At 38.8% G+C, this 144179-nt stretch overlaps 6 protein-coding genes and 1 pseudogene across 12 annotated transcripts; 2 read left to right on the top strand and 5 right to left on the bottom strand.

Moving 5' to 3' along the window:
- Positions 1-14718: 14718 nt before the first annotated feature.
- Positions 14719-22704, bottom strand: LOC122888726 (glutaredoxin domain-containing cysteine-rich protein 2). Its single transcript, XM_044223496.1, has 5 exons — positions 22216-22704; positions 21540-21723; positions 20485-20594; positions 18047-18265; positions 14719-15902 (listed from the first exon to the last, which is right to left on the bottom strand). The coding sequence occupies exons 1-5, from the start codon at positions 22270-22272 to the stop codon at positions 15729-15731; spliced, it is 744 nt and encodes a 247-aa protein (XP_044079431.1). The 5' UTR covers positions 22273-22704; the 3' UTR covers positions 14719-15728.
- Positions 22705-40172: 17468 nt separating this feature from the next.
- LOC122888323 lies at positions 40173-43195 on the bottom strand (annotated as a pseudogene).
- Positions 43196-44878: 1683 nt separating this feature from the next.
- Positions 44879-45613, bottom strand: LOC122888776 (7-alpha-hydroxycholest-4-en-3-one 12-alpha-hydroxylase-like). Its single transcript, XM_044223617.1, has one exon. It carries the CDS (start codon positions 45611-45613, stop codon positions 44879-44881), a length of 735 nt encoding a protein of 244 aa, XP_044079552.1.
- A 22352-nt stretch (positions 45614-67965) lies between these two features.
- On the bottom strand, positions 67966-72317 carry plac8l1 (PLAC8 like 1). 3 transcript variants are annotated; one of them, XM_044221535.1, is made up of 5 exons: positions 72229-72317; positions 70245-70437; positions 69427-69675; positions 68887-69023; positions 67966-68450 (listed from the first exon to the last, which is right to left on the bottom strand). In XM_044221535.1, exons 2-5 carry the CDS (start codon positions 70268-70270, stop codon positions 68437-68439), a joined length of 426 nt encoding a protein of 141 aa, XP_044077470.1. In that variant the 5' UTR covers positions 70271-70437; positions 72229-72317; the 3' UTR covers positions 67966-68436. The 3 variants fall into 3 exon arrangements, with proteins under 3 accessions (XP_044077470.1, XP_044077468.1, XP_044077469.1); XM_044221533.1 differs by having other exon boundaries at positions 69443-69675; XM_044221534.1 differs by having other exon boundaries at positions 69443-69675; positions 70245-70497; positions 72229-72306.
- Positions 72318-72458: 141 nt separating this feature from the next.
- LOC122887883 (leucine--tRNA ligase, cytoplasmic-like) lies at positions 72459-97573 on the bottom strand. The gene is made up of 32 exons (XM_044221536.1): positions 97426-97573; positions 96895-97016; positions 96339-96426; positions 96135-96215; positions 95607-95744; positions 95311-95472; positions 94893-95005; positions 94477-94540; positions 93943-94031; positions 93607-93832; positions 93223-93310; positions 92145-92221; positions 89297-89350; positions 89003-89143; positions 88309-88386; positions 88015-88100; positions 87644-87709; positions 87338-87420; positions 85832-85970; positions 85152-85364; positions 84347-84404; positions 83922-83985; positions 82479-82662; positions 81372-81462; positions 80963-81103; positions 80012-80152; positions 77877-77987; positions 77597-77707; positions 76222-76326; positions 75185-75280; positions 74788-74920; positions 72459-73568 (listed from the first exon to the last, which is right to left on the bottom strand). Exons 1-32 carry the CDS (start codon positions 97429-97431, stop codon positions 73363-73365), a joined length of 3555 nt encoding a protein of 1184 aa, XP_044077471.1. The 5' UTR covers positions 97432-97573; the 3' UTR covers positions 72459-73362.
- A 207-nt stretch (positions 97574-97780) lies between these two features.
- Positions 97781-119535, top strand: rbm27 (RNA binding motif protein 27). Of its 5 annotated transcripts, none has more exons than XM_044221531.1 (21): positions 97781-97991; positions 99622-99740; positions 100893-101020; positions 101345-101424; positions 102340-102545; positions 103049-103366; positions 104104-104331; positions 105816-106004; positions 107078-107224; positions 107511-107664; positions 108556-108709; positions 109031-109264; positions 109386-109517; positions 110736-110861; positions 111978-112052; positions 112169-112345; positions 112660-112764; positions 114766-114993; positions 115119-115202; positions 115397-115516; positions 116960-119535. In XM_044221531.1, the coding sequence occupies exons 1-21, from the start codon at positions 97933-97935 to the stop codon at positions 117056-117058; spliced, it is 3162 nt and encodes a 1053-aa protein (XP_044077466.1). In that variant the 5' UTR covers positions 97781-97932; the 3' UTR covers positions 117059-119535. The 5 variants fall into 5 exon arrangements, with proteins under 5 accessions (XP_044077466.1, XP_044077465.1, XP_044077464.1 ...); XM_044221530.1 differs by having other exon boundaries at positions 107078-107227; XM_044221529.1 differs by having other exon boundaries at positions 100893-101029.
- Positions 119536-120699: 1164 nt separating this feature from the next.
- Positions 120700-125127, top strand: pou4f3 (POU class 4 homeobox 3). Its single transcript, XM_044223485.1, has 2 exons — positions 120700-123497; positions 123845-125127. The coding sequence occupies exons 1-2, from the start codon at positions 123378-123380 to the stop codon at positions 124784-124786; spliced, it is 1062 nt and encodes a 353-aa protein (XP_044079420.1). The 5' UTR covers positions 120700-123377; the 3' UTR covers positions 124787-125127.
- Positions 125128-144179: the final 19052 nt, after the last annotated feature.

The following is a 144179-nucleotide window of genomic DNA, read 5'->3' as shown; positions in this document are numbered from 1 at the left end:
GGGAAACTTACCAGAATGAGAGAGAGGAGTCCGCTGACCACAGATCTACCTATGATACTCCAGAGTGCAGAGCTGCCATATACTGTAATACACATTCTTTCAAATAGAAAGTTGAGGAATTGATTTAAAAAACCAAGGTGCCCTGAAGTTTCTACCCAAACTTATAAGAGTACTTCTTTTTACTGACGTAAGCAGCATGCAGTGGACTATATAGGGTCTCGAAGCAATATTTTATTTTTATTTGACATTTTCCTTTTCTAGCAGTTTCACCATGGCAAGACTCCATGAACAGTCAGTGTGTAACTGTAAATGTTCTCAGAGGATGTATACTCTCAGGTGTATGGGCAAGGAGTTCATTCTTTATTATGAGGGGCAGCAAATATTTAAAAAATGTGCACATTCAACTGCCTTTTTGAATAGATAGTTTGAATTGTGTCACATTATAGTAATTATTCAGAGACACTCAACTCTGGGTTTCCAATACTGTTCTCATTCCCATGCTCTCATAACAAGGCATATACAAACTGATAATGTAATAACTGCAGATCAGAAGTGTTTACATTCTTTTTAGAGAGGGATATACAGAGAAGGAAGGGAGGAGAAAAGAAAGCAAGAAAGAGCTTAAGTGAGTACTCTCTGAAGAGGTACGTCTTCAAGCGATTTTTGAACATAGAGGGATCCTGCTGACCGAATTGAGTTAGGTAATGCGTTCCACCATCAAAGGACCACACAGAAGACTAATGACGCAAATAAGTGAAAACACCTGCGTGGATGGACCATAGGGGTTACAGAGGGCAAGTGGTGAGCAATGAAAAGTGGAGTACCATGAGTTGTTTGCCACTGGATTTTTGACCATTTTTGAGAAGCAGTTCAACCCACAAACATGGGTTTGTACATGTAAAATTGTGGTAGAGTCCATGTGGCCCACCCCTGCAGAGACCTGGGTTTACTTCCTGGCAGGTGGACCTCCAGCTTAACCAGGCATTGTAACCATCACAAGTTGCAGTCTGTGTGTGGGGGATTTTACACTGTTAACTCCAACTAATTGTGGGAAGGGGTCTAGGTGAGTTAGTGTGAACCTCAGTATGTGTTAAGTTCAAATAATGTTTGTTAAAATATAAATGGCTACATTTATACAGTGCTTTCATCTAAAGTGCTTTACAAGGTTTTTGCCCCTCATTCACCCACACACTCATACACTGGCAGCGAGTTACCATGCAGGGTGCTGGCAAACCATCGGGAGCAATTTGGGGTTCAATGTCTTGCCCATTGAACCGCCAACCCTGTGATCAATGGACGACCCGCTCTACCTCCTGAGCCACATCCGCCCCTAAATATAGAGAGACTTTTTCTGAATATTGATAATGACAATAATCGTCACCCTGTTGGGTTGGTATATCTAAGGGATCTTCACTAGTTTGTTTTTAAAAGTGAACATAGCAGTTCTGCCCCAATAAAAACACTTCTAAAAAACTGCAAAAGCTTTGTTCAGGTTTTTCTATTTCATAAAGTGTTGAATATGTAAGTGCCATTCTTCATTGTCTCATGAAAATATACCCATAACTACTTCACAATGATTTCATTCAGGGTTTAATTAAGATACAGCAAACTGATTGAGTACCTTTCAAGAGCAAGTTGTTGCCATTGCCTTAATCTCCTTCTCCATCTGAGAACTATACCATGTACCCACATTACAAATAGCTTTCATTTCTTGACGGTTGTGCATGGAAACACAGCTGTTGACTGTAACAGAAAACTGCATAAGCACTTAAGCATGTGCTTACACATTACGGGTATACACACGTTCACAACAAATAGTCACACACGAGCACACCCTAACTATATTCTCAGCACGATTCCACAAACACTCGTTAATCACCTGTGTTCCTGGTTGCAGTGGCGTAACAATGCTCTGCACTGTCACTCGCTTCATGCGGAGGCCTGCATTAAAGAGAAGAGACAGAAAATAGGAATCTGTTCAACCAAGGCGTAGTGGCAAATTATAGTCTCTTGCATCTCTGCAGACACTAGCTAACATGTTCCTTGCTGAAAATTAGGTTTTAAATGAAAGAAGGATGTGGAGTGGATGATGCAGGGAAACAGGTAAATACACTGAAATCAAATGGACTGTTTTATTTATTGAGCTACATTTATAATTTGATTTGGTCCCAAATAAGAAAAAAATGGCTAGAATCATAGCTCTGAAAAATACATCCTAGTTGTGGTACTAATGTCATTCACAGCCCAACATTTATCAGTGCTGTAAATGACATCTGTTTCCCAGCAAATCAATCTGTGCCTGTCTTGTTTAAATGAAAAGAAATAGTCATTTAAGCAAAGACAAACAGGCTCCATGCATGATAAAAGCTTATGACGGGAATCCTCTGTTCTTATGAGGTCATTAAACTGGAAAAGATACAGCCCGCTGAGATATAAATTTCACATCCGGCCATAAAGTGAAGACAGACATTTATTCTGAGATTTCTGCGCTCCCTGAGAGAAATAGGGAACAGGGGTAACAATATATTGGTGTTGTTCAGTTGCTCAGGGCCCAACAAGCATGCAGAACTTACCCACACTCGTTAGTAATTCATCATCTGTTGACTGGTGTAGGAAACTGCACTCTGATGACCTCTCAGCAAGCCCTTTACAATACAACACACATCATTTAAGCTTTTCACATGTTAAACATATTCTCCTATCTATTCTTGCATTTGTAGGTATCTCTGGAACAGAGATTGGTTGTAAAATGCAAATCACGATGTAGTTCACCGTGTTCCACTTCCACCCCCCTAATGGACGATGCTCTTTTTACCACCACTGACAAAAAGTTATTTTCTTTCGTTTTTTTAGGATGCCCAGTTTCAAAGACCCCCTGCTTGAATCTTAAAGCGACACAAAAGGCACAACACAGAGAAAGAGGTACAGAACCACAGCTTGATTTCGCTGTTGACTGTAGAGATTTAGAGCACAGTGTCTTCGTCTAATACAGGACTTAAGCCACACTGGTTTGCCCGAAAGTGTTAAATGGTAATATGTGCCCCAAAGGGAACAACATCAGTCTGAACTGTGGAAATCACCCCAAGCAAGCTCAAAGGGAGCTGTACCAAGTCCAGTGCCATAAACTGCTCCTAGACCAATTGGCTTGTGATTGAGGTGAGGGTACTATTCAATCGGCGCATGGAATGAGACACACCTGAGCCCAATGCCCTGATTACAAGCAATGCTGCAAATTAATTCATACAGTTATCCAGTTCCATTGGCAAGCACTGCAGCCTAGAGACCACAGCCCTGTCAGAAGGGCCCACAAAATGCTGCTTTGTCAGTTCTGCTACCCACAAAGTTGTCTACTGTTAAAACCTGGCAAGTTAACAGCAAATAGTCACTTCGAAAAACACTTGCAGCCAGTGAATTGGACCAGACGCTCTGCTTACTACACTCTTCCCCAGGCTTACTGTTCTCTTTCCAACCATTTAGGTGGTTAAAGGGATCATCCTTAGCGTGCTTAACAGAAGAAGATTAACCCCAGCTCAGACGAGGAAAAAATTAAATTAGTTTTCTTTGCAGAATCCAGGTTATTTCTGTTTGTGAATGTATACTTGTGTTGTTTCTCTTCTGGCTGCCCCCTTGGCAAAAGATAGCCCTAGACATGATCAGTGTAAGGCAATTTTCCAGTGTGACTCCACTTTCTCTCCCTTATGAAATCTTGTTTTATGTGGTAAGCTGTAGCTCATTGATACTGCATTGATAAATGCTCTTTATTCTACTCTTTTTTTCCCCAAACACAGACAATATAAAAATACTGTAGGTCTCATGACATGCAGAGGTCTCATGATATCTGCATGTCAAAGAATACCACTTGCTTACTTGGCACTTTATTTGTATTAATTTCACAGGGAGCTAATTTAAGGCAGAAAAATTGTTCTTGCACGCACAGTTAGCTGAATATGCACATTAATGATAAAATGTTAAAATAATGTAGTACTATCACCAGACGGACCTCTAGTTGAATCCCGAACCAGTGCTGTTCTCAGCAGTAACTTCTCCACTCTCTCAAGTCTCTCCTGCTGTCACTTCAGCTCACCTTGTTCGCTGCAAGCTGGAGTCAACTTGCAAAAAGGAGAAATCAGAGTCATCACAGCACCGAAAGCGTCTCCGGATCTCCAGACGAGAATTCCATTTCTAACCTCCCAAACACTGAAAACAGTCCATCCCTGCCAGATCTCACTCTCTCTGTCTGTCTTTCCCCCTCTCTATGTCCCTCCCTGTCTCTGCTCTTTGAAGTATATAAAACAGATTACTAACTTGGCAACTTAATTTTCCCAGTCGTATCATACGCTGAGCCTTGAGCTATGCATAATTTTCATAATGCACAGTTTCATACTTAAAACTCCAGATGAACCTTAAACCAAAGTTGACCAAAACTGTTTGTAGTTATAGGTGCGCATACGATTAAATAGAAAGTTCATCAACTTTATATTTGATGTAGTGTCCTGCATCAACCCAAAATATTATATATTATATATTCTTTTTTTAATTAGAGAAACTATGCAGGTTCATCCACAAGGCCTGTTGTAGCATTTTACATGCAGTAGTATATTGTATTGTTATAAGTGAATCAGGACTTACATGGACACCACACACAGGCGGGTAAAAGGGATGTTAGAGGTCTTGAGGAAAAGCAATGTAGTTGACCAAAAGCTACTAATGAGAGATGATGATCAATACAATGATCAATCAGTCACGGTCACCTACAGAGCTGGGGGTGACCACTGACATTAGTTATATCTAAACACCAGCTATACATACTGGACTCACTCACAGGGGTCACACAAAAAAATTGGTGGCATCAAAGTTTGTGTCCTCACTGTGGAGAGTTTTTCCCATCTTCCTATCCATGAAGGGAGCTTAGGTCCTCATGAGCATAGAAGAACTCTCTCACACACACACACCATAATTCACAGCCTGTTCCATTGCCTCCCAAAGGAGTTGTTAGGCAGATAATGAAGTCAGCAGTCCCAGAGATAACTAGTGGTTCTTCAGTGTAAACAAGTCACTGTCACTTCTGCTTTAGAATTCACTTTATTCTATCAAGGATGTCCTCTAAAGCTGTCTGCGGGCTATAAAGTTGGCAAGCTAAAACAGCTTGAAAATTCACATCACTTCAATTCAATTGAGCCAATGGACAGGAGAGAAAAAATGAAGAGCAGTGTAAGAATAGCCACACCAAACAGTATTTTCAGTGAGAGGAAGATAAATCTTGTATCCATTCAAACGTTGAGTGTATTTTAAGAAATGAAAGGTCAACATCTAGTGCCTCCCACAGTTATCCAAGGCAAACAACATACCTGTTTTAAGAGACTACAGTCCATGGTGACTATACACCTAACATCACAGGAGATTCAATTGGAAAATTAACTTCCACAGTTGGTCGCCACCAGACTGTAATGCAGCACTTACTGTCAGTTATCTCCCTCCTTCACTGTTACTGGATATGAGGGCGAACCAGAAAACAACTAGGAATGAAGAGAGGACTCGCCGCCTCCATCTGCTTGTAACAAGCCAACAAATTAGCAGCAAATAAATCACTTAGAGGTGGCACTAAAGGAGCCTGCAGAGAAGGAACCGGGCCAAGGGATCAAAAGAATTGGCAGACACACAGATTAGTTTTCCTAAAGTTAAATACTGGAAGGAAGGAAGGAATTTACAGAATTATGAACTTGAGCCCTCATTTGCTTCATCTGTTTGTCTCTGCTCTAGCAGAGCAGCCCTCGGTGAGGACTTTCCATCTCAGGCTAATTGTTCACAGTCAAAGATAATTAGTTTTAGACACAACATATCAGTCACTGTAGTCTGCAAAAAGACTACATACCACTGCAGGTGGGGTTAAATATTTGCCTACCAACAGCTGCTGGAACTGTTGGATAACATCACTGGCTTGATAAAATGACTACATGCTTGAGTGGGGAAGTTACTATAGATCACCACCATTCTAGGCATAATTAAATGCACAATTGACAATATTGCTTTGTGTCAAGAAATTATAACACAAGAAATGCCAGGAAAGAAAAACAACATGAAAAAATTATTGATTAAAAAACGTGTTGCTTTTGTCCTGCTCTTCCTTAAGTTCCATCTTAAAAGTGTAGGTGACATACTGTTAAAAGGTTATAAAACCATGTTTATGAGCAATAAGAAATGCACTATAAAATCACAATTGTCCCAAAGCAGTGAAATGATCACCTTCTGAATAACACAGACCCACACATTCATTTACACCACACACTTCTGCCCCCACAGCTCTCGAAAACTATTCTTGTAATGGCCATTGTCATCCAAACTAACCATCATTCTGCATCAATAAGCCTTTCTCTCATAATATAATCTACTGCTGCAGCTGCTTCTACCATCTTTCTCTCTGTCTCACACTGTCTCAATCCAAGATTGTTTGGAGAGCTGCCCATCAGGGTGTAAATTGATGCCATACCCCCATCTCCTTTGCTGATTGGACTACAGCTCTTCAAAGATGAGCACCTTCTGAGCAGCTTGGCTGTGGCTACCAAGGCTGGTGTGGTGGGATTATGGTGATTAGTCTGTGGCACTGGCAGCCGGTGGCAACTGATAGCCTGGTTGACTCCTTACGGTTAGTCATGTGGCTTCCTTTAGGGAATTGTTTTACAGGTAAAATTTTACAGTTTTTTCATTGGCAAGCGACAAAAGTCAAAGTAATTTAGAACCTCACATTATTTCTCATAATTCCTCATTTCATTGTTCTAATCTTGAAAATACTGTGGGCGAGCAGACAACATTTGCTCTCACATTGTGTTGGGTTGTATGATTTCAGGATGGAGAAAGAAACACACTATTTACTTTGTAGCCTACTTGTTCCTCTGAGTTCACAAGGAAGTTGGACTCACAGCGTATCCTCAGGGACACAGTTTATTGTTAGAGGTCAAAGGTCCATACTCTCCATGTAGCATGGGGGTCCAAGAGCTATTACCTGCTAATGTTAAGTGCAGAAATTTGTCAGAAATGTATATTGGTATGAAATGTTAAGATGCATGTGCCGTGACTTTTCCTACTTTTCTGAGTTGCTCTCAGTTAAAGATGGATGCCTACCTCCATTTATAAAGCTCTTACATTTTAGCACATACAGTGTATTATGATTATATAAATACATTTAAGTGGGCCACTATTTGATACCCATTTCCTTTGTTATTGATTTGATTCAAAATACTTGTGAGGAGGGTTATTTATGGTTTTGATGGATGCGTTACCATATCTGCAAGGACAAACTGTTCTATTCTGAACTACCGCAATTTCTATGTTATGAATAAAAACTTCTTAAGTAGTGGCTCTTCCACCCAGGAGGGAGCCATGGATTGTATCTTTCTTCACAGTGGTAAGTCAGTGGATTCCATTTCTGATGTGTTACACATTTCCAACTGCAATAATTGCAAATACATTGTAAGGTACACAAATTGCATGCTGAGTGAAGGCTGTGCAAGAAACATCAGTATGGAAGCTTCAGTCATTCTCACCCTACAGTAGTGGCATTGAGGAATTACCTTTGGGTTTGCAAGTAGAGGAAAAGCAGAACAGAGTCATGAGTAGAGGAGACAACAAAAGACACAATCAAATTTATCTGAATAACCTATCGTGTACGCCTATGATATGTCACTCAGATGATTTGTAGTTTTAATCCTGAAAAAGGCAATTTGTGCCAAATATGAACAAGCCGGATGCATGGATGTCTATACATAACAATGAGCATCTAGAGTAGTTTCACTGTAGTGAAAGCAACAGCTTTGTGTTTCAGTAAAATATTTGTTCAAGGTTGGCAACAGTTTGCATTCTTTTCATTTAGTTATATCTAATCAAACAGGTAAATTAATCTAGGCATAATTAAATGCACAATTGACAATATTGCTTTGTGTCAAGAAATTATAACACAAGAAATGCCAGGAAAGAAAAACAACATGAAAAAATTATTGATTAAAAAACGTGTTGCTTTTGTCCTGCTCTTCCTTAAGTTCCATCTTAAAAGTGTAGGTGACATACTGTTAAAAGGTTATAAAACCATGTTTATGAGCAATAAGAAATGCACTATAAAATCACAATTGTCCCAAAGGCAATTTGTGCCAACTATGAACAAGCCGGATGCATGGATGTCTATACATAACAATGAGCATCTAGAGTAGTTTCACTGTAGTGAAAGCAACAGCTTTGTGTTTCAGTAAAATATTTGTTCAAGGTTGGCAACAGTTTGATATGATGATATGTCACTCAGATGATTTGTAGTTTTAATCCTGAAAAAGGCAATTTGTGCCAAATATGAACAAGCCGGATGCATGGATGTCTATACATAACAATGAGCATCTAGAGTAGTTTCACTGTAGTGAAAGCAACAGCTTTGTGTTTCAGTAAAATATTTGTTCAAGGTTGGCAACAGTTTGCATTCTTTTCATTTAGTTATATCTAATCAAACAGGTAAATTAAGGAAAAATTGTTATTTATTTCTTATCGTAAAATCTATCTTAAAGGCACAGATCTGTGCTCTAAATGAAAGACAAATTGCAGTCAACATAGGAAGAGATAAAAGTGTGTAATAGTCAGAAAGAAGCAGGTAAGCAGCAAAAATATCAAACGTACAGAAATACAGTATCACAGAAGTGAATGACAAAGAAGAAAAAAACATTTTATCAGTCATCAGTCAGATCAGCCAAGGAATAACAGCCTTCATATTTACATTGTGCAAGACAGATGGCTGTGGGAGCTCATATAATCAGCAGAGAGTTGATAAAACAAACGTAAAATCCGCTCAGTGAGTGAGTTACTGAGATGATTACCAATGAAGCATTGCAGTAACTGAAAGAGCACTGTAGTCACGCACACTTCCCGTTGATCAGCATCAGCTGACATACAAACACCAATCTGACCAGCACTCATTCTCTCACATGACACCGCCCTGCTGGCTGCTCATAATGCTTTGCTGCTACCTCCTGCACACTGACTGGGCTGACTGATTTCTCCCTCCAACACTGCATCTCCTCCAGTTCTTATTACCACACTAAGCGACCATATCTTTCACCTTTTGCATTTTGTATATTCCATGTCTCAGTGTTATGTGTCTTTTGGGTTCTGTTCTGTATAGCCCTGTGCAGGTTTTTGCGCTCCCCACTGAATCATACACTGCCGCTGAAATTCACTGGGGAGCACCTTCAGGAGCAGAACCTATTTTGCCAAATACAAGTGTATAACCATTTATGAGATAAATAGTCCTCTACCCTCTGATATGTCTCTGACAGAATACCAAATATGCAAGAGAATGCCATATTTTCTTTCTTTAAGGATTACAGTCTACAAGTGAATATCAGCAGATGTGTACAGAGGACTTCATATCTCTGGAGACTTCTGAATTATAATTTGTTAAATTAGATTTTTAAGTTTTTTCAATTATGACATTTGTGAGTGAGTTTGAGCCAGTGGTCTTTACACTTGGTGGTTTATCAACAGAAGGGAGGCGAGAGAAACAAATCAGAACACTATGCATTTCAATGCAGTTACACTATTTTAACCTTTAACATTGTTTACATACGGAGAGAGAAATTAATTCCAGTTTCCTGGTGGATAAACTCTGGCTTTTAAGTTTCTTAATTCCACCAGCCACTAGGGAGGCATTTTTGTTCGGAGATTGATTTTGCTTAGACACCCATTTTGACTGATAAATATTCAGTGCATGATGAAATGTTTGCATTTGCTTCATGCTGCAGCAGTGAAGCAAGAGTTAGTGATTATATTGGTCTGTGTTTGCTTAGTGGAGACATTTTGCTGTCTGGCCTTTTAAACTTAAATGCTTAAACATGCCCTTTGGATTCAGGACACTCTGCATGTTTTACTTGCTCTTTTCCCCTCTTTGCGCCTGCACCACAAAACATGCAGTCTCTAGAATTTTTTAATCAAATAATGGCTGTGAAATGAGTTGGTAACATATGCAAATGCTAGTATAAAATATGTTTATGTTCTGAGCAGCAGCCTTGAGGATCTGCTTCATGCATTCAGTTGATACAGTTTGGAGTATATGGGCTTTACTTTCCTTTTAGAAAAAAATAATTTTAGTGGTGAGCTGCACAACAACAGTAGCAGAATGTATGATATGGTGGTAGCAAAAATTCACTTGAGGAAGATTTAGTAGAGAAAAATATGCAGATTACATAAATTACCCTCACCATAGTATATAGGTAACTCTTTTTATTATGTATTTCCAAACAGACTTGGCGGCATGGTCTATCTCAGAGGTGTTTCCAGAAAAAAAAACTGACAAACCTGGTGAGTCTTTGTTTTGCTTTTAGTTTTTAGTCCACTTATCTCAGCATTTCCAGGTCATCATATACATTTTTAGACATCACAGTGGTAAACCAATAGTTTATGAATCATCTCCATATATTGCATTATTACATGCTCTGTGTCTTGTGGTAGTATAGGATTTTTTTTCTTCCATCATGCAAATAAGCACAGAATTTTCCAGTCAAGCCTCCAGAGTGGGAATTACATTCAGTAAAAGGTGCTATCTTTGAGTGTGATTGAAAAGCAACGGGGAGACTTTAATTTGCTCTTTAACTTCCTGAGTCTCCCTCTCTCAGCATGAGCAGGTGCACAGACTGGGAATGGATAGATTCATTAGAAGTTTCTACAAACTTGGAGGTGGAATCCAGGGATGTAATTTGAAAGATTCATGACAGTTTTAGTGTCTCTTTGACACCACAGAATGCTCTTAGTATTCTGGGTATTTCCATATAGACTTCTCTTCTTTAGCCCCAGCACACTGTGATAAGAGAGGTTCATTTCACATGACACAAACTTTTGTGGGATTGCTTTGTAAATTTTGTTTTAATTTTTTAAGTTTTAATTCTCACCCAGAGCAAGTGACTTGGGGGTTAGGTAGTGCTTGCATTACATCAGTTGAATTTTATACAAACACAGTGATATTCAATAGTGTAGTCTCATTTACTAATAATACAAGGTGTGATCCTAGCATCCATAATTCATCAAGTACAATTATACCACAAGGTAGAAAACCCAACACCGCAGAGGAACAGAACATCAAAACAGAACACAAGACCTCTTACATCATGGAAGTGCTTTCTCTATGCTCATGACATTTGGCGATCATCAGCGTTATCTTAAGAAATAAATCCTATGTGAAGTTTGTGTTTTCACATGTAAAATCTGAAAACTACATGTGCTTACAGAGTCTGTGAATTTATCGTATGTGAAATTTTATTAATGTAAAAGTTTTGTACCATACAAAGATGCATGTGTGAAATTGATGTTTTCATGTTTGATGTATTGCATTTCACTGGAGGACTGCTACATTTTCCTATATGGAGAACTTTATCACATGTGATATGTCTGAAAACCACATGTCTATACATGACTTTATTACACGGAGTGATGTTTCTCGAGTGAAATATTCACATGAGATTATTTGGAAGCATTTAAAATGCTATTACAGTAACTTTAACTTTACATGAGCCACCAGTGTTACTGACCTCATGACTGATATATTTGTATGAATGATATAAATATTTTTATTTATCTAAATCATAACCTTTGACTCATCTGTCACATATATTGTAACAAGTGGGTGGTATGAGTTTACAATTCATTCATTTGAAGAAAAAATGTAATTGTTGCCCCAGCTCATTCTATAAAGAGGTCAGGATCAGCTAATAGGAGCTGGTGGGGGGTTTAGCGTTTTACCAAATGATGCTTCACCAGGGCATCTTGCTGTGATGGAGGCTTAAAGCCTGATCCATCCACTGAAGGACAGTCTCTTTAATCACTACACCACCCTGCTGCTCTAACCTAAGGGAACAGGCACGTGGTAGTGTGACTGAAGACTGTTACTACCTGAGCATGGCAATCTGGTAAAATTATTATATTTAGCTGCTGCTGTTGTTGTTGTTCACTCTCTTGGCAGAGTGAAAGCCCTGTAGACCAGAATTAACACGAAACTGTATATTAATGGCAAGTTATAAGCTCAATATGGTGGGTTGTTGGTGATTTACACAAGAGAGATTCATCCGTTATTATTACAGGAAATGTGAGTTGAGAAACACAATGAAAGTGATGGAGAGAGAATGAGTTAAAAAGACACAGAGGATGGACGGAATTATCATTAGTAACCAAACAGAGAAAGTTAAATTGTTTTCAGATTAAATGTGGCTCACTTCCCTACATTGTGCAAAATATTCTTGAATGAGAGTTTATGATTAATGTACACAGTCTGCTCCCAGCTTCCTGTGTGCCATTATTTCCAATGATTCCTTTTAGCCTCTGTATATTTTGTATTTGTTTGTTGTGTTTTGGTATATTTTTTGTGATGTTATCTGTTCCCAGCTGTACTTTCCTATGAAACCTCTTTATTTTATTTATTTATATATATGGGTTACGAGCTCTGTGTTACTAATAGAGGGGTATGATCACTGTCAAAACATTGCACTTTTGGTCCATTCAATCCAGTCAAATTTATTGACATGTAGTACAAAGCACATTTTCCAGGTGTTTTATAGAGGGAAAAAGGAAAAATACACATATAGACGGTTAGAAAAGGACAAGGAAGGGAAAAAGCAGAGTATCCGCACACTGGATCATAGCTTAGTTAGACAGAACAGGCAACGTTTCATCAAAAAGCCATTTTTCAATATGTAAGTGCGAGAGACATTATTTTTGAGGAGGTCAAGAGGCCAAAAAGGGGTGTCTGGATTATGAAAAATGGCCTCTTCAATGTGAAACCCTCTAGATTTATTTTCTCAGTATCCTGTCTCCCAGCAGTCTCAGTGAGAATTTTGATATTAAGCCGTTCTTGTAAACCTCTCCTCCTTAAAATCCTACTCCAAGTGGTTCTTTGTTATTAATTGGATTTTAGATGTTTTTATTTGTTGAAATACTGTAATGTGGCTGGTCATCTTGTAAATTTGAGAGTTACATTTCTTTGAGTCTACTTTCCTGCTCCTGGCCAAAATGTAGGATCAGCTACGCACACAATTACCATTCTACAACTAGTTTGTGATCTTCATGCTCCAGTGATTTCTCTATATTTGTCTGAATTCCCCTTTGCTGAGCATTATATACCCACAGTATTTAGTGTAACACTTCTGTGTTTTTACCTGCTCCCTTTTCACTTTAGGTCCTGCGGGACAGAGGAGGCCAAGAACAGTTCTGTGACCCAATTTTCCATCACTTTGGCTCCCATGCGGAATACTGAATGAAAATGGGAGCTGAAATGACAAAGTTAAAAAGCTCAGTTTTAACTTCAGTCTGGGTGGCAGATTTTTTGACAGACCAATCAGAGAGAGAGAGAGAGAAAGTAGAATAAAAAAGAGGGAGACTGGGGATCCAGGTTCCTCCTCTCATCCCAGAAATAGCAAACATTTGATTGCTGATGGGGCTTTTGGCCAGGCTGCTGATAAGCCATAAAGTCTGCTCTTTAACTGAGTGTGAGGCTATCTAACATAATAAGACAAAATAATGGAAATGCCAGCCCATAGATAGGTATAGGTGCAGGGATAGTGTGCTGTAATTGTCTGGGGTGCTTGTTCTGGCATGACTTTGGGCCACCGACACCATAGATAGATACCATAGACGATGTGGTCAGTGCTTTCCACTGCTAACACTGATTTTGATTGATCATCTCTGCCTTGCAGCATAAGGATGGTGATGAAAAAATGCCATTTCAGCAGACACTGCAAAATATCCTACGGCTCAATGCAGTTTATATCTGATTACGGAGCAGGTAAGCATATTAGTAGGAAGTGCTGTATGTTTTGAAAAAGGAAAACTGGTAATTCCACCTACACCCACCTGCAAAGAGAAGTCAAATGCACAGGCTGTAACAAAAACATAACACATTCTGTGTGGGTAACATTGCTATCTAATGTTTAAACCTCACAGGGAGAATGTATGTTAGCTTGTGATGGGTTAAAGTAATCCTGGAAGATGCTGATGTCTCCACAGACGAAATGCATAATTGCACGAAGGTGATCACTCAGAGCTGACAATAGCAGTGTGAAAGCTATTACTATTACAGCCTTTTGCTTTTGAGGCGACACTGTTTAATTTAGTTTTTCCTTTTCCGTTAAATCATCCTGAAATAGCATGATACAAAACATTGTGGTTGATTGCAGTTGATTTGAGGTGTAATGACTAAAATGTAATGACTGTAATGAATTATGCAGCGTGTTACATTTGTCTTTATTGTTGTGTTCCACTTACTTTTCCAGCTGGAAACATAAACATTCCTAACCTACTGTGAAAACACATCAAACGTTTAAGGAATGATTTTCATACATTACAGTCACAGACATTGCCTTTGGAATTATGATGTAGCGCCAACTGCAGGATACATTTAGATTTGTTTAGATTACAGCCATACAAATCAAACATGTTTGATATGATAGTGACACTTCTAACTGATCTGAGGCTCAGGGAAGAAGCAAGTAAATGCACCCATGACTTATGCACACTGCACATAAGATGACTGTCTATGGGCTTCACTATTTTTATAGACTAGATTTGCAACATTTAATAAAAGAATATCAGTCATTGCGGACATTTTGGGGTGTTGTTGGTATGAAAATAATGTTTAACCCAATAAATAAAGCACAAGTTATACTTACAAACAGCACTTGTTGGACACAATAACAGAAGAGGCACTGAAAATTAATAAGGTGTTTTATTTTATTCATATACCAAAACTGTGTGGTTAAAGCTTTGAAACAAGTTGGAATGGCAATAACCTGAGAATGAGATAATTAATTAAGAAAACATCTTCAAAATTGCCATCATTTCACCTCCTGAGCAGGCCTACGCTATTGTCATTTATTTAACTGTTCTCCTTTACTTCTTAATGCGCTCACAACAAAAAGATCTTAAAGTGATACTCCACCCAAAATCAATATTTTTGACTTGAAATGTTTAAAACATTTATAACTTCTTTCCTTACTAACTAGTAGCTGTGGTCAGCTTGAATTCATAATGCTAAACAGCATTCTGTTGTTGGGTGGAGTACACTTTATTCTATTTAGATTTATGTTGTTAAAATTTATGAAACAGTCTCCTTTTGACTGCCTCACTCTCATCTCTCACTCTGTATTTCCTTTTCTCTTTCCATCTCAAACTCAATCTCAATCTTCCAGTCTATTTAGAAAAAAATGAAAGCATCAATTACCCTCATGCAGTACATCATGTTGTGATATAAAAGGCTTCATTCTTTCTGGTGAATAGAGAGTGGAGATATGAATAGGGCAGCTTTCCCAGTAGATGAAATAAAATGCTAAATGTTTGCATAATTTTAATTAAAATGATAACTGTCGTGGAACCCGGTTTTATCAGGAAGAAGGGCGCAGATGCAAAATAATGTGACAACAGAAAAGTGATTATGTGTTTGTGTTATCGCAAGCCATGTTCACTGCACACAGTAATTGTATTTTATGATATTGTGCCCGCTACACACAGTCACAATTCCCCTTTCCAATGATGGCTTATGTTTCCTAGTAGTGCTTCGAAACACCCCACCAAGAACATTTTGGATTGGAGCAATATTGCCGCTGAGACTATTCTGACAAACCAATAGCACATCGGGCATACACTCTCTCACTGATAGACACTCTTATTCATTCACTCACTCTCTCTCTCTGCCAGACATGGGTGTCAGCCAAACAGTGCTATTTATTGGAGCAGGACTGGCACTTCTCCAGACCATGGGGGTAGCAGGCTTGGCAACGCAGATCACTGATGGACTCATTGAAGCGGTTGGCCAGCATGGACAGCTTGCTACCGTGACACAGAGAACAGGGAGCGCAGCCTGAACCGCCACAATGCTGGCAGCTGTCGGCCTCCTGGAGACAGAAGAAACACATTAGGGGAGAGAAGAGGAGGAGAAAGGAGGTGAGAGAGAGGAACCTTAAGGTTAGGCAACGAGTCAAGAGGAGGAAGAGGTCAGAATGGGTGAGAAAGACAAGAAAGGTAGGGATAGAGATTGAACTGTATAAGGGAAGTTGGACAGTGAGGGGAAAAGTTTGTCAGCCTTATCTAAACAATTGCTGTATATAATGTATTTAAATGTATGTATGTAGAATCTAAATGTAAAATTGTATATTATAAACATTAATTTTTACTGTTTCAAAACTGATTAACTTGCACCACCTTTAGCCAGTTCATTAACAGCGAACATTAACACAGCTATCTAGTTTAACTGGCCTGCCTGCTGGCAAACACTAAACAACCTTAACAACATCGACAGTCTTTCCAATATTATTTATAAATGCCTTTGGTAAGTAGCTGTGTTGCAGGATAATGTACAGCCAGCCAGTCATTACTGCTAAATTTACAATAACGAGCAGCTGCCTGTAGATTAGACGAGACGAGGGGTGGATAGTAACAGAGGTCGTCCAATGAGGTTAAGTTTAAATCTACAAACTACTGGATGTCGTAAATCAGTAGAAAATAGTTCATAGTGAAAACGAGGTCTGTGGATTTTCCTGAGTAGCCAGGAAGTTATTGTTGATAAGGTTTTGAGTGTTTGATAAGATTTCGAGTGTTAAGTATTTAAGTGCCACAAACCAAATGCCATTCACTCCTAATCCCTTTCCTTTAGGAGTCCCAGAGTAAAGTAAAAGACAGGTAGCAATGCATGCTGGAGTGCTTCAGAAGAAGATGCTCTATAAATCTAAAAATCGTGGCACAGAAAAAGTCTCTCAAAGCCTATTTAACAATTCCTTTCTCAAAACGTAAAATACAAAGTGACTGAAGGTAAAAAAAGATATGGAGTTTGGAGAATCCCTTTGTTAAGACTAGTGGTTACAATTTTAATCAGATAATCATTAACCATTGGACCACCATCGCAATAATAACCCAATATCCAACACGCTTACCCTACGAGCAAACGTTTGCAGCTGAAGTGCACCACAAACAGCAAGTGTTAAAATCTCACAAAATTTCACTGGAATTTCAAAAAACAGAATTGTGTTTCAGTTTGATCCATGATTGTCTAGCTGCATCGCTACAGCTGTTGTTTCCAGCAGCGGAAAAGTCAACGCAGCTCAGGTTCACAAGGCAAAGTTCACAAAAAAATTTTAATGAACGTTGATGTTTTGACTTACAGTTTAGCTGCATCTAAACCTACATTACTTTAAGCTGCACATAGGGTTAGTGATGTATTCACCCACTATATTGTGATGATTGGCTCTTGTAGCGAAAGTGAAATCTAGGTCCAGATTAAACAGTAAACAGTTGCAAAATGTATGCCCATACAAAGTATAACTCTATCTCTGTGTTAGAAATAAAGAAATAAAGACAGTGAAAAATTAACTACCTTGGAGTTTGGGCAGCAAAGGCAAAGATGAAGAAAAGAAAGTAACAAAGGACTGAGATTGCCAAAAAATGAAACAAAAAAGAAGCTTAGAATGAACTTTTTTTCTGGAGGCAGAGAAAATGAGAAAATAACGAGAGAGGTGAGAAAAGAATGGAGGGAGTGAGGAGAAGAGAACAGTAATCAGCCAAGGAGGTAAGAGGGAGGGGATAATAGTGAGCTGGCTATCCTTGCAGACTGGCAAGTGGCAGGCAAATGCTGCAAGGGCAGAGTGAAACTGTGGACTCATCAGTATCTGTTCATAGTTGACAGATAACACTAGGACAATGGGATAGTGGTTGTTTGAGCGGGAGGGGGCAACAGGAAAAGAAAAGAGAAGGGGCCACAAATAAGGTGGCAGTTGCAAGTAAACACAGGAGATTGTGGGATGAGAATTAACACCCCTCTGTGAACAGTTACAAATTACAACAATATGGCTGCACATATGATCCTGCAGCTATCATCTTGTAAGCAAAGATAAAGTGAAGAATGGAGAGCTGAAGACGTATGCACAGAAAGAGAGGGGGGGAAGAAGGAGGAAAAGGACACGCTGAGAGTGAGAATACAAAGAAACAGAAACAGGGTGATTAAAAAAAACATACCACTGAGAATAATTTGGCCAAGGATCGTTACCTTGGTCTCTGTGTCGCTGATCTGTTTCTCCTCCCCATCCTGTGTACAAAGAGCTTTAGCCCTCCTCCTGCTCCCCCTCTCCCTGGCCTTTGGGTATCCCTCCAAGTCCACAGGAACCACTGTGTGTTGCCGCAATGCTTCGGGCTTCCTCTGTGGTGCTCTAATGATGCGCAGATTGCTGGTGTAGATGATTATCTTGCCAAAGTCCAACACTGAGGACTGAAGGAAACAGATAATGTCAGATAATCCTACATCAGTTAATATTAACATCTGGTGCAACCTGAGATCACGTATTTAAATTAGCCTCTGTGCTTGTTTTATTTCCTACAGATTCCCAGATTCGATTCCTGCAACTCTGAGAGTGTACATTTAACTTTGGACTTTGTGTGGGTGAGAAGTGGGTGAGAAGAGGTTTTGACTGCAGCTGAAGTGTCACACTCCTTGTGCAAAACACAACATGCTTTGTAGCTGTGTTCTGGTCTATTGAGGCTTCTGGTGGTGGATAAGGAAACTACAGTAATTTTTCATTTAACAGATTTACTCCTGTATGATTAGATTATGGAGAGAAACCCAGGGGAGAAAATGAGACACAGGTGAAACTAATCAGGGCAGGGCAAACAATCAAAACTGGCAGGAAGAGCAAACAAAGACAGTAAGTAAAACTACACAAGAAACATGAAGCAGAACACTTACAAAATAAAAAAACAGGAAATAACAAAACTGACCCCAAAAACACAAGTGATCCAAGTGCACCAACTGTAAGTCACATAACGCTGTCTATGGGAAAAATGTGTGTTTATGGGAAAAATGTATCAGATTTTTACTTCCAGAACCAGGGGCACCTGAAATAGCTCCTCCCATTCCGCAACTCTATATCATATATAAATTGTTGATTGTTACCAATGATGCAGTGATTACTTTGATAATCCCTGACAATTCTGACTTTCCAAACTCATACTGTAGTTTTAGAACGTTTTAAAATTAGCTGACAGGTTGCATTTTTTAAACATTCAAGCATGAAAATCAGACAAAGACCTTTTTTTTCAGTGAATCCCTCTTATTATAAAGCAGACAAAGAAAGCATTGAAGACATATATGAAGGAACTCATTAGACCTTGTACAGTAGGGGTGCTCCTCTAGAACCACCGTGCCATCCTTTCAATAATGCCCTTTAAAGGATAAACTAAATCCAGATTGCTGTTTTCCACTGATAAATGTGATAAATACTGGCCTTGGTCACCAGAGCTAAGCATGCCTTTGTTTAGAGGATAAAAGAATGAAACTGACACTAAGCCAGCAGGCGATGTAGCTGACCTCTCTCTCAGCCTGCTGCACTAATGAAGCCACTGCCACAGCAGCTGAGTAACAGTGGCTTTTTCCTGTCAGATGAGCAGTTTTGTAGCAGTTGTTGTTCTACTTTAATTGTTGTACAATTTTCCCTTAGCAGCATGGAGTTGATGCTTTAATTACCCAAGGAGGCTTCTCATTTTCTATTTTAAGTGTTGATTGCTTGTTCTGTTCTAAAGATGTATGAATTAATTATTAAATTACTTTGCATTGGCTGGTAATTGTGTATATGTTTATTTTGGCATGTCTGTTTGCTTTTCAGTATATGTAGACTTGCAATGCTCTGTGGGGTTTACTAAAAAATAACAGCTCTTCCAAGGAGCTGTGATACTTTCTTATTATAATTCCCTTTATGTATCCAAACAGACGTCGCATAGTGATCATGCTCCAAAATTAGTAATTTACCATTCAAAGGGTGTCAGAATCACAAAATCATTATTTTAAGCTGTTAACTGGCTTCTTCTGTAGGTGTTTTTTGAAATAGCACACAATAATTCTAACATCCATAAAGAAGTACATATGTTTAATTGCAAATGTTTCTTTTGCTACATCGCAATTTCCAGCAGTACAGGAAAGATAAAATACATCAATCCAAGACGGTTCACGTACACGAGACACGGCACACACACACACACACCACATGCAGGTGAGGAAAATATCTATTTATTTGCCATTTAAAAAAGGTAAATTAGCACACAGACAGGAAGGACAGGGGCGGTCATTGCTGCTTTCTTATCCTTTAACCATAACCCTGACTCTCTCTCTCAGGATGTCTACACTCCCACTATAGTTATTATCCAGATTTAATGTTTTAGTTCTATTACCAAACTGTTGTTTTTTAAAGATCACATTAACTGTTGCCATTATGGACATTTAATTAACATTCAGCAACATCTTATTATTTTTTATTCCAGTTCATTTAAGCTGCGCTGGATGAATGAATTAAGATAATTAAGCTAGGTCCTTGTACTTGACATTCAGACAGGCAAAACTGACACTGCTAGTGGGATATATGATCTAAGATGATCATGATTAATATAATTTTTCTATTTAATTTAGCTAAATCAAAAGCAGCAAGCAGCATTGCTTACTGTGGCATCTCCCTCTGCTTCCTCAGTCTGGCCTGCAGCAGGTTTGTAGCTTCCCATTCCTCTGTACACGTTTATTCTCTGGGCAATGAGCCCTGTTGGAGGATAGACACCTGGGCACAGAATAAAACATGTTGTCAGGATAGAGTGAGAACTTGTACCAGAGATTTGAGACTCAAGTCCTGGTTTCATCCACAAACAGCATGTATTTCTTATACATTAATGTGCTTGTCTGAATTTTTTGGAGCAGCCTACAATGACCAATCATGAGTTACCAGTCTCTACCTAACTAACTGTGACCACCAAGGTTAGCTGTGTTAGCCAGCATAACACCCTAGCCTTACCAAATCTTAACAACATACCAATTCATACCAAGTGGTGTTGTCTTGTTTTTTTTTTACTTTTTAAGAAGCATACTAAAATTGCCAGGACCAGTTGCCAGGCAACCAGCAGAGACTCCAGAAAGTTACTGGTCCCAGGAAACAGCACATAACCTCCCATAACAGTTTTACACTTCGATTTCTGTACAGATTAAACAAATAAGATATAGCGTGTTAATTAGCGAGCTTTAGAGGTGCTGGTAGGCAGATTTTGTTACCTTTGGACAGAGCCAGGCTAGCTGTTTCCCTGTGTTTCCAGTCTTTATGCTAAGCTAAGCTAAGCGGCTGCTGGCGGTAGCTTCATTTGCACCATACTGATATAAGGGTGGTATCAATCTTCTCATCTAACTCTCTGCAGCAAAGCAAATAAGCGTATTTCCCAAAATGTCAAACTACTCCATTAACTGCTTTTTTAGCTAGATTGCTAACTCTATCATCAGTGTCTTAAGTGAAGAGAAACAGCATGTTTCAGGTCAGCATGTTCTACCAAATAATTTAATGGAAACCACTCCACTGTATAGGCAGGAGTACCATTTACAAATGTAATATACACATCTTGTTGGTCTCCCTGGTTACCAGCTTACATACTGTATAGCCCACACAAACAAACCTCAGTGCAGCCATGCATATAAAGTACGACACAGTGATACAATATGCTACACTATAATAAAAACCCACCCTGATGGTCCCCATGAGTATCCTCAAACCCACAGAGCTGCTCCACCTCCAGGTGGCTGGGAGGGATCTTGCGGTGAACGAAGCTGTGAGGGTATTTCTCCTCTGGACTGTCAAGCTCCTGACCGTCCTCATACACGTGCTTCAGCACCCGACCGCTGTAGGACGACGCCAGCTTGAACCGCACCTGTGGTTTTGAGTTGAAGGTGACATGTTTTTACTTCACTTCCCCAAAGGTTTCTCATGCTGAAAAGATACACTGGCATGTTAACTACTGTATAGTGACTAATTTGCATAGCTTGCTAGCCTTGAAATGAAGATTTATAAGTAGAAAAAAATGCTGCTTGATCAGACAAGAGGGGCACATACAAACATTTGCAGCATGTCAACATACAAGCTAACATCCTGTTTCATTCCCTCTCTCAGTTTGCAGTTTGACAACATCACATGCAGTTAGAAGCTGAGAACTATCTTCAAGCACACCAGCTTCAGCTAGTTGTGTGCTATAATGCCATTTTTTTGCCATTATGCCACTGATATTAAAGCAACTGCATAAAAAAATTATTTAAACAGAAAACTCAGTTATGACCTCAATATGTCTTTTACTCAACACAGTGCATTTATAAAAGTTCTTCAAAACCCATGAATTTGACAGAAAACAGTCCTGTAAACAACTCACCTTTCTGGGCTTGGTGCCTTCATAGCGTTGATTCAGTTTTCTCTGGAGTTCCTCCATGGTGGCTGACTGAGAAGGGGATGTTGAGAGAGCGTCAGTCAACCCAAGAAGCTCCTTACCTGGGGCGAATTGACATCAGCAGGACACCGTGGGACCTGGTGTGATGAGAGGTGCACAGATGGATGGATGAAAGAATGGATTGATACACAGCTTGATGGAAGCACAGGGTGGATGAGAGCCCGACCGAAGAGCTCTGTGTAAGGAGTGGGTGGATGACTAGATGAGATAAAGCTCCCCCAGTGTGTCCTGCCTCCTGAGTTTGACTGCACCTGCTGTTTTAAGGGACCACCTTTCTAGCTCCCCATGCTAAATTATTCACAGCTAGATCGTGTGTACAAAAGCGTTGTTGAGAAACCAGAAGCTTCATCATCAAATAATTATGATCACCAGAATAGAAGGCAGTTGGAGCCAGTGTGGAGCACTGTGTGCTTGCGTGTGTAAGAGAGCGAAAGAGAGAGAGTGAGGCTGTGTGTGTGTGTGTGTGTGTGTGGGGGGGACTGCCTGTCATTGGACTGAAGCCGAGTGCATCAATGTAGAAAAGTAAACATGACATTTGATGTCTGTTGCTGTCATACTGAAAACCTTTATCAAAATATATTCATGATTAGTAAGCTTAGAATTGTATCACATTGAAATAACAACTCGCTTTTAGTGTGCTTCCATGTATTGTTCATACATGTGTGTGGTTGAATGTGTGTTTCTGTGTGTACTGGATGTGTTTGTGCAAGGTGAGTAGTCTAGTTCTCAGATGAGCACTAAAACTTCAGTGTTTTATAGAGTCTTACTTCATGACTCAGTGGAGTCTTAGTCAGTCTCTCTGAAAGTCTAATCTAAAGAATACCTGTTACAGTTGATCTCAGGTATGTAAAATATAAAAAATGCAGTTTTCACACACCTGAGAATGACTTTCTCCAGCAAACAAGGCTCAGGGACCTCATCTAGAATATAAGAAGATTCAAAGACAAATCAAATACATCTGACTTATATCACAAATGCAAGTCCTTGAACACAGACAACACATGAGAAAGTTACTTCAATGCAGACATTAAAATGAGGTGAACCATACCAAAACTTCTCTGTAACTTACAATATCTTGTGGATCTACCCCAATGGGTTGCCATCATTTCTGGGGAAGATGCTTTCAAAAAACGTTTAAAGTCGAAAGGCAACATTTCCTCTTACAGCTAAAGTGCTAGGTGAATAATAAAAAATAGCACGAAATATTTCAGCTAAGGTGGACAGAATAGATAGAAAGGATGTCATACTTTTACTGAGTTAAAAAAATACAATTTAATTTACAGAAAGTTATTTCTTCTAGAGTGTTTCATTGCCTAGTATAATGGCATCTGTTATTTGGTAGAATACATTTTGTATTTAACTTGCAATTACCTAGTACTTAGTGTGACTAATAGGAAGGGTTATCATACTAAACCCACAGAGTGTGGTACAGTAATATTAAAGGATAGGTTCATATATCTCATCCATATCTACATTAAAAGCACTGTTGGTCACTTTAATGGTTCCTTCTGTCCACACTGACCAGGTATATTTCACTTTCCAACTCAGTTTCAGTGTAAGTGATGGGGAACAAAAGCCACAGTCCTCATTCTGTCCAAAAAACAAAAGTTCAGTTGAAACTAATATAACAGGAATTTTGTACTAAAAAGATTGTAGCATTGGAAGATACACATTTGATTTGTCTAACTCAGACTGCTGAAGCCTCATAGGAGCTTTGGCTGAACTTAAGAATTCATTTTTGCACAGTAATAGGACTGTTGACTTTATCTCCCATCACTTACCTTGAAAACACCTGAGAAAGGGATCACTTTGAAACCTGTATAGGGACAAGGAATGGATTAGGAGGAATGATTAGATTGACCAATAACACCTTCAATGTACACATGAGCATGTGAGAGTTGTTTTAAGACACATTTGGAAAAAATGTGAACCTATCCTTTAACTTACCTTATCCATTACTTAGTTATATAGAGAATGTGAGCCAATTCAAGTTACAGTAAATAATCATCACATTCATAGTTTATAACCCATGAAATTGTGAAATGATGTCTTATTAGCATACTTTCCGAGCAAACATCTTATTAAACGTAGAGTTCATTTCTCAGGGATCATGTAGTCCACTGCATATTGAAGTATTTATTTGTCTCTATATTAGTGTGTGTGTCAGCATATGCTGGAGCGAGGCTGTTTGAATGTACTCTGTGTCTGCACACGTGTAGGTGTGTCAGTGTGAGAGTATGCCAGAGTGAGGGTGCCTGGAAATGCTCTCTCTGTGTGGGTGTGGGTATAGGGGATGGAAGGGGGAACTGCATATTGTATTGTATACTTATATTTATATCTGTTTTTATGAATGTTTTGTGTACTTCTGCACCTTGACCACCTGAATATCCCTATTGGGATAGTAACGTTTACCTTGACCTTGACCTTAAACAGTCATTTAATAAAGCCAAAGGACAGACACATTTCATCATATAAAAGTATCACTCACATGTCTAATTTTCTTCATTGTCATTTCAAGAATTGGCCAGTCTGACTCTTAATATGGTATGATTCATGCTGTCAGCATTCTTTTGAACACCATTTTATCACCAGTTCAGAGACTAAGATTTCAAACACATCTATGAGTGCCAGCACTAAAGTTGAAGTCTGTATCACTTTCTCTTGAGTCAATGTGAGGTCACACCCTTGTATCATGTGTTGGATCTTTGGGTGTGCATGTGTGTGTGTGTGTGTGTGTGTGTGTGTGTGTGTGTGTGTGTGTGTGTCTGTCAGTTAGTGTGTGTGTCTGTTTTGTGTTCGTGAGCACTTCTTTAAATATGTATGTAATGTCCAATCCATAAATGCATACATACAGTATTTAAATTATTCCATTTGCAGAGTTTTGCAAGCGTTATATTCCATATTTTGAAACTGCTGACGGCAGTGACAACTTTATTTCTGCATCTTCAAGAGGCCATTTTATAGAACAAACACTAATCTAACAAATGGATGCCATTAACCCCATGCATGTCGAGATCAATCTTACAATTATCCTTACAGATGATGTTATTAAGCTAAGAGTGAATGGACGGTTTGAAGAGAGAGAGAGCGTACTGCAAGAAGACAGAAACCCCTCTTGTCTCCTTCCTGACCGACAGTCGGCTTTATCAGATTGCAGAACAAGCAAGTACAGTCATTCAAGCGAGAAATTGTTTTGGGTGCATCGCAGTGAAGGAATCGTTTAATGTCCCAGGATTCTTGCTGCTTTCCGTTTAAGTGATTGTCACTGTAAATCTGTCTCTGTGTCTTCACATTAACAATTCATGTATATTCCTTTATCCCCATTATCCTCCCTAAACACAATATGCAATATGAGCTTCAGTGCTCAGGTACAGTACATGCTCTCTGCTAGCTATAGATCTTCATTTAATCCATTTTCAGTGCTGTGATGGTACAGATCGAAGATGAGAAATAATAGTTTTGGTTTCACTGTGCTGGTGATAATGCATTTGGACCTGAGTGCGCAAGACAAGCCTCACTGAGCCACAAATTTAAAGTCTATTCCCCAGATGGCCTGATGCAACGCCTACGGGCTAACTGTTGTGGATGTGTAAATTAGAATCGAAAATCAATCTTATGCTGTATCCATGAATGAACCAGGTGCGAGCATGATGAGTGCTGCTCCTCTCTAAATCTTTTTAATCTATTTCTGTTTGTCTTTCCCTATGTACAGCAGTTAGATAACATGCTCCCAGTTGTTTACGCCTCAAACCCTTCGCAGCTACTGTACCACATCCTACCTTACCCTGGCATCAATGGATGTTCATTATAGTAGTTGTTTTGTGTTTATAGGAGCATATGTGTGTTAAGTTTGATTATTTCACCCCAAGTGTCCAAGAGTACACTAAGCAGGTGTGTGTATCATACATGGTAAGTCTCACTGTGAGGTCCTGGGGACATCAGACATCCTTGCCAGTGCCACCCATTTCTGTAATGTACTCTCTGTCCCTCTTCTCTCTATCTCTTCCTTTCTCTCTGAACTTTTGCCCTGTGTAAGTGAAGCGCAATAAAAAAAAACTGAAGGTGAAACTCTCACTTTTAAAAGACTCCTACTCATTATTTTGGCTGTACTATTTCTGATGCCCTCCCAAGGGGAACAGTATTGACTGACTCTCATATCAGCAGCACCTATTTTCAGGAAACAATGGAACAGAGATCAGTCAGAAACACTGGCTTAAATTTCTCCATAGCGGGCATTATCCTGAAAGCATATGGAAGCCATATTTCTGGGGAAAGGTGGAATTACTCAGTGTCATACAAGGAGTTTCTAATGATGAACTGTCCCCTCACCACCTCCCCACCGAGGAGGTAATGATCACCTGATGTTTACCACAAAAAAAGACAAGAGCTTTGCCATTTTAAATGGAAACCACTACTATGCTACACCCTCTCTCTCTATTGCTCTACCCATTTCAGATTGCCCAACTCAGATTGTACTTTTTGACTCTCTTGCTCTCTTCAGGGAGTATGAGTGGAAGAAGGGAAAAAGACAGGGATGGAAGGAGGGAGAAAGTGAAAAGGTGGAATTAGAGATGGATGGTACTATGAGAGAGAACTAAGAGATAAGGGAGGAGCAATGATGCTACAAATGAATGTGTAATACCATATTTGTCTTAAATCATGTATGAAGACACTAATGTCACATCCTCTCTGAAGGCTACAGACAAAAAAGATCGACACCTCAGACAATAAATGTAGTTCAGCTAATTTACAAGTGTCCCTCTCACTGTAGTTTTATTACCTCTATTACAGCTATAACTGAATGGATTATAATTATCCATATGTTCTTCATGGAAAGGGCTCAAGTTTATAAGCTGTCCATAGAAGATGATATAAGATGCTATATAAGAGTTAAACAATGAGATAGCTGAACTAAAATCAGTATGTTGTGCAGTTTTTGTTTTTTCCTTTTTTTTAAATTAGAAGTTTGTATTAATGTGATAGGGGACATTTAACAAGTTCTCCAAATTAAACAACAAAATACATCATTTGTCCATGCCCTCCAGAATGACACATAGAAGCATTTTCTGAGCTGACACTCCTATCGGCAGGACAACATCATCTGTCTGTGCCTTCCAAAACTGTCACAAATCACTGTTGAAAAATCTAATCTGTTAATCTGTTTCATAATATGACAATGCTATGGTTTAGGTACACATAGTACTTGGTTAGGGTTAAGGGTTAAATATCATGGTTTTGGTTAAAATGACACTTTCATTAAGGTTAGGAGACCGTCGTCATCATGGTTACAATAAAAAACACTTGGTTAAGTTTAGGGAATGATCATGGTCGTGCTTAAAAAGAAAACAACGTTGACTGTCAAACAGTCAACAACAGTGGTCTCCCACGTTAAAGTCAGATGTTTTGTTGACCCATCCACCCTCCCCATGTGGACTTTGTCACTATATAATAATGTCACCTTACTTCCTCCTCTCCTCTTCTTAATTATTACTGTTGCTAGATGGCTTTGTCACTTGGACATAGACAGATGTAGTTTTGAGGCACTTGCTGAAATGACAAATAAACAGATATTTCAATCCTAAACAATAAATTTTTTCTTTCTATAACTAGATACATGATACTGCATAAGCTGTCCAAGTTTACAAAGGGACATAAAAGATGACAAAGCAGAAACCTTTAACACTGAATTAGATTAGACAACATTTAAAAAATTCTTTTCCACAGCAGCAGTGTTTTAAATAGAACTACTAATGCGTTTAAACTTTATTATCTTAATTACAGTGTCTATCAAATGATAGATGTTGCTAGTCACAGTCACGTTAATATTTAATATTTCACTGGGATTGATTTTCAATCTCATTTTAATTAGCTGTATCGTGGTGGTGGTGGTGGTGGTGATGATGTTCGGCTCCTATGAATCCTTAAGCCCATGCAGAAACTTGCAGCTGGGATGCTACAGAGGCCCTTCAGAAAAATGTCCCTCCAAAAAATGATGCATGACTGTCTCAGGCAACTGCAATCCCAGCCAAAATGATATTCAGGACAGCAGCAGGGCAATCAGGGCAGGGAACTGGCAAGAATCAGCAGATACTCTTACTATAATTTGTAAAAGAAAGTATGATTTTGTTGCAAGGCAACTTTGGAGATCTTCAAATGGGTTGTGAAAATGAATTCAAGTCAGCCAAGAGGTGGTGCTAACAAACACAATTCTGCTGTTGAGTTTTAGCAAAAGTATAACTTGTTTTCTAAAACAAGTTAAGAACAGAAGTTACAATAAAGATTTTAACAAGACTAAGGGCTCTGTTTTTTGTGAACCCTGCGGTCACCAGAGTAAAGGAAAGGCATTCAGTATAGGCCACTAACTGTCATGGATTACAGAGCTGGTAAGAGTCACTCATTAATCTTTATTCTGGCTGGCTGGCATTAATGCCATAATTGGAATAAAACTTTTTTGTTTGTGTGATCACATGTCAACTGGTTGACAAAACATAGAATAAAAGTGGCACATTCGAGAAAATAATATCAGTGCAACCCAGGTAAACACCAGTTTGCCTATACAACACTACATTACATAGAGCCTTATGAGTTTACAGTAATGCTAGCAGCTCTGTGAGGACAGCGGTTGTGAGTGCGCATTTAGTTTCCGTCTTGGTTTCACTCGCTCCATGTCCAATAAAACAATCCACATAGTCTGTTTTCTTATAAAATATCTTCCTTTAATCTTGATTGTCAGTTAAATAAAACAAATAAAATTACAAAGGCAAAATATGATCTTAAATCTTTAATATCACGGATGCGGTAAAGAAAACTGTGTGACTCCACTGTATTCCCAAGAGCGCACTACCGCCAAAGCTTCACAGTTCTGATTCTTAAAGAGCCAGTATGCAATTTTAACATATTACATATTTTCAGTGTAAAAATACAGAATACCCATCCAAATGGTATACACAAACAAAGTAAGCTCACAAAAGAAGCCAACTCAAACAAAAATATTCCAAAACTGAATCAAATCAAAATAGACTCCTACAGCGGTGCTTTGAGCTACATGCTAATATCACCATGCTAATATGCTCACAATGACAATGAGAACATGCTGATGCTAAGCAGGTATCATGTTTACCATGTTCACAAGCTTGATTTTTGTGAAGCTTAGAGTATTAGCATGCTAATATTTGCTAAAAAGCATTAAAAACAGTAGTAACACAAGTATTGGCAAAATGAATGGTGATGGCACTAGTGTCAGAAGATCACCAAAGTGATCAGTGGTTAGCATTGCGTGGCGTGGGTTTCCTCCGGGTGCTCCGGTTTCCCCCACCATCAAAAACATGTATATTAGGTTAATTCTCCTGTCAGTGCACTTAGAACTAGAGTTGGTTCCTGAGCACAGTGGCACAAATGCAGAGAAATTTCACTAGATGTTGTGCTGTGTGTGATTGTGTATGTGACAATAAACTTGATTTGATTTGAAATATCCACCTGCTGGTGGCAATAAAGGTACAGTCAAGACATTGCCAAAGTCATTAGGATTCATCCTTTAGGAATCATGAATCTACAAAATTGATGAGATATTTCAGTGGACTGAACGACATTGCCTTCCCTACAGTCATGCCACTAGTATGGATAAAAAACATGAAATGTCCATTTATGAACGACTTCTCTAGAGTCATGCCACTGCTGCATTTTGAACAAGTTGCAACCTATCAACAGTTTTTTTTTAGGTAATTAAGTTTAGAGTGCATTACAGTAATATAGACGAGAGAAAACAAAGGCATTGGTTAGCTTTTTGGCATCTTCCAAAGTGAGGTAGGGTCTAACTCTAGTGATATTTCTTAAATGATAAAAAGCAACCTTTGTAACTTTGTTGACATGTGATTTAAAATTCAGCTCAGAGTCAAGAATAACACTCAGTTTTGTTTTGTTTTGTACTTCAGGTTTATTCAATAGGGCCAGACTTCCAAGTTTGCTTAAAATGTCTTCTCTCTGTGCATTTGTACCAATTTTTTAGAATTTCTTTTTTTATCTTCATTTACTTTGAGGAAATTATTACTCATACACTGTACAATGTGGGAGAGGGAGCTTATCAAGGGATTTAGGGCATCAGTATCATCTGGCGCTAGAGATAAATATAACTGAGTGTCATCAGCATAACAATGAAAATTCACTCCATGATCACAAATAAGTTTTCCGAGTGGAAGCATATACAGACAAAACAGTAATGGACCAAGAATTGAACCCTGTGGGATACCAAAGAGAAAGTCATGTGTGTCTGAAATATGGTTACAGAGGCTAACAAAGAAACTTCTGCCAGTGAGGTAAGTATTATACCAATTTAGAGCTGTTTCTGAAAGACTAATCCAATTTTCAAGTCGGCTTAGAAGTATCCCATGATTGACTGTATCGACTTCAAGAAGTACCAGAATGGAAACATTTATTATCTGCACTCACTTTAAGATCATTTATTACTTTTACAAGCGCTGTCTCAGTACTGTGTCCCTTTCTAAAACCAGAATCTTGTTGTCATGCAAGAATGCATCTAACTGTTTAAACACTGCCTTTTCCAATATCTTACTTAGAAAAGGCAGGTTTGAAAAAGGCCTAAAATTGCTCAAAGCAGAGAGGTCCAGATTATGTTTTTGAGTAAATGTCGTAAACTCAGGTTTTAGGACCCAAACGCAGAACACACGGGACAGAGCTCGGTAAGTTGACCACAGTCTTTATTGATCAGAAAGTTGGTGGGTTGTGAGAAGTTCGGCGTAGTTGACGGCCGCCTTAGGAACTCGACCGGACCGGGTCGGGGACGAAAGCTGGCGGCACTCCGAATGGAGACGAGGCTGCCGGCTCTGGACTGATGAGTGTAGAGATGGTAGCTGAACAACCAGGCGGTGAACTTTTGAAGCGAAGGTGTAGAGTGGTCTGGAGCGGTGATCACCGGCAGCGAATGTGTCTGAGGCAGAGGGAGATCAGAATCACCGATATGCAAGATGATAATACTTTAATCGTAACTTACTTACTTATTTGCCGTGGCGTACTCAAGTACGGGGACGATCTGGCGTCGGTGAATAATGGAATGCAGGTGTGCCAGTGATCAGCCGCAAGCAGGTACCCAGGAAGCCAGGCTAGAACACAAACAACACAATGACAGACAGAGGACAGCCAGGAGACATAAGGGAGGGTGGAAACACTGGGTAACATGAGGATCAGGGGGGCATAGTGGCTAGCTATGACAGTAAAGGCCTGACTAGAGCTGTTTTGAGTGTGTTTGGAAAAATGCCTGTCTGTAGAGAGCAATTTACAATATCCAATACATCACAAATAACACTATCCAAATAACAATATCCAATACATCACAAATAACACACTCCTTAAAGAAAAAAGGCTTCAACTGCATAATGATTTTTTTGGAGTTTGCCCTCACTAATTTTACAAAAAGAATTCAGATTTCCCCGAGAGGCACTAGCAGTCAAATTTTTTAGACTGCCTGCATTTTTTTATCAACGACAATATTTAGACCTCTAGAGATCACTAAATCTAGGGTGTGGCCACAGTTGTGAGTTGGCCCTCAACAATATGTTGAGTAAAATCAAAAGAATGTAAAAGGTGCCTAAAATCCATAGCTTTGCAGTCCGAGACATTATCAACATGCCCCTACCATTCATATGCATATTGCTTCTTGCAGACGCATAGCGTTAATTTTTGAGGATGTGCACAACCAACACAAGGCAGCCATCATGCACATACAATGCGTAGTTAAAAGCAAGTGTATCTCCGGCTTTAAGATCTCTGCTGCTACACCCTACAGACAACCTACAGGACCCCTCTGAGAGGAAAACTGCAGTTATGTATGGCATCACATACGACAGCTGTGGGGAACACTACATCTGTGAAACAGCAAGAGTCCTGGACAGGAGACTGAATGAATTCAAATTGACTTACGTGATGATGACTGAACCATCTCCATGACAACTGAACAAACTCCATTTGCATTTTGTCAAATGAAATGCTCAATTCGAAAAGAGAAGGACAGATCTATTTATTCAGTATTGACAGGGATTATTTTTATCTTTCTATTCCAAACCACTGTGCAGTTGTCATGTCAAAATGTATCAGGCAAACTTGAAATAAGCAAATCTGCCTTATTTGCATAATAAAGGATGTCACAGACAAATGCATAATTTATCACTGTTGAACCTGAATATTGAAGTGTCACACCATTTCTGTATACCAATGACTTGGGTAGTGATAGACCTAAATTTCCAGTGAAGTATCTCTGAATTGACATATTCCTTAAACTACTTAGACAGTTCAAATTTAATCCACCAGTAAATTTAGGCAGAGTCAAAAACCAATTTAAATATTTAAAATACTGTTTGATTAAAGGATCAGTGCAGAGGCCATTCCTTGCAAGACCCAGTGTACTTCAGTTTTATTTAATCTATTCCTTTGTTATTATAGTTTTTAAAGAAAACTTTAAATTAATGGAAATTGGACTATTTGTTGAAACAACAGCCCTACTCATGTGGATGCACTCCACATGTATCCAGGAGCAACATAAAACCAACAGAGGTATTCAGAATTGACTCCCACAGACACACAAGATATTAAATAGAAACATCCAGAAAGCAAGTAACCAATCCAAATATGATGACTAAGACGGCTGAGCAAGATAAGGATGGATTGACTGAGAGACAAATGAATATATCATAGACAAGTGTGTAGCAAGTAAGTAAACCTTCATTTATATAGCACTTTTCAAATCCAAGGCTACAAAGTGCTTGACAGTTAAGATAGAGGAGAGAATGGGAGCTTTAAAAAGACATTGTTGTTACTCGTTTGAGAGTGATTTGTCATTGGTCATTATGGGGGTAACTGATTGGTCAACTGATGGCGTGCAAAACTTCACTTATAAGACTGCAATCTTTGGTATCAATTGTGCAGGTTGACAACATGTACTGGTGGTTAAAAAATACCAGAAACACCTGTGCTTTATCACCTTCACCTACCATGAAGTAATACAATTTAAGCATCATGGGAGTTAGCAGCATGCCCTGAATTTGATAAACTGGCTAATCAGATTAAGCTTCCGTGAATGAGAAAATAACTCAGATTAGCTGCATACAGGGAGGAATCCAATAGCGGAACGTAAAAAATCCCAGTGGGCTGATAACTTTTTGGCTGATAACTATGGGCTAACTAACAATATTGATCCTTACAGCAACCTGAGCTGATTGAGCTGCACACAAGTCTCAACATGTCTGCAGTAGGGGAGGAAACCAGGCAAGGTCAGGTTTGGCAAGGTGATGGCAAGATGATAGAGATAGTTACAATTTTAATATTTTTTTCAGATACTAGAATGTTTGATTTTCAGTGAAATGTCAGTGTTTTCTTGTTTGTTCTCATCTGTGCCAGATACCAGAGTTTTATTGTTTGTTTCCAAAAATAACTAAAAGAGCAAAGGAAATTGATCTCCAGCTAATGGTTTTCTTGGCCCTAGAGGAGGCCCTCATTTCAACAGGGTCTGGCTGTGTTGCAAAGACAGAAACGGCTGTGGCAGATGCCACTCGAGAAGAGGGAGTTCAATCTGGATTGAAATCAAGTAAACCGTAAACTTGTCTGTTTCCCTTATATAGATACTTACCTACATACACTTACATATTATAAGATCAGTCAACACTATGTTTGAATACAGGTTGTACTTTCAAAGCACACAACTGGCCTTACCAATATGGTATTGATAATATGGATGATACAAATCCTCTTACTGTAGATAATTTAAGAACAATATAGAATGGCAATAATAAGGAGGGGCGCTCAGGTTATATAGCCTACCTCTCGAAGCACGAATGGTCAATTCCATGAATGAAAGGCCTGGCTATAGCCTTCCATCAACTGTATTCCACCTGATCTACACACTCAAAACAAGTAACTACGAGTTACACCACAGGAACAGAAGCAGCAACTGCGTTCAAGATCTGAGCTCAAAAACTATTCCAAAACATGACATGTCCAAACTTTTGCGCATAGAATCAATTAGGAGTTGCCACTGAAAATGTCAGAGCAGACTCTGACATTTTCTGTGGCAAAAATATTCACGGTGGAAAATAGTAAAGTTACACTGCACAGAAGCAGCTTTGAATAAACAATTAGCCTACCTTGCTGCAGTCACACTGACTGTTATCGCCTACTCCAAAAGCGGCCCTTGCCGGGCCTTGTGTGAGGTTCCTGGTGATGAAGGATCGCATCAGGGCATATAGTCTATGTCCAAAATAAATATATTCGCATGTATGAGAGAGAAGTCAGTCTCTTCTGGGTCATTTTGCTGCTAAAGATTTTAGAATGACAAGATTTCCTAAATCCTTTCGCTCTCTAATGCTGCGCCTTTATGCATCAGAATCTTTGTGTGTCCAGTGATTATTACCAAAATGTTTCAGCCATACCTCATTTATTACTATAATTCAATGATCAATAATATTTTAAAGGGCATATTATTTATTGGTATGTATAATTTAAGGACATATTAGGTCTATGTTTTTTTTTCAACAATTTAAAAAAATTCATCAAATCTGTGGAACAAAGTTTAGAAAGTTTTTATGCAAAGAAGTTTGAATCAAAGTAAAAAAAAATTCAGCACCTCTTGCTTCTGTTGTATATGCCATTTTTGGTGTGTGTAGCATCTACCAAATTTCAAATTAATTATTTCTGTCCCTACTTGGTTATCCCACACCCAAGAGTCAGAATGTAACTATATTTTATACACTATTTTTTCCACTGTCATGCCATTTGTGACTTTTAGATTATGGCTTATTGTTTGGATGAACTTGAGTAATTGAGTGTTAGAACACTTGTCAGGTAATTTAGGGTGATACCTGAAAGATACTGCAGTTGTGATTGTGCTCCTCTGATCAATTTGTTTGACACTGAAAATGATTTCAATGCAATAAGAAACTGAACTGAAAAAGAGTAATTTCCAAATTGGTCATATTTGTGACTTATCTTGTGTTGGATTCTAGTCCAATATTTATCTATGTTTTGGCACTGACATTATTTCCTAAGTGAATATTGTTACTCTCAAAATCCATTAAAATGCATAGATTTATACTATAGTCTTTAAAATTTTCTCGGGGGTCCCCAAACACCCCCCCCTTAGCGATGCTAGGCCTCATGACCTCAGTATTTCTAAAATCCTGGCTACGGCCGTGGACAGCTGGTAAAAAAAAAACCCACAGCCATGTGTTGAAGGCTTCCAAAGAGCCCTTATTCTTTATGCGTTCACTAAACTACTCCAAGAGTATTTGATTTAGCTTGTTTAATAAACTCATTAGGAGTTTTATATTTGAACTTTGATAGGAGTCATTCTTGCACCAGCTATTCCTAAATCCATTACTAAGTTCTTACCTCTATCTTCCAAAGTGTTTTTTTAGTACAATACTTGATCCTTTTGTTACTATCCCTCTACCGCAGCTCAGCAAGAATACACTAATCAGGGAACAAAGAGGAAGAGGAAATTTTGTACAAAAGACTGTAACTTTATAAGTAGGCTAAGTGGCTAAGCTGGTGCAACTGGCACCTGATGAAGAGATCCACATAAGAAGAAGTGTAACACAATGAATGCGAAATCAAATGTCAGAAATTAATTAACTTAGATAATAAACTCTTCCTACGTTTTGCACATCCTGCTCTCTATTGCCATACATTACCTACCATAACAAGTCTGCAAAGTTCTGAAAATGTACTTTGTGATTATGCAGTTTTTGCAAATGGATTCCCTGAGGTGTCACATTTGTTTTTCACCCTTGCTGTCTTTCCCAATCTCTCTTTTCCCCTTTCCCATCCAGCATTATAATTGGTCTAATAATGGTGTTGATGGCAGCCTGTGGCTGGGACTCTGCGCTCAGTGTATTCAGTCTAACACAGTGCTTAAACTTGTCATAGATTTCCATTATTCATCGTAGGGAGAACCCATAGGGCTTTCTCTGCAGGCTCCTTGTTCAGATATCACTTTTCTCTCTGTTTGTTCGCTGCCACACGACCACTGCACACAATTCTTTTTAATTTTTTTTATTTTCAGGAAAACAGAGATGAATAAAAGACAACGTGCACACGGGGAGTAAATTTTTCTTATTCAAAGAATATGAGATTGAGAATTTGTGCATCTGCACGCAAGATTTTGTATTTTTCTAACTAAACTTGTTGCATTTAAAGCAACTTCACTGCAAGATATGAAATTGTAGCAAAAGCAAAAGCAGTCTGAGAAGAAGATATAGTCTGAATACTCTTCTTCCTCTCAGCTGTGTTTACATCCCATTGGCTATTATAGGATCCAAACAAAACCACTGACCTTTAGAACGATATCACTGCACATTTATAATAACATGAGCGTGCACAATGGGATTATGCCAGAGAAATGACAAAATAACAAACATCACCTCATATTTATTATAGCAGAGGCTGCTGAATTTTATTGCCCAAGTTTCTTTCAGTTTCAACCTCCACAGGAAACCTTACTTCACCTTCATTATCCTCAAAACAAAATACAGAATACAGCCAATAATCGAAAAGAGCAAGATGCAACACCATGTATATCATATTTGTTATTTAATATTATATTTATTATATTAATTGTGTTGTAACTGCTGTAAACATGTATGTCAGTAATAAAAAACTATGTATGAGACATTTCTCAATCCTTGACAGAAGCAACAGAGAGAGAGAAACACTGCCAGAGCTGGTAAGCCTCTGAACCACAACGCTTGACTGGTTAGAAGAGCGACAAAGCAGTGAGGCAAGCAGTTTGATATTTTTTATACTCCTTGTCTAAGTCTTTCGCTGTGTGTGTGTGTATGTGTGTGTGTGTGTGTGTGTCTTTTTTCCTGTTCTTGTAGCTAATGTTTTTTTCTGCAAAAGAAAAAGCAGCATATCTTGGTTGGCTCTGTTGTCTGCTTGCACATTCTGTCTACTTAGCCTGTCCATCTCCTCCTGAATCCTGTACATAAGCCAAAAAGAGATATCACCACATACGCACAAATACAGACGCATCTGAATAAAATATTTCAGAAAGACCTACAACAATGACACAACAGCTAAAGCGAACCAAGTTTTGGTGTGCCAAAAAAAAAAATTAAAGAGGAATTAAAAAGCTATTGCTTGCCTTCTGAAAGCATACTGGCAATATAAAAATAAAACAATAAAACATCATGTCACAAGTAATAGCTCGGTAGCACATTTTAACAATGCAAAAAATATTAAGAGAAATGTGCTTCAAAACATCGACTATAAATTGTGGAAGGGAGTGATGGGCCTGTTTTGTACAGTATCTGCAGTGTAGAGATGTTGATGCTTTTCCATCAAGGCCCATTGGCAGGGAATGGAAAAATACAAGACAAAGACAGAACAGTGAGCCATGCCAAGGCCTGCAATTTTGGTAGCCATTTTGGCACAAAATATCAGACTTGAATTTACAATGTGCATAAATAATCATAGTCAAGTTACTTTCATCAATGAAAAACAGTACTTTGAAATATATATTGTGCTACAACTAAAGTTTCACACACATTCAGTGAAGGATGCAATTTTCTGTTAATGCAGTCTTGGTTTAACCCTGATTTTAACATAAACATACACTGGCTTATTACATTCAGAAAAACTATGAACCTTTAACCATTAATGTCTCACTGTGCGGTTAAAACAGACGACCCAAAACTGTACAAGCATGGATTGGTGCGTTGTGAGTAAATGTGTTACAAATAAATAAACTGTATGGTAACGATCTTTCTTAATCTCTGCTGTAGCGTGTTAAGCTCCAAAAGCTGCATTGATAAATTCCTTATTTTTTCAGGGTGTTGTTTTATAGTGTTACTGCTGCACTTGTGTTTGGCTGTCACGTACAAATTCAATAAATAATTGATCACAAAAACATCAAATGAGTAAATATAAGGAGTTAATGAGTTTTTTAGGCCATTTTTTTTAAAGTGAGTAAGCATCAGCTAATTATTTTAAGGACTAAATGTGTTTTTACTTAAATAAGAAATGACCTGTTTTTTTGGAGCCCGGGCTGCTAAGGATGTAAGTGGAAAGTGACACCTGCTCCTTTGTATACACTTCTTGATACTCTCCTTAAATACATAGTACATACTGTAGCAAAGAGCTACTGTCTTTCCAGTCCACTGATAACATTTTGACAGAACAGAGCTGAACACACTCATGTAACACCACAGCGGATGATGTGGTCTCTTTTCCTCTCCCCACTTCCTCCCCCATCCTGACCTCTGTTTCTGCTTTCTTCCTCCCTTCAGTCTTTCTCTCTTCTCCTCCCTCTAAACCCGATTTGTCTGTCACACTGTCACATCCCCCAGGTCTCCTCTTTCTCCTCCCTTCCTCACTCAGTCTGTTCCGTCTCTTTTTGTACTCTAGCTCAGTAACACACAACTGTGCTGCCTTCTTCTGACTTAAGACATCCAATTTATTGGATACTCTGAGTCTTCCCTTACAAAGCTGGGGATTCCTGGGCCCAGACTGAGTATTGCACCAACCACTCTCCTACACAAGTAGCTTCAATTACACATGGTTGTCTCCATGATTTTTGAGCACAGATAGAGTATGACAGAAAGCCATAGTGAGAGAACACATAAGGACGGGAGAGAAGTGGCAGAGTGGGGGGAGAAATTAAGGTAGGGATGGTTAAATAATGAGTCAGAAAGAGATGGAGGATGGACCAAGAGAGAAATATTTCTCCTTGGGTCATTAAAAAGTTTAAAAGGGGAAATCATCTCTGTTTTCATAAAACAAATTATCATAATCTGCAGGGTTTGACAGTTACCTTTTCCAGTTGATGAGATTTCTGTCTCTGAAATCTTGTTGACTGAGGCAATATTCTGATTATTGCATGTGATGGGTGTTGATGAGGACTTGATCCCTTGTAGGCAGCCTGGACTATTTTGTTTGGTATTTACAATGCTCATGCATGTGTGTGTTGTTATAGACTGGTTTGTTGACACGTGACCCTCGCATTTGATGTCTTAATTGTACCGAGAAATGATTGTGCTCATCTGAATGTGTAACTTTGACCATTGTTCATAGTACATCACTCTGCAGAGTATACTGTGCCCTGCTATAATATTGTATAATATAGTATAGGCTGTATTGTATCATACTTGTTTCATTTTGATACCCGTGTGGAGGTTTGATGTGGTTGATAATTATATATCAGATAACACAAAGCAAGCAGGCCTACATGCTTGCAGCTACGAGTGTCAGCCCCCCCCCATCAAAAAAAATTAATTAATTAAGCTCCCCTGAAAGCCATGGTATAGTTCGCACACTGACTGACTGTGCATTTTATAAATAACAACAAAAATGTGCTTACTGAAGTAAAAACAAACACACTAGCAGTTTGGTTTTGGTTTGTGCTCAAAGAAGAGGAAAAGGAGGGAGCCACGGACAGGTGAGGTAGTTAGATAGATGTGCATAAGAAAACCGAGGCCTTTTCTATTATGTAGCTGTCTTATCAGCACGGCACCAGCATGGGCTCTGATCACGGCTGTTGACATCAATACCAGTAACCCTACACGAGCAACTGTGTGTGTTGCATGTATTAGACGAATTAGACATGATTTGACTTTCACTTGAATTTAGCTCATTGGGCAGACAAATTACATACTGAGAGGTCAACATCCCTACGTAGGCAATAACCAAACAAATGTTTCACAACCGTTTGTTAAACATCTGGTGAATCACTTCTGGTGAAAATTCCACATAATATGCTGTAATTCATCAAACTGGTCTTAAAAGACAAAATATTCATTGTCACATAAACAAGTATACAGTACACAAAAAGACAAAGAAAGTGTGTGTGTGTGCGTGTGTTTGTCCCAATATTGTTTCTGACCTTTAATGTAAATGAAGGTGGAAAGAAATTATAAACAATTATAATCTGAATATACAGTAATGCAATCCAATACAAAACCATAAACATTCCTAAAAAATGACAATACAGATACACAAAAAATTTTACATTATGGGCTCTATTATGGCATTAATGTGAGACAGAATAAAGATTAATGAGTGGCTCTTCCTAGCATCTGTCATCCACAACAGCTAGCAGTCTATACTGACAGCCTTTCATTTACCCTGATGACACTCTTTACAGCCATTCTTTTTTTTTTTTTTTGGAAATCTGCTAAATGGGATAGGGCGAAACAAAACAATCCCATAGATTATTTTCCTAAAGTGTCCTCCATGTTCTATCAGATGCTGAAATTACGAAGAAGTTCATCTGAATCTGCTCAAAATGTGTGTGTGTGTGTGCATGATTGTGGGTGTGTATGTGTGTGTCACCTACAGCAATATTTTGCAGTGACTGTTTCAACTCACATCGAAGCAGCTGTTTTTTACATGTGTAGTATGACTGTGGAGTGAAAATCTTTTATCTTCAAAATGTCAGCTTTTTATGCATTTTAGATTTTAAGTGGGTTGTGATTTTAAAGAATGTATTTTTCCATGAAACAGAGTTTGTAGTGCAATCCTTTCCCAATATAACAACAGCGATATATATATTAGTTCAAGTTAATGTGAGTGTGAATGTGAGAGTATGACCTCAGCATGTGTGTTTCTATCTGTGATTTCTGTACACAAAGTTTAAAAAAGTTAGGCAATCCTGCACTTATTGCACCATATCAGGTATCTGAAAAATGAAAGATAAACCCTGAAAGATATTGCAGCCTATCAAACAATGTTTCAATTTGTACCTTTATTTTCATATTAAATTATTTACATTATCTTTGATCTATCTCTCTTGTAATAAGTGATCATCTGTTTTGGAGAAACATACTTCCAGACTTGTAATTCAACAGCAATCAATTTATCAATTTTTGTCCATCTTGTGTCATTGTATGATTTGCTGTGATGCTGTGATCACCACATGACCCATTTCCTCCACCGCCAACCCAAAGAGATGGTGCAGATTATTGGGATATACCCACAACACAATGACTGTGGGTTTACAAAGGGTAACTACAGATTATTATTCAGGAAGATGATTGCATGGTTTGAGAACTTGATACAAAAAGCAGAAACAATTTCCAGAATTTTCCATATGACCAGCAAGGTTATAGACAGGCAGTATAAGAACGTAAATGCTTTAGCTTTACAGGTAAACATTCATCAATCCTTAATTTTAGGAGTGGAACTTTTGCAATGAAGTTGTTTTGTCTCATCAAAGTACATCAAAGTAATCTCATTTCAGTGTTTATATACATGATATTAATAACTTTATTTGTGTTGATCTCGAAAGTTCTAACATACTGCAAAACAAACCCAAAAACTTACATATCATGGTATTACTGATAATGATTGATAATCAAGAGGAATATTCATTGAAACTTAACCGTCAAACTAAAGTTTACTGAGAAGTCAAAATCAGAATATGCTTTCTCTAAAAAAGTAACATGGTGTGATCGTGGGTTCAGAATCTGAGTCTGTACCGAAACTGGATGTCTCTAATTGGATGAAGTGCTCCAAAGCCCAATCGCTTGACATCAGTATCGGGTATCTTCTCATCAGGATTTTTCAGCTCAAACTCAAAATAGACCAACATGAGGAAAACAAACTGTTTCAGCTCATTGTTGGCAAATAATCTCCCAGGACACATAGAGACCCCTGCACCAAAGGGCATGTTGTAATACCTCACCTTCTCCCCTGCTTTGTAGAAATCAGTTTTCCTGCTCCCCCCTGGATTCAGAAAGTGGTCATATTTGAACGAATGTGGATCAGGGTGGATCTCCGGGTCAGTGTGGATGGCACTATAAGGAAAGACTGCCATTCTGTCGCCCTTGCGAATATGGTATTCACACCCATCAGCCATCTTGAAAGTCATATCCTGGAGCACTGCCCTGACGAGGAGCGGTGCAGCAATGAGCCGAAGGGTCTCTTCTACAGCACAATCCAGGATTGGCGTTTTCATCAGCATGTCACAGGTCAGGTTGATCAAAGGGCCACCATGTAAGACTTCCTTGCCATATTCCTTCAGAACCTTATCTACCTCCCTCTTCACAGCTGTCATGGCTTCAGGGTGCTTCATGAGGAAGAAAGAGGCCTGCTGCATGTCCCACACCCAGCGACTGATGTTGTCCTTGGTCTTCATCTTCTGCATTGACAGAACATTCCAGAAGTATGCCTTTATCTTCTCTGCCTCCATTTTTTTCCTTGGGGACAGGACTCCATAAGCCAGATTGGGAAGTAGATGGTCATATTTACGGAACTCGTAAAATAAGGCTTCTGATTCAGCTTTGTCTATCTCTTTGGCTTTCTCTGCACTTCCCTCAGACTTGTGTGACACATTGCCAAAAAGGGATAAGTAGCCAGCCCTAAAAATAATATTGTAGCTGTACATAAACAGTCTGTCTTCTATCCAGGTCTTTTGATCTGTGGATGAGTCAATGTTCTGCAACATCACGTCCTGCAAATTAGACATCATGGCGTGTGTCAACACCTCCAGTCCAGCCCCCCTCAGGTGTTTGTGGGTGTTTGTCATGAGAAGGTGTTTCTCATTCCCTAAAGATTTGTATCCAAAGAGTCAGTGCACCAGGTTCTTGGCAAACAGGTTGAAGTCCAGTTTTTCTGGACTCTCCTTAACAAATGCCCCCAGTGATAAAGGGTCCAGAATGAATGTGATGTAAACGCCTCCTAAGTGTACTGTGAATATACCGCCGTGCTTTTGCTTCATTCCTTGTAGGAACTTAATTGTGTCCTTGCGAAAATCTAAGACATGACCCAGCCAGGGGATGAGCCCCTTATCCAAAGGGGGTTCTCCTGGTCTCTGCTGTCGAAATACCGCCAAAAGGTACAGACCTCCAATCAGAGATGCAAGAAAACCAAGAAGGATTGGTAGCAGCAAAGTCATGACTGATTCCTCTTGCAGCCACAGAGTGATATGTAGTGAAGGTCCACATTCTGCATGATAAATAGACTGATGCTCCTCCCTTTGCTCATAGAATCATTTTTACCACTCCAAAAATAAAACACCTCTCTGTTAGAGTTAGATAATAATTCAACAAATAACTACACAGAAATAATTGTACACACATGCGATTGCATGTGACCAACCAACTCTTTCAGCTGTTTTCTTCTGTCAATGCTTAGAGATGAGACGTTTTATTTTAAATTGTGTTTAAGACAGGGGCCAGTCAATTATGCCATATGTCAGATGACCTTATTCTTCTTATTAATCTACTACACCTTTTGCTTGCTGAGCACAAAATGTTCTTTTTCAGCAAAGCCATTTTTCACATTTTCAAATTTACACTAATTTGTGAATCTTTCCAGTACAACCTGGAGCTGTTGGGTGCTTCAGTTGCTTTTGTCTAGGGCACATTGACAGAGAGTAATGAGGGACAATCACTACTCGTTCACTTTCCCATCCAGATTAATCTTTTATTTTAAGATTGTGACAGCAAACAATGCTGTAAATGATAAGGTTAGGTCTCATTTAAACATTAGTTGTCTTGAGGTCCATAGAAGTAAACCAAGAAAGAACCAATAAACAGTTAATAGTTAATATTTTATGGTGAGAAAGTAGGCAGGGAAGATCAGGTAACTGCAGGGTTGATGGGAGTGGCTAGATGTGAGAGTTAGGTAATTGGAACATGTGGAAAAGTGCGAGGGCACCTAGTGGATGGAAGGAGGATGGCAATAATAGCAAGGAAATTCATGGACATGGGGGAAGAGAGAGGTGACTGAAGGGAAGGACAGAGAGGAAGAATGAGCAAAAGCAGGAATGAGGCAGATGTTGACAGCTCTGGGGGTGGCCCAGTGGTTTGGGACAGAGACCTTAAGGCCGGATGCATTGGCAGAGCTGTTCAGAACAATAGTCCCTCTGTATTTTGATTGTAGTTGTAAATGTTGATGCAATAAATGCAAATTTCTAAGTAAATAGGTTGGAGACCAAACAAAAGCCAAAAGGAGAGTGAATATTGGACTTACATTTGTCAGGTGGCCAGAAACATGAATAACTTAATAACATCTTGTGTCATTGTATGATTTGCTGTGATGCTATGATCACAACATGACCCATTTCCTCCACCACCAACCCAAAGAGATGGTGCAGATTATTGGGATATACCCACAACACAATGACTGTGGGTTTACAAAGGGTGACCACAGATTGTTATTGTGCAGGAAGATGATTGCATGGCTTGAGAATGTGATACAAAATGCAAAAACAATCTCCAGAATTTTCAGTATGATCAGCAAGGTTATAGACAGGCAGCATAAGAAGGTAAATAATTCAGTTTATGAATCCTTAATTTTAGGAGTGGAACTTTTGTAATGAAGTTTCATGGGTGCACCAAAGCAATCTCATTTCAGTGTTTATTTACATGATATTAATGTGTGTTGATCTCAAAAGTTCTGACATATTGCAAAACAAGCCATAAAAAATACATATCATAGTATTACTGATAATGATTGATAATTAAGAGGAATATTCATTGTGGAATCTCATGTTTCCAAGAAACTTAACCGTCAAACTAAAGTTCACTGAGAAGTCAAAATCAAAATATGCTTTCTCTAAAAAAAGTAACATGGTGTGATCGTGGGTTCAGAATCTGAATCTGTACCGAAACTGGATGTCTCTAATTGGATGAAGTGCTCCAAAGCCCAATCGCTTGACATCAGTATCGGATATCTTCTCATCAGGAATTTTCAGCTCAAACTCAAAATAGACCAACATAAGGAAAACAAACTGTTTCAGCTCATTGTTGGCAAATAATCTCCCAGGACACATAGAGACCCCTGCACCAAAGGGCATGTTGTAATACCTCACCTTCTCCCCTGCTTTGTAGAAATCAGTTTTCCTGCTCCTATCTGGATTCAGAAAGCAGTCATATTTGAACAAATGTGGGTCAGGGTGGATCTCCGGGTCAGTGTGGACGGCACTATAAGGAAAGACTGCCATTCTATCGCCCTTGCGAATATGGTATTCACACCCATCAGCCATCTTGAAAGTCATATCCTGGAGCACTGCCCTGACGAGGAGTGGTGCAGCAATGAGTCGAAGGGTCTCTTCTACAGCACTATCCAGGATTGGCATTTTCATCAGCATGTCACAGGTCAGGTTGATCAAAGGGCCACCATGTAGAACTTCCTTGCCATATTCCTTCAGAACCTTATCTACCTCCCCCTTCACAGATGTCATGGCTTCAGGGTGCTTCATGAGGAAGAAAAGCAGCCAGAATGCAAAAGGTCCTGTGTTGCCTTGGGAAACCCAAAGAAGCACAAGCATGTACCTGTCTATCATTGACTCCTTTATACCCAACTGTCTGGCCTGCTGCATGTCTGCAAGAGACAGGGGATAGACGATTATGTCATATGTCAGATGCCCGCTTCTTATTAATCTACTACCCCTTTTGCTTGCTGAGCACACAATGTTCTTTTTCAGCAAAGCCATTTTTCACATTTTCAAATTTACACTAATTTGTGAATCTTTCCAGTACAACCTGGAGCTGTTGGGTGCTTCAGTTGCTTTTGTCTAGGGCACGTTAACGGAGAGTAATGAGGGACAATCACTACTCATTCACTTTCCGATCCAGATTAATCTTTTATTTTAAGATTGTGACAGCAAACAATGCTGTAAATGATAAGGTTAGGTCTCATTTAAACATTAGTTGTCTTGAGGTCCATAGAAGTAAACCAAGAAAGAGTCAACAAACAGTTAATAGTTTATGCTATATAAGTCTTAAAAAATACAACTAAAAATAGAATAGCAGGAAGAGTAAGAATCAACAAAACTAAAGGTCTACGGCAGCTCTGTGCTGCTAAATGCTAATCAATCAAAATCAATCAATCAAACTTTATTTGTATAGCACCTTTGTGCAGGTTCGTACAATTCAAAGTGCTTTACATATGACTGACAAGCTGATAATAAGACAGAACAAATATAGGCAGTAAAGCAACTGGAGACTAATGCACACGAGAGAAAAAATTACAAAAAGTAAAACAATAAAATAGATAATACATTTTAAAAAACAATAAAATACATATTCAATATGATATGTACAATCCGATACATACGATAAAAGACAATAACAAATAAAACAGATAAGACAGTAAAACATTTTAAAACACAAATACAATTGTAGGGACCCTCTAAAATGTGTATTGTGTTGAATATAGTTAGTAGTAAAAATAACACAACAAATTAAAATGTATTTTGTTTTTATTTCAAAATATGATGCAACTATGTATTTTTTTGTTTTTGTTCATGACCAGTGAGAAAGTGTGTTTAATACAAGTGTTTGTTGATGGCCAATGAATGTTTAGATTGTTGTTGTTGCATCATGACAGAGTTACGTGCAAAAGAAGGAGAAGAGGAGCATCGCACATGGAGAGAAGCAGCTGCATGTGACTCGATCGCGTGAGACATGTCATCATTTTGGAGACCAGTTATATTCTCTGTAATGTAAGGCCCAAAGTGCAAAGGAAAACGTTTATAGGAAACATTCACTTTATTTTGCTTTACTGCTTAAAGTGATTTATTTTTCCTGTTAGTCTATTCGCGATCGTTTGAGAACTCCGTATGTGCTGATTTCTCATCAGATAGAGGCATTTACATTTGCAAACAGTGACTGATGTGAAGAAGTTCGTTGTGAACTCGTTCTAAATTCTTGGGACTGGACACCTCTTGCATTTCATCACTGGATGCATCTCGACTGGACTTTGTTTCGTGTGGATTGAACGGGACTGGAGAAAGTGAGTTTGTGTCGTGAGTGATTCCAACATCGCCTCGTCATTATCATTGGATGGACGTGGGTGAGTTCATCTATTGAGACTTGTTGACTGTGAGAGAGATCGCACAGAACTCTTCAGCTTGTGTTATTTGCTATTCTCTATACAACTTAATTATTTGTTTCGTCATTTAGTGCTTTCTTTGAAACAAAACAAAGTAATTTTATTAAAAAATAAAGTAAGTAAGTAAAAAAAATAATAAATCATTGCTATTCCTTTTTCCTAAATTTGTTATCTGGCATTTCATTGTTCTTTTAGATAGTTAATTCATTTAACACAGTTACAAATTTCTAAGAAAAATATAAATAAGGGTTTTTCCTACTTTAATTTTATTGTGTAATTATTGGTACAGGAGAGAAGCTAAATTACAACTGTTTTAATTTAAAGAAAAGAAGCACCGGCCAAATTCCCCATTCAACTGCCGGGAACCCAGGGTTTTCTTATTTAACATAGCATTGAAATTAACCCCTAGGGTTAACAAAAGGGTTACACAATAAAACAAATGATTGTATCAAATAAATAATGGCCATAAAACATGCTAATCAAAAGCCAGGCTAAGGAGATAGGTTTTAAGTTTACATTTAAAGCATTCGTTTGAACAGGATCACTCATTGATCTAAAACACCAGCCAACCAACACACAAAACTTCTGCCAACACTGATCAGGTGTATACAGCGTTCTAGATCACAATGAGTTTCCCTGGCACTAGTGTTACAGCGGAGAGTCAATACAAGTCAAGTCAAGTTTATTTATATAGCACATTTCATATGACAGGCGTAGACTCAAGTGGAGAGGGTATTCTCCACTGCTGGAGACATTAATAACATAAGTAACAGTAATTATTGCAGTTAACTTTTTCAAATAAAAAGCTACGTACTTGCACATACTCTCCTGTTTTTCTCTTTTTCAGACAGTGACCTTCATCTATACCAGTTAGCTTACCTGCTAGGTATGTGTCATATTGCATTGGGCTTAAAACCCGAAAAAAAGATAACTAACTTCCGAGCTTTCTGAGATTTAAAAACATCCACATATACCACATCTTCAAATCGCACTGAATATGATTTTAAAAATATTATACCCCAACTCTTTTCTTTAACCAGTAGTGTTACTGCATGTTTCACATAAATGTTTTGTTACCCAATAACAGTATTACCATATCTGAAATTATTCAAAAGCTATTCTGTAATTTTTAAAAAAGCTAATATTACTATACTAATTTATTTCTAATTTCCTAACCTCTTGTCTTTTTCCCTTGTATCTACATTTTTGTAGGTATTGGTATGTACAACAAAATGTACACTCTACTCTATACATTATCTAAAGCTAATAAAAATGATTTTGCAAAGTGTACGAAAGCAAGTAAGATGAAATGTTTACTGGATTGAAATGACTCATAATGTAAACTGATGTCATAAATATATTTTCTAAGTTTGTCTCCAGTATTGTGAGAAAACTGGCTCAGTGTGTTGTAAAAAGCTTTCTAATCGTGTCTGGATGCTTATTTCATCCAAACTATTCCCCAAGATATGGTCCTGTATATCAGAGAGAGAGAGAGAGAGAGAGAGAGAGAGAGAGAGACCAAAGGTGATGAATTATGTCATTATCCACAAACTGGTTTCTGCACCAAAATTTGTCATATTCCTGACCTTGGCTGTTGAAATGAATAGTACCCTCACCTTGCCATGTCACCAAAACTTTTTTTCCTGTTCTATTTTCCTACTCGTGTTCCTACTGTCCTGATCGAAACAGAAAATATCTCAAAGGAATGATAATCCCTGTAGTGTAAGATTTGAATTTCAGTTAAAAAAAATCAGTATGTAGTCCTGGATGCAGTACAGAACATTGCACTGAAGCCCAATGGGATCAAAATAATGGACTAAAATTAAATAAAAGAAAATTGGTGTGCCACAAATCACTCTTGCAAACTCTTACATGAGTTCATGTTTTAAATCAATTACTTTGGGATAACCCCTGTTTATACTCACATTATATCTATCCTGGATATTATTGCCAACTCTGGTCACTCTGATTTGCATTTTATTTGAAAAATAACAGAAAAAAGAATACATAAGCAGCTGTAATTGTAAGGGGAAACAAATTTATGATAATGCTTTATATGCATCACACAGCCCAGTAAGCCAATAAGACAATGCCATCTAACTTGCACTTTTACACAGCAGTCTAATTTTAGCCAGAGCAGCTATAACTACTTAGATTCCCCTTTAAATGGCTAATCAGGGTTAAGCTGCTGCAGTGATGTGATCGTGTTCAGAAAGAGAGGAGATAAGGCTGCTCAAGGACATTTGTTTTGAAAATAATTTTTTACACACTATTTATTTTTAAGTTATTTAAGTGATTTTTTTCCTTCAGAGGTGTTAGTGCTCATTTGAATGACCTTGCTGTGCTGTTAATATCAACATTCAAGCAGGGCGCACCCATCATCAGCTTGCAAATTTGTATTTTAATTACTGGTTACAATTGGCCTTTTTTATTTTCTTTTATGCCATCCTTCTATTATCCCTTCCTCCCAACTTCATCTAATTCCTAGACATTACTTCTCCTCCATTTCTTATACTTCACCCACCTTCTGTGGATAGGATTGGCATAGTGAGGGGGAAAGGTGGTTTCTTTGTAATAAATTACAGGGCAGGGCATTTCATGGAAGCATTAGTCTAAAATGTCTTGCAGTACCAGGGCAAAATCCATATTTCTGGCATGGTTGTCTCCAGTGGAAAATAGACCACAAAGCCTTTGGTGCAACATTCTCTCCATTCAGCTACATTTGTCATGAACAGTGGAGCAGGTAGTGCAGTCTTGCAAGGCCAGACATAACAATATGTGTGTTTACATGTACATCTGGAGCAACTGTGGGAGATTTTTAAATGAAAAATATGGGTGACAGCAATAAAAGTCAAATTTAATTAGGTTCACAATTTTTCAGCTCAGTCTTAAAACAATAATCAGGTATGGTTTGCTTTTAATAGCTGGTATGAACAGGAGGAATGATTAGGGCAAGCAAAACCTGTTTCGCTGTTCATATGAGCACCTGACTATTGTTTTGAGACCTTTTGCGATCCTTTAAATAGCTGTTTCCGAACATATTCACTCGTTTCATTTTATTTCATGGTATTTTGCAACACGTTTAAGTAGTTACTGTGAGCAGCAGTACTATTGGGTAAACTTTGTTTAGCAACTAAAATTAGTACAAATACTGTAGTAGCAGCATCTCATGTAGTTAGCATGTTGCTAATCAGAAGTTTATAAACACACACACACACAAGTTATCTGTTTCATCTTCCAGATCTGACCTATACAGCAGTGCATCATTCACCACACATCATTCTCTGCTCTTGTCATCTCAAAAAGAACTGATGTGTGTCGCCGAGACACAGTTAACAAGGCTACATAGTGTGTATGCCAGTCTAAACAGCTGACAGTTGTAGAATTAAAGAGGAGGATGTTCGAAGGTCGACACACTCTGGTACCAAACCAGAACTTGTCTTAACGCATGATACTTTGTTCAAAGTACAAGTTAGTCAGCTAGTCACTCATCTTTATTTTAGCATAAACCCCAGTTGTGATGAGAAAGAAACAAGTTGTGAGAAGGAAGAAACTCTTGCACTGTGTAGAATTTGAAACACTAAAATAAATCTCACCACAAGGTCCAAAAGAGTTGCTGTTATCACCACTGGGAGGCAGAGGGAGGCAGAGGAATTGAGCTCAACAATGTGAACATATCAATGCCTTAAATACACTAATATCCATGTGTTCTCACCTTCCTGTCTGTCATGTGTAAGATCTGAGGAGCTCCATATACTTTGGCTGTCATTTGTTTTTCCTGCATTTGATTTCACACTGAGTCTCTGTTCTTCTACCTGTCTGTGCCTCTGTCCTTGTCTTCTTTCTTTCTCATCCTTGCCTGCTCATCCCTTTTTACACATTGTTCCACCAGATGTCAACTTTGAAATGTTAACTTTTTCCCCTTTTCAGATTGTCAATGAAACTCTGAGAAGAAAGAAAGCTCTCACCTCTCTTTTACATAAATAGTTGTCTGTCTGTCTTTGTCTATCTGTTTCTGTCTTGCTATTTTTATCACAGTCTTTCTTCCTGTCTATTCTTTTGGTCTCCCCTGTCACTTTTCTGTCCTTTACTTTGTCTCTCTCTATTATTGTACAGTTTTTAGCTTCATAGTACCAATGAAAGGATGACTGATGTAGGTGTTGGCTGGGAGATGGAGCAAGTCATTTATTTTCCAGTTTTCCACAGGGCCTGCCTGGGGCCAGACTTACCTTGACCACAAACAACGTTACCAAGAGAGTTTTTAGTCCAAGCTGAGATCGCATATACAAGTAGTACAATACACTGCACCCATGCATATGCACAAACGGACTACACACACACACACACACACACACACACACACACACACACATACTGCTCCTGCCCTGCTGTTGCCACTGACAGACTGATGTTTGCTGGTGTCCCATTGAGTGGGAGCCAAAGCAAAACTCTCTCACAGTCAATCTCTCTCTTGAAGGGTGTTTGCTTCTTTGCTGCCTTTGCTTGTTTGTCTAAATATTATTTCTTCTTTACCTGGCCCTGTGTCTTTTCCCACCCTCTCTTTTCCATTTCTTTCAGATTTTGTTTTCTTCTGAAGGCTACTTTTGTCAGCATCCATGAAGTGAATCACCATTCCTCTCACTATTTGCGTGTGTGAATGAATGGTATGGCACACATGTACTGTATGAGTTGGATATCGCTTCTGGGTAAAATTATTTAGATCTTTGTGTCCATTTATCTGCGGTTGGGCATGTACACCACCTGTGTAAATACATTTGTGGGTGTCAATATATACATTTCCACATGTGTGCATTAGCGTCTTGTATATGTGCGTGTATCCTCTGTGCAGTGAATGACACCTCAACCAGTCGGTCTCCTCCATGCCTCATCGCTCTCCATTGTTTTCCTGTTCATTTGACTGACATGTCATCCTCAAAAGATGTTTGTATCGCCTAGGCACTCTAGATTGGACACGCTTGCGCGATCCCAGCCTGGGCTGTGTTTGAAGAAAGACAGGCAGTTTGGTTCTGGTTTATTTATAACCTCCCGTACTTGTTCACACTCTGGAGACTATGTTTTGATTAGACGTCTCATACGGGGAGATCTGGGCCTCAATAGTCTCACATTATCTTCAGTATTTGTTTTAATGTTCTCAGATTGGTGAGGTGTGTCAAATCAGGACAAGTCAGATCATCTCTGGAAAGTTTTCCATTAGAGAGAGAAAGTCTAAACTAAACTTGCTGGAATGTAATGTTTGTTGTTAATGGCACAGCACACCACATTGCACCGGGGGAGAACATGCATAATAAAATAGCTATACATAGCTAACGATTTACAAGTAGGCCACTTTAAACTAACACATCCAGCCCATCTTGTTCATCAGCTTCACTCACATCACGTTAAAATGTAATTGGCAAGGGAAATAACCCAGGTCATAGTCCCAGGATGCTAAAAGATACTACTGAGCTTTATTAAAGGTTTTGAATGTTGACTCAAATAGAACTATAGTCTGAGGACGTCAACACCATTAGATTTGTAGTCACTCTAGCAACATTGTTCTGGAGTCCAGGCTGAAATATCTCAAAGACTATTGGACTGATTATCATGACATATTGTACAGACATTCATGGTCCCCAGGGGTCCTCTATTGCCCCCATGAGGTTCACATTTGTGGTTTTGAATGAAATATCTCAACAACAATTGAATGGACTGCAGTGAAATTTGGTACAGACATTCATGTCCTCCTAAGGAGGAATTGTAATCACTTTTCATCAGCTCAACAGCTTTCAGCTTTCAGTGTGTTCAATACTTTGGTTTATGACTAAATACCGGCAAAACTAATGACATTCCCATCAGCCTCAGCTGTACTTTGTGTTTAGTGCTAGCAGCGTGATAACACAACAATCTAAGATGGTGAACATTATACCTGCATACCATCAGTATGTTAGCATTGTCACTGTAAACATGGTAGCATGCTGATGTTACAGTAGCATTAACTCAGAGCTGCTGGCATGGCTGTAGACTCGTCTGTAGACTTTAGACATGTAACGACCAGGGCTGGACTGGCCATCTGGCAGACCGGGCACTTTCCCGGTGGGCCGACATGCCTTTTGGGTGACACAACTGTCTTTTTGCATTTTGGACCAGCCCATAAAACAGGTAGATCAGCCTACTGTTTTTTTTTTTTTTTTTTTTCTTGACACTGACCTGGCCCAATAACTGCCGGACCACTTCGGTTGGGTTAATACCCAACAACTGTCATCTGTCAGCCTCTCTCTCTCTCTCAGCCAATTACTTTTGGTCTAGTTGAATGAATTGAGTAGAGTGGAGCAAGATGGACAAACAAGAAAAAAAACGTAAATGTGGTGCTAAAAAGCTGAGAAAGAAGAGTTGAATACCTTTGAGGCTGATGCAGCCAAATGTTTTAAAGTCATCTCATTCAAGAGTCATCTCAGCTTAGTGAGCTTGAAGGCACTGGCAGCAGAGAGAGCAGCCCAATGAGCCCAGGGATTGGCTACCAGTTCAATTGTTAGTCATCAATGTCACTTTTCACAAACCAACCAATAGCCTGGATGGAGTGGGACATTAAAAATAGTTTGACGCGCTACAGTAAACTTTCGAAATGTTGCATGAATGATTATGATTATTAACAAGTTAGTACTTCAAATTAGAGACTAACCATTTTTCTTGCACAAGGATTATATAATTAATGTATTCATACTATACTAACATTATAGTATAATATTAACATTTTACTAAGTTAGTTATAAATAAAAATATATTTAAAAGATGAGTATTGTTGCCATTTTTCATTCCCAGTTCAGCCCTGGTAACGACTCAGTCCCAAATCAGAAACCTCTTATTGCAGTCTCTTGGGTGTTGCAATGTTCCGCAAAGTGAATATGATGTTAACATGTTAATATAAAGCTAATAGCCTGATATTAACATTTTGATGTAATGTTGCACAACTTGATAGTCAGCTCTTTGTTTACAGTTACAGACTGCCTTTAAGTTTTTTGTAGTTTTTTTAATATGATATTTAGATTTATTTACTGTAAAAGTTAGTAAGCTCAAGCTTTATAACAAAACTGCTTTAAATAAAAAAAAGGGAAATGGAAGGTGTTAAAGGTCGGTTCACCCAAATTACCACAAGTAAAATGTCTCACGTGTATAACTGAGGAAGAGAAAAGTGAGAGATATGGACAGGTGAACAAGATCAGCTTATAGTAACCACCAACCTGCAAGGAAAATTATCTGGTCATAACTCTAAGTGACAACTGTCACAAGCACACACACACTCATTCAGAGAGCTATGATAAGGTAATCTATTTACTGGTGGGGGCTAGTATCCTGCTATCATGCTGATTGATGGAAACCAGCTTTCATATTTCAACTCTCTCCCTCTGTAGAACTCTCTCTCTCTCACACACACACACGCACAACCATTTTATCATTTTCAAGGATTAATCAGCTTATGAGTACATGTAGGTGGCGAGAAGAAAACTGAATCCCACACAGATTAGCAGTTGAATATTTCACTTGAGCCAGTAACAGGTGTAATGTAATTCAATCACAGATTCTCAAACAGTTTCTTGGTTTGAGATATCCTGTTCTAGTTTACAGGGAGGGTTTTTACAGTTGGTAACCCAATAGTAAGCTTAAATAGATAATAAATCCCATTACAACAAAAAGAAGGACACTTCTTTATTACATGGATTGTGCTACCTTACAGTATATTTCACACAAATTAATTAGAAATGCTACAATATGCTTTAATAGGCTTTCTTTTTTTACCTTAGTAATTCCGAGTGCACAAAATGTAACTAAGGTAATTCCAGTAATGAAATACAAAACTGTACATATTCACCATACATACGTGTATAGGAGAGCTACAGATGTAGAAATACAACAATGCTAGTCAATCCTGCTTTCTGCATTTGGCCACAAGTTCTCATCCACATCACACCTTATGTCCTCTCTTGCAATACACCTGGGAAATAATCTTTTTGCATGCCTGATCCATCCCTGGCTATCTTCTGCAGATATGTCTAGACATCCAACATCCATTGCATCCAGGAGGAACATCTGATCATGTGGCTGGTGGTCATAAACTTTCCACCTCCATGAGGAAAATAATTCCTCTGTGGGGTTGAGGAATGGAGAGTAAGGTGGAAGGAAATGTGACATCATCCTGGGATGGGCTGTAAACCACTCTGTGACTGGAATAGATGATGAAACGTCACATTGTCCCATACAATTGCAAAATGTTGTGGATTCTGCCTCACTTGCCTCCTTTCCTCACCTGGCACAAGTCTTTCATAGAAGTCATCAAGGAAAGAAATGAGGCACTCAGTGTCGTATGTCCCAATTAGGAGTTTATGCATTTTTATTTTTTAGATGTAGGTGTAGCAGAATGTAACAAATTGCAGTCTAATTTACAGTAAATTGTGTTATGCTAGATTTTGAACATAAATTTAACAGTTTTTACAATAGTATGTGAATGTGCAAAATGTAGTATAAATACAGAGGTTTTTTGGTGGTAGTTGAGTCTAAGTGAGAAAACAGTTCATGAATTTGAAAGATGTGGTCATTGAATTTATTTTGTGTCAAAGCAATGAAAAGTGATCCACTATTTAGTCCACACTGACTGCTGTTGTGCTGACTGTGTGTGAAGAAGTTAACTCAGTACTGAGCAATACGTTACCAATCGTAAAAAACAGGTTGAATATTATTGAAGGACACTTCAGATTAATGATGTGCAGACAGACAGGATACTTCAGGTGCTTGGATAAATTTGGGTAAATTTATGTGGAATTTATTTATTTACTTTTTTTACTCAGTAAAGTTTCAGATTTGAAAAGACAGAAGAGTCAGGAACATTTACAGACACACACACACACACACACACACACCTGTCACAGAAGAGGGGGTTCTGACATTTTGTTTATTGTTGAAAGTCTTTGAATTAAGCCATGGTCCATCTGTCATCGTGTGTGTGTGTGTGTGTGTGTGTGTGTGTGTGTCTTAATGAGCTCCACAGAGCTACTTGTTGTTTTGATGTTTTATTCTATTGTTAATTCTATTGAAATCTAGAGCATTTGGCACTATGCACATTTTCTTTTTTGTGCTTTGTGTGTGTGTGTGTGTGTGTGTGTGTGTTTGTGTGTATCTGCATCTCTCTCTGTGTGTATAAACATGCATAGGCACTATATTTGTTGCTAATTTTTTTTTTTTTTTTGATGTTTTGGACATGGAAGCCAATTGACTAATGTTCCAGTTAAAGTCCCAGAGGAAATTCAAATCAACAAACAAAGACCTTATTCTGAAAAACACAGAAAAGGCAGCCTGCAGCTTGAGCTCATGATGATTCTTAGAAAATCCTTGAAGAAGCAGTGAATCTGGTTGCATCAGTCTGTATGAATATTTGATTGGGAAAATCCACATCAGCAAATAGAAAGCAATGGTTGAAAGGGCCACTTGTACATTGACTGTCAACACTGTTGGTAAATGGAACAGAGAAAAGCATATTCACAGTCTACTTAAATTAGTTAATAATTAAAGAGTACTTTTGGCTTTAATCAAATATGACTTGATTAGAGTTGTAACCACATTTTGTGAAATGCACATGTTCTGCTTGCTAGGACATTTCACTCTATCCCTTACATTGTTTCATCATTTATGAACACACTCAAGGCTACAAACTAACATCCTGTGCTTCCTTTCTCTGAAAAAACATCCTTGTACATTTTCCACAATGTTGAAGCTACTGTTAAAACAAACAGCTAAATATTGCAATATTCATGAATGTAGACCACAAGGTTATACCACTGTGGCATTATGGGTGAAACAGTAGGTTTGGGGTTGAATACTGTAGAGAGGCTTTGACATTTTAATATTACATGGAGGACACGTCTTCAGCCATTAATCACAGTCTGTAGCATGGAAACAGGACTATTAATGGGACAATCAACCCATGTAAACACCCTAATTGGCGTGATGCCTTGCTCTGATTATTGGCCATAATCAGATTATTATGTGCATGTAAACATAGCCATTGTCTAGGGCCACTTCCCCTCATTCATTTTGCAATGCATGCTATATGTAATTACATCTTTAAAACTGGCTTGAAATTAAGTCCTGCACTAGCTAACAGTAACACCCCAAATACACCTGATCCACAAGCAGAAACCATCACAGCTGGATGTTGAGGTTAATGTAGAAGAGGCAGTTCTTCTGATGGTCTCTAGAAACAGATTTTTTTTTATCTGAAATTCAATCTAATAATAATAATAATAATAATAATAAAATGCATTTTTTCCACAAAAACTTGGGTACTCATTAGAAAACTTAATAGCTGTTTCCCCCTGTTTCCAGTCTTTGTGCTAAGCTAACCTGCTGCTGGCTGCAGCTTCAAATTTAATGCACAAATGAGAGTGGTCTCAATCTTCTCATCTAATGCTCCACCAGAAAACGAATAAGCATATTTGCCAAAATGTCAAACTATTGCTCTAAGTAAAGATCTACAGCCAGGAGACAATTAATATAGCTTATCGTAAAGACTAAGCTGTACTTCTTGGCAAGAAGCAGTGACTTCCCAGAGTCAGAGGCCTTTTGTCAATCAGAATCAGAATCAGAATCAGAAATACTTTATTGATCACCGAGGGGAAACTCTTTTGTTACACCAGCTTGCCTTTACGTCAGTGCACACAGGAATAGATGTACTAGCAAAAAATATAATACACTATAATACAGGTCAGAAAATAAATTAAGTACCAAGTGGGTATAAGTATAAAATAAAATAAGTGTGAAGTACCAAGTGGGTTTACCGGTTGATGATAATAATACGGTATAAGGTAATAGTGCATGAACTGTCAAGTTAAGTGTAGCTTATTAAGGTTATAATGAGATGGAGGATATTGCACAGCAGTAATAGAGGTATGAGTAATATCAATATCAATAAATAGGGAATTTTAAACTAAAATATTGCACAGGAGTATTACACAGAATATTGCACAATTATGTCAAGTATTGCAGTGATGTAATGATCAATGTCCAGTTTAGTGACTTAGGGTCATACAGACTGACACTTAGAGGGAGGAGTTAAAGAGTTTGATGGCCACAGGCAGGAATGACTTCCTGTGGCGCTCTGTGGTACTTTTTGGGGGGATGAGTCTTCCGCTGAAGGTACTCCTTTGCTTGACCAGCACGTCATGGAGTGGGTGGGAGACACTGTCCAAGATGGCGTGTAGTTTGGCCAGCATCCTCCTCTCTGACACCACCGCCAGAGAGTCCAGCTCCACCCCCACAATGTCACTGGCTTTACGGATCAGTTTGTTGAGTCTGACTATTTGAAATTACCAAAGTGCCAAATTTTGCACGTGACACACCAATAAAGTAGTCCAATATCAGAATATGAAAAGTCCCTAAATATTTTGAGTACAAATAGGCCTTATTTGATAGATACCGTATTTACACTCACACATTAGTCGTTTTGCTTTTGGGTGACATACAATGCGAATGACAGAATGACTATAATTTGTTCATGTCATATGGGCTCAGTTATTTGCAGAAGGAATCACCAAAACAATTTACTTATATTTTCAATATGTTCATGTGTGTAATCAATTGAATTAAGATGTGTGTTGCAGGCTATAACAGTGAAAATTATGTATTACCCTGATGTAATTATCATTGCCAGCAGTTGCAGACATACATGAGTCAGAGGCTTTTATAGTTTAATCATCAGTGTTCTGCGGTTTGTAGTTAAGATGAGAAATGTCTCTGCACCACATCTGAAGCTGCAACACAAGGCTGGCATGGAGGAATGAGGGAGGGAAGGATAGACGGAGGGAGTGCAGAGAAGGATAGAGGATGGAGAAGATGAATCCCAAAGATTTTGCAACATTCGTTCTCACACTCACTCCCTTTTCCTCTCTGCAGCATTGCAACTGCCTTCGCAATGCACACCTACACATTTTTCCACTCTCACTAAGGCACTGCAGCCTTTTGACACATAGTAATCACACACACACACACACACACACACACACACTTTTGAGGTGCCAGATGAAAGAACACCTACATCAATGGCAGGACTGTGGAAGCGCGTGTGTCGTAGAGATAAAAGCATTATGCAACACATGCCAGCCTTTAACAACCCTTTATGTCATGTCAGCTATGAGGCACCCTACACACACACACATACAGTATACACACGTATAGGTCACATGATATTTGGTTCATCTGTATGGAAAAGACATTTAGAAGACATACAGTACAGGAAAACTAATGTGACAGGACTGACAGATTGAAAATGGCCTGTAGGAGTCTCCTCTGACCAAAGGATGATGATGGGCGACAGCATAGCGGAAGCACGTCTTTGTGTCTCATGCAAGAAATGTATGTATCAGAAAAGTCCAAAACAGATATATTTACTAAGACTACATCATGAAGTAACTTACGCATAATGTGGACTAAATATTAGCATGTTTGTTTCCCATGCAAAACCAAAGGTACATAAATATGTAGCATGGCATAAATAAGTAGAGTAAGATTGACAGGTAAGCAGGCATGAAACCAGACAGGTGATAAAAGTTCATAATAAATTCATAATATAGATTATTACTGTTTTTTATCAGGGAAATCAATGACATGTAACATTCATGAGAGTCTCAGGAATTTTTGGTTTGATAAATGAACCTCACAACCTGAATTCCTATGAAATCCTATAATACCCTGTAGAAATTTTAGACAGACACTCCAACCGACAGGATGCTGACTTGCTTGTTCAATAATGATGCCACTTTCCATAGCATAAGTCCTGGCCTACATGTTGACTGGCAGGGTTTGTTTTTTTTACCTTCATTTATTCAAGTCAATGCAATCCTTTTCCAGCAAGCAGTCTTCTACTGTTGCCCACTGACATTACAGGATACAAGCCCCAGAGCTCAAAGTGAAGCACCATTCCTTCAGAGCTGCATGCCATCTACCCTCCTATGTCATATCAGCCAGCAGAAAATATAGTGGATATTGAGCAGTAGAATCACTAAATTAAATATTGCAGCAGCATTATTTTACATAAACTTCATCTTGATGGCAACAAAAGCTTTTGCAACTCTTTGAAAATAGTGTTTTGATGTTGTTTGCTGCCAGCTTACTTTAACAGTTGCATTAATGAGTAGCAAACAAAGTTTAAAGCTTATATGAATACCATACAAGTCTTTGTACGTTTGTACATTATATTCATAAATGATTTTAAATATGGATGGAATATGGAATTAGGATGATCAACAAGTAGTAAACAAACAAAAAAACAAGACAAATAATAATAATAAAACTTTATTTATAGAGCACTTATCAAAACAAAGTACAAAGTGCTTCACAACAAGAGAAATAAAACACCACAGTGAATGACAAGATATAAAGAAATAAAATACACAAAAGCAATAAAATAAACAGTAAAATAAACAGCCAGTTCAGGTAAAATCAGGATATTCTTTCAGATAAAAATGTGTTTTGAGACGAGACTTAAGCAAAGACACTGACTCAGACAACCTAATTTCTTCGGGCAAGTTGTTCCAGAGCCTTGGTGCCCTGATAGCAAAAGTTCTGTCCCCCTTAGTTTTCATCCTGGACTCAGGAACAGACAGGAGACCCCTGCCTGAAGATCTCAAACTACGTGAAGGTTCATAAGGGATTACAAGGTCTAAAATATAATCTGGGGCCAGGCCATGAAGAGCCTTAAAAGTAATCAACAAGATCTTAAAATCAATCCTAAAACCAAAAGGGAGCCAGTGTAAAGAGGCTAAAACAGGTGTTATGTGGTCATACTTCTTGGTCCTGGTTAACAGCCTAGCAGCTGAGTTTTGTACAGTCTGCAGTCGTGTCAAAGTTTTTTGATTAAGACAAGTGAACAGGCTGTTACAATAATCAAAGCCTGAGGAGATAACAGCATGTACAACAGTTTCTGCATCACTAAGATTTAAAATAGATCGTATTTTTGCAATGTTTCTGAGGTGATAAAAACATGATTGGACAAGCTTAGTGATATGTTGCTCAAAACATAAATTGCTATCAAACAGGACACCAAGATTTCTTGCAACAGGCTTGATATGTTGTGACAGGTTACCAGTAGATGGCAGTATTTGTTTAGTGATGTGTTAGGGCCCAACAACAAGGATTTCAGTTTTATTTGAGTTGAGCTGAAGAAAATGTATCAACATCCAATTTTTTATGTCAGACAGGCAGTCCTTATGTCATCCGCATAACAATGAAAAGAAATACCATGTCCGCAGATTACATCACGCAAAGGAAGCATGTACAAGGAAAACTGTATTGGTCCTAGAATTTAACCTTGAGGCACACCGTACTTGATATGGGAGAAGGATGACATGAAGATATTAATGCTGACACAGAATTTCCTATTGGACAGATAAGATGAGAACCAGTCTAGTGCAGTGCCAGATATGCCCACCCAGTGCCTAAAAGAATGCCATGATCAATTGTATCAAAGGCAGCACTTAAGTCCAACAGCACAAGAATTAAACACATGCCTGCGTCTGCATTCATTAAAAGGTCATTGGTGAGTTTGAGGAGGGCTGTCTCAGTGCTGTGGTGTTGACGAAAGCCAGATTGGAACTTTTCAAAGGTATTATTGTTTTCCACAGCAGCAAGAAGCTGCTTAGATACAAGTTTTTCAAGAATCTTCAAAATAAAAGGCAATTTGGAGATTGGGCGATAGTTATCCAGGAGGGTGGGATCGTTTTGGGATATATGCTTATTTGCTTTCCGAGAGTGCTCATGTCTGTGCGTTAAAAATGGAGATGGAGCCACGAAGCGATTAGCTTAGCTTAGCATAAAGACCGGGAGCAAGTTTATACCATACACAAACAGACTTGTAAAAACAAAAAGTTGTGGTTTTACACAGAGACTCCAGGAAGTCACTGCCACTATTCGCCAAGAAATAGTTACAAAATACATGTATAAAGGAGTTGGGCCTGCATTTGCCTCAAGGACAACTTCAGTCCACTTGGATTTATATCAAACAAATCCTCATCTGTGTATGGGATATTAGATTGTCTTCATGGGGCAAAAAAACTTTGTGGTCTTTGAGGAATGAAGGACACCAGACATCACTCTGATGTTTATAAAACGATACTTTTTAACCAATTGTATCGCAGTGTGTGTGGGGATATTATTAGCTCGGAATATGCACACATCTACCTGGCTCTCTAAAATGGTTTGAAGTTCTTTAGCCATTATGTAGAACAATCAGATATATCACAACTGACAGACTGTCAGAATGTGTCTAGTGGGAAACAGATGACTCATCAGACCACATTACTGTTTTTCATTGCTCTTGGGTTCAGGTTCAGGCCCCTCACATCTGTGGATGGATTTCTGAATGGCCTACCAGTCACAGAGCAGAGGTCCTTGGGGTCAAGGGGCCCCTATAAGCAAGAGTCTCTGTGTGATGTGACTTAAGATTTCTCATTGCACAGTGAAATGTCAAAAAGTCCTTCTGGCAAACTGAGGGAATGGCCTAAACATTCACTTTGAAGTTGTCACAAGAAAGAAGCCATCATGACACCCTCGAAGGGAATGTTTATCCCCTCAGGTTTTCTGTTGGTTGTTTAGGACTAGTGCTGCGTGCTGACATCATGCAATATGGGTCCTCCAAGTCTGCAGAGAGAAATCAAAAAGTTGATCACACAGCGGAAGGAGGCATTTTAGGCATTCCTGCCCAAGGACTCATCATTTCATAATCCATGCCCACATCAAAATATGCATGTTTTTGCAAGAGGAAGATTTAAAAACCTGTGTTACTGTGAGCATTTGGGTTTCTGTATTGGTATGCCACAGGAGCTCAAAGAAATTACACCTCTACAAGAAGAGCAAGAAATGTATAAATCAGCATCCTGGCACAACTGTAAGTCTATCTATGCAAAAGGGCAAGAATAAATCAAGAAAGCACCTGATTTAGCATCTGTTTTCTGTGGGGCATTCAAACAAGACTGAGTGACATTCTTGACATTCAACAGAAAGGCATTTCTGTTTGAACACCATGGAAAATGCTTGTGTTACTGTGTTTGTTTTTTCATAAATGCTTTTAATACTCACAGTTGTGCTCAGAGTCCCTGGATTGTCTTGCCACACTCCATTGTGTTGTTTATATTTTTTCAGTTTCCTTGAGCACCAGTCAGGTAAACTAACTTGAGGTTGTGCTTTTGTGGTGTTAAGAATGTATCCTGATGATAATTTTTTTATCCTTGTGGCTTATTTGCGACTTGAATTTCCTGACTTTGTAAATGTGTTATGGGCGTTTGGCATTATTTGGCAAATGATCCAGGGTTTTTGAGACTGCACTTTTTCTTCTGCGAGAATCCTATTTGACCTCTGTTTCTTGCTTCATATTGCTTCAGCTCACTTATAAATGTGGTCACATCAGCCCTCCTTTGAAGTTGACATGTACCTCTAATTGAAATTAAACTTTGAAGTTAAATTCTTTATCCATTTGGTGGTTCTGCTTAGTTATATATAAACTGTTTTAACATTTAGGTATGATGCACAAATCCATTCTTCACCTCTGGATAGGATGCCCAAATTGAACATAGGTGAAATATTGGAGTATTGTTGTTACTGAATTAATCATCAACTGGTTTTCAATGTTTTCAAAACATTGTTTTTTCTAAAATACATCATTATAATTCAGAATGATCCATGACCAAATTATAAACATAGCCCATATTTGTTTATTTTGATTAATGTTGGAGGGAAAAAAGGCATCTGCCATGTTTTCTAGTTCTGGCAACTGCCACTGTTTAATGACCTCAAAGGACACACAGCTTATATCGTGAAAAAATGATCCTCCCTTTTCTTGTCATCCAAAGAATTTAAGGATAAATTCTTTAGCAGAGAGGAATATAGTCCTGCTGAGGACCAAAAACTACAAAAGCAGGTAAATCTCTAGTATTATAATCCCTGCGTATGACACTGGTTTTTGAAGTCAAATAATTTCTACAAGAAATTCTCCTCCTGTCGTTGTTGGAAAAAAAAATCTATAAAACCGCCTGCTCAGTCTGAGGAGCGGAGTGGTGCCAACAAATTCCAAGCTTCAATCATCACACACACACAACCCAAAACAAGACAACTCCACTCAGTAGCAGAGCACACAGACTGCTGTACTAACTGCCAAGGCTTCTAGCTGCAGGCTAACCAGCATCCGAATGCCCCCCCCCCAATGATTATGTGTGTGAGAGAAAGACAGAATGAAAAAGAGAGAGCGACATAGGAAGGGCAAGGATGAAACAAATGAGTATCAGAGAGAAAGTGATATGAAAAGAGTGTGAGGAAGTGTGTGTGTGTGTGTGTGTGTGTGTGTGTGTTATGTAAACCCCAGGTGGTGCTTGTTGTCCTGGATAGAAGTATCACCAGGGGGATGACTGCTACAGCTTAGCACACCTCTCTCTTTCTCTCTTCCCTCTTTTCCTGCCCAGTTTTTCACAAACACACACCAACATGAGTCAAGAAGAGAAGAAGAAGAGAAATAAATAAAAGAGGGCTATGAAGGAAAGGCAAAGGGAGAAGAGATGACATAATTTAGGGGAAAGAAAAGGGGGATGGAGGGGAGGCAAGAATGAAAAAGACAATTGCAAGGAAACACAGGAGGGAGAGACGACGTATCTGTTGAATGAAGAGATGAAGAAGGGAAGGAGGAGAGAAGCGAAATGCATAAAAATACATTTCTTTAATGTTAGTGTATAGTTTGGGAAAGCACAAACACTCCACAGCTCGTTGTTATTCAGTCACATGTGCAACTTGGGAGGGAAAGATTTCACCCAGTGCTGTGTTTTGTATTTTATCCGTTTACTGGTGGTTTCTCTGTACCAGCAACAGTTCACAATGAGCACAATCATGGGAAGAGCCTTTCTGGATGCATCTGCACATAACACACACATTTCCACACCCACACACAAACACACCTCCCTGAGGGGCTGTTGTCGATAACAGCCTGTGCTTTACACCTGATGCATCTGTGGGGATAGCCGTCTTCATGCTGAAACAGCAGGAAAGAACATCAGCAGAGACGTTTTATGGTCCCTGTCCAACTGCTGATTTAGGATGGGCTTCACTGTTCCAGATGTTGACCTCTATACTACTATTGTAGAAATCCCAACCCTGACCCCAGATCAGCACTTAAGACTGCTTTCACCCCACTGAGCAGCAGTGGGAATAGAAAACAGGGGGGGAGGGGGCAGATCTGGGGCAACACTGCCCCCTAATGGTTCAGGCATGGAGGTGAATCTGGTGGAGATGACGTAAGGCCAGGCTGTGTTAGTGTGTGTGGTAAATGTACAAGGTGTAAATGTGTTTGGGGATTAACTGTGAGCACATGCAAAGGTTACAGTATTCATGTGATATGCTGAGTTTTGTTCCATGACACAGCAGTTAATCATACAAGTGAGATAATTAAAGGGTCAGTTCACAACAAATTAGGAGGCATTTGCTTGAACTGACTCTTTAAAACTAGAAATTTGGTTCTTACTTTGACACTAGCCAAGTCATGCGTTACACACTGCTTAGGCAGGGAGATGGGGGTTTGGACAAGTTGAATAGTTACATGTCCCTTGTAATGACCAAGTCCATATGTAGTTAAGTAAAAAAAAAAAAAAGTGTCAATATAGATATAAAGTCTGAAAAAATATGTAGGACATTTGGAAGGTGTATTTGATTTGTAAAGCAAATAGATTTCCAATTTACCAACCCAATTTAGAGCTATTGATGCTGAAGCAATAACATTTGGTCATTGCACAGGGAGGGAAATGCTCAAGGCAGATTCTGCTCACTAACAACCCCCAGTGGGCAGAGAGCAGTGGAGCTGCAGGAAGAGTTATTCATCCAGGGCTGCTTAGGAAACATTGGAGCCTAATGCAAACATAAGTCAGATATCGCTGAGCTTATTACCACTGTGGCCATTTGTAACTTATGTTATAGCTGTCATGAAACTTACATAAAAGTATTTTTACTTCAACACATAAGTGAGGTATGAAAATAAAGCAACATAACTTTACAATCTTGTTAACAACTAGATTTAACATCGCAGGTATGATCACTATTGTAGTTTATATTGGGTAGTTTTACTTATTAGCATAGCTAGATTCTGTGCCATATATTTTGTGAACATATTATTTTAAAAATGTTTTTCAGCTGGGAATTTGTGAACTACAAAATGTTTGTGTGTTTGCTGATGTTTCCTTTTTACATGGATACACAGTAGCAACATATGAGCTGTTCTTGGTCTTCTGTGTAGTGTGTGATTTCAAAATGTCCACAGTGGGTAGGTGAAAATCCCCCATAATGCAAAGCAAAGTGGTATTTTCTCTTGAAAGCTAGCAGCATTTATAGCAGACTGTAGGTATGCACACCAATGTGTTTGATTGTATGGTGCAAGGACTATAATCTGAAATAATTTGTCCTCACTGACATGAGGATGGATGAGGACATTCTGATATCAAAACCAACAACAAAATAATCAGATAAGAGAGAAATGTACGCATATGAAGAATTGCAATGACTTAAAAATATTTATTTTCATTCAGCAGAATAACTCCTTGAAATGTGCAGTGTACTGTGTGTAAAATGTGATTTGATTTTTATTTTTCAGATCTCTCTCCTTTTTCACACCAAACCCATTTTCTCTCTTTTCCCATTTTATTTGAAGCAGCTGCCAGGTGGGGGACCACATCTGTAAGAGTTAACAAATTACATATTTGCCCTTTGAGGACCCATCTGCTTTGTTTATGAATAACACTTTCCATATCCGTTCTCACTGGTTGGAATTTCGAGTTCAGGGAACCACAGCAATCAGGACTGGTTAAATAATATTTTTGAATGCCTGAGGTGAACCATGGTACAGAAGGATAAAAGAATATCAGAAATATGGAAATAGGCTTTATTATCATCTGACTGTGCTTGAACCGTTGACTGTAATCTGAGCTACACTGTGGCCTGTTGGCCGGGTAATCAGACAAGTGGTTCTGCATACTGAATGGACTTGCACATTTGTTTCATCCAACACTGAAATAAATAACTCTTAAAAGCATTGATGCTTACTTAAGAAATCAAATGACGGCTTAGATCAAACTGAAATGACTGAGCTTTTCTGTTCTTCTCTGGCTTTGCTTGGATTTAGTTTTAAATGTGACGTTGAAAATGAGATGTATTAGTCTGATTTGTAGATATTGTCCCTAATGTTGAGTTATGTCCTCATTGCACAATTTGTGCCTCAAGGTCTAGAAAGCTTTATGTTTCCTCACTTCATCTTCCCTTCATGTCTGAGAGGGACTGAACACATTAATGTGTCTGGTGACCTTTGGCATGCGAGACAAAATTAAAGGGTCGGTTCACCCAAATAAATTTTCTCACTTAATTTGTACCACTTTCCATCGAAGAAATTGTCTGTATGAACTGTTGTCAGGGAGCTTCATTAAATTCAGTCAAATCATTGTTTTGAGCAGCACAAACAAATGTTCAACAATATTCTATATGTATTAAACTGGGTTTAATGACTTTGATTATGGCCGTATTTTGATTAAGATTACAAAAAAGCTACTTATCTGACAGTTTCATTAGTTGCACTATTGCCTTTTTTGGGTTAAGATAGAATTAAGGTAAACATATTCAGAAATAAAGAATGTTGGCTGGTTTTTGAAAGTTTCTGGTGTATGGCTGAGAGTTGTACCAGATGTTTAGTGCTGTTTGCTGACAGTGACAGCAACTGAAACCAAATAAGTGTGAATCGTGCTACCTGCTTTTCACCCTACTGCAAGAAACGCAGAATATTGTTACCAAGTTTATTCATCAACAGCCCAACAGCAGTTTAAAGGTAGGTTTCAGTTAGAATCTAATAACCTCCAAGGCAGTTTTAAGCCCTACACACTGGTTCAGACCTTACAGCTCTGATTCTTTTTGTTGTTTATGCTATTAATCCAAGTTCGTCCTTTCCAGTCTTCTTTGAATTTTGTAGGATAGGCTTGATTTATTTTCCAAGGCATCCTCAGGGGCATTTAAAAGTAAGTTCAAAACCTTATAGTATTGATTCTTCATGCTATTAAAACCAGTAATCTCAGTTGGCCCTCACCAGTCTCTGTTGCATTTTAAAGGACAGGCATTATTTACTGTCTACAGTTTCTTCAGGAGCATTCGAGGGCAGTGGACACATGATACGTCTGTGTCTTCATCCTCCGCTTCATCTCTCTTATCATCTGACATACAGCCAGAGGGTAACAGCAATACACTGTGGTCCAGTCCTCACACACACTGCCCTGTGGATAAACAGGCACACATATGCATACAAGGAAGAAGTAGACATGACAATACAGTAGGAACACATCCAGAACCATGAGATACATGTACATGAAAAGACATAAAAACATAAACACATAAATTCACTTGCACAACTTTATAGTGAACCTATGCGTCCATTTAGTAACAAATAGGATAATGTTTTTTAATTGATTATCTACTTTCCTGGTAGCCATTGGTTTTCCATTTACTGTGGAGTCTTAAAACTTGCTTGAGAAATCACCAAACTTCTATTTATTTTCAAATGTGCATCATGGATATGTAATAATGTTATTATGAGCAGGAACCATTTTGTAAAGTCTACCTGTTGGTGTGTTCAAGGACACTCTAACAAGCAGCACAAATCTTCACTTCCTATTGACAAATATGTTTTTGCATGTGAATACACACACTCACCCGTATCTTGTACCGCTCCCTGATCCCAACTCGTATGGCAAAAGTGGATCCTGGTAGCAGAGGCATGCACAGACACTCGCCGTACTGGTGAGCTAAACTCAGGTCTAAGCAGCACGGCACCAGGGCCCCGAGAATGCCTGCAAGCACAGTCACAGGGTAGCACAATGTGTGTGTGTGTGTGTGTGAGTAAAGTGTGTTTGCTTGTGACAGACAAAAATCCTGTTACCCTTGCATCCAACAGGATGCAAGGCTAAACTAATGAATGATGACTTATTGGTCCGTACACAAAATTCATGTTGTAGAAACATCACGTTAAAAACATCGTACAAAGAATAAGAGAGCCAAGTTCGGGTTGGTGTGTGAGAGCCCTGTGCTTATGGGAATACAGTTTCTGACTGTGTTTTCATGTTACATCGTAGAAAATGTTTCAGTCGTAGTCATCTGGACACTGTTTGTCTTGATTCTGAAAACAGTGTCCAGATGACTACGACTGAAACATTTTCTACGATAGAACACTCCTGGACGAATGAGGGACTACACCGTCTTTTCATGTTACATGTAGTCTTGTCTCCACAAACGTCAAGCAGGCCAGTGCTCCAGCCTCCTCCCGTCTGTGTGATGGTGGTGATGGTTGTCGTGGTGACGCCAAGGCCGGGCTGTGTGAGCACTGGATCTGTCGCTGCAGGGACATCGTTTGACCTCCAGTTATCTTCACTTCCTGTGGTGGAGCACCCCACTTCCTCCTCTTGAAACGCTAATGCTGAGGCTTTGGTGACTGACAGTCCTGGTCTGAAATTAGATTTTTAATGAATCTGTCTTTAGATAGATGGCTGATACCATGGCTTGTCAAGCTCCTAACACACCATTGATACTCTGCAGGCTTAACGTCAAAAGAAATAGTCTCAAATTAGCAAATCAGTCCTGTAAGCATGAATTCAATTAATTTAATTAATTCAGCTAAAATTTTATTTTCCTAGAGCAGCATGTTTTGTACTCAGCTGGTCTCCTCTATGAAATTTTAGTAGCATGCTATCACAATTACCCAAATATCCTACTAATATTATCCCACCACTGCACTGTATGCGATACAACATTTATTCTTGCATTTACCTATTTTAGACCTTCAGCAACACTTTAATCACAGCAAACTGCAGTGAAGGAAATATCAAAAGTTTAAAATTTAGTAGAAAGGAGTGAAAAAAGCAGGAAAATGTTCCTGTTTAATGTGTATTATCGTTTATCAAAAAGACCAACATAAAAAAGCAGAACAAGATAAGTGAGTTGTTTGCTGTAATTCCATTGTGCTCAGTGGTGACAACACTGTGTACTGGTAGGGACAAAAAAAAAAAAACACTTACTGGTGTGTGACTGTCGTCTGCTCCATGGCTAGAAGCTACTGGCATCCAGAGAGGGGTGAGGCGAGAAGGTAAAAGAGGAGAGGGTGAGCAGGGAGTCAGCAGGAATGAGGAGGTGGAGGGGGGCGGAGTGACACTTCCCTAGTGAGTGTGTGTCTGAGCAGATAAACCAGCAGTTGGATGGCTCGGCCAGAAGCTGTGTGACAGAGATAAGTCTTGTAGTTGTCTTCTGTCTGAGACTTTACTGTGCCCCCTGCTAATACAGCAAATGCAGAGAGAGCTGATAGACATCAGGGTGCATTAACATGAATGTCTGGCATAAAATAATCAGATGTGAATGCATGCATACACTTAACACAAACACACCAGCAGGTCAGAACAGGCTGAAATTGTGTATAAAAAGTAGTTATTTATTTATGATTACTTGTAGAGTAACAGAGATACACTGTGCATCTAAAACATGTGAACAAACATGATAAATTAAGTAAAGACAAACAAATTATTGATGCAAAACAAGCTCAAACACAAGAAATTATCAAACAGTTTGTTTGACCCATGACATTCAAAGACATTCATTGTTTCTATTAAACTGATGTATTTAAAAAGAGGTACGATTACACTTAGCCTTATGACAGAAACACAGACTCATACAGTGAAGAGCTGGGATGTGAAAGAAGCATTTTAGAAGCAAAGAAACACCTGTGGTTCATGTTTAGAGGGGCTTGTCTGCATTCATGAATTTCCTGTGGTCTGACATTGACCTTTAAATTTAGACCAATATATAGTGTGTGTGTGTGGGTTTAAGCCTACGTGGTGGAAGGACATGTAGTGAAACTATCATGGGTTTGGAGCCTCAGACAGTTCACACACACATTACATTCATGTAGTTAGTACATGAAAAGTTGACACTTTTTCACATTGTTTTCAGGATGATGGAAATGTATTGTAGTAGCATTAATTCTTAGTATGCATCACAGAAAGTAGCATCAAAAAGGATTACAGTTGTATGCGGTCTTTGGGACAAAAAGTAATGCTTTTCTGAAAATGTATCTGATTTACATTTGTTATTGGCAGTTGTTTGACTAATCGTGATCCCTGATGGAAAGTTATTCTCCCAAAAGCCTTTGAAGCAGACAGCCACAGAGACCAAGCAGAGCCAAACCCCTGGAACAGTAACGCTACTGAAAATGAGAGATATGATTGCAAATTTTGTGCTACAATAAAACATATTGTTGCTTAAAATTTGGTAGATTTTAGACTCCACATTTGTAACTTAAAATGTAGTCATGAATCAAACCATACCTAAACATGAGGCCTCATGGATTCACCTACTTTTGCAACATCCTTTTTTCATGAACCATGTCAGTTTTACAATATTTGGTTTCAGATCTTAGCCCAGTTAAAGGAACAGCTCGACATTTTGGGAAACGCTTTTACTGCCGTAAGCTAACGCTAACTTAACTTTAGATGACTATTTCTTGTCTTGACCGGGACAAGTTGCTAGGCAACCAGCCGAGACTCCAGGAAGTTACTGGTCCCGAACATGTATGGTTCCCGACTCCGACCAGGAAGTAATACGGTACATGACCCTGCGAAAAAGGGTGTTTTTTCGTTTTTACACTACAGGTTTTCCACGTATTAAACAAGTGGTGCTGGTAGGCAGATTTTGTTACCTTTGGACAGAGCAAGGCTAACCGTTTCCCATATCCGGTCTATGTTATAAGCTAAGTTAGCTGGCTGATGGTAATGTAGCTTCAAATCTAGCATACACACATATCAATCTTTTCGTCAAATACGCAAAAAAGTGTATTTTCCTAAATGATTCACTTTTCTTATATGAGCATTTTCGCCCAAATAACAAGGGGCAATTTAGTTTTGCTAGTATTTTATTCAGTCAACTGAAGTTTATTGGCTATCTCCTTTGCATATCCCCACTCCAAGTCACCAAAAAATGTTGCCTGTAGGTGTCTGTATGCTGAATACTTACAGCCTCTATCCACTCACAGCTACACTTGGTGCACGTCGTCCTCATCAGAAGACTGCTCACGTTGCAAGATTATTGTCACTATCTCCACTATAGGGGCAAAGTCCAACACTTTGCCAAAACCATGACACACATTTATCATGACTCTTATTCTTGTGGGGAACAGTTGTCTTATTCATGTCCCTAGAAGAAATAAAACAGCATGGAGAGAGAGAAGCAAGAAACAAGGAGGCTGAATATTTCATGTTTTATTATTTCTCTGGAAAAGCACAAGTCAGACAAGCACCATCCTTGGCTAGAAAATAGGAAAGCTGTCTGTCAGGCTGACAAAATATGAGGGAGCGATAGGCCTCACCTTTGATGTATAAAACAGCACAGCAGACACATTACCATCTATATGAATACATCAGGCATTCAGGAGGATGCAGGAGCAGTCTCACAATGTAATAACATAAGTGTTTGGCCAAAAAAACAGGATGTGGTGGTTTGTTTTCTGCTTTCAGAAAAAAAAACTTTAAAAGCTTCATTATACAGATAGTTACTTATTTATTGTGCATCATATCAAACAGGAAAAAGTATGTCCTATGGAGAAAAATTACAAGATTCAACTTTAATCTAATAGATGAAGAAAAGACGGAACAGAATACAAATTCTGGTGTTATTCTCCCATACCAAATCTTTAAGGGAAGGTTTGGGATATTTTCAAAATTGGAAATTTTTCTCACACCATTAAAGAACCTAATTTAAGTACAAACGTCCAATAGTCTTAGTCTTATCAGTGGGTATGAACCATCTGTTTTGGGCAGACCAAACCCACCATCTTTTTTTAAAGGAAGAAGCACAATTTTCAGGTCTCATAAGTTTCAGATATTCTCTTAGGTCGCATTCAGCAGTGAAAATGTGCAAAACAGTGAGAACCAGTACATCTGTCAAATCTAACACCATGTGCAGTAGCAAATGGTGCAGTACAGAAACATAACTTACATACTTATACAAACATACTTATATAAACTATACTTTTGAGTTTTATGGCTCTGGGCCATTTTATTGTAACATTTCATGATGCATTCGAACCTTTCACAATGATTCACTGCTGAATGTGCCTGTGTGTGTGTGAGTGAGGGACCGAATGTTACTCTAATGAACCAGATAAACCAAACTGTCCCCGACATCCACAGTGAGGCCGTTGTCAGCCAGAGTGACCCTCTTCTCCTCCAGATTGATGTTGAACACAGATTTGTTGGAGATGGGCAGCTTGCCCTGTTCCTCGTGTCCCAGGATGGGCACCCGGCGTGGCCCCAGCACGGGGTCCTCGTACCTCATCAACTTCACTTTGGACAGATCTGGTGGAGGGGAGGAAGGCAGAGTCAGAGGGGTCAGAGGTGAGAGACAGACAGAGAAAAGGAAGAAAGAAAGGGATGAAATAAATACAGAATAAGAGGGAAAGTGGTGGAAATGAGATATAGGAGCGATGAAATGATGGCAGGGAAAGTGATGGAGGAGATGAGGATGAAGAGAAGAGAGTGGGGAGGATGGAAGAAGAGGTAAGAAGTTATAGGCAGAAAGGAGAGGAGTGAAAGGAGAACAGACCACAGAGCAAATTGCCTCACATATTGAACTGCTCTTACATGAGCTAATGTACTTCAACATTAATCTGTTTTTTATTTTTAAATCTGCCAGCATCTTAAAAAATAGAACACTTAAAACATGAAAGACAATAGGGAGTAGCTGAGAAGCAACCACTCTGAGAAAGCAGAGCGTCTGGTGTTGTTACAATCTGAGTGGAATGCTTTCTGAAATTGCTTACGCAAATATGATGAAGGGTGGCTGGTGCAGGCAGCATACTGGTATTTACCATTTTTACCAATATAGAATGGGTGTAAATTGTAATCACATGAACCACATAGCTTGGTTTTGGATATAATGATGGTTAAAGCCAAATGTGGATGGATATTGCACAACATAACTGCATTTATGTAATGACCTGGCACCTAGCAAAATTGCTGAGACAGATGGCTTTAAGATAGTGGTGGATGCATTGGATTCACAGTATGTAAGGAGCTAACAGTTAAGTGATCATAACTTCAGCTGCCATCATCCCTCATCTTGCATTCAAATCACATGCTATTGAAATAAAGCAGAAAAATTTCTGTATATAGCATTATACATATTGTTACACCCTTTACCGTAGTGATCTAAATTTCAGGACATGCTGCCCAGCTCTGATATGACGTAAACCACTTTTTTTTGTGAGCTGACTAATCAGGCTGCATTAGGCGGTTTACAGTAATAGCACAGAAAAGCACAACTGTTAACGTTATGGAAAAAGCTAGTAGTAGGTGTTTTTAATTTATGAATTTCTGCTGTACATCCATTTATATCGTAGAAAAGGTTTCAGTCGTAGTCATCTGGATACTGTTTTCAGAATCAAGACGTTTCGGCTCCCATCCGGAAGTCATTCTCAATTCTGATCAATTGTGATCGACTGAAACCTTTTCTACGATAGAACACTCCTGGACGAATGAGGGACTACACCGTCCTACATCCATTTATCTTACTAACCTTTGATGAGTCTGTTGACCTTGGCTAGCCTACGGATGATGCTGTCTCTGCTGTCCCCCTGTCGGATGTCAACCTTTGTAGTAAACAGGCCGTTGGACTGCTGAGGGTTGACCAGAGAAATACACACTCCAGGCTGGGTAGACAGAGGAATGACACAAATGCACAAACAAGCAATTTAATTGTCGATTTGAGCGTACAACAGGGACACAAAAACACTCCTGCAGAAGGGATGCACACAGTTAAACAAGCACCTACAGAGACAAAAATGCACAGACATAACATACTGCGAATTTGCAAACAGAAAAAAATTTAGCTTACATTTATCCTCTAACACACAATCACACACACACACACAGCCTGCTTTGAGAGCAGCCAACACACAGCCAAAAGCATTTACCTCTGATCTGAAAACACTAAATGGTTTCCCTGGGCAACAGTCCTCCTTCACTTTGTCATCAGCCTCAGATGCAAACAAGACGTCTATCTGTTCCAACTGTAGAGGAGGAACGATGTGAAAAAGAACAATAATCAGGATCGGCACATAGTGTGTACAGGTGTGTTTGGTATGCACACTGGCAAATGCTGGTGGTGTTAACGAAGCTCCTGCAGTGATCAGAGACCTTAATATCTGGCTTTACACTAATCTGTCACACATCCAATCAGGAATGGAATTTCAATTTGAGATTGCACAGTTAACAGGATTGTAAAGTAGTTTTTCTCAAAAGACAGATTTAAGGTGGTGTATCACTTTCAAATCAGTCGAACCCCATTCATACTGCTAGTTTGTGAGGTAAGTGATACATCACCCTTTTTCAGTCCTACATGATACAGCATATTTCTGTATCATTTTGCCTTTTGTGTGGCAGCTTATTTTTTAGATGATCAGAAACATGGGAATTGGATTCAGGGTATTAGTTTGTCGTAAATTATGTACAATTCTCCTTTTCTGTGGTTAAATCTGTGCTGGTTTCACAGAAGTATCTTTGGGACTTGGTTTTACTTTTTGGCTCGGCTAAGCTTCTGTGCAGACAAAAGAATTAAGGGCTTTCTCGACTGACAACTGAGCTCAGGATTGTCTCAACTGACTTGCAGAAGTAGTGAAACTCAGCTTTAAAGGTATTTTTGAGGAAACCAAAATGCTGCAACTGCAGCTTGACATTTATATGACGACAAACAGAACCTAATCAAGCTAACTTGTTCAGTTTATTGCTCACATTTGAGAGGGTTATAAAATACTGCTAGAGCTCAAATGTTTTTTGCTGCTTGGGGTTGTGGTCTAACCTCACAAATTTAGTATTCCATTGCCAGCTTTGTTCAACTCTGAGCTCACAAAAATGCAGACGCCTCAGGTGTGTTTTTGTTGGGACAGACACTTTTTGAGTGAGTAAGCCTTAAATGTCATGTCTGATTTTGTGTTGGATCACAAAAAAATACCTCTAGAGAGTTGGTTAAGTAGACCAGGTTCTCCATCAGAACTGCCCGCTCATCAAACTCCAGCTCCAGATCCAAGACCCTGGGCCCGTTCTTCTCCAGGTTCTCCTACAGAATACAAAGCAGAACCCAAACCTTCAGAATCAAGCATACAATACAAGCATGAATCACAGACATGAATTAATAAATAATCTGAACTCTCCTGAACAATAAACAGTAAGTTAACATTCAGTTTCAATTTGCTAAATATTCTGACAAGTCAGCAGTTAGAAGAATAGGAAGAAATGCAATATATCATCCACCTACTGAAGAAATCAGATTTTAGTTTGTAATTGAGCACTACGCTCAAAGTTCATTGTTATGCTGATGCTGCCACCATGAGATTATTAAGGGAAAAAAAGCTTGACAAAGATGCCAAAACAAACCATCAGACGAGGACAGCTGGGAGAGAAAACAACTTTAAAGCTGAAAGACCAGCTTGAGAGACAAACCATGGACGAACACAAAAGCTCACGATGACTATTTATTAGTTTCATTCTGTTTGATCACTGCAGTGAAACAGCTACACCTGAACAAAGCCTTGGGCACCTGGGGAATATGACAATTACAATTTTAATAAGCATCGTGCCTCTGATCATTCATTAGCAACTTGACCTTAAGTGTATATATAACTCAATGTAACAGAAACAATAACTGCAGTGACACTTTAATTTAATTTAATTTTTTTGTCTTTTTTCCCATCCTGTCATGCCCAGATGTATTTAGTGAAAGCTGATATCCAAAAGATCAAAAGAACACCTTAACTAGAAGTGATACGGTTTGCAATGTCATAGGAGGGGAAAAGAATTTTGGACAAAAGTGTGTTTTGTACTCAGTCAATAAACACATTATTCTCTGCAGACCAAGTATTCCTGAAATTCCTTTGGAATTTCAATATAACACTGTTCAAACTGTTACTACAGTCACATTAGCTACAGTTTTGTCATTGTTCAACACATAGAGGAATAAAAAAAACTAAATTAAAAAAACCCTGCTTTTGAAGATGCAGACTCCAATCTATGCTGTGCGCAAAAACAAAAGATAGGCTTATCTTTACGGAAAAGTTGAGTAAATAGCTTCTTAGGCGGTAAACAAACTCAACTCGAACAATGCAGAGGCAAAAAAAACACAAAAAAGAACTATGTGGGCAAATACGTGTAGAATGCTGGCATTAAATTCAATATTTATAATTTTAAAAAAAATAATCACGAAAATGCCAAATATGCATTGATTCATTGCCGATGTTAGAGGTATAGAAGGGTGGAGAGGCGACAGGATGTGCTTTTACACAGACACATAAACGCTACTACACTGTTACCCCAACTTCCTCCAGATTTACCTTGACCATGGCTACAAATGGCATGACTCTCTTCATGTATTTCTTCAGTTCAGGCAGGGCTCCCAACTCGCTCGCTATCACTTTGTTATCTGGAAGAGCTCCGTTGTTGCTCTGGACAGACAACAAGAAAAAAAGACGGGTAAGATACGCAAAGAAACCAGACACAGGAGTAAGTATTTCATTGCATCACTACGCTATGGACTCCTGTACTTTTGTACAGAACACATGTAAAAGATTACTGCTGTGTATGTGAATGTTAGGTTGTGCATTTGTTTCTCACCTTGTAGTGCTTGCCGAGCAGGGATAAGGCACTGTGCTGCCATGGAGGGTAGCTCTTGGCAACGTAGATGGTGCAGTGGGAGGGTTTGGCTGGGGGTTTTGAGTCACCTTTCTGTAGGAAAAACAGCATATAAAAAAGGAGCATTTCAAATTTATCTAATTTATCCATAAAGGCAGGTACATAAGACTTTGATGATTTTGCTTTTATTCAGTACAGTGACAGCATATATTTCAGGGGTGGCCTCAATGGGAAGAAAACAGTGTGTTTGGATTATTCAAGAAGCAAGCTGTTTTTCTGTGTGTGATCTTCTAAAATGAAGACGGGAATCTGTGAACTTATTTTATGTGACAGTTGTCAAGTCTACTCTAGTCCTGTACTGTGTGTGTGTTTCCACAAATGAGTCTTGATGCGATAATGTATTACCACTATAAATTAAACAGTATGGAAATTAGGTAACGCTGCTTAATAGAGATATCGTGCAAAGAAAAAACATTTTAACTTTGCAGTGGCAAGTCATACTACCTTTACTGTCTCAATGCTATTGCAGAAACTCCAGTTTTGGTGTTATTCATGTTACTTGGACTGAAGGTATACATTGCATTGTGTTGGTGCAGGAAGTTTTATCTCCACAGGTCACATAAAATATAGACTTTTATATGGAGGTCAAAAAAGAGATGGTCAAAAAATGAACAAGTGATTTACATTCATTCTTTACTGGAAGCTTGGATTTTGCCTGGAATGTCTGTATTTTATTTTTCATTGGAACTTTTTTCAGTGCCAATATGAACATTTTTTGATTTTTTGTGTTTCAATGCCAATTTTTCTTTTTTCGGTTTTTTCAGTTTTTTATTTTCAATGCCAAAATTTAAAGACACTGTCCTGGCTCCATTTGCACAGTCACAAAGTCCTCTTTTCCCATCATCCCTCCATCTTGCCTCCATGGCAACAAAACAATTGCAGCAAATCGATAACAGTGGCCTGGAAGCCTGAGATATCGGCTGTCTCAAATCTTGTCAATACTTGTTTTCTTTTCTCCCAGCTGCCTACAGCGACTTATCGAAGTGCCAAACTATTAACCAACAATGGGCTAACTTTCCTGCTGTGAACACAACACAGACTTAAATCTTCAAGTGTATCTAAAGGGATAGTCATATAGCCCCATATGACAAATAAATTTGCCTGAAGGGGCATCAGACAGCCTCTATATTTACACATTCAATTTACAGGATGCTGTGGCGAGGAAAAAGGGAGACAACATCAATAATCTACAAATGCTATGTGTCGAACTGTGGGGTGCGGACCATTAAAAAGGTGATTCATATTGGTGAAATCATCCTTCATATTTTGTATGCATGCTTGACACAGGGCCAGTGAAACTTGCCTGGGAATGGAAAAAATACTATACTAAATACACAGAGAGCAGGATTCAACTAGACCTCATTTTTTGTTCAAAAAATAATTTCTAAGCAGTCTTCAAGAAGAAAAATGCATGTCAGTCAGTAAGAAGGCAACTCTTTTATACCTGAAATAGCTGGGGTTTTTTATCCATTAAAAGCAAGTAAAATACATAGTTTTGTTAAGCTCAGAGTACAACTACCTTCTCTCTCTTTTTAATTAGCAAAGAGCAAAGTATAAAAAATCCAGGTAATCATTTATCTAAATAGCAAATGCTATTCAACAAAGCTTGACTTTTAATTATTGATTTGAGTTTTTAGTCTAGTTATTTATAAACCTAAATAGATTCAATAAGTGACTTGAAAGGATTCAGATTTGATAAACAGATTGTATACTGGATCCAGACATGATAAAATGTTACTGAACCCCAACTCTACTTTCAGCATGCTGCCTGATATTTTCAAGGTTCTTATTGTGCTGTTTGTATTATTTTCTGCCTCAGTGTTCTTCCCATCAAACAATCACAAAACTGTTAAACAACACCTGAGGGAGAAAAGACTCAAACGCTGCCTCCGATTTAATTACCACACTTAATGCACTTCGAGACAAGTGTTTGATTTCATAAAAAATAAAGCAATTCTGAAATCACTATTCATTTTCACAATTACTTAAAAAAGCCATTATAGCAGAGAAGGACAGTGGCAGTGAAGCGTGTGAAACAACACAGGCACATTTCTTACTTTGCTTTTGGGGGGCTGCATGTATGCTTTAAGTCTCAGCCGGAGGTCGTGTGCTGTCTCCATCAGGTACTGAGAGGAACGGATCAGAATCTCGTCAACTGGACCTGTCACAGGCCACGATGCCTTCCTCAGAGAACCGGTCTATCGGGGGTCAGATGAGTGAAGGGAAAAGACTGTTGTTAATGCAAGAAGTCTTTTGTGTGGAGAATGAAAAAAACAAAAGTCTGAGGTCCACCGGAGCTTTAGAATCCTATTAACTACACAGCCAGAGGTCACACCACCTTCAGAAGAAAACTAGGCACACACACCATATTAACTGGGTACATGTACGAATCCCAGACTGATGTCTGTGTACCTCTGTGTCCACTGAGTGCCTCTTAGCTCTTTAGCTAGCGGTGCTGAACACATGATTGGAGTTGTGGGGCCTTTGTTGTTGCTAGGCGACAACTGAAAAACCATCTCCAGCGCAGCAGCACTCTTTCATATTCATAAATTTGAGTGTTAAAAATATTCTCGGCTCTCTGTGCTGTTGGGAGTGAGCAACAGTGTGTGCATTCCTTTCATACTGATGAGAAGAAGAAGCCCATAGTGTGAAGACAGGCTCCTGGTGGACATGTACATCAACAGAGGGAATGTGTGTGTGTGTGTGTGTGTGTGTGTTAGTATCCATTTTACAAAAGGTAGATGAGCAGTGGGACCAGCGCTACTGCAGACCTACATGAAGTATGTTTCTTAGCTTGTTGATCACAGGTGTATTCATGAATGAAAATGAAAACAGGAAGTTGTAATGTGTCTTTCATACTGCATTTCTGTATTACTTGAAAGCATACTGGGGAAATGAACGCGGAAGACAGAAGGGACGAGAAGATGACATTTAAACCCACAGTCAGAGCACACAGGCAACTCAGAACATGAAACCCACATTATGATGCCAAATCCTCAGTTTCTTACCTTGCCCAGCAGACCCCAGGTGTATTCACAAAGGTGTGGGCAGATGGGGGCCAGCAGCAGAGTTTGTTTCTCTATGAACTGGAAGACAAGGTCTCTGTGCATGCCCTCGATAGCCAGCTCACGATATTTATCTTTGGCTGCCTGCACACATACATAAAAACAGTTTAAAGGTCATCATCATCATCATTCCTAAACTATCACAGACACTATCTTCAATCCAGTGAATTCACCGCATACTCAGGATGAGATTTGAATCCTCAGTCACGTTATGCTCTGTCACTGCCGTGTCCATAATATCATCTCATTAAATGCTTAAGGAGGATGAAAAGCATGCTTCTCTTTAAAATATAAAGATGATTAAGAGAATATTAGAGAGAGTTTTTTTTTAATAAAAGGACCTTTTATTTACCTGAAACTCAAAGAAGCCACTCTTCAGAGCCTCCTTGTACATCATCCTGTCATAGTGCTGCTCTGTCTTCAAGATGCCTGCATTCATCTCGCTAGACAGGACACAAAATCCTTTCAATCAGTCTGCAAAGTCAGTTTACCATTCACTTTTCAGCACTGAAAAGCACGGAGCGAAATAGGTCAGGAGGTCAGGATTTTCCAAGGGAACCATCCAAACTCTGAAGGACTCACTTATTTCTATTTGCCTGGTTTAATTTTTTGCTTATAAAGTGCCAACTGGCCACAGCATATAATATTTTTACTCTTCAAAAAACATCAATTCACCAAAGCTCATGAAATCACACTGCAATACAACGTAAAGAGAAATAGAGTCACTTTAATAAATTAAAAAAGGTACTTTACGACCTTGTATGTAAACCAATGTATCTGACCAGTGCTAAACATGGTATTAATATTCTATTCCTGCTCAACATAGACTGGAGCTGAAATGATTTGTCGACCCATCGAGTAGTTGATTGAAAATTAATCAACAATAATTGTAATAATAGATTAATCCCTTAACCAATTAAGTAATTTATCGGAGTAAAATTCCAAACATTTGTAGGTTTCGGTTTCACCAATTTGAGCATTTGCAGCATTTCTTTATCTCATTTAACAAATATATAATCTAAATTTTTTTGGATTTTTTTTAACTCTTATTCAGAAAATAAAAGTAATTGGAAGATGACACTTTGGGGACTGAGTCTTACAATGGGCATTTGACCTTATTTCTGGACACTTTACAGACTCAACAATTGATCGATTGATTAAAAAAAGAAATTAATAAAAATTCTAAATTATTTCAAGCACACATTTCTGTTTATAAATTTAACTACCAATCCATCCATCATGTCTATTCCTGCATCCATTGACATGGCAAAGACCCTATTGTTCAAAGATGTTGAGTTATCAAAGATGAAATTCAGCTCTGTATTCCCCGTCTCCATGATCTCAAAACCCATGTATATGTCTTTGCTTAATGTGATAGGTTTTCCTCAATTTATGAGAGCTATAGATCTTGGTACCTGTCAACCCATACTACCCCCTCTTAATTAATTCCTGAATCTACCTGGAAAAGACCCGATCGTTGAAAGTGACTGCAGGACCTGTCCTCAGGTTGTTCTGGTTGGCAATCATCTCCTTCACCCACTCCACCCAGGTGTAGAGGCGCAGGATGCCAGCGTCAGCCATGGTCTCTACGAAGTTGGCGTCCTCCACTGTGTCCCCGGCATCGGCTAGAGCCAGACGCATACCTGAGAGAGGAAATGAAGAGTTGTGTTAAAACAGCAGGAAGTACAGGGACCTACAGAACAGGTGCAATATAACGTGTTTGAAGTTGATTTGTAAAAACCTTGCATAGCAGACGCCTCTATTCTTACCATTGCCTTTGTAATTTTCTCGAATTAAATATCCAACAATATGGGTCCCATTAATTGGATCGCACACAGGCAAACACTGAACATAGCACTTCTATTCTCTTCTGCAAAATACTTCTCGACAACCAGGTGAAGTTCAGAGGCTTTGTGGAAAATTTCACAGTCTGAGAAAACTTCAAATACCCAGCAGACATCACTCCAAGCTCTTAGACAGGTAGTCAACTTAATACGTCTATCTGCTGTCAGACCATGAAGTTCTTTACTTCCATGGCAGGACAGCTTCTTGAGACACAACAGGCACATCTATCTATTATTCAGCATGTTCACAACATAAAAAAACACAGAGAAAAAAAACAACAAAATAAAACCAAAAATGGATGGATCGACTAATCCTGATGTATACTGAGGGCAGGAGGGATACCAGGGTCAATCTTTGTCCCTACCAGGTATAGATGAAAAAGATCAGATAACCATAGCTAGAAAACCAAATAAACATATGGAGATGAACATCATAAGACTCAAGTTCTCCAAAATAGATTATCATTATCAATTATGCCAAACAGGACCCCCCAAACATAAGGCTTTTGTTTTAAATGACATTTTCAGAAACAAATTCTGCCACATCAAGTTTTTGGTCTTGGTCTCACAACTCCTCATGGAAAATCTTGTCTTCCTCTCATGTTCCTATAAATATTTGATTTAGAGTCTATGCTTTTCTTCTTTCCTCTGCATCTTGATTCCATGTTGAGAGACCAACAGGAGCTATTGCCTTTCTGGAATGACGATGATGCAAAAAAAATATAATAATGATAATAAATTATATATATATATATATATATATATATATATATATATATATATATATATATATATATATATATATATATATATATATATATATATATATAAAATAACAGCTCATATCCACGGGATAAAATATGCTTTTAGTACAATCAAGTGTAATGGCCCATGAACTATGAAAACACATTTTAATCTGTTCTAGATCTACACCTATTGTGTTTTTCTCCCAATGTTTCAATGAAACATGACAAGAGATACTGAAAGAAAATGACGAGAGGAGAAGAGTAAAAGACAACAAACAGGAGGGAGATAAATCAAGAAGAAACTGAGTGTACCGTCTGCTGAGAACTTGTCAATGGCTTGGGTGAGAGTGAGGAAGTTTCCAGTTGATTTGGACATCTGATGAATAGAAAAACAGATGTTAGCAGCCAGAATCTTTCAAGCACGCCCACACACACAAGTTCCTTACAAAGCATAGTGGAATAAAACCACCAGTCACATATTGTGTGTTTGCAGTGTGAATCAACAGCACACACAGTAGTTAAAATTCTTAATGGCATGAGACGCTACTTATTTACTGACATGTTTTTAAATACAAAGGTTTGCAGCAAAACATAATATATTGTTACTTAATGTTCAATTCTGTCAGTAGTCAAACAACCCAGACCACATCAGATGGGACCAGACCTTAAAAACAAATTAAGAGATAAATACTAATATATACCAATATAATATTTCCTGCCATTAATATTTGACACACCTTTTCAGAGTTGAGGAGCAGATGTCCGTTGGCTCGCACAGCTTGTGGCCACTTCCCACTGTGGACGAGAGAAAATGTTCTTGTTGGTGTCATCTTCATAATCAAATTAACCCTAATCAAAGGTTGATGCTCACTTTTTAAAATCAAATGTAATACTTTGTAAGACCTTTGAAATCTAATACCTTTTCCACAACAGAACAAATGCACATATATTTATTGCTGGGCAATAAAAAATCATTATCATGATATTAATAAGAATATTTTTCTATTATTGATTTATATCTACATAAAAACAAACTCATGCAAAAATCACATATAAATAAATAAAACAAATGGCTAATGCAATGAACTGTGTTCCAATGTTATGCTTTCTCTTCACATGAGTAAAACAAAACCTCAATAACTAATTTCATTAGCTTTTAATTAAAATGTCCTTGCAATCGTTAATTTGGAGACCAGAATTTTGTAAAAACAATAACACAATATGATCACATCATCATGAGGTAATTCCACCAAAAGCTGATAATAATATTGAGAGAATTTTGCATGATGCATGAGTGCTGGGCAGTTTAAGATTAAGGTTTAAGAAGCTATAATTTTGCGCCACGTAAGGATAACTCAACATTTTACATTTTCTTGACAACTGACAACGTTCAATGAGGCGCACGCTGCACCAAGGAAGCTAATGCCTGACACAGAGATGCATGTCTGTAGGCCTGCAGAAAACGATTATTTTCATTGTCAATTAATCTGCCGATCATTTGCTCTCTCTCTCTGTACTGGTCAATCAAGCGGGCAAACTCACTTGTCTTTGGGCCACATAGCCACATGGTTGTACAGGTAGTAAGACAGGTGGTTGGGCACCAGGTCTTTGCCAGACACACGGACGTCCACAGGGTACCAGTACTCAAATTCCCTCCTCAGCCTCTGTAGATGCTCTTTAGGGATGTCTGTCTTGGGGAAAGGAGACGTCTTAAAGAAGATAAAGTCCCACACCTCTCTGGTAATCTGCTCCGGCCTGGGGGAAAGGAAAAAAAACAAACAAAACAAGGAACAAGAATGGTGAAGGGTAGAACGAAGGATGTATTGGTTGAAGCAAGGTGAAAAGAAGTAATTAAATGCCTGTGTGTCACTTCTCATTGCCCCTTTATCTCAGTGCTGAGGAAGAGATTTGAGGTTACTTAAATTAATATTGACCTATAAATAGATTTTTTTTTTAAACTGTTTCTGAAAGGCAGCATTTGTCATTGAGAATGTTTTATTTTTTTTTTATTTTTTTTATTTCATGGATGAATACAGAGCAACAAATCAACTTTAAAAAAAAAAAGCCTGAAAAGCAACACCTGTCATTTGAAATGATTAAATTTAGTTATTAAATTGGAGTCTTTTCTCCCTCAGGTGAACCATGTCTATGGTTGTTTGAAGGCAGAAAGAAAAGGACGAAAGGAGACGCAGCGTGAATATATATATGAGTAGTGTCCATACTTGATTCCCAGTGGTGAGGCTCCCTGTCCGTTGAGCACACCTCCCTGGAGGAGGTGGGCTACAGTGTAGTAAGCCATGTAGATGGTGGAGTCCGACAGTGACTCAATCAGCCACTGCTCGTCCCAAGGCAGCCGCGTTCCTATGGTAACCAGGAGGCGTGCACATACATAACCACAAATTCAGAGTCAGAGAAAGACATGCACACAACCAGACAAAGTGACACAAAATTATGAAGAAAGACAATTGTTGTCTCCTCTGTGCTGACACAATCTTTTGTTGCATTTGCCATCTTGTCAAGCTGGTTACATTCTGGTGCCAAGAAAAACACTAACGCAATGGAAGTCCTGAGCTTTATTGTGTAATCCTTGGCAAACAAGCTGAGATGTAAAACTTTATTGTCAAATAAACTAAACTAAACCAAACCACAAGAGGCTAACCTGCTGCTTTGACAGCATGAGCAACTTATTTTTTCACTCACTGATTTGCCGCTTTTCCTCAAATTTTAAGAGTGTGTGTGTGTGTGTGTGTGTGGGGGGTAATGAAAGTCCAACTACTCAATCAGCCTCCAATGCAATAAGCTCATGTTTTTGTGTTTCCAGTGAATGCCTTTTGATCATTAAAAACACAAAATTACTGAAAGCTTGAGCAGTAATTAATTTTCACAAGCAGTAGCTACATAAATATGAGATCTGAGCAACATTCATTATGAAATGTTGATATAATCAAGTAAAAAAATAAATGCACCTACACACAATATTTTTTCCATTCATTTGAATTGAACTTAAGAAAAGTAAAACAATACATAACACATCAAATAATTAATTTAAAACATTTCTCAATTATTTTAAACCTCAAGTTAGTAGTTTTACATAGCGTATAAGCTTTGTGACTGGGGTACAGTCTGTCTATGGCTCATATGTTTCTCTATGAAAAAAACTGAATCTACATATCTTTTCTCTCTGATCTAATAAATAAAAATACAAACTTCATTTGCATCTTTACATTTGAGCTATTAAACAATGTTTGTTAATGAAAAAAGTGAAAATATAAAAGTATTTTTTGCTTCCACAAGAGAGAGAGAAGTGAAAGGAATCTGCACAATCGGCACGTTACAGTAAAAACGTTTTGCTTCATGTTCTGAAAATGTGTGGGGAGATTTCTACAGTAGGAGTCTACAACAGGCCTGACTGTACTGCACTGGCCTGTACTTTATGCCAGCTGGCCTCCAGTCTGCATCTATTCCTGTATGAACAGAGAGGCAGACTGTTGCTAGGTGCTTTATCATCAGTCCTCTGTCTCCATCTATAGACCAAAACCATCAGTCATACACTAGTTAAAAAAATCTTTAAGCCCTATTCATCTTTGGCAGGGTGGTACATTTAATCTCAACACAAGAAACAATATTACTTTTAAAATATGCAGCAATGATAGCAGCAACAAAGTTTTATAATGTCACTCATATTAACAGTTAATGCAGTCCTGACACCATCATTCACAAACGCTCACCAAGTCCGTAGGTACGAGAGCAGGCATGCTCCTGCAGCCAGGCCAAAGTTGCCTCAAAGTTTCTCCTGGTCTCCTCACAAAATCTGTGTAGTGCAAAATAGAGCATATTAAAAAAAAATCACAGGAAGTAGATGTAGTTATTTATCTTTTTAGACTTTGGCATGATAGTTACTGGGAATAAGGTAATTACATTTATTTTAGATTGCCTAGACCTTCACAGGAACCCCCACAAGCACAGACAAACAATGCACAAAGCAAAATATGAGAGGGAAGGGAATTCAGTACGTCAAAGGGTCAGTGTCTTACGTCTCCAAAGGCTTGAGGGCTTCATTGGCCTGCTGCTTCCACTCTGCATTCCCATAGTCCAAATACCTCAAAGACATATACAACATTAGCATACTGCTAATCAAAGAAAGCCCAAATGGTGTGAGATATTCTACGCTTGAAAATGAAGACCATCTCCAATGATCTAGGCCATAGTTTGTCATCATTTATTAAAAGTTTTATTACCAGCATGAATAAAAAAAAAAGAAAAAAGAAAAGATGCTACCTAGCTCTCTAGAAAAAAAAGTAACACTACCATGCAGCTTCAGATTCACTTAGGGCAAATCATTTCTTTCTATCACTAATGAACACACTTTAAGTTTGATAGTATAAAGCTTTCAGGTGGCACTCACCACTGGTCACAGAGAGCCACCACACACTCATCAGCTGAACGCGACAAGACCTGTTTTTCTGGCTCCATGTAGATCATGGCCTCGCCCTGTGATCGAGGACAGAACAGGTAAATATAGATCAAACATCTATCATACATGGCATATTATGAACTATAAGATACTATTAACAAGGCACATACATAAGAAACACCAAACACAATCCAGGATAAAGTTAGAATTTAAAGTTGTTCTACATGTTATTTGAATATACTTTTTTTAAACTTTTTTTTGCATTAGAAACAAAGAATGTCTTACTCTATCAACCATCATCGTCTGGATGGGTTTTTTCACATCCTGGACCTTCTGCCCCTTGTAGCCAGGAACCAGCATGATCTGGGACAGGAATTCATTCATAGAAACATTTCATTCATACTGATGCATTTCTTTCACAATTCTAGCAGTTCTGTCAACAAGATGTGGGGCATGTCTCTGCAGAGCATTCTACAATCACAAATGATCATAAACTGCTCAGTGGGAGGACGCGTACTCAGTGTACACATATGAAATGTGCTCTGCTTAATGTGCTGTTGCGTGGCCCCTTGCAGATTGTGCCTTAATGGAAGTTCTTATTTCTTTCAAATTTACAATCTGCTGACAGAGTAGGATGCTGAATTTGTAAAATTTAACATGACTAATATCATAATGTTGTGACACGGAAAAACAGTGTTTTAGCAAAAAATTTAAAATAAAAATTCTAATCCCTGTGTGTGTTATGTTGTGCAAATTCAGCCTGCTGTTTTGCTCAGTCTTTCAGTAGTAGGAACAGGTAGCCAATAGCCAGTTAATGAATAATTAAGTCTAGCTTAAAGTTGTGAATCACTTAGTTTATGTCTGGGAGATAAATCATACAAGCTTCAAACCCAAGTTAAATCCACAGGAGGTTTGCAGAGGGCATGTATTTTGCTGACCTATGTAGTTGTTTTTTTACAACAACACTGAATCGACTCACTCCTTCATAAAATCCCTTCAGGTAGACTTTCTCCTTGGCCTCAGCCAGCTTCTCCTTGTCATTCTGGCTCTGGATTTTCAGCTCATCACACACCCGGGGAGCAGACAGGTTCCCGTAACCTGGTATCTCTATGATAGGGACCTGACGTGTGCACACACATATACAAACACACACATTAAGACTGCATTTAACAACTCAGACTGAATTTGTTTCACGTGTCTTTCTTTTTTACTAGAATTGGAGGGTTCAATGCAACCGGACTGAAATCAAACTGACTTCAGCAGATCAGCTTACCGGCTCAAAAGGCAACACCATCTTGTCCTCAATTCCATACTTCTCCCGTAGAGCCTTTTGGAAATGCAAGCATTAAGAAAAACATTAATAAAATGCAAAATGCAGTGCATGCTTAAACAATGGATATGTCTTTAAATGGTCTTGTATCGTCCTGGAGAACCAGGGGTTCAGTCTACCTGAACTTAAGCAAATAGCCCAGCAGACTCATTTAAAAGCACAATCTGTTAAAACATTTCAAAATCTTAATTTCAAAATTGAATTTGAAGTTTCAGAAGGGCTCTGTTTTCTGTGTTTCTCCGCAGCAGACTTCATTTGAGGTATAAAGGCTCCTGATTAGCAGCATTGTAGAAATTTAGTTGAAGTTCTGTAATCTCACCTGTTTTTTCTTGATGTCTCTGAGAGCAGCGATGTCATCAGGAGCATCAGAAGGTACACTGGTAACAACCCCTGTACCTGAGGAAAATAACACATAAAAATTTATGCAAATCAGGTAATATGTTTAATATGTTTAATAGCTTTGAATGTGTACATTATACACATTCAAAGCTATTAAATGCCCATTGCCACCACATTTCTTCAACTGCCGAGCAGCTACAATGGAGCAACTATCTATGAAGAGAGGAAGAACAAATCAACATGATCTGGAAACTGATAAATGTCCCAGGTCTTCCCAGATTCACCCTCGCTCATCGCTTTCCATAACCCTTAAAAACAGGACGACACACTGGGCATGAGAGATTCGTTCTTACTGAAATTCTGACATTTCAATTAAGGCTATTTACAAAAATTCATCAACAGGACACATGAAAACAAATGGACAAACTACACCCCTCAAGCACAACAAACCAGAAAAACAGACTTCTAACAGAACAGAGCCACTCTGAGAGCAATTAGATCCATTTTTTATGTTTACAAATGTTCTCCCTCAGGGCAAAAAAAGCAGCCATTACTTCCATCGTTTGACATCACAGTACAGCACTTTCTAAATTCTATGGTGACCTTGGCCTGCTATTTTGAGATGCCCCAGTACTTTTCCATAAGCTCCTCCAAGAATATCTAAGACAAGGAGGAATAAGGGATAAAGCTCGGTGCAGATTTTCTGCAGAAAGTAATACCTAAAGCAACAAGAGCTGGAATATATTATCTTTATTTGAAACACAGAGAAATATAAGCACACTGACACATTACAAGTAGTTTTGTTGAACTATTTGCAAACTGTCAGATACATTTCACTCAAGTTCAAGCACATAAAAGAGAAAGTAAGGTGCCCCCACTCAAGGGCACTCTGACTGCTGTGTGCAATACTGGCAAAGAAGCCTTTCAACAACTACGACACTTTAACCGATGTGACAAATTTCTGCCTTGAAATAAATAAATAAGTAAATAAATACAACAATGTAACCTCACTGAATAAACTATCTTACTATTACTTTCCTAACTTCATGTCTCATACCTTTGTCCTCCTTGATGGTGAGCATGGGCAGGGCATAGATGATCTTATAGGAGGTCAGAGGAGCACTCAGGGCACAGCCAAGAATATCCTAGAAAGACACAAAAATGATGCAGAGCATAAATAATACATTTAAAGGAATCAGTTTTGCAGGTTGTTTGTGCCATAGCCATGAAACCTTGTCCCCCCAACTGTCTTTACACTGCTAATTTGCCTCTTAAATTCAAAGATAACTCCATGTCTAAATCTGGAAATACAAACTGTTTTTAAATCATATTAGATAATAGGGTTTGCCTTATACCATTAGTCTTAATTAAATAACAGCAAAACATAAATAAATTTGAATTTATTTGCAGCTATAAGCAAGAAACACACCAACTTAGTACCTGTCCCAGTATTTCCATGATCACTGGCACCACTCCATTCTCTTTGGTGAAGCCCTGGTAAGACATGTTCCTGGCAGACCTACTGGTGCAGATGAAGATGTCTCCGCTGGTTGTCTCAAAGGCAACATACTTCATGTCGGGCCTCACCCAGCAGTTGGTCTGACCGAACATGGTCTCTGGTAATGAATAATTAAGTCTAGCTTAAAGTTGTGAATCACTTAGTTTATGTCTGGGAGATAAATCATACAAGCTTCAAACCCAAGTTAAATCCACAGGAGGTTTGCAGAGGGCATGTATTTTGCTGACCTATGTAGTTGTTTTTACAACAACACTGAATCGACTCACTCCTTCATAAAATCCCTTCAGGTAGACTTTCTCCTTGGCCTCAGCCAGCTTCTCCTTGTCATTCTGGCTCTGGATTTTCAGCTCATCACACACCCGGGAGCAGACAGGTTCCCGTAACCTGGCATCTCTATGATAGGGACCTGACGTGTGCACACACATATACAAACACACACATTAAGACTGCATTTAACAACTCAGACTGAATTTGTTTCACGTGTCTTTCTTTTTACTAGAATTGGAGGGTTCAATGCAACCGGACTGAAATCAAACTGACTTCAGCAGATCAGCTTACCGGCTCAAAAGGCAACACCATCTTGTCCTCAATTCCATACTTCTCCCGTGAGCCTTTTGGAAATGCAAGCATTAAGAAAAACATTAATAAAATGCAAAATGCAGTGCATGCTTAAACAATGGATATGTCTTTAAATGGTCTTGTATCGTCCTGGAGAACCAGGGTTCAGTCTACCTGAACTTAAGCAAATAGCCCAGCAGACTCATTTAAAAGCACAATCTGTTAAAACATTTCAAAATCTTAATTTCAAAATTGAATTTGAAGTTTCAGAAGGGCTCTGTTTTCTGTGTTTCTCCGCAGCAGACTTCATTTGAGGTATAAAGGCTCCCTGATTAGCAGCATTGTAGAAATTTAGTTGAAGTTCTGTAATCTCACCTGTTTTTTCTTGATGTCTCTGAGAGCAGCGATGTCATCAGGAGCATCAGAAGGTACACTGGTAACAACCCCTGTACCTGAGGAAAATAACACATAAAAATTTATGCAAATCAGGTAATATGTTTAATATGTTTAATAGCTTTGAATGTGTACATTATACACATTCAAAGCTATTAAATGCCCATTGCCACCACATTTCTTCAACTGCCGAGCAGCTACAATGGAGCAACTATCTATGAAGAGAGGAAGAACAAATCAACATGATCTGGAAACTGATAAATGTCCCAGGTCTTCCCAGATTCACCCTCGCTCATCGCTTTCCATAACCCTTAAAAACAGGACGACACACTGGGCATGAGAGATTCGTTCTTACTGAAATTCTGACATTTCAATTAAGGCTATTTACAAAAATTCATCAACAGGACACATGAAAACAAATGGACAAACTACACCCCTCAAGCACAACAAACCAGAAAAACAGACTTCTAACAGAACAGAGCCACTCTGAGAGCAATTAGATCCATTTTTTATGTTTACAAATGTTCTCCCTCAGGGCAAAAAAGCAGCCATTACTTCCATCGTTTGACATCACAGTACAGCACTTTCTAAATTCTATGGTGACCTTGGCCTGCTATTTTGAGATGCCCCAGTACTTTTCCATAAGCTCCTCCAAGAATATCTAAGACAAGGAGGAATAAGGGATAAAGCTCGGTGCAGATTTTCTGCAGAAAGTAATACCTAAAGCAACAAGAGCTGGAATATATTATCTTTATTTGAAACACAGAGAAATATAAGCACACTGACACATTACAAGTAGTTTTTGTTGAACTATTTGCAAACTGTCAGATACATTTCACTCAAGTTCAAGCACATAAAAAGAGAAAGTAAGGTGCCCCCACTCAAGGGCACTCTGACTGCTGTGTGCAATACTGGCAAAGAAGCCTTTCAACAACTACGACACTTTAACCGATGTGACAAATTTCTGCCTTGAAATAAATAAATAAGTAAATAAATACAACAATGTAACCTCACTGAATAAACTATCTTACTATTACTTTCCTAACTTCATGTCTCATACCTTTGTCCTCCTTGATGGTGAGCATGGGCAGGGCATAGATGATCTTATAGGAGGTCAGAGGAGCACTCAGGGCACAGCCAAGAATATCCTAGAAAGACACAAAAATGATGCAGAGCATAAATAATACATTTAAAGGAATCAGTTTTGCAGGTTGTTTGTGCCATAGCCATGAAACCTTGTCCCCCCCAACTGTCTTTACACTGCTAATTTGCCTCTTAAATTCAAAGATAACTCCATGTCTAAATCTGGAAATACAAACTGTTTTTAAATCATATTAGATAATAGGGTTTGCCTTATACCATTAGTCTTAATTAAATAACAGCAAAACATAAATAAATTTGAATTTATTTGCAGCTATAAGCAAGAAACACACCAACTTAGTACCTGTCCCAGTATTTCCATGATCACTGGCACCACTCCATTCTCTTTGGTGAAGCCCTGGTAAGACATGTTCCTGGCAGACCTACTGGTGCAGATGAAGATGTCTCCGCTGGTTGTCTCAAAGGCAACATACTTCATGTCGGGCCTCACCCAGCAGTTGGTCTGACCGAACATGGTCTCTGGTCTCAGAGTGGCAGCCACCAGGAAGATGTTTTTACCTTTCATGCCACTGTGGGAGGGATAGCATTAGCACTTCTGTCTCAAATTAAGAGTTAGTGGTTCTGTGTTTATCAAGATGAGAATTATACTTAAGGGCATGTAAAATGTGTCCGTTGATACCTGCTATAAAATACTTTGGACTTGAATTTTGCTGTGTATGGTTCAACCATTTTCATCTTGATGAGAGTGTACTCCTGAGGTCCAACTCCCTGCAGGTAAAGAAAAATGTTAGTTAGTAGAAAAAGAACAAAAAAACAGCTCTAAAATCACCTCAATTCATAATAAGAGACAGTTTTTAAAGGATTTAGTTGTTTTTCTTGATACAGTAAGATTTTGTGCCAATGTCAGTGAAACAAACAAAATTCAATGCGTGGAGCTTTCTTCACCCCCAGTAAACTGCAGGAATAGGCAAAAATGGTAAGTCAAATAAAGTCACTAGCAATCCCATGGTCAAGTGTTTTGAATGTGAGGTAGTGTGGTAAATTTGCAGTACAATAAAGAACAATAATTACAAATGTAGTCTGTGATGCAAAATTGTGAGAACATAGTCCCTTTTAATGTTTGCTGTAGGACTCCTAATTGGTCATATATAATCATATCACAATTATGTTTTTCACAACTAATACATTATTTCATTGAGCCAGGTAAGTGTACCTCTCCTGTCTGCCTGTCATGGTCCATGCATGGCTGTCCATCCCTGGGGGAGTAGATGGTATACCTGCAGAGCAGTCAAGGACAGTCACATTATATTATTGAAGGAACACGCAATGCCACAATATCATATTAAACTGCCTGAAAAGAAAAGGCAAACTTCAAATGTCAACTAACTATCTACCAATGTCTTATTTTTAAATATCCACTTTGCTTTTACCCCATGGAAAAACATGACATTGGTACAGACATTGTTTCAGGCAAGACAGTTTAACTGATCGTGATAGCAACAAAGATAAAGTGTAAGACATTATCATATTACAGAATGTGCAGCACTTCCTACTTTCCTTTATATCGCTGAAAGGAAAGTGTTACAGAACAAGTAGAACAGTTATATAGCAACCTCTAAACCATCAAACCTTTTGCCAAACTTTATCTTTTTTCTCTCCTTCAGTGTGACGAACTGCCACCTGACGAAGGAGTCATAAAAGGGGTTCACATCTGTGGTGATGAATGAACGCCTCCAGTCCACCTGTGAAGAGATTTAGGCACAATCAACTAAAATGAATAACCTGATTTAATTATCCTCAGGGCCAATATATTCTGGTGAATTCTAGGTATTGTGGTTATCTTGTGTGTAACTCTTAACACATATTTTAAAAAATGAACCCCCTTACATTGCAAGAAGGCTCAATGGTTAATTGTATTTCACTCTTAAAAAATAATAGACATCAAAGCATAGATTTACTTGTCATATTTCACTGCATAAACGGTCATAGGTACAGGAACAAAACAAAGACAGTTGTTTGCTAGAGTTACATTATTATAGTTAGTCACCTTGACTCCCATTTTTTTGAGGTCTTTGACAGCCAAAGGAGGGAAGTACTCCAGCCAGTGTTCAGCATTGGCAAACTTGGCAATCTCCTGGTCATTCAGGCCCAAAGACCTCATAATGTCCCACTGGAAAGTGGAGGATCCGGATTTTGCCACTGCTTTACTCTAACAGAAGAACAGAAAAAGGAGATGAAAATAATTAAATTGAAACACCTCTTGTGAACGCTGAACCAAAAGAAAATGTCTATTTTTTCATCCCTATGTGGAAAATGTCATCAATCTGGTCCCTCAGATCTGACCTTCTTGCCCTTTGCTTTGTCCTTGATGATGATTTCATCACATGTCCTTGGCTTCTCCTTCTCTTCTTCCTCCTCGTCTGGAAACTGAGGAGGATTTCCATACAGCTCCATCTCTCGCTTTAGCTTGTCAGCACAGGCCTGGCGGATACAAGACAGATGTATGAATACCAGAAACGCAAAGGCAGTGTGTGTGAGAGGGGTGAAGATGGTGTGAATTACTAAATGTTGATAAAGTAGAATATCAGTAAACATGCAGTACTGGTTAAACTTTAATTGTGCAGGGAAGTTAAGAAAAGAATGTAGTTGGTGAACTTGTATATTGTGTTTGTATATTGAAAAGTGGCAACATTATGTCAGATCATAGATCCTCAAAAAGAATATACAATGATTTTTGTTACAAGGCAATACCAACAATTATTATACCGAAAATTACCTCCTACCTCTGTATGTCATTGTTGCAACTACACACACAGGACTTATGTGAAGGACTTACAACAAACAAGCAAACAAACAAACAACAACTCTAACTTTGATTGGCATTCCTGTGCAGTGCAGTCCAAATGGGAAGAGGCATTTCTTTCCTTTCAGAGACTGGTAACCAACAGCAAACTACAAGAAAAAAGTTGAACAGCAGCGTACGTTGAATATTTGCATCTCAAGTATCTGTCATAAGTGCAGACTGAAGTTATTTTCTCAGTGTTTGTATTTGTCTGCTTTTGTATGCAAACTTACCTCACACTTTGACAAGCTGAACGTGTGGCCAAGGTGCAATCGGCCATTCATGTAAGGGTAAGGGAAGGTGACAAAGTACTTGTTTTTGCTAGAAGGAAAAAAAACATTTAATCAGAACATGTAGTTGAGACTAAAAGGATTTCATATCTGGTATCTTTTTCCGAGCAAAGTGCCGGGAACAGGGAACTAACATGTAGCAACCATTAGTGTCAAAGGCTCACACTAGGTGTGTCATGCACCACATGAATTAAGCTCAGCGCTTCACCCACACTTGCATGGCTTGTTTTTTTCCCCTCAAGAGCAACAACAGAAAAAATACATTACATACCTACTATTATAACTATTAAGAACACTAGGTGCTCATAGTGGCATCAGGAAGAGATCAGTTGAAGGAAGTACACCTGCAAAAACTGGTCTGACATTCCTGGGTATGGCAATCCATGTAAATTGCTTTCTTGACAGATGGTCTTACAACTGCATATTGAACTATTCCTGGGTCAACTGAGTGAAAGAGATTAACACTCTTAGAACATAGGTCTTTCTTCATGATACTCACTTTGTGCTTTCCCCAATTGTTGTTGGTGCATCATGCTCAAATGCCCTCTCCTTCTCCCATTTCTCCTGGATCTCTAGCTCAATCTTTCTCAAAAAGTCCAACTTTGCTGTTCCCTTCCGCTCCTGAAATACAATGACGAGCAAGATGTTAATTCATTCGAGAAAAGCCAGTATATGTGTATATATATATATATATATATATATATATATATATATATATATATATATATATATATAATCTATCTCATAACAAAAAATACACTTCAAGGAAACTGTTAAGAACCCGAGAATAGAATAGATTATAAAATAATAGAAATACTGTTAAACACGTGTTTAACCAGAAAACAGTTGTAATCTTTGGTCCACCTGAGTCCGATTTCTTTCAAGTCTATTTCTGCAGCTGGCTCGACAACTAGCTTATGTTAGCTAACTTAGCTAATAGCTACAGTAAATTAATGAGATATAACGTATCCATTGCCTCTAAACCAACATTGACCATTCTAAACTGCAGATAATTAGAGGATTGACGTACCGCCATTTTGACCCAAATTACGAGCTATTTACTAATCAATTGTTGAGACAGAAGGAACAGTAGAAGTAGTTTCCAATTTGACAAGGGAGACCCACGCCACCGGTCGGTGCCTTGCTGATGACACCCACAATCAGCTTCTCGCATGGTTTTCTGGGAAATATAGTCCGTATAACTTTTCAGGCGTCGTATCGTTAGATATCTAGTGAACTAGGATCTTAATTAATTTAGTAATTTGGTTAATCTTACATATTTTAATACACAACTGTGGGGCCGCTGATCTGAATTTAATGAATCGCGGTTGAGATAAGAACACGATATGGTTATAACGTCCGTCGTCTGGCCTGCGTTACGACAACTCAACTTGTGTTGCCATGCCGTAAAATACTTTGTCCGACCTGCCAGTGAAGAGAGACATACGGCCTTAAAGCTTATAAATTTATAGACGATGAAAGTAGGGTTATCAAAACGCACTTTCATTTTATAGGCAGTATTATAGTCTTTCTCACGATGATCATTGAGAATGTTGAAGCCTTGAAGTCATGGCTGGCAAAACTCCTGGAGCCAATGTGAGTGTTGTATTGAAATGACATTTAGCTTGTATGCTACATAGCTACGTTAGCTAGCCAGCCAGTGGGTTAGCAAGGCATCAATGGGGGGCTTGCTAGAATCTGATGGCACATTCTTGCACGAGTTAGCTAACCACCATTGCCGCTAGCTGGCTTTTCATAGCAAAGAGAGACAGTAGGACTTTGCATTAACTAACGCTAAAGAAATTAAAATAGTGCACTATGTAGTACGTTTGTCGCACAGTTTTTTAGGGTAGTTTGGCACGTAGTTGGCCGACGATAACGTGACTTTATCACAGCTCTGTAGCAAGCCATCAAGCGGCACAGCAGCCTAACTTGCATGGTGCTACTTGTGATTAAAACAGTTACCGGTAGCTAATCTGTTGGACTATATCCAGTTGTACGTTATTGAGTTTACAGACATGTTTTATAAATAAGTATCGTTTGCTCTTTGGGTTACCATAGTTACACACACTCTTTTATTCTTTCTCCCTCTCTTTCAAATGTAAAATCGTAAATTTAGCATACTTTGTAATTACAAGAGGACATGATGCTACCAAAGAAAGCACATAAATACATTGATGGATTTAATTATTTAACAGAGTGATAAAAGAGGACTTGATGTGTAGAGGAGTAGATGGTGTTGCACACACAGGCAGTGTTTAGGTGATGCAGTAACAGTCAGCTACCGTCTCACATACTCTTGAAAGTGCTGGCAGGGTGCTGTACTCTCTCTTTTATTTTAAGAAAAGGGAGAACATTTTTGCTTCATATGGAACCTAGTTGAATTTTGATGAGGTGGCTTTGTTAACTTTATAAAAAGAGTCTTCACTGACATTTTTATGGTTTCCAAATTATAATTAGCTTAGTTTCAGGCACATTAATCTTTTCAGGCACCCAAATCCTTAAGGGAAGCCCTATTTGCGATGCCTGGTTTTTAAGTTGCTAGTTTGTGATCAGAGTGTTTGCCTGCCTGGTCAGTGTTTTTGAGTCTTTTTATTTTATCAGATACTCTGACTCTGTTGGGGTTTTTTTTAAAGGTCAAACTGAAGTGAAGGTAGTTTTGAGAGTTTATAGTTTTATCGACAATATTAGCCATTTAGTTATTTACTTAGTTAAATATTAGCTTGGAGTTGTCAAGAGTGTTGTCCTGGGGCTTTGTGTGTTTGTAATGTCATTGTAATAGCCCCACTACTTGCTGGCAGAGAGGTCTTTTAAGGTGATTTGTTAGCAGGTAGGCCTGAAGGTTTTGTAAAATAGAACATATGGTGAGAATGATTTCTTTCATTTGGTTTAAAAGTTTGGAAGCTATTTTAAGTTTTGTTGTAATGCTGCCCTGCAAGCGTTGTTAGGGCTCTTGCTTGCTGCTGACTATTTTTAGGTTTGTTTTGAAAATTTCTGCATGCATGGATAGTTGGACACCACTGGATGGCACACCTCACTGACATACAGTATATTGCAGTTGGTTTAATTATACATTTGAATTCAGTTTTCTCTTCCCCTTTTTTCTCCACTTATTCAGTTATTAAGTAGTTTGGCAAAAGCTTCATTGCGTTTTCCTTTTGCATTGTATTGTTAAAGTAAGATACTCAGTAGCTGAAACTGAGAATACATATATTTTAACCTGCAGATGTGATGCTGACCCCTCTGCATTAGCCAACTACGTGGTGGCTCTTGTGAAGAAGGACAAACCGGAGACAGAGCTGAAAGCACTTTGTGCTGATCAGCTTGATGTCTTTCTACAAAAAGGTATGAACTCCACACAAAGCTTCTCTACCAGTGTGAGTGAACGCAACATGCAGTTTTGATATTGACCCTAGCTCTTGCTGGCCAAGAATGTTGTGCAGAAGGTTTTCCTCCAGTAGAAATTTCCATCATTCAGTTAGGGAAATCATTTTGTTTTACACCCCTCATACATCCCACAAACAGTAGAGGCTTTGCATTTATGTCCCAAATCCTCTTGGAATCACAGCTGGTGGCATTATGGATTATTTACAAATAGTGGCAAATTTATGGGGATCAGGTTATAAAAAGACCTTCATGTAAACATGTTGATTAATTAACAAAGTAAAGTAGATTTTTTCATAGAAGATGTTTCATTCAGAAACATAAAAAATAGTCTGATAGATGAAGCATATTGGCTTTCACCTGTAGGTAACTACCAAGGGGTAGTCACACTAAGCTGATAAGACACTATTTACCACATGTGGATCCCCAATATGGCCACCAGAGGGCGTATTACATCATTTGAAAGTAATGTTTTCCCCTCTAATGTGAAGCATCAACTTGTTTAGCTTGAGTTGAGTTGTGCTCTCTTTCCTTGCATTGTTGAAATGATTTAATTGTTTGTCTTTACTTTTAACTGTGCAGTAAAATTAAAGAAGAGCAATAATGTGTTTACATGGATTGATGATGTACACACACATTTCAGCGATTGCTTTATCACATGTTGCAAATTGAGGGTTTTAAAACTACAGTTTGGTTCTGTGCCCTTGCAACAACACCTTAGTTTTTGTTTCAGAACAGCTGCTGAAGTATGTTTGCAATAACATACTTAAAGATTGTAGTCAAATAAATTGTGCAAATTACTTCCTTCAGTTACTTTGTGGATTGCATTTTCTCTTTTATGTCCTTTTTATTATATTACATTTTTATCAATCAGTTTTCCCTGTTTCATCTTTGTGCTTTTTCTGTGTTTATTTATTTAGTGTTTATTAGACTTTGGATATATTTAGTGCAGCCAGGAGCAGAGCAATATTTAGTGTAGTGTGATTCAGGAGGAATGTCAGTACATTTCATGCCTGTGGTCCAATTTGCTCGTTTAGGGGTAGAATGGGCAAAACTGCACATAATTGAAGTGGAAGATTAAATCTATTGACATGATTCATTTTGTCATTGCAGAGACAACAGGATTTGTCGATAAACTTTTTGAATGTCTGACAACCAAGAACTACCTGGGAAATCCTGCTGTCAAAGAGGCACCTAAAGAGGAGGTCAAACCACCTGCAGTCAAATCTGATGTTGTGGATGTAAGAAGAGTTAGTGAGAAATTGTATTTGCTACATTTGAACAGCCAGTCTTGTCACATATTAAAGCATCTTTAAAGTGCTTTTGTAGATATGTAGATAGAGCATAACAAAAAAAATAGTGATTCTGTATGGGGCTTTGGATCGAAGAATTTGGTAAATATCCCATTGTGTATTATAGGACACCACACCTTTTCAGGTAGTTTGACTCAAAACCATTCTCTGAGTCCAGATTGAGAAGAGTCTTTGTATTTCTAAATCTCCTTCTGTGTTTAAAAACATAAAAAAAAAGAAGAGCTCAAGTCAAACTGTTTTTTTCCCCTCAAGGCTGAAACTCCAGAGGAGGAGAGAGAAAACAGGCGAAGGAGAAGTCCTCTGAGAAACCGCTCTGACTTCAATGAGTCCAGGTATGGCTGTGGCTTCAGGGATATGTTTCACCTCACCTTAATGACTAAGCATAAGATGCATGCAGATACTTTTCTGATATGTGAGACATATAGCAGCTTAATCCCAGTCTCATGCTGAAATTTCCAATACACTTTTTATTTCTTACTGCTGATAAAAACCCTTTTGCATTGTCTAGTTTTGTAGAGATCTTAACATGTGGATGTATTTGCATGGTACATTTGAAATCCCATGAGTCCTGCTTTTAGCTTGATGAAGGCCCTGGTGTCCAGTAGCCTGTCCCTAGTCTATAACTCACCTAGTCAGTAACGGATAGGTCATTACAGTAACTGTTATACTATCATTCAAAACAATAGTTAAAGTGTTTAGTGTGCTTTAATGCATGTAAACATCATAATAAGGCGTGACTCACCACTTGCTCTGTCTTTATGACAGAAAAAATGTTATTTGTTTTATTTCCCTGTGCTTTCGCTGTGCAAAAGCTGTTGATGAAACTCAGCACTTTCTGTAGATTTTGAACATCAACAGCCTTTCAGGGAAGGAAAGGGATTATGCCCCTAGAAATGCTGTAATAGTTTTATGTAAAATAGAGAGAGAAATGTATTGAGGTTACATTAACAATAAGCTACAGTGCTTTGGTGCAGATATTGTTACTAAAATATGATTGAATATTCTTATAAAACAAAGGATAATAATAACTTGTCTCAGTACATTTAAATAAATGCCACTAGAATTGATTTCATGGTGCATATTAATAGATATAGATAAAAATATGATCCATTTGTCTTTATTTGACCCACAGTTTAAGATTCAATTCAGCTAGAACCCTCTTAAATATGTCTGTTGGACTCTTGTATTTAAAACAGGCATAAAGATAGTAATTCAAATATATTCCCTCTAACTCATCAACCACACAGAAGCCGCGATGACAGGAGGAGAGATGAGCGCAAGCGGCGTGACTTTGATCGACACTTAAAAAGCGTCAGCGACTCGCACCGCGAGCGGGAGCGCCATGAGCGCCGCAGGGGCAGCCCCCGCGGGAGGAGCTACAGCCGGAGCCGAAGCCGGAGCAGGAGTGGCAGCCGAGGAAAGAGCAGGGACAGGGAGCACAGAGGAGGCAGAGGTGAGAAAGTTCCCCCACCCAACTGCACACATCCAGTAACAACAGCCCAGAGGACCAGACCCAGGAGTGTAGAAGTTCCTGAAGCTCCTGTCAGTACAGTCAAACTGTGCATTAGTGATGCAGAAGTGCTGCTGGAGACATCGTGATTGTGAAGTGCAGAGGTGCTTAAGATTGTTAAGAAGAGACTGAACGGAGTTCTGGATGTAGCCGTTTGTATTATTTTTTGTTGGATTGTTGTTCAGTGTTGCCGGTAGTTATCGATAAGGAACAATGTGGACAGCTTTGCAATCATATCAGTGGGGATTCAACAACACAGGCTGGAATTGGCCTTATTACCCGCAAGGTTAATCTATATTTCTAAGTGTTTGGCATGATGAGAGAAGTAGCTGTTTTTAAAAAACGTTAAACTTACAGGGTTTACATTTCTGCTGTCGTCCACTACTCTACTAAAATACTTATTTGTTTTTTGTTGAAATACCTCTATTTCTGCTTGTCTTTAACAGACTTCAAGTCAAAGTTTGAGTTGGAAAGGAAGGACACCGACTGCTACAACTCTTCCACCACATCCGGCTCCCAGCAGCAGCACCCGCCACCTCTCCTGCCCCTGCCCACACCTCCGCATCCCTTTTCCTCCTCTTCTTCCTCGTCATCCGCTGGAGTCTCAGGAGCTGGAGGCGTTCCCATAGCAACAGCAGCTCACCTGCCTGATAGCACTACAGACAGCTGGTCTGGCTACTATGGCACACAGAGGCAAGATGGTGTCGCCAAGCCGTTCATCAACAAGGGCACTTCACTCAAACAGCGTTGCAGGGATTACGATGGTAGGAACCGAGTGAATCATCTTTTCCTCCTTTCCTATGATTCCTGCTTTCTATCAATTCTTGTTTTTGTTTTGTTTTTTGCTGAAACATTAGTTCCTCCATCTCAGTGCCTACTGATGTTGAGCCTATTTTTACAGAATATGACATGGACATTGTAAAGTTTGCTCTGGCTGTTGTGTAAACTCTACCATTACCTTCCCATGAGGGTTATTGATTGCCTTGTTTAGTCTCATCACTAATGACCACTGTTTAGCACTCCCTCTCTTCTCCAGAGACACAAGGGGGTTCAAACTTACTCACTGTCCCTGAAGCACACTGCTATCTGTTACCGTGCTCAAGCATAGTCACTAGGGACCCAGTTCTTTAATGAGACTGTGGTGTAAATACATGTACACTGTATGTCTTAGCTGCTATGAACGTGGACAATCTTTCATCTTATTTATTTATTCTCATTTCTCTTTCATTTGTTCTTATTTTCCCATGGTTCTTATTTTCTTATATTCCTTTCAGTCATATTTAAGTGAATGAATTTGACTTCCAGGGGCCTGAATTCCTGTGAAGTTTTACAGTAGGTTATAAATAGATACTCAGGAGTATTTGAAGAAAAAGTACCTACAGTAGAAGATTTGTAGGTCTTGCTTAGAGAAAGATTGTTTGTGCTGTTCTAAACTTAAATAACTACATACAGTATGTATGAAAAAGCAAATGTTTGATGTCTGTTTCTCTCCCTCACATAGAAAAAGGATTTTGTGTCCGTGGTGACCTTTGCCCATTCGACCACGGCAACGACCCTCTCATCGTTGATGATGTCAATCTACCGAACATGATTCCATTCCCACCCCCACCTGTTATGCCCCCCGCCGGCCTGCCCATGCCCCCGATCACTGAACCACCCCCTCCCCTCAGGATGCCTTCGATGCCACCCTATGGCCAGCCACCACCACCGGGCGTATTCCCCATGGCTGGTAAGTAGTACCGTCACACTGATGCATAAATGGCAACTTCTATAAATTGCATATGTTGTGCCATTCGATGTGAGTAGTAACATTTCCAGTGACTTGTACAACTAAGCAACTGGTAACTTTTGACTGCAGCTAGTTATTCTCCTCTTAAGCACTTGTGTGCACCATGCACACATTTGTCCTCCTTCTCTGGTAATTTGCTCCCTTACCAGTTTCTCAAAGTGGATATATTTTATTATATTTAGAAAAGTACATTACCAGTACCAGTTAAGTTAAACATTGTGATTATATGTCGTGTGCTATGTTATAATTGCTGTGAGTGTTGCACAGATCAAATTTGACAGATCAGAAATCTCTTCCTCGAGTGTAGCCCTTAATTTTATGTGACACCGCATCCACAACTGTCTCTATAGCTGATTCAGTTATCTCACAAACACTTTTTTAGATATACATGTGTAATTTTGTGTAATTGCAAACCTTGGTTGTTTTGTCACCTTTATTTCTTTCTTTCTTTCTTGTATGTAGAAGATTTTATACTGGAAATCAAGCTTTGTCGTGTACAGCATTCATCAGTATAATTTGTAGAGACTATATTATGTGTGAAAACACTGAGACTGAGGCTGCTCTTCTTCTTACATACTATCCTGCCTTTCAGTTCCACAATTACAGAGCAGCATATATTTTAACCTCTTGATTATGACTGTTTTGTGCAATTTAAAACATGCTCAGTCAGCACGATGGAGAAAAAAATATCTGTTTGAAGGCAAATTCAGTGCAAGGCAGAAAAAAAATAGTATGGAGCTAAATAGCTGAGATTACTTATTAAATAGTTAATAGTTTCCATAGGATTTTTTTCCCAGTATATTCCTCAGTGATGAACAGTATGAGCTTCTGTGTTTTGAAGTTGCTTTATGTCTGGGACATCAGTTTAGACTTCCACAGTCACATACACAAGAAAAAAAAAAAGGACAGTTGATATTTTTTCTTTTGTTCATCTTTAAATTTGAAAGAGCTGTTATGTGGTTACCAGACAGCTTCAGTCACAATAATGTATTTACTTCTCTTCCCTGCATACTGATAATACTACTAATTGCTGGAACCTTTTAAGATACCCTTGTTTTGATCTTGCTGCATGAACACGAGTTAATGAGCAAACCAATATTTTGCACCAATATAATGTTTTTTTTTAAAACCAACCTGATGGTGATTGAAACACTGCAGTCTTATTGTGGCTTATTCCGCCCATTGCTTTGATTTTACTAGTTCTTGAAATTATTTTCTTACTGTGAAGTTTTCTTCTGATTTGCTATAAATCAGATGCAACATGTATTGTTCATTGTAAAGTTGAAGCATTGCATTGAACAGTTGTTATCACTTCCTGCCACCTTGTGTGTGTGTGGCATTTTAATCATTCAAACCAAAGTGAGTCTTTGGTCTCATACCTGTGATATATCTGAGACATTAGCTTGGGCTTGTGTCTCCCTCAGGACCCCCACTGATAGCAACCAGTGGGATTGATACCCCCAACCACCAATCGGCAATAACTTCTTCTCCTCCTATCGGACCGCCTGGTGTGGGGCTGCCGCCTACTCTTCTTCCTCCTCCTCCTCCTCCTCCACCTCCTCCCTCCTCGTCCTCATCTGTGTCTCTTCGTCCTCAATATGTCCAGTCTGAATGTAAGCAGCAATGCTTTTCTGCTTCAGATTTGGGACTGTGTGTTTGGAGGCGACATTGCTGTGGCTCTTAATTTTTTCCTTTTTTAGTGAGAATTATGTAAATGTTTTTCCTGCTCTTTTTCCTGCTCTGAGTTTTCTTTTGTGTTCAATTAATTACAGTAGATAGGAGATTATTAAGTTAAAGTTGACCTATAATGACTAAACTGGTGAGAGTTAAGTTGCTTTTGTAGACTTTTAAGGACCCTTTGTTTCTGTTTTCTGTCATTTTAAATTGCTTTGTGTGTGACATTGTAGTGTTTGCAGTGCACATGTACTGTATTTCTTCAGGCTGCAGTAACAGCTGTTGACCAGAGGGTGGCACTGTTTATTAACCTAAGAGACAAAGTAGCTATGAGCAATTTACATTAACTCTGCTACATCTTATTGCGTTGAGTGCTTTTCCCATAAGTCAGCTCATGAATGATTCCAGTTATACAGAAAAGCTAAAGCTTAGTTCAAATGGAGTGGGTCTATTTTGAGTGAATTACAAACTCAGGTTTTTTACCTTAATTCAACTCAGCCAAAATCACAACTGTCACGAAAGGTCCCATTTTCTTAGATTATGCCTTTGTGTTACAGTAAACTGTGGCTCAGGATAAGAATCATCATCTTGTGGTGTTTCGTCCTGTGTATCATCTTATGATAAAAAATATTTTTGTTAGTAAAATTGTACTTTAATTTATTTTTTTCATTTGTGCATTATTTTTCTATTTCTGTCAATATTACATATTCATTTTAATTACTACTCAGAGCTGTATTAACATAGAATGTCACAGGTTGATGTCACTATATTGGACACATTCTATACAAGACTGTACTAGATAAGTCACTGAATGCCAAGCAGCACTTATTTATTTATGCAGGACTTCTTGGTTTCATCGTGTAATTTCGTTTTATCTTCTGTGTTAAATTTTTTTGTATTTGGTTAGCTTTATTCACATTTTTTTGACTGTTGAAATATGTTTCACATTCCCTCTAAACCTGTGTGTGTGTGTGTGTGTGTGTGTGTGTGTGTGTTCATTTTTACATATTAGATAACTACGATCCAGAGGGCTATAACCCAGAATCCCCAGGCCTGACTGCAGCAGGTCGTAACCCTTACCGTCAGTTCATTCCCCGGGTGCAGAGCCAGCGCTCCAACCTTATCGGCCTCACCTCCAGCGAAGGACAAGGCTCCAGAGGTAGCAAGTATTGGCCTTCTTAGTACTCGCACTCTTCCCCTAACTTATCCTGGCCCATGGGCACTATTGGACTGACGTGATTTGATTGGATGTATGAAAGCTTGTGTAATTAAAAGAAGACTAGATGTTATTAATATAAACACATTTCTAATTAATTGGGAGCAGGATCCAAATATAAAATGTATGTATGATGAAAGACAGCTTTGTGGTGGATATAGTGAAATGCAAAAGCTCCTAGTGTTTATTAATGTTTCTCTGTGTTTTTGTCTCTGTGTGCGTCTTCCAGCTGCCAACATAGTGATCCAGACAGAGCCTGCCATTGCAGCCAGCACTCCTGGAAGTAACGTGTCCCGTTTCAACACAGAGCAGGACAACAGGAAGAGAGCCATGGGACCCAGTACAGCTGAGGGACCAGCAGCTAAAAAACCCTGGATGGAAAAGTAAGGATTCAAAGACACACACATTTGAAAGGTTTCACTCCAAAATAAGATGTTCAAATTTAAAAGGGAGAAAAGTCTTGCCTGTTAAGAAAATTCTTAAGCTGGGATCGCATGTAATCAGGGTTAAGTGCAAGGATCCCATCACACAAACTCACACAGATAAAATTCAGTTTCTGCTATCCCAACAAAAGAAGATGTTGTGTCCTCACTTAATATGTCAATAAAGCACTGCAAAGAAAGGAAGGTGGAGGTCCTCTTGACAAATATTTTCACAGCAAAAACAGGCCTAAAACTTTTTTCACATACAGAAGCCGTTACTGATTATTTAATTTGAGCTTTGAAACTGCTATGTTATCAATGCCTTAATGGCATAAAGACGTCAGAGTGATCATAGACACTGTATACCTTCACTAAACAGGTTCTTGTTTTGTGAAGAAATTTGAAGAAACGAGCTGGCCAGTTGAAATTTGATCAAACAAATTGGTGCCTCCCCCCATTTCCCATTAGTGATAAGGGAGCCTTGTTTCAAGCCAAGGTGACTCATAGGTCAGGAGCCTATCTTTTGTCTCAGTTGTAGGAAGCAGGTGCACACATACATTCACATGCTTCCATTGCAAAGGCTCTACTTGTAATCCATCTTGAGTGTCAAGCAGCTTGACATCTGGTCCTCTTTTTCAAGTACAACTGTTATACAGCTTGTAGGAACTTCAGTATGAAGGCATAAACTCAAACCTCAGGTCATCAATCTGGGTTCCATTCCACTGCCATCGTTGTTAGTGATCTTGCCCAAAATGTCGATTTAGCTTGTCTGCTTTTTCCATTAATTTCTTTTTAATACAAATGTTGTGGCGAACTTCAGATGTCAATATCACAGTCTTCTTCTCATTTTAGACCAAGCTTTAACAACCAGCATAAGAGCAGTTTTCCCAAGAGGTATCACTATGTGAACACCAAGTTGGAGGTGCGAAAGATCCCACGTGAGCTCAACAACATCACCAAGCTCAATGAGCACTTCAGCAAGTTTGGAACCATCGTCAATATCCAGGTAAAATGCATAATTTGCTGCTGTGCACTAAGCAGTCCTGCAAAGGGCTTCTGTTTTCATTGTTGAAGGGATCATTTTGGAAGTGCAGGCAAGATTAGCACTAGTAGAAGTATTGGAATTCCCCACCTCCTCCTGTCCATATGACTGTCCCCTGACACTGAACCCCAAATTGCTCCCAGTGGTTGGCCAGCATCCTGTGTGGTAGCTTGCTGTCATCAGTGTGTGCGTGAATGGGTGAATGAGTGGCAAAAACCTTGTGCTTTTGGATAAAAGCGCTGTATAAATGTAGCCATTTACCTAGCCTGCACGCTCTCAATCCAGGTGGTGTTTGGCGGAGACCCAGAGGCAGCGTTGATCCAGTACACAAAGAATGAAGAGGCCAGGCGGGCCATATCCAGCATAGAGGCGGTCCTCAACAACCGCTTCATCCGTGTGTACTGGCACCGCGAGCCGGGCACCAACGCCACAGGGCTTCAGCAGCAGGAGCAGAGCTCAGGGAGTCTGGTGACCGGTTCAGCGCCCAGCCAGGGGCCGCAGCACAGCAACATGCATAAGGTTTGTATGAAGAGCTGAAACATATAGAAGTCCTTCGTCTTTTCATGCTGGTCTTAGTCTTATCACGTTTCTGAAACCCTTCATCAGATTTACTTTTTTCTCCCTTTTCTTTTATCTGCAGGGGATCAAGCAGCACAATCCAGCTGCCTACGTGTTGAACAAGACTCTACCCAAGCATCGCCTGCCGGCAGCGGCTGGAACCACAGCTACAACCAAGCCGGACAGCCTGAACCCAAGCACTGACACTGTCACTGTATGTTTTAGTTTCTATGCATGTGTGTGAGTGTGTCAGGTGACGCCAGACCTGGGTGAAATAATAAATAGCATTTTCAAATAAATTATTTGTTTTAACAGGCTTGGCATACCACACTAATATCTTCAACAGAATACAGATGATGTCAGGCACGTTGTGTCTCTGTGAAAAGTTGATTAAGTTGACCATATTACATGGGTCTTTGAGGCTGTAATTAGGCAAAGTGGTGCTTTGAGCTAAATGCCAATGTCAGCATGCTTACAGTGATAATACCAAGATGCCGATGTTAAGCAAATATAATGTTTACTATGTTTTACTATCAGTTTAGCGTATTAGCATGCTAACATCTGCTACTTAGCTCTGAACACAAAGTACAGCTGAGGCTAATGGGATGTCATTAGTTTTGCAGGTATTTGGTCATAAACCAAAGTATCGGATAAATCAAAATTTTGACCTGAAGATACCTTTTTAGATGAAATGTTAAGGGATCATCAAAGTTATTACAATTCATCCTCAGGGGAACATGAATGTGTACCAGATTTCATGGCAATGAATTCAATAGTTGTCAAAATCCAAAAATGCTAACCTCTGGTGGCGCTAGAGGAAAAGTCAGGGGATCACCAGAGGAAGTCGTGAGCATTAATCTTCTTAGGATCATGAATGTCTGTACAATATTACATGTTACATGTATAGATCTAATAGTTGTTGAGTAACATACATGCTGTTGTAGCTACTCAGTAGTGATCTTTTTAAATTATTATTATTAGTAGTAGTAGTAGTAGTATTATATTTTTCTCAGTATAATATTATCAGGTCTGTCAGTGTGTCCAGTCTAGAGGCTATCCCAGTAACTTGCCAAAGCTGAACAGTGTAGGTGGAATATTCCTAACACACCAATATCAGGATCGCCACACCCAGCCCTGCATTGTATGCCATTGCAAACAGGAGAACTGTCACTGCCAGTTTACCACCGTGAAACTAGAGGCCACAGAGACATCAACCCATCCAGTATCACACAGCTTAAGAGGACATGCAAGAAAGAATAGGAGAAACTTGTGTAAAGGTAGAGAGCAATACAGGAGACTAAAGAATCGTTTGTTTTCATGCATCCTGAGATGTGACATTTATGAGCTGTTGGCACCTTGACTGTGTCTGTAATTGTCTACGTCCTCATTCTGATTACCTAAATGTGTTGCTCGCTCTCTGTGTGGCACTTAGGTGGCGCCTGCACTGACAAACACCCAGAAGGGCCCCTATTCTTCCACAGCCCTCAAGTCATCCTCAAAGAGCCTTGGGAAAACTGGAAAAGCACTAGAAGCACAGGAAGTCCACAAGAAGAAACAGGCATGTTGCTTAATTTTTTAATCGTAGAAAAGGTTTCAGTCGTAGTCATCTGGACACTGTTTTCAGAATCAAGACGTTTCGGCTCCCATCCGGAAGTCATTCTCAATTGTGAAAAAATTGGACGGGAACTGGAATTTTAAACTACTCTGAGTTACATAAGCCCTGCCCTCAGGAAGGAATCTGCCTGAGTATCTGTAAATAGCTAGTTTCACCTGAAACTGACCTAATAGTTTCAAGATGGCCCAGTAATCAGTAATCAGGCCTATTGTTCTCTGGCTGCATCTACTTCATCACTGCTAAGTGCCTGATTAGCATGTGATAGGCGTGACCAAGGTGATAATACACTCTGATAGACTTTGGGCAGATTAAATCTCAGACCACCATTTCTGTTCAAAGAGGGGTTCTCTTTCTTCACAAAAATGGCTTCCTTGACGCCCCGTTCAAACCAACTCTTCTCTCTACTAAGAATCTTCACCTCGCTGTCTTCAAATGTGTGGTTTGTAGCTTTTAAATGCAAATGCACGGCGCTCTGTAATCCTGTGGATTACAGGATTACAGAGTGCCCAAAGTCTATCAGAGTGTATTATCACCTTGGTCACGCCTATCACATGCTAATCAGGCACTTAGCAGTGATGAAGTAGATGCAGCCAGAGAACAATAGGCCTGATTACTGATTACTGGGCCATCTTGAAACTATTAGGTCAGTTTCAGGTGAAACTAGCTATTTACAGATACTCAGGCAGATTCCTTCCTGAGGGCAGGGCTTATGTAACTCAGAGTAGTTTAAAATTCCAGTTCCCGTCCAATTTTTTCACAATTGAGAATGACTTCCGGATGGGAGCCGAAACGTCTTGATTCTGAAAACAGTGTCCAGATGACTACGACTGAAACCTTTTCTACGATAGAACACTCCTGGACGAATGAGGGACTACACCGTCTAATTTTTTAATGCATATTTTGACTGGAACGAGAATAGCAGAGCCAGGGTTAGCCATTTGTTTCTCTCACCTGTGAGAAGCAGGCTACCATTGAGAAATGACCGCCAACAGAAAATAGTGTATTTTCCACCTCCAGTGAATGTATTTTATTTATTGTTTGTTTATTTATTTATTTTAGGAGGCATTCAAACTCCAACAGGACATGAGAAAGAAGAAGCAAGAGATGTTAAAGACACAGATTGAGTGTCAGAAGGTCAGACTGTCCACAACACCCCTTCCCCTTCTTTTCTCTCATCTTTACTCAACACTCCTTCCACTTCCTATCTTTTACACCTTCTTCCCTCTCACTGCTTGTTCTTCCTCTTCCAGGCCTTGATAAACCGCCTGGAAAAGAATCGAGGGATGAAACCTGAGGAGAGAGCCAACATCATGAAGACCCTGAAGGAGCTGACGGAGAAGATCGCACAGCTGCAGAATGAAATGAACCCTGCCTCCCAGGTCTCCAGCGCCAAACCCAACCACAGCCAGCCCAAAACCAAGACTGATGTAAGTTTGGGCCGGGATGACGGAGTGCATCATGTCCTTTTACACAGAGACAGTCAAGCAGAGTGCTTCCTCCATTTGTACCATAGACATTGTTACTGTGTAATCTGTGGGTAGATTTGAACACTCAATGTAGACCCCACCAGCATATTTTTTTTTTTTTCATTAACTCACCCTGTCGACAGAGGGAGGACAAACGTTTTGAGCACTGTAGGTCTGTTTTGTGAGTTTGTCAGTCAAAATGTATGTGTTTTTTCGGGGTTTTTTTTGTATTCAGTGAGCACATTTTTTTCTCATTTTACATGATATGTGAACAGGCCCAGAAGGAATTGCTGGATGCTGAGCTGGACTTTCACAAGAAGATGAGCTCTGGAGAGGACACAACAGACCTCAAGAGAAAACTGGGACAGCTACAGGTGGAGGTAATGCGCACACACACACACACACACGGTACAAAACCACAGATCAACGATCTGAAAAGATAGCTAGCACTGCCACAAACAGGTCTATCAAGACATACCACACACAAAGAGATTGTGACATTGACAGCATCATGTATCATCAGCATTTTTCTTGAGGGCAGAATTAGAGGATGTGATACCAATAAATGCCTTAGAGGAAGTCAGCAGATAAGATGAGTAGAAGAGTAACATGCACATCCAAATCACTTTTTACAGATGCCAGATCAAAAGCACTTCTGCAAAGGGAGGAAACAAATAGTATTAGAGACCTGTGTAAATGGCTACCAAGAAGATAAATAAAGCAACATTTTAATCCCAAGAGGGGAATAAATAATACAAATAAAATCCTCAGTTTTTAGTTGTTGTTTTTTTTTTTTTTTATTCCCACAATCAAGTTCATGTTATATCAATTCTAGGCAAAAAGCTGGTAGGAACAAGTGTGTACAAGGACTCTCATTCAGATCTGGGCCAGAAAGAATTTGTGAACTATAGAAGCTTTACCTGAAGATGTGTGTTACTGTTGTAAGCACTGATGCTAATTGGCATGTCAGTGGATGCACATGAAAACTCATTGACATTAATGTAGTTGCTGAGTTATAGATTCAATGGGAGTGAACTGGAGCTTTGAAACACTTATGCATTAGACTTGTATCATGGTATATAACTCAACTGTACAGGTCATCATAATGAGCTTATTCACAGTTGATCAGTGTGCAGCACTGAGTTTTTTGAGATTTGAATGGCATTTATACTGTTTACAGGTGCTGATTTATTTCTTTTTATTTATATATATATATATATATATATATATATATATATATATATATATATATATATATATATATATATATAATATATATATATATATATATATATATATATATATTTCAATAAACTGTTAAACTGTTAAATTACGCAGGTATGTGAGTTACACTTACAAATAATAAGGATGATTATACAAGACAATATGCCATCACACAGCTTTTCTGTGCTTGAATTCAGGTTTAGAGTGTAGAGGTTTTTTTCCCATGAAAAGAAAAGTTTGCCCTGCACTGAGCTGCATCCATTGCTGTTAGTTAGCTCAGACTTGGCTCCCATCTCCTCTCCGCTCTAAACTAGCAGTGCACACAGACGAGGTCGGCTGTGTCACAAGATCAGGCTAACAAGAACATAGCTTTTGTTAGCAATACCCTGCCGTGCATGTTTTTTCCCCTCTACCCGTGTGGGTCCTAAATTAGCTAGTTGTTAAAAATGCATGCCCCCCACCATCCAAACCCAACCGTTCTTCTGCACATTAAACTGCAGCCACTTAAGCAAGCCCAGAGGAACAGCTGCTAACAAAGCCAAATCAGACACAGGTCCTACACTGATGGAGCCCCATCTCATTAAAGTTTGAGCCGTGGGATGACAATTAGAGGGAGAAGTGAGGGAGGGACAAAGGGAAGAGAGAGTGGTTGTGAGGTTGTGGAGTGGTTAGGAAGCGAGTAGATGTGACTCTAAAAATGGAGGAGTGACAACTAATGGTAAAGGGCAAAGAGTAACAGAGGAGGAGACCAGAGTCAGGCGTGTAGAGACTGTTTAAGCTGTAAGGATAAAGAAAATAGTGTGTAATATTTTGCCTATTTCACTGTATGGGTTTTTTTTATTGTGATTTTCTATTAACTTATTTACTGTTTGAATTAAGATTTGATTATTAAGTTAAGCTAGATTTTCTTTCTTTTTTCTTTTTGTTTTGTAGACATGATAAATGAACACACTAGTTACCTGGTAGGTTAGTTTTTCACATTGAAAAGCACAACAACGCAGCGTAAAGGCACTCAATCTGGTTAAGTTATCCACATCTGTTCCTGAAGATTTTTTTAACACAGCCAGGTGGCACCCATATGTTCTTGTATGTGTTTATTGGAAAAAAACGCAGCCTGTCAGTTATAACATTAAACCTCCCCATCCGTCCTCCTTAAGGCAACAAGGTTGGGTCTGATCCGGCCTCCAGCGGGTCGAGGGCGGGGCCGAGGGAAGATGGCACTGGAGCCCGGTTTGATGCATGTGGGCCGTGGCAGGGGCCGAAGCCGGGAGATGATGGGTCGCAGCGGGGCCGTGAACCGCATGGTGGTCGACCACAGACCCAGAGCCCTGGCTATTTTGGGGGTCACTCAGGAGGAGAAGGAAGAGCTGATGCCACACTTTGTGGTAAGGACTGTTCCTCTTTTTTGTATTATTTAGTTAAAGATTCCGGAGTTACGCAGAGAATTGAATTGATTTTTGAATAACTACACTGAAATTCATACTGATCTTTTCTTCTTTTTTTATCTTAGAAATTTGGTGAGATCGAGGATGTCCGTGACCAAGACGCCAACAGTGTTGTCATGACCTTTAAGACACGAAACGAGGCAGAGAATGTAAGTCACATGACTCTAAATCAGACCAGTCTGTCTCTGTCTCTTTCTTGTTCTCTGTCTGTCTTCTGTCCTCCCTCTAATCACCCAAATTATTGAAGTAGTAAATTATAAAATGTGTTTTTTGGTTTTACTGGTACAAAATCACTGAAAGCTGTAAGTATAACTTGCACTTGTCCTCCTGTTTTGTTTTCTAGGCAGCTAATCAGGGAGCTAAGTTCAAAGGTCGTGTGCTGCAGATTTCCTGGTACAAACCCAAGACGCCTTCTGTAACAACAGAGCCAGAGGAGGAAGAAGCTAAAGATGAGGACAATACGGTATGACACATCTCACACAAACCTTAATGTGGAACGTGGCTTCATGTGTTATCATTAGTAACATATAGCCACCCAGAAACCAGGAAAGGAAGTCCATTTACAGTACAACTTGAAATTCTCATTGGGGGAACTTTTGGAAGTGTTAGTTATATTTACAGATTTTACTTGCACATTTCTTTCCAGTGCTTCTAAATTTTTCACTGCAGCTCCCAATGGAGAATCAGGGCAAGCCTCTCAGTACTAAGAGCATCTTAGCCCTTTGAGTAAAACTGCATTACTGTCAGGTGAAATGCTCATACTGTATTTTCATTTTTTTGAGTTGCGTTTTGTGAGGTTGCGGTCTTCCTTGTGTGCAGTTAAGTTTTATGACCTGAGGGCTGATCCCGTCACTTTCGCACAGCCACATGCTGTATGTTAGAGATACCGGCACAACAATTTTAATTGGAAAACACACCGTTGCCGTGACACGTCATATGACGCACATCCAGTGTCGCCCCTAGCATCAACAGGAAGACCACACACAACTCAGAATATTTCCATGTTTGTGTACCTCAACAAGTGTCTACATCCATGCTGTCTCAGACAGCGACAGCAAGAGGTGAGGAGAGTAAGTCGAGCTGCCACGGGAGCCGGGATGTACATGGAGTGAGCGAGTGGAGTTTATTTATTACATTTTTGCCTTGTAGATAGAGGCACAAGTATCTACAAGGCACTCTACAGTGAAAAGCAAGCAACAAACAAATAAATAACGTCTGTAGATGGGCGAACATTGTATTGAAGTACATTGAAGTAGTGCAGGGATTGTACATAGAAAATAATAGGGGCGGCTGTTTTAACGCACGCCATTCGGCGGCGGTGTGTTTTGGCCATTAGTCTAAAGACAATCCAGAAAATAGTTTAGCCATTTTCAGAGAGAGGGAGAGAGAGAGAGAGAGAGAGAGAGAGAGAGAGAGAGAGAGAGAGAGAGAGATATTACTTGGGCAGTTTAGCAAAACCAGCAAGCAATTTGGTTCGTGAGGAAAAACTCTCTCAAAGCTTTTCATTGCTACAAAAAGTTCAGAATTTCCCACCTAAACATGTAGATGCTTCTCATCTAGGATGGGTGGAACAAAACCTTCCTCTTGTTGCACGATTCAAAACTGCAGCTCAGTTGGGAAGTTCCTTGTTTTTTCACAAGTCTACCCAGCTTATTTATTATCTCGTCTATCACACATGAAAGTTGTGCCTGGAGAAGGGTACTAGTACAAATTTGAAAAAACCTTCTCACATGTGATGTAGCGTTAACACAATGATCTAGATGAGTGCTGCTCCTGTCCTGTCTTGCTTGCTGTGTAAAGCAAGTATGTGACACAATATAAAAGAATAATCACATAATCTCATCAGTGTAAGTGTTCAAAGCTAAACAATAGATTTGTGTTTGCTTGTTTGTTTTCATTCAAACAGAAGGAAGCTAGTTCTTATTTGCCTGGTGAGGAGGAAGAAGAGGAGGAGGAGGACGACGACGAAGATGACGAGTACGAGAGCCGATCTTGGAGGCGATGAAGGCGTTGTGATTCGTCATTACCTGCTCTCCAGCAGAATTGGTCGTTCTTTTTCCCCACATGCAGATAAAATCAAGACAGCAGAACTCACTTTTTTTTTTCCTTTCCAGTATTTTCAAACAAAGTAATTTTAGACTCTAATCAAAGTAAAAACATCTTTACTTTATTGTACATGAAAAGAAGTTCAGAGGGTTGACAGTTTTTGTATCCCTCGACTAAACAATTATATAAAACATCTCAATTTTGCTGAGAGAGATAAATGTTAAGTTGTTCTTATAGATAGAAAAACCTATGTAAGTTTCAGTGTGCTTACCAGATGATTAATATCAGTAATGCACAACATTTGTGTCTACTGTGAATAGGTATTTTTATACATACTGTATTTAAGCTCTTTTCTCACCTGTTTTTGAAAAATCTTGTCCTGAGTTCAGGGACAGCCATTCCTTCACCAATAGAACGTTCTCTGTTTCTACCAGAGAGATATTTATTTATTCTTCCACTGCATAAATGCACTGTGCCGTACCTGTATTGGCACAGTATGGTATGGTTTTCCATTTCACTTTGCTCACAGTTTGTTTTGGTATGAGTAATCCCAAAATGTTAAAGGATCCAAATATTTTTGACAGTGGCTCCTTGTGCTGGCATGAATACATGCTAGTTTGTGCATGTTGTATTCCTAAATAAACAGAGCCACCCCTGCCCAGCACCTAAAGGTGTTGACACTGTACTATGACCATGTGCAGGTACAGAAGGATACCAGTGCAATAGAAAAATCCAAACTATGTTTACAAATTGCCGTGTCCATGCACGTCAGATACAGTCCTGTAGTAAATATTCAAATTTTCCTCAGTTGTATTTTGTTCACTCACTAAATGCCCGGTTAATGAGTGGCACCGGAAATGTGTAGTTCTCCATTTTCTAAGAGTGTGTAACATTTTTCACTTGTTTTATTCTCCTGGTCGTCCAAAGGGTCTGACAGGACAAGGATCAGATCACCCATTTAAAAAATGTGAGATCCATAGACGTGGTGTTTGAATGTAACACTGAACAGTTGATTTTAATATATAAATATAATTTCTTTGCCTTACACAATCAGCGAATGGCTGAATTTTTACAAGATTTGTGATTTACTTTTGTAAATTTTGTAAATGCTTGAAAGAGAAATTACTGTTGTACTTTTTTGTTGTTTTATTTTTTTTTAGGTTATTTTTCTGTCATTTTGAATGAATGACAGTTGTCAGGTAGAAAAGGTCAAGCAAGAGTGCTTAGTGTCTCTGCTTATTCGCAAGAATTTTGCATATGTGTTAAACCAGTCCATGTTATTTCACTAAATTTGTCATCTAAGTAGCACATTTCTTTTAAAGAAACTTTCAGAGCTGCTCTGAGGTTTGGAAAACACTCTGTTGAAAGGCACTGGGAGTCATCTCACAATATCATTTGTGCATTGCAGCTTTGCCTGCATCTGAATATTGTCAGTGCTCTAAACCCACAATGTGCACCTTTCATGGCAAAAAGTTTTATTTTGCATTTGGCCTTCTTTACATATACTGTATTTTAGAATCCTCATGGTGGGAGGAATGAAATTCATTAAAGTTCATATGGAAATCTGCTCCATGCAAGAAAATACATTTTTGGCCATTAAGAAAAAGGTTTTACTTTTGTTGCTTCCCTGAAATAAATAACTGTTTACATGCAGTCTAATGAAGTGTCGGTTGATGAATGCTCATCATAACTCAACTAAACTGATCATATCCAGTAACATAACTAGTCAGATTGAAGCACCAAAACAAAGGAGAGATATTAACTTATTAGTTAACTGTAGCAGTCTCCCTACTTTAAACACACACACAAGCAGAAATCTGCATGTTATGTGATTTCCTCCCACCTACAATGTCAGTAGCGCTCTTGTTTGGATTACATATCCCACTGCTGACTGATAACTCAAAGCCTCCTGCCAGTGATCTCATTGTCCCATTAAAACTTTTGAGTTCATGTTTTTTCTCTCATGTGATATTTTTTTTATATGAGGGCAAACCTATACTGGCAGGGTTCTTGCTTGTGTAATTGAGGATTCAGGGAAGGTCTCTCTCCCACTTTTTGTACTATCTTCTGTATGCTACGATCACACAACAGTGTAAAAAAAAAAAGTAAAATGTTTATTGGATAATAGTTTTGGATTTGTTACTGTTTATATTTGCAGGATGTGGATGTATTTTCTTCATGTATTTTGTTTGTAAAAAATGGATTTCTAATTTACTAGCATGTTTGCTTTTGCCAATAAAGATGGAGGAATGGGGGAGCTTGTAAGATGATCAAAAAAAAAAGAAGGAAAGAAAAAGAAAACAATACAATTTGAATTGGATCTTGGAGGGGAAAAAAAGAACATTTTGAGTTAAAGAAAACTGACCAAAAAAGAAGTCAACATTGGCAAGGGGGGGGAAATGCGAGCAAAAGCATTCCAGAAAATATTACCTTAAACTCTTGTGTGGTCTCCTTCATTTTGCATGTTATCTGGTAGAACCATAGTTTAGTTGACGTTAGTTGATGCCAAAGGGCGGAAAGAACAGTATTAGTACTGTTACTGGACTCAAATATTATTCAGATATGAGCATAATTGCCTTTATTTCATAGGTCTAAATAGCTAGCTCTTTTGAAAACTAACAGTCATTTGGTTACACATGGTCACGTAAGAATGGCTCTTGACTTTATTCTACTTTTCAAACCAATTGAGTACAATAGTGCACTAAAGTTAGAATTAACTGATTGTAGAATGTACGAGAAAAGGCTGCTCTCAAAAGACCTAATTTCCACCCCTGATTCCCTCTATAAATGGCACAAATGAGAGGTTGTCTAAAATTGTCTGAATTACTAATGGGGGGGCAGTACTTAGAATGTGTTTACCCCCTTGGACCTCTTCGTGTTTTATTGATTGGTCAACAGAAAATACTCTGTCAAAGTGAAAGCTCAGAAAATTACATTAAGTACACATTTTAAATACTAAATAATTGCACAAACAACAACAACCCTTTACTATAAACAATCACTGGTGCAGCCAAATGTTTTTAGACTCATAAGTTGAATGGGAATCACAAGTGTGTAATTAAAGTGTGACACATGATTTAGGGTAAATACATCAACCTGTTAATTTGCTGACAAGTAATAACATAACCACCGAGGCGGAAGCCACCGAGTCTGAGACGAGGTGTCCTAATATACATAAATAATGGCCTCCGTCTCATTCTTTATTTTCTTATAATAGGACACCTTGGAGTGCATTATTGCCCTTATACTATGGCCATTTAGCATAGACAAAAATGGAAGCTGTGCTCAACATGTCATTCAAGTGTTTGGTGTCAGTTTAACCCATGGCTAGGTTGGGTTCACCATTGGCACTCAGAATCAGAATCAGAAATACTATATTGATCCCCGAGGGGAAACTCTTTTGTTACAGCAGCTCACTATCATGTCAGTGCACACAGGAATAGAAGTACTAAGCAAAAAATATAATACACTATAATACAGGTCAGATAAATTAAGTACCAAGTGGGTATAAGTATAAACTACTGACCTAACTACTGTCACAGCAGCCATTCCTTTACCTGCTGTAATGAATCATTTTAATAACTTCAGTTTGCTACAATTCAGCAAACGGTTAACAAGTAGCAATGTTATTAGACCAGTTGTGCAGTGATTTAGAATGGCAGTTAATGGTGACCTGAACAGTATTACTTTGATGTGTCGGGGTGATTTTAAAGGACTCTTGCCAGCCAATCAGAAACGTGGCCATGGTATAATAGAGTGTACCCCAACAATCAATCCAGGGCTCTAAATATTCCTCAAAATACAATCAGATCAGGTGTAACTATTGTTATATGCTATTGTGTTATTGCTACTAGAATCAGATTATAATTCTTTTTGGGGATTGTGCACAAATACAGACCTATATGATAGGTCGATAAATCGAACAGAATAGTCAACATAATTCAATCTCTTCCATTGTGTCCATTTTATGAAGGAGAATAAGCTCATCATTACTGACAGAAGCTCACTTTGACACCCTGCCCCCAAACAAATCCCACCACATCACATGAAAGACCTCTGATGCTCAGTTTAATTATAGCACCCAGCGACTACGACATATTAAAATATCACTGAATAATGCATGAGCGTTTCTTACTTTAGGAAGTCAAGTGAAAACACTCAGAGTCTGTTTAGTTTAATGCAAGGACTTTCGGCTCTCCCCGGGTGAAGGGATGTCAAACTGGGGTCTGGGGCAGATCCCGTGGCGGCCTGGTGACTGGGAGGTGAAGGAACAAGCACTGGTAGAATTGGGATCCAATAAAATTTGATATAGGTATGAATATAAAAATAAAATTAATAGAAATAATTTGGAAAGTATTTAGAATGAGTAGTTTGTCAAATATTATGGCAAAGTAAAATAATAATAAGACATTTTTAAAATTACGAGACAGCATCTAAGATATAATGCCAGTAAGTCAAGTTATGAGATACCAATTATGGGAAACTCATGAGATTTTTTTTTTTGTGGATGGGACATACCTTACACCAGAGGTAATCAAACAATAAAAGTCTGACTGTGTTGCATGAATAAACAAGCATATAGTAGATAAGTAATCCAATACATTCATGTTTTTTGATGCTGTTAAAATGTGTAAACACAAGTAAAACAGGCCCATATTTTAAATAGAAACAGAAAAAAGGGCTGCTGAATTGTAGCAAACTGAAGTTTTTATGAAATGACTCATCACAGTGGGTAAAGGAATGGATGCTGTGACAGTAGTTAGGTCATCTGGTGGAGTGCAGGCCAGATGGGGGTGAAAAGAGAAGAGCCGCTGTCACATTTGGCCACAAATACGACAACGTTCTCCATAAAACATGTCAGATGCCATCTTCAGAATATGAAAAGCACAGAGATGACAGAGTTGTAAACAATGGTCACTAAATTATGAATGGTCCCAGCTATATAACAGCTATTAAGAAGAAAAGGGAAAGGGTGATGTGAGGGTGAGAAAAGGGAAGTCAGACCAACATCTTATAAATCCAATGGGATCCTCAGATATGGTTACATTTCACAGATGCACTCCTCAAAAATCAAAACATTCAGTCTGTGATTAAAGATCTCAACCAAAGTTGTTTTTTTAAAGGTATTTTCATCTGTTTGTGTTAAGTAATGTGAATGCAAAATGCACAAATCCGAGTCTGTAAGTGTTTTCTCTCTCCATGCAAGAAGCCAGCCTGCATGCAGCTCTTTAACTTTGGCTCCCCAGCCTGCAACAGGTTTGCATGGTGAGAAAAAGACCTTGGCTGTTTTAATCTGTGTAATGAATAAGAACATGCCAGCGTGGTAATGGATGCCTGCCACCGTGCAGCTAAATTATTCAGAGTCTGGGGAACCAGAGAGGCGGCCGGCAGGATCGGATTGACCCGCTGTGTCATCAGTGCGCCTCTGCCCGCCTGGCTCCTCTTTCGGCCCGTGCACCCCGGCTTCATGAGTTTAAACCAAGCAGCCACATGAGAAGTCTGTAGAGCGGCCCCGAGGATGGGCGTTCACATGCAGGAGAGCCAGGGCCCTCGGGTCAGCTGGCCCACAGGCCTTAGATACAGTCTGAAGCATGAAGCACCAGAACTATTGTTCAATTACTACTGACGGTTTCTTTCTTTCTTCTCCTAACCCACCCATCTACCTATCGCGCAGCCTGCGACCTGCACTAACCCTCAGCAAGACATTCACTCTGTTTGTCAGCTAGTAGCCCATTGCTGTCATGTTCAACACATGCTGAGTTACAAAGGTAAGACGAGATGTGCGTATTCAACTAAACTCGTTTGTTGATATCCTGGAACAAAGAGAAGTATCTTTATAACGCAGGCAAACATTTTAAAGTGAGTCAGGATTCATCCCAGAGGTTTACGTCATAAAAACGACGTTTTCTAATTGTTAAACTTGAACTATATAAGAATTCTATCGGTAAAACTTTTAAAAAATGTCAGAACGATCTCATCAATGAGCAGCGTTTTATTTGAATATTATAGTGACTGGTTGGGTTTATTTGACGCTTGCGCACAGAGGCCTACATTTTGCAACTTGTAAGTTGAGCAGTGGAGCAGGTGGGAGGGGAGGAGGAGGGAGGCTGAAAGAAGAGGAGGAGGAGGGGAGGAAGAGGGAGAGAGGGATGCCGGGAGGCGCTGCCGATGTTAACAGCTCAGTCTGGTGAAGAGGAGCAGAGGAGCTCTGTAGCTGTCCGCTCCCCGGCTTTCATGTCAGGGGCCACACTGCTTGCGAGGTGCTTGCAGGGAGGAGGATGATGACCATGAACGGCAAGCAGCATTTCTCCATGCACCCGGCTCTGCACGAGCCCAAGTATCCTGGCCTGCACTCAGGCTCGGAGGGCATGCGCAGAGTCTGTCTGCCCGCCCCGCAGGTACGTTCAGGTCGGGGGGGAGAATGGCTGTGGAGTAGTGAGAGGAAGAAAAAATATCACACTGGAAATGTCTGTAAAGTTGATTTGACAGGACTTTGTTCTATGCGCTATCTCTCTCCCTTCTGTCTGTATCCCCCCCCTCCCAACTCCCCTCCTCCCCTCTCTCATCCACATGTCTATTCAAGCAGTGCTCTTGCTTTCATATTAATTTTTATGAACTGCGCTTTGAGGAGGGTTCTCTCCTCTCCTCAGCGTTGCTTGCCTTTGGAAAAAAAATGTTTTTTAGATCCTGAGAGCTGCCTGACAGAATTCCCCACTGACTCCAGTATGCGCACTCTTGCTTGCAGCTGCAGGGCAATATATTCGGAGGCTTTGATGAGAGCCTGCTGGCACGGGCAGAGGCTCTGGTGGCTGCTGACAGCATTGTCTCTCACGGCAAGAGTCACCCGTTCAAACCAGACGTGACTTACCATACCATGAGCAGTGTCCCCTGCACCTCAGCCTCCTCTTCTTCCTCCACCACCGTGCCCATCTCCCACGTCCCTTCCACCATCGCCTCCCACCACCATCACCACCACCACCACCTCGGACAGACCCTGGAGGCCGGGGACCTCCTGGACCACCTCTCCACCAGCCTGGCCGTGACCGGGATGGGAGCTCCGGAGCCTCCCGGGATGACCAACCCGGCGCACCACCACCAGCACCCTCACCACCACCTGCAGACCATGGGGCAGCTGCACCAGGCGATGGCCACCATGGCCCACCCTCACTCGCTGTCAGTCCACGGCGGCATGGCGTGCGTTAACGACGTGGAGTCGGATCCCAGGGAGCTGGAAGCCTTCGCCGAGCGGTTCAAGCAGAGGAGGATCAAACTCGGAGTGACCCAGGCGGACGTCGGGTCGGCGCTGGCCAACCTCAAGATCCCCGGAGTGGGGTCGTTGAGCCAGAGCACCATCTGCAGGTTCGAGTCCCTCACCTTGTCCCACAACAACATGATAGCGCTCAAACCGGTTCTCCAGGCCTGGCTGGAGGAAGCAGAGGCCGCGTACCGGGAGAAAAGCAGCAAGCCGGACCTTTTCAACGGGAACGAGAGGAAAAGAAAGCGCACCTCCATCGCCGCGCCGGAGAAGCGCTCTTTGGAGGCTTACTTTGCCATCCAGCCTCGGCCCTCCTCGGAAAAAATTGCGGCCATCGCCGAAAAACTGGACCTGAAAAAGAATGTGGTTCGAGTGTGGTTTTGCAACCAGCGGCAAAAACAGAAACGAATGAAATACTCTGCGGTGCACTGAGTGTCACACATCATGAATAAAATAGCCTACTACATTTTTGATCGAGTGATTAATAATAGCCTAAGTAGCCTAACTAACAGGGATTTATCAACAGCTGTTCACGTCTCATCTGGGATTATCTCCAAAAAGACTTTTACTTCAATTTTTCAGTCACTCACTCTCCGTTGTTGCACTTTTTTTCGATTTTGTTATTAATATGGGACTCATGAATGATTTTTATAGATCTGTGAGGAGGGTGATTTTGATGTTGTTGATCATGTATCTTGCACACACTAAATATGAACTTTCAGTCCACCCTGACAGTCTGTCACATTCAGGGATATTAGCTCACTTCTTTTTTTTTAAACAATGAAATGGAGCTCAGAGGCGACATGTATGGGCTGTTTAATGGCTGTTTAAGAGTGTTAAACTGATGCTGTATGAAGAGAAAGAAATTATGATTTCGTGAAAAGATAGGCTAGTTTAATTTCCTTTCGTAACGTTGGTTTAGATCAGAGTTTATCCTCCACTGGCTGACATGAACACCATCATATCTTGAACTGTGTTTTCACTTCTTCTTTTCTTTTCTTTTCTTTTTAAATCTATCTATCTAAATTCAGATTAATGTGAGCTCAGTGATGAGGGGTTCAAAAACTCACCCACCTTTTTAAACCACGATTCTCTGCAAACGAATCTGCTCTGTGTGATAGTAATTTACGCACAAATATAAATAATTACAATAATACTTTCACTGAGTCTGTTTATCTTGAATTATTTAGAATAATAGAAATGACACCGTCATATATGAGGCACATCCGTGTGGCTTTGGCTGCTGCTATATTTTAGTATTTTGATGTGTTTGAGCATTACAGGTGAGCTATATATTTATTAGGCCTATATAGCCCAGATATATACAGTATATAGGCCTACATCACCTCATTTAAGTATTTATTTTTTTCCTCACTCTTGATTTCACTTGAAAAAAATGTGTGTTTAAACTTAATAAATAAATTATTGGTTATTTTCTAAAATTTCTCTGAAGCAGCGACTTTATTTTTGTGCTTATTAAATTGTATTATTTAAATAGGGTCTATAAATGCGGCATATAAATTGTTTAACTATAGATTTAAATATATATATATATATATATATATATATATATATATATATATATATATATATATATATATATATATATATATATATATATCGCATGAGGTGTTTTCTTAAGGTTATGGACTGTCTAACAAACTTGATTTCCTATCTATCCACCCTGAGATGCACCAATGGGCGATAAACTCTTTGTTTGTTTGTTTTATGGGAACTCGCCCGACTGTTTTATTTATAAATCCCCAAACCTCTGCCGGGATTAAATATGTATTGTCGTACATGATATAAACACCACAGGAAATAACGGGCCTCCATTTCCACGGTAACTTTCACACCGCGCAGGCAGTTTGTGCGTCCTCTCCACGCCGCTAATGGCCACTTCCTCTCTCATTAGCGCAGTTTTAATTATGGATGCCCTCATGTCACCGGGTTATGTCGTGCATGCATGGGGTTTGAAATTATTAAGTAATGACGATGCAATATTAACTATATATTGGTATAAAACGAAATCATGTGGAGGAGTTGGGAGTAGAAGTCTGACTGGGAACTCTGGTGACTCCAGGGAGAGACGAACTGGATACACAACAGGTTAAGCGAGGAAAGAGGGAAAATAAAGTTGTTGGTTTTTTTTCGTTTGACTAAGTAAGTATTTTTCCCCTTAATTGTGTTATATTTTTATGTCATTTTTATTTTATTTCAGCGGATATGGGCACAATTTCACTAATGTCTCTTTTATTTTTCATTTAACAGAGGCGAACGGCGCTATATTATCGTTGAAAATAAGTGTGACTCAAATAAGTGTGACTCTTTTTTATTTTTCCGCGTAAAAATAAATGTAGTGAATCCATCTAGGCCGAGTTTATTTATATTGCTAAAAGGAAATGTAACTCGTGATTCCTGATTATTCTCTGCGAAATATGCGCGCGCAGCAATGGCCACTTTCTCCTAATATTAACCAAACATTTCTAAAATAATAAAAAGCTTCCCCCGGAATCCTCCCACAGTCAACACGACCTGCGGTTGTGTGATTTTCCCAGTGAGACTGTCGGCGGGTTGTTTCAGCCAGGGGATCAATACTTTGCAATTACACGGAAACGTTTGTGGCTCTTATTAATATTCTCTTTGATGCTGAGAGATGATTAATCACAGTCTCTAATTTATGGCGTAAAATATGATTTTTTTTGTGAGGGGAAGGCGAGGTAAAATGCAAATGTTAATTGTCGTCATTAATGTACCTCTCTCTAAACTGTGTCACATTTTTCATGACATTTATCCGGAAATATTTTTGGCCGAAGTTTTTTTCATTAAAAAATTATCATCAAACCCGATTAGGCCCCTTAAAAGCCTCCCATGTTTGTGTTGAATGAGCTGTTTCTAACCTAAATAGCTGAATAATTGACCTTTGCAATACCCGTATTGATATCATAACGCACTCGCTGTGTGGTAAGTTGAGCTGAAGGCTTGTGAGCGTTAGCGGCATGTGGCGACTGAGGGCACTTCAATTATTCAGCAGCAGCTGAAAGGTATATAGCCTATTGCGTTTTCCCATGCAATAATCGAGGTGTGTTGGGCCAATGCGTACATTATGTTGAATATGAAAATTCGTTTGGAATCGAACCTTATGCAAATTGATTTAAAGTTAAAACAACTGTGAATAATCATAAGAAGAGCTGACTTCAGACTGGTGTTTGAGACAGAGAGAAAATTAAAAAGAGAGATGAACAAACAAACAAAAACAAACAAAAAAAGGAGAGAGAGGCTTGAGAGAAAGAGAGGAAGGGGTATGAGAGATATACAGTATAAGGTCTATAGGAAAAGTGAAATGAGATAACTTCTGTTATGAATTGGCACTATATAAATAAAACTGAATTGAACTGAACTGACTATAGAGATGCGTGTTTGCTTGAGATGTTTTCATGCAGGGAAGACCATTTTTGACAGAATGAGGATGAAAGCTCTGTTTAATTGCTGAAGAATCTCTCTCTCTCTCTCTCTCTCTCTCTCTCTCTCTCACACACACACACACACACACACACAGGGGTGGCTGTCATCCTTGAGAGCAGAGTGAGGGAATGCGGGGGGAGGGGTGGGAGCCCCAAACACCCCAAACTCAATAATTCATCCTATGCCCGTAGCAACAAATGAGAATGTGACCAGAGCGAAGGAAGACAGCTCTGCGCTCTCTATTAGTCACCTTCTATTATCATCAGAAGCCAAACCAGCTCAGGACCAGCCTGCTGCTGAAGTCTACAGGCATACCTGTGAGCAGCACAAGCATGGACACACACACACACACACACACACACACACACACACACACACACACACACACACACACACACACACACACACACACACACATACATACACATACACACAGTGGGATTGTGTTACTCTCTGGAAACTTGAGGCCAGCGTGATGGATGTCTTTTAAAAGGCATAGCATGAAATGCTGTCCATCTGTAGCTCCTGTTCCCTTCTCTACAGATAGCCTATTTTTATATCTACCTTATATATGTCTACTGTAGGGCTACAGAATTTAAGGGGGGGGGGGGCTGCAGATTAAAAACTTAAAAACCTATAACAAGCATATAAAATACACTGCATTGTTATACAGCAAATTAAACTGCCCAACAGTGTATAACATAGCTAATCAGAATGCTGCTCACACTTACTACATCAGGGATCATTTTCCAATGGCATTATATAACTCTAAATGAGGTAATTTTGCCTGCAAAGTCTGTGCTTTTACTTTTATACTTAGTGTACATTTTTCTGATAATACTTAAATAAAAAATACTTTTTTTAACTTAAGTACAGTTTTGAATGCAGGACTTATACTTGTAATGGAGTATTTTTACAGAGTGGTATTACTTTAACTTGAGTAAAGGATCATAGTTCTTCCACCACCGATAGAGATATGATGCAACAGGCAAACAGGACTGATTGGCTAGATAGTGTAACACAGTGGTGAAACATATTAGTCAATTAAATAATGAGTCCAATAACAGAAAACAAATCAATAACAATTTTGATAATTAATTCGATAAGCAATTTTTCCATTCCAGCGTCTCAGATGCAAAGGTTTCCTGCTTTTCTCTGTGTTATATCATTATAAATGGAATATTTTGGGGTTTTGGACTGTTGGTCAGACAGCTTAAGGACATCACTTTGGTCTGTAGGATGGGCCTGTGATTGGCATTTAACACAATTTTCTGTGATGTTACAGACTAAATCAATTAATCCAATAAATAATCAACATACAATGGAATGAAAATAAAATAATGATAATAGTGTCACAACTAAAATGAACTTGCTTACAGTTGCTGAGTATTTTCAATAATTATAATTTTGTGACTTTTCCTCACCTAATTCCAAACTACTAATTGAATTTGAAGTATGTCCCATGTGGCTTATACCTACATATCATCAAATAAACCAAATCAATGCTGTATTAGTTAAAAAAACAATACTTCTATGTTCTGAAATATCAACACCTCCTCTTCACTCAACATAATTAATCAGATATTGCAGTAAGCATCAGCTCTGCGGAGAGACCAGTGAACTTCTGCGACGGAGGAACATTTAGAGTCTTATAGTCTGTGTGAGAGGTCAAGCTGTCTGCTAACTAACACACCATGCATTATGCAGAGACTATTGAGATGTGCACACACACATGAAGAGATGTGAGCACAGGGAAAGAGAGAGAGAGCGAGAGATCCTTCCTGTAGCCATGATAAGGATAAGAGAGGAGAGAGACAATTGTGTGGTCTATATTTCGGCATTAATAGCATTCAATCATTTTACTCCAGTATTTTATTCACTTCTAAAGTGTATATTTCCGTTCTATTTCCAAAAGTACAAAATAAGAGGGTGGAATTGAAAGGCCAAAGGAGGGACACTATTAGAGACACTCACAGAAACTCACTTATATGCACTTGTTTAATTTATTCAGCGGGCCTGAAGAACAGTATTATACACCCCATTCATTATTCAAGTCCTCTCCATTATCAAAGTGCCCAGAGAAATAAGAATAATCCAGCCAGAAATAACTCACTGTGGCGTGATTTTTCTTTTTCTACAAAGCACTTAGCTGGTCGGGTGTAGGTCTGCACACAAACTCAGATTAGAGTATATGGACATATAATCACCATACAGTCTGCTGAACATAATAATCCTCTCCAAGAAAATGTGGCTGTAGTGTAGCGAGAGAGAGGAAATGGGGAAGACAGAAAAACAAGAGGAAAAAAGGAAGGAAAGAATTGTTAGAGGGAGGTATGAGTTGTAGAACAGCAGAGGGAAGGAGAGCGATCACAGCTACAAAGAGAAGATGAAAGAAAAAGATCAAGAAAAAAAGAAGGGACACAAATGAGTGACAGGAAGTGCAGGAGGAAGGAATGAAGAAAGTAAAAAAAAGGAGAGGAAAGAAACAAGGAAGGCAGAGAGTGAATTTGAATGGAAAGAGGGAAAGAGATTAGAAAAGAAAGACAAAGAAAATAGAGGATCACAGTAATAGTTGAAAGAGGAAGAGAAGAAAAAAGAAAGAAAAATACTAAATCCCTAATGGTCGACATGTCTGTCATCCTGACTGTCTAGATTTAGTTCTTTTCATTTCACAAGTTGATCATGTCAAGGTGAGTGCGTCCCTGCTGGCACGAACAGTCTGACACTAAACTCCTGTGACAGCAGGAGCACCCAGAGGACCCACAGCCAAGAGGAGAGAAGGGACGAGGAGGCTACGCCCTCCTGCAAAGGAGGGATATCATCCAATCCAAAGTCTTACACAGCTTGTTAATTAGCTTTTCACTTCACCTGTTTTGAATTTGTGCACAACATAAACTGAGTAGAAATAGCAGATATTTCATTATAGCTTTTACATTTGGCCGCAATCATGGGTAAATAAAAAACATGCTGAGGGCTGCTCCTGCTGCTTTTCTTTTTGTTTAATTTACAAAAAATATAGATGTAACCTTGGCATGTTGCTGCCACCCACTGTCTCTGCTCTACCACAAAGCCCAGAAACTATTTAAAAAACTAGGTGCTAGATGAGAACAACATAGTGAACATGTGGGCAGAGGAAACTAATTATTAACTAAAATAAATACAGTATTGAGTGGGAAGAACCTATTGAATGTGATGGACCGAGTGCTGCAGAAGATGTACAGGCACTCATTTGATGACATAATCTTGCTGGGCCCTCTTCAGAATATTAAAAGTACAGTAGGCTGTGGAATCATACAGCACATTTTATTGACCGATACAGCAACTTCTTAAAATTCTGCAGAGACACATGACCTCAAAATCTACCCGAGTGTGTTTTCTCTTAATATAATCGTAAGTAACATTAGACCAAGATGAATAATTAAGAATAATTCATGTCTTTGTCCATTTTGACTCTGACACAGTAGCGTTGAAATGTTAATCTGTTCGCACAATTAAAGGATGCAAATCAATCAGTGTGCTCCAGTCTTTTTCCTTTGGATAATTAATTAAGGCTTTCTGAATAATAATTCTGCTGCTAACAAATTATATAGGTCAGAGTTTGCAAAAAATATAGTACTGTGTACATTCTGCATTTCTGATAGCCTTGAGGGTGAAAAGCATGTAAACAAGGAAGTGAAAAGCAGCACGGTGCTGACGTGCTCCCTCACCCCGTATACTGACAGAAGGCATACAGGAAAATAACAGTGGCAGCGCCACTGTCGATGAACTGCCTTCCCTTCTCTCTCTCTCTTCCTCCACAGGGCTGTGCTTTTGAAGACAGACATGAAAACCCAGTCAGGCCACAGTGGGGCCCCTGCAGGAGCTCCCCTGGCAGATGCAGCCACCCGCCCTCCCCCTGTCTGCTCCCACTGGCCCCAGGCCCTGAAGACAGCCCCGAGGCTAATCGACCAGGAACACAATAAAGAAGCAGCAGAGGCAGCCAGTGCTGAGCGTGCATGTCTGTGTGTGCACAGATCAAGGGGAAGAACGTAACAAAATGATATTTATCAAGCCACTCTAAATACGAGTAATGATCCTGAGCAGCATGGCCTTTTATGCACCTAAAGAGATTTATGTTTACATGATGCCAGTCAATGAGCAAAGATTTGAAACTTTGTTGTGAGACTTTTGATGCAGTGAGTATTCTGCAGTTGACCGCATGATACCTGCTGGATCAGGTAGAAGAACAAAGCTGGTGTGATATGGTTGAATAACGGGACAGGTTATATCACCTTGGGGTGATTCAAGGTCATTTGCATACTTGCAAACATTCCCACATGGGGTTTGAATTGGTAGCCATGGTAACAGGTCTAAACAAATCTAAAACAAATCTTATTTTATCCTTTAATGAGACCATGTAATACTGCTGGTGACGCAGATTCCTTTAACTTACTTAATTACTACTACTACTTATCTAACATTTTATACATAATAATCATGCTGCTCACAAAGTAGATTGGTCAGGGTTTGCCACAAAACCAAATGATATGATTGCAGAAAGAAATGGTTTAGAGGAATGTTTTTTAAAGAAACTTACATTAAGCAATTCGATTCAGTGTCCTGCTCAAGAGCACCTCAGCAGGGCAGCTGCTTGTTCTCACAAGGATTTGAACCTTGACCTTTTGGTTCGAGGATGGCCTCCATTTTCACAATAGCCTACTGGAAGTTATCAAAGTAGTGTTTTACTTCTCCTAAACATACATTTAACAAACATTTATCAGAAGTGGTGCAATGTACTGTACTTAAGGTCAATTTTGAGGTATTTGAACTTTTTTTAATTCAAAATTGATTGTTTCATAAAATATGATGCATTTTCATTTATACAATTACCCAACAGTATAAATAGCTGTTAAAATTAGCTTCCTCTTGACCTGCTACAACATTAAAATGCTGCCTACATGTTAATGCATGAGTAATAATAATGAAATTATATAATACATAATAATGTAACTGACAGAGGCCATTCTGCTGCAAATAAGTAGTTTTACCTTTGACACTTACTATATTTTGCTGATAATCCTTCTGTACTTTTACACAAGTAAAATTGTGATGCTGGACTGTTATTTGTAATTATGTATTTTTAAATCATTGCACTGCGACTTTTACTCTGAATATTTCTATATGTAGTGACACACTGAGCATGCAGAGGTTTATCTTCTCATTACACAATGTTAAACTGATCTGAGAGTTTGTCTGTCCTTTGAAGTCCTTCAAGAAAAGCATGGGAGGGAAGGTTACACAAGTATTGGGAATATTTCAACAGTTCTATAAAAAGCACTGTTGAAAAGGAGAGTGATTCTCTTTATTTAGTAATGAGGAAGCCACGGTTCAGTAGCGCACATACACACAGCTGAACACCACACGGGGACCCAACCACCAGCAAGAGCAAGCCTCCCCACAGCTCTCACATTGCATCAAGTCACTGAGTGACGGGTACATTGTCCACGGCAAGGGGGAAAAGAGTGGTGAAAAATGTTTCTCTCAGAGAGCTCCCTAGTCAGTTGGGGAACCGGCTCACCACAGCCAGGCAGAGAGCATCTACACAAATGTATTTCTGGGGCACACCGATTGGTTGAGTGCACCACACGAAAACAGGGTTCTTATGAAGTTCTTTGGGGGCTGAATGATTTACAGAATCATTAATATTTGAGCAATCATTTGAACTTCTAAACGTTTCTGCATTGCTATTTCTGCGCACACAAAATACTTTGTTACCCCCCCGGTTCTATTGAAAAGTGAATGATCAACCGATCACCCAGGTTTGAGCTAGTGCTCACACAATTTCAAGTATCATTTGACTTTTTTTTCCTCTTCTGTCTTTTTATAATTCTCTTGGTATAATCCATTTTGAATTCAATAAAACGTGAGACTTTTTGTGCCATTTACAATACAGCGAGGTAAATGTTACAAACTAAACACGTTTAAATATGAAAGACACTTAGCTACATGGTGAATTTTAGTTGCATTCAAGATCTTCAGATGTGAAAGAGCACATTTTCTAAAACTTCAGTCAGTCAGCGGCTCAAAGGCCCTGAATGAGAACAGTGCACATACTGTGAGATGACTTATCAAAAGAAATTGAAATGTTTAGTCAGATGCATTTCTGTAAAACCAGATTAAAATGACACACAGCACAAAGCATTTCCATTCACAAACAGTAAGATTTATTTTTCTGTAAACACCTTATGACTGTATTTCAATGCTGCATGATACATCTCATTCAAATATGTTTAACATCATATCTTAATCATTTATATTAAATACTGTAAAAAAGTAATAAACAAGCAGGTGTATTTGATAGCATTCAGACCTGACTACATGGAAGTTCCATGTTGTATTTCTTTAGTTCTTGTAAGTCGACAAGTGTGTTAAAATGCAAATATCACATTCTTGCTGGGTCTGGGTGGTTTTCGGGGGCTGCTATTTTTTGGTCCCACTTAAGTTTCTCTGCTGGACACAGCGCTTGATATGTTCCAAAAATCTGGATAATCTAATCTGGTAACCTGTACTTGACACCCCCTGTAGTGTCTCTTCACACTTTACCTGAAAGACAAGAAATCAGGTCAGCCCTTCAGAAATGTTCTTTTTTTCCATTTCATTTGTTTTGCCTATTTAAAGAAATGTGATGCTCTTTTTAAAACATTTAACCAAAGTATCACAGATTTCTGCCACATTTGTCAAAAGAACACAGTGCTCCCAGTTCTTACATGTCTGCCATTATTATACAACTGCAGGGTTCTCACAAGATCCTCCTTGTCCTTCCTTTTACAAAAGTCTTCATGTTTGTGCAAGATATCGTGCACTTTGCAGAAGAACTTATCCTGTATGGAACATAAGCAGGAATGTATTAGCTTTTAAAAATAAACCAGGCAAAGGCTCTCCAGCAAACATACATGCTGCTAAAATCTCAAACATGCATGTGTATTAATTATCCTCTTAAGTATAGATTTTTGCTTTATGGTCTTCCTATTCCCATGCACAAGGTTTGAACATGCTACTATATATGTGCATGATTGTGTATTGAGGAGGATACGTCACTGTTATGACCATCCAATACAGTAGACCAGAAAGATTTTAGATTTTATCTCAAGTTATAAAACAATAAATAATTGATCACAAAAAACACATACATAAAATAAACCAGCCACACAAATAGATAATTGTGTGAAATGAATATTGCTTTTGTCTATAGCTTCTGTGGGCTGCTTTGCAAGAAATATTATTATAATTTTTATTACCCTCCAGTTACTGTGTTTGGTGCTTTCTTTATTTGCCAATCTGAAAATGTATAGACTAACACAAACAGGGCCATAGCCATCCCAATATTTCTGGGAATTATCTTAGACTAAATATCTAAAAATGTGATTGTTTTCAGGCCAAACATGACATAAATTACAATAAACCAGATTTAGTATCAGAATTACTGGCAGTGTAAAGGCATTAAAACTACATTACACAAATACAAGATAAGGAAGGGCAATAATGTTTTTTCTTTTTTGAAACAAAAAAAAATTAAATTTTTTTTATTTATTTAAAAAAATATATACAGAGTTGGGTTGAGTCCATAATTTCTCATGTGGGTGGAGTTCTGGAGGGGAAATTTGGACATATGACCTCAGTATTTTTAAAATCCTGGCTACAGCCCCGAACACTGGCACTATTTTATAACTGCAAGAGTTATATTTCCTTTGCTAAACAGCCCAGCACATTAACTACAACCAACAATGTTTCAAAACTTAACACTCTTCTTACCTCACACCTGCCTTCAGCCAGATGTGATACATCTTCCACAAATAATTCCTGTTGCACAAATTAGAATTCTGAGTTAAATTAGTACTGCAAGCAGCTTTGGCCATAAAATAAAGACGCAAAAATGCATCAATAAATGGAGCAGATTACAAAGCAAGAAAACAGTTGATGAGTTCTTACCTTAGTGAGAGACACACTGCATTTTTCAGCCAGGCTATATACCCTGTTTAGATTTCGCTGAATATCATCAGACTTGTGAATGTGATGAAAACTGACAGCTGGATTGACCAGCAGAGCCACAGCACATACCAGCAGAAGCATGCTCATCTTCGTGATGCTAGCTCGTTGGATGATGACCTCTAGAGCAAGTTGTTTGCTCAGCTTGTTCTGAGGTCTTGGCTGAGAAGATTTGTACTTTCTTTGCCCACGCCTTTGCCACATTTCCCCCCTCATTAGAAAGGCAATGTCGTCAGTTTGTAGTGCAAGATGTGATGTGACTGATTACGGTGTGGTTGATGAGCAACTTAACCAAAATGAGGGTATGTTTCTCTGAACTCACTCTATAGGGCGGTTGCCATACTTGAAACAAAACCATTCTACAAAGTAATCATTTACTGACAGTCAGCAGAGATTGCCAGAAATTACAGCCTGGGTGTTTCACAAGTAATTTAATGACAACTTTATGAGCTTACAAAGAGACAGGGAAATAACTGAAATTAAAATTAACAATGTCCTATCTTTTGGCATAAAACACCTTTCTGTCTCCACTGTTGGTCCTAAAGCCAGCAATGTTTATGAGAAAGTTATTATTAGGGAATCTTGTGAAGACAGCAGACAACAGTGTAATTCAACTCAAAACACTGAAAATGAAAAGGACCAAGGCTTTTTAAGGCTCTATTTTAATGGCAGAAATACCATGACCAGCGCAAAGCACTATAGGTCTAGTGCACATGGACTGTTTGGCTTCCTCCAAATGCACCTGCTATTTTTGTTAATATAGATATGTGCTATGTGTAAAAGGAAGTGGAATATAAATCAGAGGATCAACAAATGCTTGAATGCATGAATTATACAAAGTTGCAAGACATGACTATGTGGACCACAAATCTGCAGCCAAGGGCAAACAGTCACATTTAAATTTGAGTTTGTTGAGATTTTGAAAGTCCGATGATGTCATGTTTTCCACTGATGTTGGCCGATTTTACTTTGCACTGATTTAAATATTAAAAATTATAGTAAATAAATGTTGAACCCGTTTATATGACTGCATCAATTCAACAATTTTACTCTGTGGCAAATTGGAGTTAATCCAATCATTGCATCATTGTAAACAACACAACAAAATAAAATTAAACAAACAGAAATAACCTACTCAGGAGTCAGGATAACACGCATTATTTATGAAACATGAGAAATCCTCCTTACACAAATTTTAAATAAAGTAAAGAAAAATTAAGACAGCTTTTCAGCTCTGCCAATATCATTATGGGGTACAGTAAATATTAAAATGTCTATACTTCATAGTATCAACTATTTATAAAAATGTTACTAGGGACCTGGTTTGATAATTTACAATCACTTTATGATCACTTTACAGGGCATGGAAATAAAGCAAGATCCTCATATTTACAGCCGACAAGTTCAAGTTTAAAAGAAGGGCTACAATTTTCAAATATAGTTTTTAAAAAAGGCTTATAAGGTTTCAAAATCAGATGTAACTGTGTCACCTCCATGTCATGCTGGTTATCCCAGATGTACAGGAGAACACTGACTTTTTTTGTTTTATGCCACTAATAGCCTGATTAATCCACTAGAGGCCCTCCTCCTACCAACCAGTACCTTTAATCTCAAACACAATCTGACAACAGGTTTGCCACGTGTCAAATTATTTTTTTTATTTTGTGGTAATTTGGTCAAACACATTATAAAAGGATATCAATTGAAATATTAAAGTTCTTAAAATTAAATTTGAACACAAGGCACCTGTACAAAGTTAGGTAATAATCACCACGCTAAGGTCCTCATCATCTCAGTTGATGTTGTAACTAAGTGGTGTATATTCCTAAACATATTTGCACACAGTGTATGTGACGCATTCAAGGCCCCTGCTGGTCTGGGGCCATGGGGCCATGCCGCCTTTGCAGTTAATAATCCTGTCATGATGCCACTGTGACAAATGTAGAACCATCATGAAGTTTTCTGCAAGTTAAACATGTATGGTGTTGCACATATTGCCCGACTACCTCTGAACCTTAAGCTATTATCACCACTTTAACCTTCAAAAAATTCTGCAAAAGTCTGCAAAAATTCAGCATTTTTTCCAGAATAAATCTGTTTTATTGATACACGACAAAGACACACATTGGTAAAAAACATATCAGTGAAGCTGACTGGGTGTTGCTTTCCTGGATACTAAGAAGCATTTTGTCTTTTATCTAGTCTACTGCTGAGAAACTTTAATGTGGTTTGAAAGCAGAAGTGATAGCAGTATAACCAACGGAGCTTTTTCTGATGCCCATATATGGTTGATATAGAGACAAATCATAAAGAAGGCAAGAGACAGAGGAAGCAGAACACTGCTTATCAATCCATCTGACCTCCTGTATCTTATTTACATAATTTCATATGTAACAAAGAATTCGATACAAAGGGTATTAAACTTTAAGGAATGTGGCAAAAAACCTTTGGACTACCGTTGGCATTAAGTGCCAATGTACAACCATAAGTGGATCATGTCAAAAGTTGAATAAACAGATTATTTTTAAGATACGGTGTTACAATTCAGGTCTCTATGGAAAAGGGAAGGAACACGGCAACATCAAGCCTATGCAAATTTGACAATAAAGTAATGTATTGTTGTAGCAAGAGCGAGCTACAAAGGAAAGGGGGCATTTTAAACGGATCAAAATATCTGGGACTGACCACTAGTCAGCAGAATTAAAGCCTCTTGGATGAGTTGGGAAACAAGTCACAATTTCTGTCCTGCTAACTAGGGTTGAGCGAGTACGCGGCTGAAATGAGTAATCGGTACAGATAATGTACTTTTTACAAGTATGAATATCATCAGAGTAAAATGTGTCAATATCTGTACTCGTATATATAGCAACTTTTATATAAAACAATTGTTCTGTAAATAGTTCTCTTACTCTTGTGATCAAAAACATTGCTCTGAAGCTCAATTCTCCTGTAAATGGTTTTCTAATAAATATAATAATAAATAATAATAATAAATATAGCAACTTCTGATCAACCCATATCAATTTCAGGTTTAAATGATCAACGTCCGGTTAGTCCCACCGCATCCAGTTTAAACCCCGCCCATTCCGAGTACGGATACGAAGACAGATAATTTAGTTGGTTGAACAGATACAGATAAAGGTGTACTCATTCATCGCTACTGCTACCTATTCATTTTGTATTGCTGTTCAAGGCAAGTGGTAAAAGTAGTTCTCTTAGTCGCAGATACACATATCCACATCACATTTGTATTGTGTGGTAGATCACCCCCTCTAGCAACACTCTACAATTGAAAGACAAGATATCATGTTGGTTCAGTGCACTACCTTTGCATTTGCTTTGTCTAGTGTGTGTGTGGTACTCTAAACCTTCGTAATACAGAACTGACCTTGTCATTTGGACAAATGTGATGCCAAAGGGAATTCTTACATTTCTGCCATCGATAAATATCTCCAAGTTCCTCACAAGCTTCTCCTCCTCCTTCTCCCTTTTACCGAACTCTTCATGTTTATGCAGGACATCATGCACTTTGCAGAAGAACTTATCCTGTGTGGAACATAAACAATATATTAGCTTTTGAAAATAAACCAGGCACACACATACATGTAACATTATGCAAAATGGACATTGCTATTTCAATCTAAATGTGTCTTCTTCAGTTAGTGTGTTTGGTGCCTATCAGAAAACAGATACAAGACTAACACAAATATAAGTCAAAAAACACTGGTGCTACTGTTTAACTGCAACAGTTACATTAGTTTCGTCAAACATCACAGGACTTAAACTACAAGCAACAATGTTTCAAAGACATAACACTATTCTCACCTCACATCCACGTTCAGCCAGATGTGATACATCCTCCACAAAGAATTCCTGCAGCACATAATAGAAAAATTGGATAATTAATTACTTCAGGCAGCATTTTTCTGACATGAAAGATTTTAACACGATAATGCACCAATAAATTGTTGCAAAAGTAACAAATTAATAAGCAAGAAAAGTGTTTTGCTTATCAGACAAGCTCTTACCTCTTTGACAGATTTACTGTATTTGACAGCCAGGTCAAGTATACTGTTTAGGTTATCTTCAGGCTTGTGCTGAGTAGGACTGGCAACAGCTGGACTGACAACAGCTGGACTGACCAGCATCGCCACAGTGGATATCAACAGAAGCACCATCATCTTCATGATACTAGCTCGTTGGCTGTCGAAGAAGCTATTTCAAGTAGCCCTTGAATTGATCACTCAATAGTCAGCTTGCAGCTTGTTCTGAGGTCTTGGCTGAGAACACAAGATTTATAGTTGCTTTGCCCACGCCTTTGCCATGTGGTTGATGAGGAACTTCACAAAAACGGAATCTATAGGATCGGTTGCCATACTAGTAAAAAACTAAAAAAAAACGTTCTAACGAGCAATCACTTACTCCAGTGAAAAAAGAGACAGTCATAGAAAACAGCCTATGTTCTCCACAAGAAATTTAATGCCAGAACATTATGACCTCACAAAGTGGCAAATATGCAAACTGCAATACTGCCCTGGATTTTTAAGCAGAACAGATTCTTCTGTTGCCACTGCTGGCCACCACATGGCTACTGGACATTTTGTAAAGACTACAAACACCAGTGAAAGTCTCTACTACTCAAGTCAAACTACTGACAGCTGTGGTCACCAGCATTATACTGTTATTTCTACAGTGTCACTAATGTAATTTTACCTTAACAGTTTATTACTGTAAAATGTGTTACAGTATTGTACAGCAGAACATGAGGTTTAACAGTGTTGGCTAATACTGTGGCTAGTCATGCAGTAATATACTGTATTTCTACAGTGTTGCTATTGTAATCTACAGATGGGTGACAAATGAAAGGAAAGACCAACATGAAGTGTCTTAGTATGGAATCAGCCTCCAGAGTAGCTTCAGTGCTCCTTGCCAAGTCTGTGGAACTCTATTGGAGGGATGAACACCATTCCTCCACAAGATATTGCCTCATGTATATATACAACCTTTATTGAATCAAGTAATATCATTGAGATCAAGATCTCTTTTGCAGGAGAGACCTGAGTACAGCAGCTAGACATAGAACAACAAACATAGCCAACAAAAGGACGTCGCATCAGAGATAGTCACAGACATCACTAAATAGATAAAAGTTTATATTATATAATTTGGTGTTAGGGTGATAGTGGTGGAGAGCATTATCTTACATGTTGTTTTCCAAAATAGGTGTTCAACCGGGTTGAGATCTGGTGAGTGTAAAGGCCACTAGCATTTTATTTACATCATTTTCATACTCACCAAACCATTCAGTGAGCCCTGGTGCATGAAAGCATCTGTATCTGATATGTTTGTCCACTGTTTTATTCAGGTTTTTCCTTCAATATTTCCCCCGTCTGTACATTAACAGTTTCTAATTGTATGTATTACAGTAAACTACCGAGAAGTTTTCTTCATATTAATAAAAACAACTGTAAATTGCAGACATTTTTATTTATTTTTTTTACAGCAAAAGCTGTTTATGCTATTGATTAGGATCATGACATATAGTGTCAGTTTGTCTTTAAATGTTTTTGATTTGTGATGTCATCCAAAGAACATTTACACAAGGGACAGATCACAGTTTACATTTGGGAAGTACTACATTTCTGGAATTTTTAGGCACTTCACCTAGTACTTTCTTGCTGGAATGGAGGATGTAATATAGTGTAGAACACAAATTAAGTTTAGGTTATTGAACAGTGACTAAAAAGGAACATTTTCAACACAGTATGCTTCCAAAGAGTGTCTGGAAGTTTCTGACACACAGTGAATGTGAGGCATTCAAGGCCCCTGCTGGTCTGGGGCCACGGGGCCATGCCGCCTTTGCACAATTAATAATCCTGTCATGATGCCACTGTGACAAATGTAGAACCATCATGAAGTTTTCTGCAAGTTAAACATGTATGGTGTTGCACATATTGTCCGACTACCTCTGAACCTTAAGCTACTATCACCACTTTAACCTTCAAAAAATTCTGCAATACGCGACAGCATTTTTTCCAGACTAAATCTGTTTTATTGATACACGACAAAGACACACATTGGTAAAAAACATATCAGTGAAGCTGACTGGGTGTTGCTTTCCTGGATACTAAGAAGCATTTTGTCTTTTATCTAGTCTACTGCTGAGAAACTTTAATGTGGTTTGAAAGCAGAAGTGATAGCAGTATAACCAACGGAGCTTTTTCTGATGCCCATATATGGTTGATATAGAGACAAATCATAAAGAAGGCAAGCGACAGAGGGAGCAGAACACTGCTTATCAATCCATCTGACCTCCTGTATCTTATTTACATAATTTCATATGCAACAAATAATTCATAGCTTACGACCTCCGATACAAAGGGTATTAAACTTTAAGGGAAAAAAATGACAAATAAGACTAATCAATACTATATTTATATATATATGAGTAAAAAAATGCTGGACTATACTCTAAGTAAGTAGTTTGAAGGACAGAATGAGAAAAGATGACTTGTCAAATGCACAGCATCATCAAAGATCAATGCAATAGATAAAGATAAATGCGAGAAAAAAAGGGTCTTTTTGTAAATGCTGATTAACATGCCACACAGCACAAAGCATTTTCAGACACACTCCATTCATGGGCAATAAGATTTATTTTTCTGTGAACACTTATTTCAATTCTGTATGACATAATTACAATAAATATTTCAGTCAAATATATAAAACAGCCTTAAATGTATTAACTTATGTTAAATACAATGAAAAAAATAAATATGCTATTTGATAGCGCTCAGATCTGGGTAATAACAACTTCCATGTTTTATTTTGGAAAGCTGTTGGAGACCAGACGGGAACCCAGACCCTTTATGAAGTCGCTACAGTGACTGCTGTGCTGATTAAAAACAGCTAACTGGGCAGTAAATATCTGTTACATTGTGTTTTAATTTACTGTTTGAAGATAATTCAGTACAAATCAATCTTTGTAATTGTACTGTATACAGATATATAGACGCTCCTAAATAAAAACAATCAATAACATGAGAAGAAAAAAATCTGTAACAACTTTTTGTACTTGTTTAACAACAAACCATTAAATAAAATATACTATAACATAAATCATTCATTTCTAATCATATCCCCCAATAATTTGCTATTTGTCATTATCAATGTCACCTTTCTGAAAATGGAAACATTTCATTTTTGACTACTTCTAGGAAAACAAAACAAAACAAAAAACACTCAAGGACTCAAGTGATCCACTGACAGTTAGGCTGCAGGTCTGGGAGGTTTTCAGGGTTTGCTTATGTTCTTGCGCTGGATACACTGGATGAGGTATTCCATAAGTTTGGGTATTGGTTTGTGGACACCTGTAGTTGTCACCCCCTCTAGCAACACTGTACAGTTTAGCTGAAAGAGAAGATAACACGTTGGTTCAGTGCACTACCTTTCATTAATGTTCCTCATCTGTCACTCTACATTGCCGCTGCATTTGCTTTGACTAGTGTGTGTGTGTGGTACTCTAAACCTTCGTAATATAGAATTGACCTTCTCATTTGGACAAATGTGATGTCAAAGGGAATTCTTACATTTGTGCCATTGATAAATATCTCCAAGTTCCTCACAAGCTTCTCCTCCTCCTTCTCCCTTTTACCGAACTCTTCATGTTTATGCAGGACATCATGCACTTTGCAGAAGAACTTATCCTGTGTGGAACATAAACAACAATATATTAGCTTTTGAAAATAAACCAGGCACACACATACATGTAACATTATGCAAAATGGACATTGCTATTTCAATCTAAATGTGTCTTCTTCAGTTAGTGTGTTTGGTGCCTATCAGAAAACAGATACAAGACTAACAAATATAAGTCAAAAAACACTGGTGCTACTGTTTAACTGCAACAGTTACATTAGTTTCGTCAAACATCTCAGGACTTGAACTACAAGCAACAATGCTTCAAAGACATAACACTATTCTCACCTCACATCCACCTTTAGCCAGATGTGATACATCCTCCACAAAGAATTCCTGCAGCACATAATAGAAACATTAGATAATTAATTACTTCAGGCAGCATTTTTCTGACATGAAAGGTTTTAACATGATAATGCACCAATAAATTGTTGCAAAAGTAACAAATTAATAAGCAAGAAAAGTGTTTTGCTTATCAGACAAGCTCTTACCTCCTTGACAGATTTACTGTATTTGACAGCCAGGTCAAGTATACTGTTTAGGTTATCTTCAGGCTTGTGCTGAGTAGGACTGGCAACAGCTGGACTGACAACAGCTGGACTGACCAGCATCGCCACAGTGGATATCAACAGAAGCA

The sequence above is a fragment of the Siniperca chuatsi genome, linkage group LG14, assembly GCF_020085105.1.
Source record: "Siniperca chuatsi isolate FFG_IHB_CAS linkage group LG14, ASM2008510v1, whole genome shotgun sequence".
NCBI lineage: Eukaryota > Metazoa > Chordata > Actinopteri > Centrarchiformes > Sinipercidae > Siniperca > Siniperca chuatsi.
This window is presented reverse-complemented; position numbering and strand designations above follow the sequence as displayed.

Bases quoted from the DNA above. Each gene is read 5' to 3' on its own strand.
- LOC122888726 (XM_044223496.1), bottom strand. From the start codon at position 22,272: ATGGAGGAACTCCAGAGAAAACTGAATCAACGCTATGAAGGCACCAAG. The intron at 18,266-20,484 runs GTAAGCAATGCT...TGTTTCCTTCAG, and splicing joins AAGCAGAGGGAGATGCCACA to TCCTCAGTGTTGGACTTTGG. The intron at 15,903-18,046 runs GTAACGATCCTT...TTCTGTCTCCAG, and splicing joins TCAGCGACACAGAGACCAAG to GAGGCCGACAGCTGCCAGCA.
- LOC122888776 (XM_044223617.1), bottom strand. From the start codon at position 45,613: ATGCAGCAGGCCAGACAGTTGGGTATAAAGGAGTCAATGATAGACAGG.
- plac8l1 (XM_044221533.1), bottom strand. From the start codon at position 70,270: ATGGAGCAGACGACAGTCACACACCA. The intron at 69,024-69,442 runs GTAACATGAAAA...CTGTGCTTGCAG, and splicing joins TTGTGGAGACAAGACTACAT to GCATTCTCGGGGCCCTGGTG. The intron at 68,451-68,886 runs GTGAGTGTGTGT...GTTTATCCACAG, and splicing joins GGGAGCGGTACAAGATACGG to GGCAGTGTGTGTGAGGACTG.
- LOC122887883 (XM_044221536.1), bottom strand. The intron at 81,463-82,478 runs GTAGATTCAGGA...TGTCCTGTCTAG, and splicing joins AACGATCGGGTCTTTTCCAG to CGAGATGAATGCAGGCATCT. The intron at 81,104-81,371 runs GTAAATAAAAGG...GTATGTGTGCAG, and splicing joins GTGGCTTCTTTGAGTTTCAG to GCAGCCAAAGATAAATATCG.
- rbm27 (XM_044221528.1), top strand. From the start codon at position 97,933: ATGATCATTGAGAATGTTGAAGCCTTGAAGTCATGGCTGGCAAAACTC. The intron at 102,546-103,048 runs GTGAGAAAGTTC...TGTCTTTAACAG, and splicing joins GGAGCACAGAGGAGGCAGAG to ACTTCAAGTCAAAGTTTGAG. The intron at 103,367-104,103 runs GTAGGAACCGAG...TCCCTCACATAG, and splicing joins GCGTTGCAGGGATTACGATG to AAAAAGGATTTTGTGTCCGT.
- pou4f3 (XM_044223485.1), top strand. From the start codon at position 123,378: ATGATGACCATGAACGGCAAGCAGCATTTCTCCATGCACCCGGCTCTG. The intron at 123,498-123,844 runs GTACGTTCAGGT...TCTTGCTTGCAG, and splicing joins TCTGTCTGCCCGCCCCGCAG to CTGCAGGGCAATATATTCGG.